Source organism: Megalobrama amblycephala, linkage group LG16 (genome assembly GCF_018812025.1).
Source record: "Megalobrama amblycephala isolate DHTTF-2021 linkage group LG16, ASM1881202v1, whole genome shotgun sequence".
In the NCBI taxonomy this organism is placed as follows: domain Eukaryota; kingdom Metazoa; phylum Chordata; class Actinopteri; order Cypriniformes; family Xenocyprididae; genus Megalobrama; species Megalobrama amblycephala.
The window spans coordinates 43,450,992-43,595,170 of NC_063059.1; the positions used below are offsets into that span (position 1 = coordinate 43,450,992).

The window sequence follows — 144,179 nt, forward strand, 5'->3', positions numbered from 1 at the left end:
TTCACATAGAAAACAGATATTTTACATTGGAACTAGGTAAAAAAAAAAAAAGACAAACTTTGATGTTTGCTTGAGAAGTTTGAAGACATTTAAAAGGCTTCAATTTTGAAGGTTTTTAAAGCAATTCAATCTATCAGAAAAAGACAGATTTATTTATTTAAGCTATTTTACATTGTAATAATATTTCACAATTTTTACTGTATTTTTGATCATATAAATGCAGCTTTGATGAGCAGAAGAGACTCTTTTAAAAATCTCACCGACACCAAACTTTTGAACGGCAAAAAAAAAAAAAAAAGTTTTATTGTCTATAACCATTATAATTGCATTCATACAAAAACAGAAGTGATACGTGATCGCAGGATTAAATGTGTGTGTGTGTCACAGCAGTTGAACTGCTGATAGATTTGTGTTTGAAATCTAAAGCCAACAAGTGGGTGTGACTTGGATAGATGAATGGACAGATGGACGGCTGGCTTAATTTCATAATGACCAACATACTGATCTTTTTTTCCACATCTCTCCCTCCCTCTCTCTCTCTCTCATGCAGGACCTTCAGCATTTCTCCAGCTGTTGCATCTCTAAACAGCTCAGATGGACCGATCCGCACAAGAACTGTTTCTGAACTTTATGGTTGTATTCATCACAGTTCTGCTCATGTGGTTACTGGTCAAACAATATCAGGACTCATGAAGAGCTCATCATCATCGGAGGAAGGCCAGTCAGCTGTGATCATGAGACCAGACGGTGATGTTTCTGCAGACGGATGGAAGATCTGCCAATCAGGATGGATCGTCCAGTGATGTTGTCACCATGTCCTAATGGATTATTGTTATATATGATTTGCTAGTCTGGATGTTTAATTCGACAAATTGGGGAAAAAATGAATAGCCGAAAGAGTAGCAATGTATTGATTTAAGACATAGTTTTATTTGTTTTAATAAACAGCTCTTTGGCAAAGCAGTTGTGTGTTTGTGTGTGTGTTCAGTCTCTACATCGATGCATTGCGAATCGTGAAATGATTCTGATATTTTACGAATGCATCAAGATTCTCTCTCGAAACGATTCTGAGCTTAGTTTTCAACAGCAGATGGCGCTGTGTGCTTTAGAAACAGCCATACTTCCAATTCTTAAAGTTCAAAAAGGTTGAAGCGAGTTACAGGGGTGTTTGCAGTGGGGTGTCAGCCGAATGCACGAGCGCTCTTCTTCATGAGCATTTGAGCATGCGGTTAAAAACTAGCCTGGAGCGCCATCTGTTGTTCAAAACTAAGCTTAGAATCGATTTGCGATGCATTTGGAAAATATCAGAAATGATCCCCGAATCACGATGCATTGATAGAATTGTCCGAACCCTAGTCTCTGATGGTTTCAGCGCGATCCGTCCTCCAGGGATCCCTGTAGCGATTGAAGCTGAGCGCCTGGCAGTGAAACTCGGTCAAAGCGCGCGGCATCGGCGCGACCTCCTGCCACTCCGAGCGTCCGCTGTCGTACACCTGCACCTCGTCCGTGATCTCATCAGGCGAATAATCGCCGCCCAGGATGTAGATCTTCTCCCGCACGCCGATAGCGCCCGCGTTGAAGCCCGCGCACTCGAACGAGCCTTCGCCTTTCCACACGCAGGTGTCCGGGCAGAAGCTGTAGACTTTATACGTGGAGAGATCGCAGAGGTACAGCGTGTCGTTGACGGACACGGACTTGACGAGCGTGGCGTGGAAGAACTGGCCAAACTCTGCCACTAGTTGGCACCACTGATCCGCCACTGCGTCGTAGCGGAAGAAGCAGTCCAGCGACGGATTGAAGGCTTCAGAGATTTCCACCTCGGATCCGAGAGCGTAGATGACGCTTCCGCACGCACTCGCTTCGGGAAAGTAGATCCTCTTGGGAAGCGGGCTGACTGATTTCCATACGTTGCTCAGAGGATCAAAGTACTCCACGTCCAGGATGGATTTCCCGGCGATGGCGTAGATGCGGTGCAGAGCGGCGACGCAGGCGTGCATGGTCCGCGGGTGGCGCATGCGTGGAGCTTGCGTGAAGCCGCGTGTGACGGGACAGTAGCACCACACTTCGTCCGTGGGGTCGTGCTCAGGCGTGGCGATGTGCAGGCGAACGGCGCGACGACAGTTCCCGCGGCATCCACCGATGATGAAGAGCTTCTCGGCGAAGCCGATGATAGCTGATCCGGGTAGGTCTAAAATCCGCGCCGCATCCTGCGGCAACTCCGTCCAGCGGTTAGCGCCGATGTCGTAGCAGAATGCGTAACGAATCTCTGCGTTTTCCTCCGTTTTGCACACGAAAATGTAGCTGGAAGTGGTCGAAGGCCGAGCGTCTGAAAACAGCCCGCTGGATTTTCGAACACGCGCGAGTGCTTCGCTAACAATGCTAACGCAGCGTCCGTCGGTGGTCAGAGCGTCCTCGGAGTGTCCGGCCTCCTCCAGCGCAGCCGGCGGCAGATGGTGCAGACGGACCTGAGGCAGGAGCTCCGGCAGCAGGCTCTCGCGCGTCTGCGGGTCGTGCCGCGTCCAGCGGAGGAGCGCGCGCAGGACGCTCTCTTCATCCGGCACGTTGAGCGCGTCAGACGCCAGGCAGCGCTCCAGAACCCGTGCCGGCATCTCCAGGAAATCCGGTGCGGAGGAAAGCGTGTGGAAGTTCTGCGTTACGAACTCGGTCGCACGACGCAGCAGGTGTGAGGAACCGTATCCCTCCGCAACCGCCAACAGGTGCAGGCAGTTGGAGAGCTCGAGGGTTTGGACCAGGAAGTCGCTGCAAGCACGTGACAGGAAGCTGACCTGTGCGAATGAAAGAGGAAAGACTTGCTGAAGCAGTTTTCATACGTGATTAGATTATTTACTGTAAAGTTTCAGTTTCATTTCTTTTGCCTTGTTGGTTGGGTGGTATTTTTCCATTGGGATTTGTAAAAATTCTTTAGTTAAAGAGTTTTAAGCCATGAAACAAACCAACCTGTTATGAGGAGAATCACAACATTACTCTTGCTTAATTCGAGAGTAAAATATGCATATAGATAGATAGTTAATAATAAATAATAAAATAAAGTAGTTTGAAAATGGAGCAAGACATTTTCTAGGGAGTGGGTGGAGCTAAAGTGCTCGTTTAATTTCTCTGCAGAATCATGGGTAATGTAGTTTCTCATCAGGAATTCTGCTGTTAAACATTTAATAATAAACTTATTTAAATAAATAAGTTGAAATAATGTGGACTGATGGCTTTGACAAAAGCATATATCATTGATTAACAACCTCGTAGCTCATAGCTGGCCCATCTTTAAAGGTTTATTAGTTATTATTAAAAATCAATCAAGCTATGGAAAAAAATGAATCTGAAACACGACTGTTGCACTCACTATAACAAAACCTCTCATATAATGTGACTCACCTGCAGGAAAGAAGCCAGGTGAAACAGCATGTCCACGTTGTCTTCTCTGATTTCTATTTCACCAGAATACGCAAAGTCCAGGAAGGTGCGGACGGCCGGAGCCGAGAGGTTACTGAGGGTCACGGTGCCGTCGTCTCGCTCCCGCATGTCCAGCTCAAACATGGCTCTGTACAGATATATAAACACAAGATAAAGATGGCTAAACGTAGTTACATTTGAAATGTAATAGCAGAATTCTGACAAGCTGCACATTAGGTATATTTCTCAACAATGAATAATTGAATAATTCAAGGATGGATTAAACTGATCAAAACTGACAGTAAAATTGTTGTTTGTAATGTTACAAAAGATACTATTTCATATAAACACTGTTCTTTCGATTAATCAAAGAATCCTGAAAAATAAAATGTATGATGTTTCCACACGAATATGAACTGTTTTAACGTTGATAATAATCATAAATGTTTCTTGATCATCAAATCATCATATCAGAATGATTTCTGAAGGATCATGTGACACTGAAGACTGGAGTAATGATGCTGAAAATTCAGCTTTGATCACAGGAATAAATTACACTTTACTATATATTCACATAGAAAACAGCTGATTTACACTGTACCTAGATTAAAAAAAAAGGTTGTCAAGACAAACTTTGATGTTGGCTTGAGAAAGCCAGACCAGAAAGTTTGAATTAGTTTTTAAAGCTTGAAATTTGAAGGTTTTCAGTTTCAAGTAGTTTGATTCATGTTACAAGCATGAATTAGCACAACACTAGAATGTTTTAGCATGTTGCTAGTATGATTTAGCCCACTGTTAAAATGAATTAACACATTGCTAGCAGGTTTTAACATATTGCTAGCATGTTTCTAACATGAATTAGCACAAACCATGTTTAACATGTTGCTAGCATGAATTAGCAAACTGCTTACATGTTTCTAGTATGAATTAACATTTTGATAACATGAATTAGTATGTTGCTAGCATTTTTTAACATTTTGCTGACATAAATCATGTTGCTAGCATGTTTCTAACATGAATTAAAGGTGTGTTCACGCCATATCGTTATTACTGTAACTACGAGATTCTGGCTCGTAAAAAGCTTTCAAGTCCTCGTAGAGCTCGTAATTACAGTTTTCTGAAAGCTCCCACATGTACCACCTGACCGCTGTAGATTCATTTCGGCGTTGATAGTGATGCCATAGAAACGCATAATTCCCAGTCTAAAGGACGTGAACAGCTCCGAATGCAACGTCACGTGTTGTCATCTCAAGATCCAGGTAAATATGAGGTGCCGTGAATGCAGCGTAACACATTGCTAACATGAATTAGCAAGTCGCTAGCCTGTTTTAACATTTTGCTAGCATGACTTAACATGTTGCTAACATGTATTAATACATTGCTAACGTTTCCGCATGTTGCTGGCATGTTTTTAACTCAAATTAACACATTGCTACCATGAATTAGCATTTTTCTAACATGAATGAGCATGTTGTTAACATGTTTTAACATTTTGCTAACATAATTTAACATGTTGCTAACATGTTTCTAACAGGAATTAACACATTGCTAGCATGAATTACCATTTTGCTAACATTAATTAACACATTGCCAACATGTTTTTGCATGTTGTTAGCATGATTTAACATTTTGCTAGGATATTTGAAACAAATTAACACATTGCTAACATGTTTTCGCATGTTTCTGGCATGTTTGTAACAAATTAACACATTGCGAACATGTTTTCGCATGTTGCTAGCATGTTTGTAACAAATTAACACATTGCTACCATGAATTTGCATTTTGTTAACATGAATGAGCATGTTGTTAACATGTTTTAACATTTTACTAACATAATTTAACATGTTGCTAACATGTTTCTAACAAGAATTAACACGTTGCTAACATGAATTTCCACGTTGCTAACATTAATTAACATATTGCCAACATGTTTTTGCATTTTGTTATCATGATTTAGCATTTTGCTGGCATGTTTGTAACAAATTATCACATTGCTAACATGATTTAGCATGTTGCTGGCATGTTTGTAACAAATTAACACATTGCTAACATGTTTTCACATGTTGCTAGCATGTTTGTACCACATTAACACATTGTTAACATGTTTTCACATATTTGCTAGCATGTTTGTAACATGAGTTAACACATTTCTAACATGTTTTCGTATGTTGTTAGCATGATTGTAACAAATTAACACATTGCTAACATGTTTTCGCATGTTGCTAGCATGATTGTAACAAATTAACACATTGCTAACATGTTTTCGCATGTTGCTAGCATGATTGTAACAAATTAACACATTGCTAACATGTTTTCGCATGTTGCTAGCATGATTGTAACAAATTAACACATTGCTAACATGTTTTCGCATGTTGCTAGCATGATTGTAACAAATTAACACATTAACATGATTTAGCATTTTGCTAACATGTTTGTTACATGAATTAACACATTTCTAACGTTTATGCATGTTGCTAGCATGATTGTAACAAATTAAAACATTGCTAACATGTTTTCACATGTTTGCTAGCATGTTTGTTACAGATATTAACACATTGCTAACATGTTTTCGCATGTTGCTAGCATGTTTTGTTAAGCTTTGCTAATGATAGACAGCTTAAATACTCTAATAGAGTTATTGTAAAGTCTAAGGGAATTTAATTGGACACAGGAATTTCCAAAGTTGGGATAAAAGATGTATCAGAAAGCTTGAGAGTCAGAAATGTTAGCCTCAGAATAATAATAATAAGTTTAAACAGTATTTGAGTATGTTATAACAAGATTTTTATGAAGTAATGAGTGTTGTTCATGTGCGGAACTCACTGCCTTGTTGCCAGGGTGTTGCTATGGTGTTCTGACTGGTTGCCAGGATGTTAATATGCATCTACTAGGAGGTTGTGGTGGTTTCCAGGGCGTTGCTATGTATGTGACGTGTTTGTTGGCACTGATACCTGAAGAAGTCGCTGCAGGCGGCGAGGACACAGCGGTGGCACGGCAGCGTCTCGTCCTGCACGCGGATGCTGAAGTCGAACAGCGCGCGCCTCTCGCGGAAGGCCTGAAGGACAGCGAGCACCTGCTGACCGTGTGACGCGGACACCAGCGTCACGTGACGCCCGTCCATCAGATTCAGCAACAATCTGACATCAAGCATCATACACAAGTGTAGATCAATAGTTATATCTCTATGATGATCATCACTGTTATTATTACCGTGAGTGTAAACAGCTGAAGTACCTGAGCCGATCGCGCTCCTCTGCTGTTCAGTGATCACACACACACTCACACAAATGAGCTCCTAAACTCAGACTTTCTCATTACTGTATAAGAACGAGTCATACATGACGGCTTCAATCCTTTAGGAACGGAATGGGATGATCGACACTCACGCTTCAGCACGCTGGACAGGGCTCCGTCTCCACCGCGCATGCGCAGAACTCGCGATGAGTTGACGGAAACGCAAGACTGAACTTGATGATTGGCTTTCTTCTCGTTTTTTCTTTCTTTTTTAAATCAGTGGCAGTGTATGGAAGCCCATTCCCGCCACATGAGACAAAATCATGCTTTTGTAAATCATAATTATGACAAAGTCGAAATTATGACAGTCTCTAAATTATGACATAGTAAATCGAAATGAGATTTAAAGACAATTATGACAAAAAAAAAAAAAAAAGGAAATGATGACATTTATGAGATGGAAAATCGAAACTATTACTAAAAATCAAAAAATTTGACAGTCGAATTTGACATACAAAGTCGAAATTATTACTTAAAATGTCATAAATTCTGACTTTTAAAGTCTTGATTATGACAAAAAAAAAAAAAAAAAAATGAAATTATGACATACTAAGTAAAAATTGACAAAATATAATTACGGCCACAAAAAGTCAAAATTATGACACACTAAACCAAAATAAGGACTTAAAAAGATTAAATATCGAAATTATGACAGTCTTCTTCGAGAAAAATCGAAATTATGAGTTAAAATTAGGATTTAAACAGACAAATGTCACAAAAAAGAAATTATGATGTACCAAGTAAAAAAGTCAAAATTATGACTTTAAATATACTATTTGACAAATCTAAAATTATGACATACCAAGTTGAAATTATGACTTAAAATATAATTTTGACAGTCTTAATTGACAAAAATTCTTAATTGACGAAATTCTAGCATACTAAATCGAAATAAGGATTTAAAAAGACAATCATGACCAAAAAAAAGGCTTTAAAAAGACAAATGCAACAAAATAGAAAATATGACAGTAATTTACAGCATAAAAAGTCTACATTTTGACTTCTTGATTATAACAAAAAAAAATTAATTATGACATACTAAGTAAAAACTATGACTTGAAATATAATTATGACCACAAAAATCTAAATTATGAGTCAAATTTTGGACAAATGTGAAAAAAAAATAAATTATGTACCAAGTCATTTGAGATAAAATTGAATCATATTTATGACAAAATCTAAATCATCATAAGTTGAAATTATGACTTAATTATGAGTCTAAATTATGACTTTAAAAGTCTTTCAAAATTATGACAAAGTAAAAAATTGACAAAACAGTTATGACAAAAAGTCTAAATTGACATAAGTCAAAATTATAACAATCGAAATAAGGATCATGACAGTAACTTATGAGATGAAAAGTCGAAATTATGACTTAAATATCAAATTTGAGACAAAAAGTGTACATTATGACTCAAAATTTAAATGACAAACTTAGTCTAAATTAGGACTTAGACAATTATGGCAAAAAACAATCTAAATCATGACATACCAAGTAATTTATGAGACGAAAAGTCTAAATTATGACATACTAAGTCGAAATTAGGACTTAAAAAAGACAATGATTTAATTACTAATGTAATTAATGAATCATAAATAATTATGATTTACCAAAGCATGATTTTTCTCTTGTGTGGCAGAAATGCTCTTCTATCTGAAATTCAGTTTGATGTCATTCCTGTACAGATCTCTGGATCATTTCTTCATTATCGTCACTGACTGTACACGGACAATATGCCAAAACTACGACAGACTGACATCAGGGAGGAGCAACGATTATCCTTCTGTTAGTGGAGACACTGCTCAGTCTTCTGTAGAGATCACACCGGGGCTAGTTGTCACAGTGACTATTCAAAACTAGAATCACATTTGTGAATTCTGTCCTCCAAATTAAAATTCTACATATTCTTATAAGAGCAACAAACAAAGAGAAAAAATAAAGTACACATCAAGACTTATAAATAAGCAAATATGAAGAATTTCTTTTAGAAACTGAACAGAAAGGCATTTTTGTCACATGACTGACGAGCATTAACGTGTGATTTTGATAATGAGTGGAAATTAAGACTCCAAATTTCTCAACTGAAATGAGTTTATTGTAAAATGAAGGGGAAACTGTGTGTGTGTGTGTTTGTGTGTGTGTGTGTGTGTGTGTGTGTGTGTGTCACTGTGAGGTAGCCATGATGCTGGACACGCCTGTGGACGAACAGAACATCAGTCAGAATAACTGAAGAACAGCAGCAACACATCATCATCATCATCAGTCGTCACACACTCACTCTCGAAGTCGATCTTCTCCACGATGTTCTTGGGCTTGACACACTCCTCCTGACTGTGAATGAATATCTGACCGTCCTCGTTCTCCGTCCAGCCGTACTTGTTCATCCACACCTTCACCTGCGTGTCTGCGGTGAGATACACATCATCAGGTTAGAGAGTGTGTGTGTGTGTGTGTGTGTGTGTGAGTGTGTGTCGTGGAGGACGACGGTCTCACCCAGAGGATCTCCCAGCATCTCAGCCAGGAGCCGGTACTCGATGTTCTGATACGTGATTCCCACAACATGACAGATGACTAGAGAGAGAAACACACTGATCAGACCTCATGCTGGAGAACATTCATTACAATTAACATTATTATAATTAACTATCATCATAATTAATATGATTAAAATTATACAAAACAATATTATTTTTTATCATTATTAAAAATAATTATACAATAATAATAATTACTATAATAATAATAATATTAAAATTATATAATTTGGTTTTATAATTATAAAAGATATAATATTATAATTATATACAAACAATAATAAGTAATGGCTTTAACATTATAAAATTATAAAAAAAAAAACTGAATAACTTGCAGGTGGAAAATTCATAAATGATATTCTGAGTATAATAACTAATATTATTACAATTATACAAAAATATATTTTTATAGTTATAAACATAATTATAAAACAAAAAAAATATTAGTAAGTATTATTATAATATATATATATATATACAGTACAGTCCAAAAGTTTGGAACCACTAAGATTTTTAATGTTTTTAAAAGAAGTTTCGTCTGCTCACCAAGGCTACATTTATTTAATTAAAAATACAGTAAAAAACAGTAATATTGTGAAATATTATTACAATTTAAAATAACTGTTTTCTATTTGAATATATTTCAAAAAGTAATTTATTCCTGTGATGCAAAGCTGAATTTTCAGCATCGTTACTCCAGTCTTCAGTGTCACATGATCCTTCAGAAATCATTCTGATATGCTGATTTGCTGCTCAAGAAACATTTATGATTATTTTCAATGTTGAAAACAGTTGTGTACTTTTTTTTTCAGGATTCCTTGATGAACAGAAAGTTCAAAAGAACAGCATTTATCTGAAATACAAAGCTTCTGTAGCATTATACACTACCGTTCAAAAGTTTGGGTTCAGTAAGAATTTTTATTTTTATTTTTTTGAAAAGAAATTAAAGAAATGAATACTTTTATTCAGCAAGGATGCATTAAATCAATCAAAAGTGGCAGTAAAGACATTTATAATGTTACAAAAGATTAGATTTCAGATAAACACTGTTCTTTTGAACTTTCTATTCATCAAATAATCCTGAAAAAAAATATTGTACACAAATATTTTGTACAATTGTACACATTAAATGTTTATTGAGCAGCAATCATCATATTAGAATGATTTCTGAAGGATCATGTGACACTGAAGACTGGAGTAATGATGCTGAAAATTCAGCTTTAATCACAGGAATAAATTACTTTGTCAAATATATTCAAATAGAAAACAGTTATTTTAAATTGTAATAATATTTCACAATATACTGTTTTTACTGTATTTTTAATAAAATAAATGTAGCCTTGGTGAGCAGACGAAACTTCTTTTAAAAACATTAAAAATCTTAGTGGTTCCAAACTTTTGGACTGTACTGTACATATATATATATATATATATATATATATATATATATATATATATATATATATATATATATATATATATATATATATTATACAAAAATAATAATTATAAAAAAACAAAAAATTCTAACTGAAACTCCTGAAGGTGGAACATTTATAATAATTGATGTTATAATTATATTAATATGATTAATAACAAATATAAATATACAAAAAATTGTAATATTACTAATATTAGATCAATATTAATTATAATGACATTATACTTTTTTAATTAGCATATATTATTATAATTAATTATCATACTAATATTATGTTTACATTTACTCATTTACTAGATTTAAAAAAAAAAATTTAAGAAGTGCGAGTAATACAAAGTTTCAGCCATCGTTAATAATAAAATGCAGAGACTCATATGATGAGAAATAAACGAGTTTAAAGTCCCCCGTAGTCAATTATTTTACCCCTTAAAAAAAAAAAGTGAAAAAATGCCTTAAAATAGCTTGAATGTAACTCTACACCCTTGCCTCATTTAATATACACGGATCAATGAATATGCAAATTAGCCCCGCCTTCACTCGCTCACGCCAGCTCGGAGAGTCTACTGTTGCTGTCAGTAGAGTCAGACAGCTGTCTTCTAACAATCAGTATCCTTACAAACGCTTTGAACAACTCAAAGAAAGGCTTACAGTTCATCATAACATCTAATAGACTCGATATATTGCTAAATCTACACAATTTTTCATATCAACAGAAAATATACCAGATAACCTGCTTCTCTCGAGACTCTCCTGCTTCAGAGCAGTCATAGTTAATGATATGCTAAAGCCTGCCGGCACGTTGTTTTGATTGGTTACAAGGTAGTCTGTGACGTCACAAACACCACCGATTGTCTTTGGTTTACTGCAGTTTCAAACATAAAATACTCAGCAATGGTGCTGACTGATGAATTTGCACATGGTTCGTCTTAAAGCATATTAAAAACACTACATAGAAAGTCATTAATATCTTCACGCCTCAGATCTGGATGATAATATAGTTACACTGAGACGACATAATCAGGAAGATTGTTTTCTGGTGACTGCGGCTTTCTATCTCACAATTTGGACTTTATAATATCCAATTACCAGTTTATATCCTGCGATACAAGTAAAAAGTCAAAATGTTTAAGACTTTTTACGGCCTTGAATTTACTAAAGCTAAATGAATAGAATAATAAATCGCTTACATTTGCGCACCGACTCCTCAAATCCTGTGATTCCATCAATGAGATCCCGGTTCTCCTCCAGACTGGCCTGAGAAACACACACAACATTACAACATTACACCTCAACACACACCAGACCATTACTGAACACTGTGTGTGTGTGTGTGTGTGTGTGTGTGTGTGTACCCAGAAGCTCTGGAAGTGACACGTCTCCAGCAGGTTCCCCAGGTACAGGATCTGTCTTATCGGCCGTTCCTCTTGCTGCGACACCGTAGTCAAGGAAAGAGCCGATAATCTGTGACATCACAGAGGCACGACAGCCCATAATAATAACGACGACAAATCAGAGTGTAGTGTGTGTGTGAAGTTAGTCTAATCTGATCTTCACAAGTACAGCAAAAGTGTCGATTACAGGAATAGATCAATATAAGATGTATATATTCTAACACTATATGCAGAGAGTCCGAACGCATCACATGGTGTCGTTCTGCGTCCTGAAGGATACGTGGGTCTGGTCGATCATGCATTTGCACAGCGTGAAGTCGGTGTGAGGCAGATTGGTCAGAGCCTTGAGCAGGATCTGTGCCGTCACGGTGGTCTGGAAGTACGCCGGGTTGAACTGGTACCTGAGGACACAAGAGCACGACCTGTCAATCAAACACAGAGCTGTCCACTGAGGGCACACCCTTGATAGTGCGCTTCACTCACAGTTTGAGCACAGCCAGGTTGGCCTCCAGGTCGTAGGCGTTTTCTCTGGCCTGAGTGTCCACATATCGCTCCAGCGTGGACAGATTCTCTGGGTTATACCTGTACAGGTGATTTATGTCATTAATATCAGTATAGATGAGCTTAAGTTGATTCATAAATGATGAGATTTACACAGAAATATTGAATCAACAATGACAATATTGTCTTCTGTAAAATTAGTTTCATAATTAATGAAGTTTTATAACATTTGAACACATATTTTGTATAAATCAGTTGTGTTTAAGGTTAATTAATCTAATAATCAACAATAAACGGTCTTCACCTGTCGATGCCGCGCAGAAGTTTGCCGACGTTCGCTCTCATCTGCTCAAATGTCGTCGCCATGATTCCGAGTGTTTATTTACTTATATATGATATTTAAATTATAATTATTGTACGTTTTTATGTGTTTTTTCCCCTTTGTTTTCCAGACACTCGGATCCTCACGAGCGAAACAGCGGCGCGTGTGAGCGGCAGAGAACGACGTCATCGGCCGCGCGCCGGTCACGTGACTCCAGAGCGCGCGGCTTGTTCTGACAGCGCCGCCGCGCGCGTGGACGGAGTCATTGCGTATTTAAATGCACGTTGAGCAAACAAAACACAATAATATTGACACACATACGATCTGGATCAGTGTCTGCAATTAACTCAGCATTTACAGCTTTTATGAGGGTTTAATCACGTTATAAAACACACGAGGGTATGCATCGACGTCATTTCCCGCCCTCAGCTGGACTGAGTGGCAAAAGAACCTGGATTTAACAGAGGAAACGCGAGTAAAACTAACGATTACTCTAAAGGTTGGGCTAGAAAGTGTTCCTCAAATAAACCTAATCCATGGATACTGACATGCAGCCAGGAGTCGTGTTTCCTGACATTTGCCTGATTTCGATGGCGGGATACATAAAGCAAATCTGCCTGTGAATATTTTATATAACTACAATATAGGTAGGTTTAAATCCGAGTTATCATTTATATCAATGTTATATCGTCATATCGTCCAGCCCTAAAACTTGTATAGTTTTTGTCAGTGTTTATTTAAAAACACCCAATTATGCAGAATATAAGATGGTAAATATTTAATTGATGAGTTGTCAACACAATATATAACAATAGAATATATAGGGTATGATTTTACCTCAAAATCCAACATTTTGACACAAAATGATAACTGCAAAACATGTCTATTTGCTGTTTCTGTGAATTGAAGCGACCTATTTGCTTCTCTTTTCCGTAACTTTCGTCAGTCTGTAAAAATATACCTCAGGTTTTGTATCAAAGCTATTTGTACAGTAAATCACAAAGCTCTTTCCTGTTTTGGATGTGTTTTGTGTGTTTTTCGCGGCATTCGCGCTGAAAACTCAGTCTTTTGCCACTCAGTGGGCGTGACCGCAGCCATAACGGTCAACTGTGACGTCACGTGCATACCCTCAAGTTCTGTGTAGCGAATAATTTATATATTACTACTGCTTCCATTGAATCATTTAGCTAAATAATTACACTAACTACTTATAATCTTAACAAATATAGACGCAGAATGAAGGTTTTGCCTCCACATTTTGTCGGAATTTGGTTAGTCTCGAATCCTGTTCTGATTACATATAATCTGTATTGCAATCAGATTTCTATTGTAATTAGATTATATCAAAGTCCCTTTAAGACGAGTCATTTCACTCGGCGGCCATCTTTGAAACGCCTCTCGGGCATGAATGGGGAAACATCAAATTCTCCAAAGCTGTTTTCCAAGCTTTCGATTACATTTCATATTTGTAATCACCAATAAAATCTGACATCAACTGTCTCATAAATTTTCTAAACGCTCGAATCATGACAAAAAATTTATTTTTCAGGCTGGATCAAGCTAATGCGCATGCGCAGTCCTAAATGCGCGTCTCTTGTGTCTGACGGTTTCTATAGGAACCGGAGCTTCTAACGGCCGCTGCAGTGACGCGATGACTTTACCAGTCGGCGATTGGCTCTTATTTATGGCGGGACTTATTCCGCCATATTGCGTTGCACTTTTTCCCATTCAAAACAGTGAAGCATCTTGTGTTATTCTATAGTCTTTACGTTTTAAAATCAGACTACAGTTAATTTTTTTATTGATAACATGATTTTATTCATTACATGTTTTCGATAACGGTCTTTTTATATTATTTGGTATATCAATATGGTACAATGATGTGATATACGAAAAATAATCTAAAAGTAGTCCGATTATAAGGTGTAATGTAACGGATCACGTTACGGAGTACAATGTGTCATGCAATTTGGAATCAGTAACAGGTTAAATTTGTAAATAATCTACCAGCAATGCATACGACACTAATAATTATAAATCTAATGCACTGATTAATCAACGTATTTTATTTGTTTAGCATCGTTGATACAAGAAATGCAGCGCAAACAAGTGCTTCACAATGAAAGTCTTATTTGTTAACATTAGTTAACGAACAACGACAAATACTTCAAGCATTTATTAAATTTTGTTCAAGTTAATTTACTAATACATTATTATAGTAGCTATCTGTCAGGAGTTAGTAAACAATAAACACAAGAGACAGGAGTAACGAACTTCCTCCATTTTGTTTGCGCTTCACTTCTGTTCTCCACATACTTCGTTACACATTTCAAAATAGTAGTCACGAAAAATAATTCATGCATCAAATAATTAAAAGTTGTATATGTTAATATTCTGTGCTGACACGAACAGTTGTATTTATATTAACTAAAATATATACTGTAACATCATCTTCACAATAAAAGACAACCCACAAAAAAGTGTGTGACATCCATTTATTACGCAATTAAGAGAAATTTCAAATTACAAAGATCAGTTTATTTAAACACCTGAATGTTCTGTAGTCAAAGGGAAACACAAGAAACACCCACATATCAAGCAGGATTAATGATAATGTTTCCATGTCTGCCTGAGGAATCCTGTGACGGTGACGGATGAGACTAGAAAACAGACTTCTGCTCGGTCAGGAAAACAAACTCACGTGGCAAAACCGAAAAACAGTATCAAGCCAATATATTTATTCAGCTCAAATGATCAGAAGACCCAAGATACGGGAAGTGAAACGTGGACGGACACATTATTCTCCGTTTGCCTTGAGAAAATAAACATGATTTGTGATGTAAAAATGTCTTTATACCTCTTGAAAAATACGCTCTAGATCTAGGAAACAAGCTTATATGAATGCATTTAAAAAAACAAACAATTATTCAAAGTAATTTATAATATTGCAATAATAAACATTTGCTGGAGAGATGCTCGGACTTGTGTAGAAATCCCCGTGCTGATCGACACACACACACACACACACACACACACACACACACACTGCTCAGGATGGACGGTGCAGGGCACTCTGGGAAGGGTCAGGGCTGTTTAGCACCCTGCAGGAGAGGCCCTGACACCCCGAACGCAGACATCAGCCCTGACCGCTTCACTCGTGTGTGTGTGTGTGTGTGTGAGGCCGATCAGGCACCGGCTGGTACATGCAAACAGGAAGTACCCTAATAGTCTGCTGCCATAAAACAGAGAGACGACCACGTTTATCACCGCCAACCCCCCACCCCACGCTAAAACTACCAACAAACAGCAAGAGAGAGAGAGAGAGAGAGAGAGAGAGCAGACGGAGGCTCAGGCACGTTCTCCGCGGATGCGGCGCGCCAGCTGGATGTCTTTGGGCATGATGGTCACACGCTTGGCATGGATGGCGCACAGGTTAGTGTCCTCGAACAGACCCACCAGATACGCCTCACTGGCCTCCTGCAAACACACAGTCACATGACCTGACATCAGACACGAGAGTCACATGACCTGACATCAGAGGAAGCAGCACAGTTTTAGTATCGTTGAGATTTTTGTTCATATTTTCTTAAACTTAAAATTATAATTTTTTTTACATTTTAATTAAATTTTTAAAAAATATTTTATAAAAGTTTTATATTTTTATTTTACTTTAGTAGTTTTTTTAAATGTCTATATAGTTTTTATTTAGAAAAAGAACTTTAACAAAAATGTGTTTATATCATTTATTAACTAATATTTTGAATTGGATTTTATTTCATATTTTTTAATAATTTGTTTAAACATAAATTTTTCATTTACTTTAGTTTTTTTATAGTTTTATATTATACAACTAATATTCAAAATATGAAAATAAAAACTAGATATTTAAAAAAAAGAAACCTCATTTTCATTTCACATTTTGAATTAGATTTTATTTTTTGTTTAATAATATATATATATATATATATATATATATATATATATATATATATATATATATAAATATATAAATAAAATAATATTTTCTTTAGTAATTTTTTAAAAATGTAGTTTATTCATTTTATTCAGTTTGTTATTTTAGTACATCAAGTTAGTTTTGTTTATAGTTTATTCATATTTTGAATTAGATTTTATTTTTAATATTTTTTATTTAACTTTAGTAACTTAAAAATGTCTGTGTAGTTTTTTATTAATTTAATTTTTATTCATTTTTAGTTATTTTAGTACATTAAGATACTAAATGAAAATGATCATTTTTTCTTTTTTAACAAAATATGTTTATATATTTTATTCATTTTTAGCTTTATTTAAAAAACCTAAAGAATATGAGATTCTTATCATTTTAAAAATGAGAATTTTTCTTTAAAATATGTCTATATACTTTATTCATTTATATTGGGAATTGGATTTATATTTTTATTTTACTTAAAAATATAAAATATTTACTTAAGATATTTTACTAAAAATGTCTATGTAGTTTTCATTATTTTTAATATAAGTTAAACTAAACGAAACAGAAAATGTGTTTCTCTGTCAGTAGGTGGCGATGTGACGGACCTGCAGCGCTCCGATGGCGGCGCTCTGGAAGCGCAGGTCGGTCTTGAAGTCCTGTGCGATCTCTCGGACCAGACGCTGGAAGGGAAGCTTGCGGATCAGCAGCTCGGTGGACTTCTGGTAGCGGCGGATCTCGCGCAGAGCCACGGTCCCGGGCCTGCAGGACACAGACAGAGCCGTTAGCGCTCACCCCGCGAAACACAGAGCCGCGCGTCACGTGACCTCCTCACCTGTAGCGATGGGGCTTCTTGACTCCTCCGGTGGACGGGGCGCTCTTACGGGCCGCTTTAGTCGCCAGCTGCTTACGAGGAGCTTTTCCTCCAGTCGACTTACGGGCGGTTTGCTTAGTACGGGCCATCCTGACACACGATCACCTGAAACTCAGCAATAGTACACACTTCAGATTCAAATAATATCTAATAATCATGTACAATCACATAAAGTGACCGTTAGATAAATAACAAAAGCCATTATGAACGTTTCAGATTGAGTTTGAACTCCAGCAGGTGCTTAAAAACAACATCAAGCTCAACCTGTCAATCATGTCTCAAAGCTCAGCCCTTATCGTGTTAATATTCATGAGCCGACCAATCAGAGCGCAGGAAATAAACCAGACGGTTGGCGTAAGCCCCGCCCCTCATCTGTGAACATCATGGCGCCTGTTTGATACGAACCGAAAACAGAGGGAGAAAAGACACGAACTAACGATTAAACTTCGACAATTTCATCAGGAATTACTGCACTGTTCCTGCCTTTCACACTCGGGCAGCGAAGAAAAGACTCTAGGGAAGCATTATCGGATGTTTAAAGCAGGATTTTCGGCGTTTATGTGGATTTTCGGCGTTTGTGAAAGATGAGTTTATTTTGGTGGATTCTGCAGCTCGCGCGGCTGAAGCGCTTCAGTATTTCTCTCATATAAACACACACGCGCTCCAATTCACGCGAATCACCGCGAAACGCGATTTATTTCTGCCTGAAATAACAATTAAATATCACACACGTGTATTCACACGGGCTTGATCGTCTTACCTTAGTGGAAACTGTATTTAAGAGTGTTTAGAGTTGAGCTTCAGTGTTATTTACCGTCTCTCGCGCACAATGGCAGCGGAAATGCGCCAATCAGCGGCTCCCACAATGCACCGCGCTGGAGTCTTTTCTGTGTGTCACAAACATCATCTATTCTGTAATAATATATATATATTCAGCCTGATATCAAAGACATGATCACTGCACCGATAGAGAAAGTGTTGTGCTGGAATCAGATGGTATTATTATTATTTTGGCATATTTCTGTTTATGTGCTTTAAAGCAGGTTCAGACCCCATATATGATCATCTTATTCGATGAACCACATTCTGAAATGTAAAAGACAGCTATTTATATTGTGGAAAACTATGTAAAATATTATTTGGAAAATATTTCGTTCCTATTATTTCACATTATTATTTTTTTTATAGTCTCTATAGTACTGTACTGTAGGATTTATTTATTATTTATTTGACAATTTTTATTTTTAAAATACATTGTTTTATATATTTTCTTATTTTAATCAAATATTTTATTATTTATTTTGATAGAAAATGTAATGTATTTATTTTTAACAAATGTATTTAAGTTACTCATTAATGTATACATTGTATTATTTAATTTGTTTTAATTTTTTATTTTCACAAATTTTATTTAAATCAATTTCTATTTATTTATTTTAATCATTTTTCAATTCCAATTTTATTAATTTTGTTGATAAAAATATACTTGTTTTTATTTATTTTAATCAAAATGTATTTGTCAATTTATTATTTAGTAATTTGTTATTTTTAATCAAATGTATTTAAATCGATTTTTATTTATTTGAATCAGATGTATTTGTCAATTTTGTCTTTTATTAGTTTTATTTTTAATAATCGATTTTTATTATTTTATTCACATGTAAATCGATTGTGTATTTTCTATTTTATTTAAATTGATTTTTATTATTTTAATCAAGTAAATATTATTTATCTATTTTACTATTTTATTTAAATAATTATTTCAATCAAATGTAGTGGTCAAATTTTATTATAGTTTTTTAATAAAATGTATTTAAATCGATTTTTATTTGAATCACATTTAAGTCGATTGTTTATTTTTATATATTTTAATCAATTTTATTATCCATTTTATTTTAAATCATTTTTTATTTTTTACTTCAACTGTATTTGTCAAATTTTATCAAAACTGATTTTTTTTTTATTTAAATGCATTTCTATTATTTTTTTAATCAAATTATTTATCAATTTTATTCAAATCATTTTTTATTATTTGTTTTAATCAAATGTTTATTTTTTTATTTAATTTTATCATTTATTTTATGTTTTTTTTGTTGTTTTGTTTTTACACTGTATTTCCCGGTTTGAAAACAGTTTCAGCCACATGAGCCTGAAACTCGTCACACTTAAATGAGGATTTTACAGGATAAAGCAGTATTATTTTTCGGTACAGAAATGTTACTGAAGTTTTGCGCGAGTAAAGAAAACATTAGCCTACAGAACAGTGAATCATAACACATGATCACGAGATGTGTCTCCATAACCTCTGACACATGAAGTCACATGGAGAAACATACCTGAGCAATACTCTGATAACACGCAGCACTCAGTGACAGTTCAACACCAATTTATTGTCTGTCTAGTACAAAGATTACAAAAACAAACATAATTCATCACCTCGTGATAAAAACCATGAAAGGGTAGAAAAACCTGAGTGAGTGTCTATCGCACTAAACAACTCATGAAGAAATATATCAAATGGTATAAAAGAGCTACAGTCCGTTGCTACATACGCTCATCAATAACACAGAGACGGTCGGGACACAATCCCAGAATGCTCGACTGACATCACATGATCATTCAAGACGACACAGATATTTGAAGAAGAGTGTTTGACGATGTTCCAGTGAGGAGGTTAGCACCCGAAGTGAGATCAAAGCCCCACTGATTTAGTGCTTCAGTCCGTCACCCTGAGGGAGTCACATGACACGTGACTTCTGAGAGGACGACCCAACACACAAACACACAGAACACACACAGAGATGAAGACAGAGGAGGACGAGGAGCAGACGGAGGCTCAGGCGCGTTCTCCGCGGATGCGGCGCGCCAGCTGGATGTCTTTGGGCATGATGGTCACACGCTTGGCATGGATGGCGCACAGGTTAGTGTCCTCGAACAGACCCACCAGATACGCCTCGCTGGCCTCCTGCAAACACACAGTCACATGACCTGACATCAGACATGAGAGTCACATGACCCGACATCAGAGGAAGGAGATACTGCTGTAGTTTTTGTTTATATTTTGAATTAGATTCTATTTATATATTTTTTGTTTTCATTTTACTTTTAGTTAATTATATATAGTTTTTATTAATTTTTTCCCCCAGTTTTAGTTATTTCAGTACATCAAGACAAACGTAATGAAAAATATATATTTAAAAAAATATGTGTATAGTTTTTATTTATTTTTATAACTTGAATTACATTTTATTTTTAATATATTTTCAATTAGATATTTTAATTTTATTTTTGTTCTTTTACAAAAATTCAATTCTTTTAACATTTTATGTTAAAGTTTTAATAATTTATAAAAATGTGTCTATATAGTTAATTATTTTTTGTCAGTTTTAGTTCTTTTTGTAAATCAAGTTAAACTAAATGAAAATGAGAAATACTTTTTTTGTCCTTTAAAAAAAAAAGTCTATAGTTTTTATTAATTTTTATTTCAGTTTTACTTTTGTAAGTGCATTTCTGCTACGGCATAAAATTAAATAAAAGCATAAAAGTTAACTTACTTTTTATCTTAAAATTTTTCAGTTTTAGTTATTTTAGTAAATCAAGTTAAACAATGTTTTTATTCATTTTCATATTTTGAATAAGACTTTATTTTTAATATTTTTTACATTTTATTTTTTGATCATTTCATTAATTTAATTATTTAATATTTTAGTTTATTTAGTGATTTTAGTACATCAAGTTAAACTAAATAAAAAAAGAAATGTTTTTTTCTAAATGTCTAGTTTTTATTCATTTTCATTTTTTGAATTAGACTTTTCAATATTTTTTTGGTTTTCATTTTAAGATTTTTTTTTTTAAATGTCTATATAGTTCATTAATTTCTCAGTTTTATCAAGTTAAACTAAATAAAAATGTTATTTTTGTTAATTTTAATTATAAAATGAAAATTACATATTTTCATTTTCATATATTTTGATTTAGATTTTATTTTTAATATTTTTGTAATTTTATTTTTATTATTAAGAGTGATAATTTGAATATTAATACATTTAATTGTTTAATAATTTAATATTTTTTCTAAATGTCTATATAGTCTTTATTAATTTTTCATTTTTCAGTTTTAGTTATTTTAGTACATCAAGTTAAACTAAATGAAAACATTATTTTATTTAAATGTCTGTATTTATGAATTTTCATATTTTGAATTAGATTTTAATTTTGATGGTTTTAAATGTTACTTTTTAATATTTTTATGTTTTACTTTAGTAATTTTTTTAAATGTCTATATAGTTTTTATTTATTTTTAATTTGATTCCATTTAAGTTATTTTAGTACACCAAGTTAAACAATCAAATTTAGATTTTTTTCTTTAAAAAATATATACAGTATGTCTATATACTTTATTCATTCATATTTTGATTAGATTTTATTTGCTATATTTTTAATTTATTTTTATTTAACTTTAGTGATTTTTCAAGAAATTAAAACAGATTTTTTTTTAAATGTCTATATAGTTTTGTTCAGTTTTTAGTTATTTTAGTACATCAAGTTAAACTAAAAATTAAAATAGAAATGTTTTTTATGTCTATTTGGTTTTTATTCATTTTTATTTCAGCTATAGTTTTAGTAACATTAGTACATCAAGTGAAACTAAATAACCTGAAATGTTTTGTTATATTTCATGTCAGTTATTATGTTTATCATGTGTGTTTCTCGGTCAGTAGGTGGCGATGTGACGGACCTGCAGCGCTCCGATGGCGGCGCTCTGGAAGCGCAGGTCGGTCTTGAAGTCCTGTGCGATCTCTCGGACCAGACGCTGGAAGGGAAGCTTGCGGATCAGCAGCTCGGTGGACTTCTGGTAGCGGCGGATCTCGCGCAGAGCCACGGTCCCGGGCCTGCAGGACACAGACAGAGCCGTTAGCGCTCACCCCGCGAAACACGGAGCCGCACGTCACGTGACCTCCTCACCTGTAGCGATGGGGCTTCTTGACTCCTCCGGTGGACGGGGCGCTCTTACGGGCCGCTTTAGTCGCCAGCTGCTTACGAGGAGCTTTTCCTCCAGTCGACTTACGGGCGGTTTGCTTAGTACGGGCCATCCTGACACACGATCACCTGAAACTCAGCAATAGTACACACTTCACAAACAAACAAACAAACTAGACGGAGCGTTATGAATCTTTTGTGTCGAATCATGATTCAGATCGCGTGTCAAACTGCTGAAATCACGTGACTTTGGCGCTCTGGACCGCTGATTCGACACAAAAGATTCATAACGCTCTGAAGCTTCCTGAAGCAGTGTTTTGAAATCAGCCATCACTAAATAAGTCATTATTTAGTTTTTTTGGCGCACCAAAAATATTCTTGTGGCTTTATAATATTAATATTGAACCACTGTACTCACATGAACTGATTTAAATATGTTTTCAGTACATTAATTGATCTTGAGAGAGGACATGTCATCTATGCAGGCCTCACTGAGCCATCAGATTTCATCAAAAATATCTTAATTTGTGTTCTGAAGATGAACAAAAGATCTTACGGGTGTGGAACGACATGAGGGAGAGTAATTAATTACATTATTTTCATTTTTGGGTGAACTAACCCTTTAATATAAGTCTTGTATTGCCAAACAGAATATATAAAGGCTTTTCGTGCTGTTCTCAAGTAGTTTTTTGTAAATAATTAACAGAACTGCAGTAAAATGTTTCGGTCTGACCCTCCATTACCTCAATGATTCATGTCGAGTTTCACCATGGTTTCAGTGTGACACCCATCAATCAACGCTCTCCGCCTATAAACGCGAGCTACAGACTGATGGGGTGTGGCTTCAGCCGCTCCGCACCAATCAGCGCTGTGCGTGTAAGTTAAGCCCCGCCCCGCTGACATAATGGCTGCTTGAAATTTCATCTTAGAGATAAAATAGCAGTTTAAAGCGCGAAGCACAAATGACGCGATTTCCAGCGAATTACCGCCACACGGATCGCGTTTGACGGCGCGCAGCGGTAACACACACTGTCAGCAAGTATTTCTGAAAACCCCCGCGAGCAAAAGTGTGAGAATGAGTTTAATTCATCGAAGGAAAGCGATAGTGATGAAAGTGAGCGCGCGACGCGTTTCTCTCCTCTCAGAAACAGATCGAGACTCTTTAAAGCGATTTATCCTCGCGACACTCGCACAGTTTACACACGTGACTGTTTACTCCTGTTACCGTTAAACGGGCCCGTGTGAAGTGTGTACCGGGCGAGGACTCACCTGTCGGGGTTTGTCGAGGTTTATTCCGCTGCCGAGGGATTCTGCTGCTTGAACAGAGTTTGAGGTGAAATGGCTGATGGTGTCCCATCATACACCGCGGCTCGCGCGCCTCATTACACTAATCACACACTGACGCTCTTTCTGTCTTATAATAGTGTAAAAGCACAGTTTTAAGAGCAGAAACAGTGTTTACCACACCGAACACACTCTTGTGTCTTTTTGGTCAGTGTACCTCTGTAAAAGCAGTAAAATTATTGCTGAGAATGAGATTCAAATGCAACAACACAGTAATATTTTCAGTAAAAATGACCTTAAAGCGATATAAAAGTTGAAATTATGACACTAAATCGAAATTAAGACACTAAAAAGTCGAAATGATGACAAAACTACTATCTGACTTAAAAAGTCAATGAAAAAAGTCAAAATTACGAGTCAAAAAAAAATGAAATTCGGATTTATGCATTAAAAAGTCTTATTATAATTTACAAAAGTCTTATAATTTACATATATTGAAATATAAATTGAAATTATTACATTAAAAACTTCGAAATGACAAAAAGTCAAAATTATGACATTAAAGTCGCGTGAACCGGAAGTTGCAAACGACTTTTCTCCAGTGTTGTGACGTATTTCCAAGTGTATTTTCAGCGCTCCCCCTCTCCATATCTCGCTCATAGCAGACTAACGGTCGGAGGCAGGGCCGTTTCTAGCCTTTTTGGCACCCCCCCAAAGCAAAACAATTGTCATCTATTTTTGTGAGTTAATTCTATTAGCTCTCTGCATGTTATATGTTTACAAAAATATTTATAAGAACCCATGCATGAAAAAAAGATTATGAAAAAAAAAGTTTAAACATATTTCAGAGCAAACTGAAACTCTTAAGCTAGTTAAAATTGTATTCTACTCACAAAAATGATAGTTCATAAAATAAACTACATGAAACTGTTATTAGTTTAACTCTAAATACAATCTAATGAAGATGGTATATTGGTGTTCATGTAGCCTACAGAAATAAAATATTTTTAAGAATGTTTTTTTTTTCTCCAAAGTTAAAAAAATGTGTTGAATAGCAATACACCACTCATTTATGTTCTATAATTTTTAGCTTCTCTTCCTACAGTAGCATCTGCCTTGTGATTCTCCAAAAATGTGTTGAGTGCGCCTCATGATTGTTTGTACCATTAATATAAAACTCTCCAGCAGAAACAAACAGATTATCATAATCTACACACCCAAATCACAATGCCTGTCTGTCTGTGACTTCAACTGCACTATTACAGCATGAAGAAATGTATATATTTGATGTTTTTAAGTTATTTCTTGATATGCACTGAATTTTTTGTTTGTATTTCTGTTGAAGCTATGTTCGTTTGGCAGGTCCAAGCTGGTTGTCAAACTTGTCATAGTTATGGTACTATCACTTGGTCAATTTACAAACCGCCATCTCTGATAATGATTTTTTATTCAACTTTATTATGCAATAAATTAATATTCCGTTGCTGAAATGAGCATGACGTGGTAAATCTGTCCCGTGTTAATATGCATTGTCATGTTTTGCTCGTGATGATTAAGCGACTTATAGAACATAACAATTAACCAATTAGTAACATACCTGCATATTTCGCGTTCTTTTTCTCATCCTCTTTCTAAAACTAAAACACTTAATCCTGGTAAGCACAGATGACGACGTTCCCTGTCGCCTTATATGTCTCATTTCTCCATTCTCTTATTAACAACAGCGGCTGAATCTGAGAGCTCACTTAAACATCCCGACGCGATCCACTAGCCTATCACCAGGAGTCACTCAGATAATCGCAAGTAACGTTAGCCTAATCATAATGGCTCAAAATAGCAAAAGTACGAAATAATAATATTAGTAATAATAATAATAATAATACAATAAATAAAAAAAAATCTTGGTGGGGTGGGGGTTCTCTCTGGCGCCCCTCAGCTGTTTGCGCCCTAGGCGACCGCCTAGCTTGCCTATGCCTAGAAACGGCACTGGTCGGAGGGGAGTGGTTTGGTGTAAGCGATTTCAACCCAAGCCGTCAAACTGATGTCATCAGAGAAGGGGCACCGTTGCAGAGGGGAGGAGCATTTTCAGATTTTGATTATTACGAAGCCAAACAATTTTTTTGTGTGGATTGACTTGCACGGATGAATTGTTCACCACAAATAATGACAAAATTCGGAATTATGTATTAAAAAGTCAGTTATGACAAGTTGAAATTGACATTAAAAGTTCAAAATTATAAAAAAAAAAAAAAAAATCTGAAGTCAGTGACAAAAAGTCAAAATTATGACATCAAGTCGAAATAATGACAAAATTCAGAATTATGAATTAAAAAGTCAAAATTATGACAAAAAACTAAATTCTGACTGAAAACATTGATGACAAAAAGTCAAAATTATGACATCAAGTCGAAATAATGACAAAATTCTGAATTATGAATTAAAAAGTCAAAATTATGTCATCAAGTTGAAATAATGACAAAATTCGGAATTATGAATTAAAAAGTCAAAATTATGACAAAAAAACTAAATTCTGACTTAAAATGTCAATGACAAAAAGTCAAAATTATGACATCAAGTCGAAATAATGACAAAATTCAGAATTATGAATTAAAAAGTCAAAATTATGACAAAAAAACTAAATTCTGACTGAAAACATTGATGACAAAAAGTCAAAATTATGACCAAGTCGAAATAATGACAAAATTCGGAATTATGTATTAAAAAGTCAGTTATGACAAGTTGAAATTGACATTAAAAGTTCAAAATTATATAAAAAAAAAAAAACTCTGAAGTCAGTGACAAAAAGTCAAAATTATGACATCAAGTCGAAATGACAAAATTCAGAATTATGAATTAAAAAGTCAAAATTATGACAAAAAACTAAATTCTGACTGAAAACATTGATGACAAAAAGTCAAAATTATGACATCAAGTCGAAATAATGACAAAATTCTGAATTATGAATTAAAAAGTCAAAATTATGACATCAAGTTGAAATAATGACAAAATTCGGAATTATGAATTAAAAAGTCAAAATTATGACAAAAAAACTAAATTCTGACTTAAAATGTCAATGACAAAAAGTCAAAATTATGACATCAAGTCGAAATAATGACAAAATTAAGAATTATGAATTAAAAAGTCAAAATTATGACAAAAAACTAAATTCTGACTGAAAACATTGATGACAAAAAGTCAAAATTATGACCAAGTCGAAATAATGACAAAATTCGGAATTATGAATTAAAAAGTCAAAATGATTACAAAAAACTAAATTCTGACTGAAAACGTCAATGACAAAAAGTCAAAATTATGACATCAAGTCGAAATAATGACAAAATTCGGAATTATGAATTAAAAAGTCAAAATTATGACAAAAAAACTAAATTCTGACTTAAAATGTCAATGACAAAAAGTCAAAATTATGACATCAAGTCGAAATAATGACAAAATTCAGAATTATGAATTAAAAAGTCAAAATTATGACAAAAAAACTAAATTCTGACTGAAAACATTGATGACAAAAAGTCAAAATTATGACCAAGTCGAAATAATGACAAAATTCGGAATTATGTATTAAAAAGTCAGTTATGACAAGTTGAAATTGACATTAAAAGTTCAAAATTATAAAAAAAAAAAAAAAATCTGAAGTCAGTGACAAAAAGTCAAAATTATGACATCAAGTCGAAATAATGACAAAATTCGGAATTATGAATTAAAAAGTCAAAATTATGACAAAAAAACTAAATTCTGACTTAAAATGTCAATGACAAAAAGTCAAAATTATGACAAAAAACTAAATTCTGACTGAAAACATTGATGACAAAAAGTCAAAATTATGACCAAGTCGAAATAATGACAAAATTCGGAATTATGTATTAAAAAGTCAGTTATGACAAGTTGAAATTGACATTAAAAGTTCAAAATTATAAAAAAAAAAAAAATCTGAAGTCAGTGACAAAAAGTCAAAATTATGACATCAAGTCGAAATAATGACAAAATTCAGAATTATGAATTAAAAAGTCAAAATTATGACAAAAAACTAAATTCTGACTGAAAACATTGATGACAAAAAGTCAAAATTATGACATCAAGTCGAAATAATGACAAAATTCTGAATTATGAATTAAAAAGTCAAAATTATGTCATCAAGTTGAAATAATGACAAAATTCGGAATTATGAATTAAAAAGTCAAAATTATGACAAAAAAACTAAATTCTGACTTAAAATGTCAATGACAAAAAGTCAAAATTATGACATCAAGTCGAAATAATGACAAAATTCAGAATTATGAATTAAAAAGTCAAAATTATGACAAAAAAACTAAATTCTGACTGAAAACATTGATGACAAAAAGTCAAAATTATGACCAAGTCGAAATAATGACAAAATTCGGAATTATGTATTAAAAAGTCAGTTATGACAAGTTGAAATTGACATTAAAAGTTCAAAATTATAAAAAAAAAAAAAAAATCTGAAGTCAGTGACAAAAAGTCACAATTATGACATCAAGTCGAAATGACAAAATTCAGAATTATGAATTAAAAAGTCAAAATTATGACAAAAACTAAATTCTGACTGAAAACATTGATGACAAAAAGTCAAATTATGACATCAAGTCGAAATAATGACAAAATTCTGAATTATGAATTAAAAAGTCAAAATTATGACATCAAGTTGAAATAATGACAAAATTCGGAATTATGAATTAAAAAGTCAAAATTATGACAAAAAAACTAAATTCTGACTTAAAATGTCAATGACAAAAAGTCAAAATTATGACATCAAGTCGAAATAATGACAAAATTAAGAATTATGAATTAAAAAGTCAAAATTATGACAAAAAACTAAATTCTGACTGAAAACATTGATGACAAAAAGTCAAAATTATGACCAAGTCGAAATAATGACAAAATTCGGAATTATGAATTAAAAAGTCAAAATGATTACAAAAAACTAAATTCTGACTGAAAACGTCAATGACAAAAAGTCAAAATTATGACATCAAGTCGAAATAATGACAAAATTCGGAATTATGAATTAAAAAGTCAAAATTATGACAAAAAAACTAAATTCTGACTTAAAATGTCAATGACAAAAAGTCAAAATTATGACATCAAGTCGAAATAATGACAAAATTCAGAATTATGAATTAAACAGTCAAAATTATGACAAAAAACTAAATTCTGACTGAAAACATTGATGACAAAAAGTCAAAATTATGACCAAGTCGAAATAATGACAAAATTCGGAATTATGAATTAAAAACTCAAAATGATTACAAAAAACTAAATTCTGACTGAAAACATCAATGACAAAAAGTCAAAATTATGACATCAAGTCGAAATAATGACAAAATTCGGAATTATGAATTAAAAAGTCAAAATTATGACAAAAAAACTAAATTCTGACTTAAAATGTCAATGACAAAAAGTCAAAATTATGACATCAAGTCGAAATAATGACAAAATTCAGAATTATGAATTAAAAAGTCAAAATTATGACAAAAAACTAAATTCTGACTGAAAACATTGATGACAAAAAGTCAAAATTATGACCGTCAAAATAATGACAAAATTCTGAATTATGAATTAAAAAGTCAAAATTATGACATCAAGTCGAAATAATGACAAAATTCGGAATTATGAATTAAAAAGTCAAAATTATGAAAAAAAAACTAAATTCTGACTTAAAATGTCAATGACAAAAAGTCAAAATTATTACATCAAGTCGAAATAATGACAAAATTCAGAATTATGAATTAAAAAGTCAAAATTATGACAAAAAAACAATTCTGACTTAAAAATTCAATGACAAAAAGTCAAAATTAAGACATCAAGTTGAAAGAATGACATAAAATTTGGAATTATGAATTAAAAAGTCAGATATGACAAGTTGAAATTTTCATTAAAAAGAACTAAATTCTGACTTAAAGCGAATGACAAAAAGTAAAAGTTATGACACACTAAGTTGAAATGTCACATTTCGGAATTATATAACTTAAGTCAATTATATAAGTCAATTATGACAAGCTGAAATTAAGACATAAAAAGTCAAAAATAGCTTGATTAATTAAATATTAATTTTGACTTTTTATCATATAAATTTGAGTTTTTATTTGACTTTTTGTCATAATTTAGAAAAAATAAAGACACCTAATATAAAGTGGGACCAAAGTTTTAATATTAATAATGAGTTATCAAGTGGTTCCTGTTTTTTTGCACAACCTTGACGTTTTTTGTTTTATATACAGCGAATCCATCCTGTAATATTTTCCTTTTTGTGGAAATCAAATGTCACATTGCTTGGTCTGGATTTATGTGTTCAAATCATTTGCACAGCTAAGAATAATAACTCAACAAAAGATCCATGCTTTATAAAAGTTTATGTACAAAAGAATCCACATTAGAGATATCAGATCTTCAGTACACATGAGGCACCAGTTTGTACGGCACTCGGCGGCAATATTCTCGCCAGGCGTCGCCGTGCTTCTTCAGACACGAATCTTCGATCTCACTGGCTCGATGCCTCAATAAGTTAAAGCACTGCAGTGGCGGCAAGTACGGCAGAACGCTGGTGAACCCTGAATGGAAGACAAACAGCAGTTGAGATAAAACATGCAAAAACTGATTTGAATGTTTCTGTCAAGAACACGTGTGCAGGTACCCATACCGCAGGGGAGACACCAGGCAAACATCATCAGAATGTCTCCTAGGTAGTTAGGGTGTCTAACCCATCCGAACCATCCAGAAACCAGAAGACGTCTTCCTGTTGGGCTTCGGATTGTCTGCAGACCTTTGAAAGAGGTTGAGATCATCAACCACCAGTACAGCATTGATTGGACCAACACATTTACTTTTATGCATGCCAGAGTTTGAGTGAATCTCAATCTTATGCTTTCTTGGCGTACATTTATGAAGTAGTGTTTACTTGGAACAAAAATGGTCTTTAAACTCTTAAAGCAGAAGACAATCACTGGATATAAATATCACACAGATTCACAAAAACGACTAAAAATGCTGTATTCTGCTGCAAGGCCAGTAGATGGCGATGTCACTTTGTAAATAAACACTAATATGCATACGCATGATGTCACCGTTTTCACTAATTCACTTTTTTGTAGCTTACATAGAGACAATAACGATATCGTATTCAAAGACTTCTCAGGCCCCCAAAACGCCATTGTCATGTAAGCGAACGGCCAAAACTCATAAAAAGTTTTCTGTTTTTGGTTGAAAATGGTGTTGTGAAAATGACCCCTCAGTTTGGAGTTAATCAGAGTCACTTCAGATGAAGACACGTCATTATAACTTGATTAGGTAATTCTGAACACAGCCATAACAATAAAGGGGGTGCAGACTTATGCAATTAGGTTATTTCAAGTACTTTTTTCTCTGAAATGTGTCACTTTGGTTTTCATTGGCATTGCATTGGTCAGCATTTTTCCATAAAGACATGCAAGAGTTCTGATTTTAGTTTTTAGGTCACAAAAACCAGAGAGCAAGCAAGGGTGCGTTTCCCAAAGCGAACTATGGTTGGTTCGTTACCAATAGATTTCACTGGGACTTACGACCATAGTTGGCTAACGATGCTTTCGTTAACGCAACCCAGGATAAGAATATGAAGAGTTTACACATACAAGCAGAATTATGAATAAAAAAGTCAGTTATGACAAGTTGAAATTTACATTATAAAGAACTCAATTCTGACTTAAAGTGAATGACAAAAAGTAAAAGTTATGACACACTAAGTTGAAATGTCATATATTTCGGAATTATATAAATTAAAAAGTCAATTATGACAAGTTGAAATTAAGACATAAAAAGTCAAAATTATGACAGAACGTCATAATTTTGACTTATTAATCGTATAAATGTGACTTTCTAATCTTATACTTATTGTCATAATTTAGAAAAAAGCAAAGACACCTAATATAAAGTGGGACCAAAGTTTTAATATAAATAATGAGTTATCAGGTGGTTCTTACTTGTTTTTGCACAACCTTGAAGTTGAACTATCAAGGGGGGTGTAGACTTATGCAATTAGGTTGTTTCAAGTTCTTTTTTCTCTGAAATGTGTCACTTTGGTTTTCATTGGCATTGCATAGGTCAGCATTTTTGCATAAAGATGTGCAAAAGATCTGATTTAATTTTTTACATCACAAAAACCAGAGAGCAAGCAGGGGTGCGTTTCCCAAACTGAACTATGGTTGGAAGTTCCTTCATTACCAATAGATTTCATTGGGACTTATGACCACAGTTGGCTGACGAGGATGAGAATATGAAAAGTTTACACGTACAAGCGTAGGCCGGGTCATTTGGATTTCTGCGGAAACCATCTTTCTGCTCGTTGGACAGGTAATAAATCAGGAAGCCGATACCTGTCAAAACATTGCATTGAGTGTTTTAACAATCACTAGCATGTAATCACGCTTGTTTCTTTCCTAAATGTGAGGTCTGATGGCTGATGAATGAAGATCATTCTCACCGAAGAGCAGGCAGATGGGCACGGCCAACAGGAAATGGATGTGATTGGGCCTCTGAAGAAGGAAGTAAACAGGAAGACTGGAGAAGAAAGGGATCCAGATGAACTCGCCCAAAATCATAATGAAGCCAATTGGCTCATCTGTGAACTCTTTGGTCGTCAGCACAGATCCCTAATGAACCGCATCATAAACATGACACAACATCAGGCACCAGAAATTAGCAGATATTTGTTCTTGTTTTAAGTATAAACTTAATATCTTCAGTCATTTTGCTTCTCCAGTTAATGTATCTTGATTTAAGAATGTTTAGATAATCGTGCTGGAAAACAAGACAGAAATACAAGCTAAGAGAATCTTTTTTTTGCAGTGTACAATCACATCACACATGACGGACAACAGACCCTTAAGCCAATGAGGAAACAGTATGGCCTGCTGACCTCATCGATGAGGAAGTCCAGTATGTAAATGAGATGAAAGACGATCACGAGCACCAGAGAGAGAGACAGCGAGTTCATCTCTATCGCGGTCAGGAGATAATTCAGATCCATCATGGCCTGCAGGACAAACACACAGACGTCAGTCACCTGTCATTTCATATCTTCAAACTCGTGTACACAAACTTACCCAGCCGATGAATCCGATCCTGACCATGACGAAGTGTTTGACGTCGATGATGCCCAGACGAGGATCCATCTTCTGACCCAGAACAAACCTCAGCAGAGGATCCGCTATAAAACACAAATGACCACTGAACACGCTTGTGAAATCAAGTACACTACTTTAGCATACTTTTATGACAGAAATATTTAATAATTTAATAATATTGTCAAAACGTTAGCACAAAAACAAAGGGAAAAAGTAACATTTTATTTATGAAATATTTTACTTAGATGTTTGTGTAACATTTCTTAAATGTTAGTGTTTCAGAATGTAAAAGCAACGTTCTGAAAAGAACATTTAAAAGCAAAGTTCAGAGAACATTCAAAAGTAACATTTAGAGAAAATTCAAAGTAACATTTAGAGAAAATTTGAAGTGACGTTCAGAGAACATTCAAAAGTAACATTTAGAGAAAATTCAAAGTAACATTTAGAGAAAATTTGAAGTGACGTTCAGAGAACATTCAAAAGTAACATTCAGAGAACATTCAAAAGTAACATTCAGAGAACATTCAAAAGTAACATTTAGAGAAAATTTGAAGTAATGTTCAGAGAACATTCAAAAGTAACATTTAGAGAAAATTCAAAGTAACATTTAGAGAAAATTTGAAGTGACGTTCAGAGAACATTCAAAAGTAACATTCAGAGAACATTCAAAAGTAACATTTAGAGAAAATTTGAAGTAATGTTCAGAGAACATTCAAAAGTAACATTTAGAGAAAATTCAAAGTAACATTTAGAGAAAATTTGAAGTGACGTTCAGAGAACATTCAAAAGTAACATTCAGAGAACATTCAAAAGTAACATTTAGAGAAAATTTGAAGTAATGTTCAGAGAACATTCAAAAGTAACATTTAGAGAAAATTCAATGTAACGTTCAGAGAACATTCAAAAGTAACATTAAGAGAAAATTCAAAGTAACGTTCAGAGAACATTCAATAGTAACGTTTAGAGAACATTCAAAAGTAGCATTTAGAGAACATTTAAAGTAATATTAAGAGAACATTCAAAAGTAACATTTAGAGAAAATTCAAAGTAACGTTCAGAGAACATTCAATAGTAACGTTTAGAGAACATTCAAAAGTAGCATTTAGAGAACATTTAAAGTAATATTAAGAGAACATTCAAAAGTAACATTTAGAGAAAATTAAAAGTAACGTTCAGAGAACATTCAAAATAATGTTAAGAGAACATTCAAAAGTAACATTTAGAGAAACTTAAAAGTAACGTTTAGAGAACATTCAAAGTAACATTTAGAGAACATTCAAAAGTAATGTTTAGAGAACCTTCAAAGTAACATTCAGAGGAAATTCAAAGTAACGTTCAGAGAACATTAAAAATACAAAAGTAACATTTCCATGATGTTTGCCGAAAATTGAATGTTCCCTTAATGTTCACATAACGTTTTTAAACCCTGGATGTTTTGAACGTTCAAGTCAGAAAAAAACTTTTCCTATGCAAATGGTTTCATGGTTAAACGTTAAAACCTTCTTAGAATATATTTTTTAAGAGTCTATGTTTATGTAAAGAATATACTTTCATACACTTAATTGCATGTTGTTTAAATTTATATTAAATGCAATTAGTTGAACTCGAGAGTTTTTAACCCACTTATATACATCTTTATAGGTAAGTTATAGGAGGTTTGTCGCACCTGTGTTGTCATAGTGCACCTGTGCAGAGGCGTGTGTGTGGATCGGACACAGGTACAACACCAGGCTGAGCAGCAGAGAGACGGCCATGCCAGCGCTGACCAGAGATAAGATCCTGTCCGTCACAGCGCCGGCCCGCAGGACGCCACAGAACCACAGTGCCGAGAACAGAGCCACGCTCAGAAGGAACGCATACAGACCTGCAGCAGACGCAAAACCCTGAAAGATGCTCAACACATTCAATATATATATATACCCAAAGATTTGTGTTCATTCTCCTACCATTGAGTTTGTATTTTAAACGCTTTCCATTACAGCCCATCTTGCCTTCACTCACCTGCATAAAGGAGGATAAATGAAAATAAATAACTGCTGGTTTACGCGGGAAAGCTCATTTCTGGTCTCACCTGTCCCACAGGTAGATGATAGAGCGCCGCCTGCAGGACAGTGAACAGCAGCACCACGGACACAGACGTCCAGTCCCAGATGGATCCGACAGAGCTGAGCAAAACCCACGAGTCGGAGGAGGAGCGACAGCCATCTAGCAGCATTATGAGAGAGACGCCCAACAAAACACACACCAGCGACAGAACTGACACACACAGAAATATGGAAATGAGGTATTATCAAATTAAATATGCACCAATTTGCATACATTTACAGAACAGAAATATAAAGATTGGATTAAGTCAGGTTGTAAATTCTTGTTTTGTTGACATATTAGCCCACTGATACATGAGTTTTATGGTGCAATGTCAAAGTCAATAGTTGGTTGTAACCGGTCTGTGCGGGCCTCGAACCCGGGTTTCTGGCGTAGGAGTCGGACGCTCTAACAAGGAGGCAAGAGCTGGCCTCCATTACATCTATATGCTATAATATGAATATAAGATATAACTAGAGCACTTACACATGGGGTTCCATTTACTGTTGACCTGAACCACACCTTTGCCATCATCTTCATACTTGAGCTTCTGTGTGTCTGATCCATTCCTGTGCGGCTGTAGGGCAGTCAGAGGGGTGTAAACATACAGCAAATCTGAAATAAACACTGGATTTCATTTCAGAAGCTCACCTGATGTTCTTGATTGGGAGACGTCATAGTCACAGTCTGTGCATACTCATTCAAACCCATTGTGCCAACTCAAACGTTTAAATCAGCTGGGAACTTTAGCACTACAGCACAACTCCACACTACTGTATTCACCAAAGACAGAGGTTTTTATGCTCCAGCTGTTACTACACATACTGACAGGTTGCAATATCTCTGAATGAAACGTGCAATAGCAGAGAACGTTCAACGGACGGGCCTTACTTCCCTCATTCTGAAAGAGATGTGATGAAAACCTCAAACACTTCATGAAGCTGCCTTTAAAATCCCCTGGAATGTTCTCTGAACTTTAGCTTATGTTCTGGCAAAGTTCTCTCAAAGTTACAAACAAACGTTCTTCCAGTACCATTAATAGAATGTTCGTTCGAGTTATCTGGAATTTAATAATATTGTCAAAACCAGAGCCGTTAAATATGATTTTCAACGGCTCTGATCAAAACGTTAGCACAGAAACAAAAGGAAAAAGTAATGTTTTATTTCTGAAATATTTTATTTAGATGTTTGTGTAACATTTTTTAAATGTTACTATATGTTTCAGAATGTAAAAGCAACGTTCTGAAAAGAACATTTAAATGCAAAGTTCAGAGAACATTGAAAAGTAACATTCAGAGAACATTTAAAAGTAACATTTAGAGAAAATTAAAAGTAACGTTCAGAGAAAATTAAAAGTAATGTTCGGAGAACATTCAAAAGTAACATTTAGAGAAAATGTAAAGTAACATTCAGAGAACATTTAAAAGTAATGTTCAGTAAACATTTAAAAGTAAGGTTCAGAGAAAATTCAAAGTAACGTTCAGAGAACATTTAAATTCAAAAGTAACATTCCCATGATTCCCAACGTTTTTAAACCCTGTATATTTTGAATGTTCAAGTCAGAAAAAAAGTTATCAATTTAATTACATCAATTTAATGTAAATGGTTTAATGGTTAAATGTTAGCAAAACCTTCTTGGAATATATATTTTTAAGACTATGTTTGCAATCTGTAAGAGAGGAAAGTGTTTGTGATCTGTGTCTGAATCTGTAATTTAATTATTTAATTATATCTGTGAAACACTGCATTAGTGCACATTATGACATATGCAGCGGGGCAAAATAAACGCATTTTCACTAGTTTGGTTAATTAAATTCATTAGTATAAGTCATTACAAATAACAATGCAATGCATGAGTATTTGATGTTTTAATAACAGATTCCCATATACAAACTGTATATTGTGATATTGTTGGCCACGTCACCAGACTCAGGCATATAACCGTGTGCTAAATAAAAACACATGCAGTGGAAATTCAATGACTTTAAAGGAAAGCAGTGTGGAGGAATGGATTCTCCATTGAAATCGTCCATTTTCATACGTCGACGTCATCTGTTGGATACACACTTAAATGAGACAAAACATCTGTCAGAACTGAATGCATTTGCAAATTAAAAAAAAAAAATTAAATAATGGATGGTATTATTTAAGCAGTAGTTTAAAAAACGTACAATAAAAATACACAAAACGTTCCAACATCCACTAATTGGTCCATTGCATTTCTCCAGTTAACAGCAAAGACAATCACAACGCTACAGCCGTACAAAACAAGTCCCAAAATATCTGAGATAAAAAATAATAATAAACACAAATGAGACTTAAGTGTTAAGCATACATACTGTCAGGGCTAAAACACTGTTTTTTCACATAATGTTCTGAGATTATGTGGGAATGATCGCATATGAGTTCAGTAGCTTGGCCGTTGTCTTAAATACAAGCTGCCTCTAGGAGAAGAAACTTCCATGCCGGGATCACTAAAGTACACATAAAAACCACATTCAGGCTACAACCAGTGCAATGACCGGTTTAAATAGTGTTATTCTACGCAGACGTCTAGAAAGACTCAATGTCCTCAAATATGGCTTATCAAAAACTTCTCTAGCAAGCCTAGCAGCACACTACTGAGTGTTTACTACTGAGAAAACAATCCATTCTTAAGGTAAGTTCACTGTCAGGGTCACAAACGAAACGGGGAACGTTCTGGCAAGGTTCTCTCAAAGTTATGAACAAACGTTCTTCCATTAACGTTAATAGAACATTCATTCAGAGTTGTCTGGGCTTCAATAATGTTTTCAAAACGTTAGCACAAAACCATCATTTTTTTTAGTTGGACGTTCATCTAACTTTTTTTTTTTTTTTTCGGAAAGTTCACTGAACATTCAAAAAGTAACGTTCCTATAATGTTTGAAGAATGATACAATGGTAATGTTTGCTTAATGTTCACATAACCAAGAAAAAAACATTTAAAAAACTGCACGTTCAGAGAACATTCAGAAATAACATTTTCATAACTTAATTGGAAAGCAAAACGTTCCTAGAATATATTTTTGTTAGCTGGGTCAATATTTGCAAGGCTTAGTTGAGAAACAGATTGAGACACATGTTTGAGCTGTAACAACTGACAGTACATGTGAGATTCATTCTCTACAGAAGACATTAGCTATGTTTCCATTCAAAGTTGCGAATTTAATTAGAATATGGCATAAAACATTTGCAAATTAAGCAGTGTTTCCTTACCATGTGTTCATGAGAACAAAATCATCACTTCCTGGGAAATTGGTGCTAAAAAAAGTCAGAATTGCAAAATGCAAACTCAGAATTCCGAGCAAAAAGTCAAAATTGCGAGAAGTAAACTTAGAATTCTGAGAAAAAAAGTCATAATTGCGGGATTCAAACTCAGAATTCCAAGGAAAAAGTCAGAATTCCGAGATGCAAACTTAGAATTCTGAGAAAGTCAGAATTGTGAGATGCAAACTCAGAATTCCGAGCAAAAAGTCAGAATTGCAAGATGCAAACTCAAAATTCAGAGAAAAAAGTCAGAATTGTTAGAAGTAAACTTAGAATTCTGAGAAAAAAAGTCATAATTGCGGGATTCAAACTCAGAATTCCAAGGAAAAAGTCAGAATTCCAAGCAAAAAGTCAGAATTGTGAGATGCAAACTCAGAATTCTGAGCAAAAAGTCAGAATTGCGAGATGCAAACTCAAAATTCCCAGAAAAAAGTCAGAATTGTGAGAAGTAAACTTAGAATTCTGAGAAAAAAGTCATAATTGCGGGATTCAAACTCAGAATTCCAAGGAAAAAGTCAGAATTCCGAGGAAAAGGTCAGAATTTCTGAGAAGTAAACTTAGAATTACAAGAAGTCAGAATTGGAGGTAATTAAACCAAATCATTCTGATGACAGACTTTGAGTCAGGTGTTTCAAAACCACCAAACCAACATTTGAGATGTTGCGATGTGATTGGTTCGCTGGTTAGTCCATTTATCCAATCACAGCCTCTGCTGAGGTTTTGAGGTATTTATTCAGTAAATGTGTTTTTGTCTTAGTTTATCCGCATGTCTTCTTATCGGATAAACAATGATCCACCTCAATTGAGCACATACACTTATTTTTAGTATTTATGCGCATTTTGGCTTTTCCATCCAGCGGTTTTTTAATGCGATATCCCAAAATAGGTGGATGGAAACATAGCTATTGAATGCCTTTGGTTATGATGGGTTAGTTCTGTTAATATGATGTTAAAGCTGATCTGCTTAATGAGAATAATCAAATTGAATGCCAAAAGACATTTGATACAACATTGTCCTTTCGAGAAGTCTGCATGACACACTTCACATCAGTGATCCAGACTCCTGAAAATAGTCCCTCCAACGAGCTCAAATCAACCTGTAAATGTGCAAAGTTTTGCAAGAGGCATAGCAGGTGTAAGGAATAGCGCCTACTCCATGCTACAAGAGTTAAACGTGTCGAGAAGTTTCTCTCTTTGATTGCATCTGACTTGCGTTTCAACAAGGCAAATTTCAAGAGATCCGCCTCCAGGAGCTCTAAACAGTCAAAACGGCGCGAACCTCCGATTTCATTGACCTCCGATGACGTTGCTTGCTTAGCAAAAACTTAGTAAATATATAAAATCTTGCTTTCACGGTTCGTACACCATTTCTAGACAACATTAACCTTGTTAATCTCTCTAATCTATGAAGCAGAGAACTCGTCTAGCAGTCGGACGAATGTACGTAACTCTCAAACTCCCATCCGACAGCTTATGAAGCACTAGCACACAAGAACAATAAATCATCAGTTCCCTAAAATCTGCAAACATTCAATGCATCTGTCGCTATGTACAATATAGGATCTTCATATATTAATTATTCGAGTTCATTATTCCATTATAGAGTAGTCTGAATATGTACAATAGAAGACTCCATGATCAAATAAATAAATAAAAAGTAAAATGGCCGTGGCTTTCGCAGTGTAATAGAAGAGGCCAGCAGGGTTTCTGCAAAGAAGAGTCTCGATCTTCGATCGTTTGCAGTCTGTCTGCGGGCGAGAGCTGAAGTCGCAGCTGTGCATCATGGTCCCGTGTGCATTTACATGTGACGTTAATGTGCAACTAAAGCGTGGGTGGGTGAAACACTGGCTCCTGGCTCTCGGGAATGAGGCTTCAGCTATACCACGGTCCCACTCGGCGAGTTTCCATTCTGTGCTGACAGCGGTTGAGACGGATGCTAGTGCAAAAACACAAGAAACGGCATGAGTTTGACTGTGAAAGCACTGGCGCTTGGCAAATGCTTTGCCACATCTGAAAATGACAGGCCAGAAACATGAAACCGTATTGTTTTTATTAGAAGTACATGTCTTTAACCTGTTAACTGTCGGCCACTTTTTGAGCATATTTGGCTGTAATCCTTGAAAATCCTTCAGAAAATGAAAGAGTAAAAAAAGTTTTATAAAACATTATAGAACATTTTATACAAAATATATATTTCACAAAATAATTTGGACTCTAAAATTGGTACAAAATCAAAGTCATGCCCGAGCAAGTTGTGTCTCAAATTTGAAGGTGATATCACAAAAATTGAGGTTCTTATGGGATTTTGTTTACCAAAAATCGCCCCCGCTCACGCATTTGATGCTCTCTCCTGTCAAAAATCTGTCACAATATCAGTTCTAAGAAAACAGCAGCCAAATATGAAAACTTGAGTCTCAGAGCTTTCCAACAATATGTCAAGATTAGAAAAGGAATTGTTGGTAATGCTACACTAAAGTTGGTAGTGTTTGAAACACAACTCCGCCCACTAGAGGGAGGAACCCACTAAATGGTTTTTGATGGTAACACAATGTCCAATTTCTAAACGGTTTTCACAGAATGACTTTTGAGCGTTTAAGCCTTCAACTGATACCTAATTTATGATAATTACTAAAATATGTGATAGGGAAAAAAGGCAATAAAAAGCACGCCAGGTTTGATTATTTATATATTAAATTACAACTAAAGTTACACGTTAATTGGGTTATAGTGCAACAGTTGGTTCCGGAAATAAAAATCTATTCATTTTTACATTTTAAAAGCCATCAGCACACATTATTTCAACTAGATTTTAAAATAACTGTTTAACAGTAGAAAAAACTACATTACCAATGATTCTGCAAAGAAATATCCAAAAATTAAAACGCGCAAATTGCGGCAAAAGAACTCTCTCCCATGATGCACTGCGAATGACTTATTGATTGACAATTGAATGTTTTCACTGATGTCATTCACAGTGCATAATGGGATTGTAATTCTTTCCCTTAAGTCGTTAGGTTTACAGTCACAGCTTCGTCTTTTTTGTTTCAAATCAAAGTTTATAAAGTTGTGACTCATAGCTAGTTGGTTTGGTTTATGGCTTATAACTCTTCAACATATATATTTCACAAAATATTTTGGACTCTAAAATTGGTACAAAATCAAAGTCATGTCTAAGCAAGTTGTGTTCCAAATTTGAAGTTGATATCACAAAAATCCAGGTTCTTATGGGATTTTGTTTAAGCGCAGTACCAAAAATAGCCCCCGGTCATGCATTTAATGCGCTCTCCTGTCAAAAATATCTGTCACAATATCAGTTCTAAGAAAACAGCAGCCAAATATATCTAATATGTCAAGAATAGAAAAAGAATTGACTATAAAACACTAGTGCAAAGTGTAAAGTTGGTAGCGTTTGAAACACAACTCCACCCACTAGAGGAAGGAGCCTGCTAAACGGTTTTCGATGGTAACACAATGTCCAATTTCTAAACGGTTTTCACAGAATGACTTTTGAGTGTTTAAGCTCAACCTTTCAATTTATAACTCTTAAACAAAGACTTTTCTAAAATCCTAATGTAAAAAAAAAAATACATCCACCATCGTGATCAATATTTGCAGTAATTTTAACTTGCATTTGTCGTATTTTTTACGTGTAAATCTAGACTCACCGCTTTGCCAGGTCGAGCCCAAGTGCAGATGAGGCCCTCCTGGCACGCGGTGATGATGCAATCGTTCATGAAGACGAGTACGGTGAGTCGCTCGTGGGCGATTTTCTTGCACACTAGCGGCTCCAGCAGCGGCACCTCATTCATGCGCGGACACAGCGTGGTTCCCAAGACTTTAGCGCCATCTAGTCGATTGCTGCGCGGCGCCACGTTGATCTTATCGTTGCTTTTGCTGATGTTGCCGAGGCTGTGGTAGCGCTTGTGCTCCTTTTCCCCTCCCACCCCGGATTTGTCCGATTTGCGCTCTTGGAGCGACAGCGTAGCGAAGCGGCCGATGCTAAACGGCGCACTTCCTCCTCCGCTGCCGGCGCTGCCACTGCTGCCACCCGTGACGCCGCTCTCTGTCGCCCCCTGGATCTTGGAGGTGTTTGCGACGGCAGGGTGTGGAAGGGAATTGGAGCGCGACAGCGAACGAGGTAAAGGTAGCGGCAATGTAGACGTTTGGTGCGAGGGATGATGGTGACCTTCGACTACGCTACTTCCGCTAGTGCTGTTCAGGGCCGTGGATGCCGGAACGGTGGGGCCGAAGGTGTTCGTAAGCGCTCGGGAGAGCGGAAGTCGCGGATACAGAACGTCGTCCGTCAGGTCCCACAAACAGAACTGCGTGTCCTGCCCGACGGATCCGAAGCGGTACGAAACGGACGACGTGCCACCTTTGGAGCTGTGCCGAGAGAGGCGCGAGAGCGTGCTGCTGGTGCGCACGCGGCCGAAGTGCAGCGCCCCCTGCTGGAGATCCTCCTCGCTGCCGCTGAGCTCCATCGGCTCGTCGTCCTCCAGGTTAGTGGTGAAGGGGTCGAACGCCACCACATTGACCCACGACTTGTGACCGTGTCCACGCGCCACCACTCGGCTCTCCGCGAACGACCACACCGTCACCAGATCGTCCTCTCCGCCGGTGGCCAGGTACTTCCCGTCGGGGCTCCAGGAGACACAAAGCAAGCCTCCGAAGTAGCTCTTCATCACTCCCTGCAGCTCCATGGAGTCGAAGTGGAAGACGCGGAGGCAGCCGTCCTGTCCGACACATGCCACGTGAACGCCGTCGGGCGAGAAGGCGAACTCGTTCAGGCCGCCCTCGCCCACCACCCAGCGGAGTAAAGGGTTGCGAGGCGTCTTGGTCTTGCAGGAGTAGACGGAGAAGCCCTCGCCCTGGCGGAGCAGACAGTACTGAGGAGCCGTGGTGCCGCAAGGATGCTCCACGTTGTAGAGGTAGAGGTGACCGCTGGCGTGAGACGCCAGGAAGAGATTCTCCGACTTGGGCAGCCATTTGAGACACGTCACCTTTGATTTGTCGATCAATCTCTGGGGAAGAAATCACACTATGTCAGCAATGTGACGATATGAAAATTATACGCTGATAAAAAGTGACATTTATAATGTTAATAAATGCTGTTCTTTTGCACATTTTATTTATCAAAGAATCCTGAAATAATAAAATGCATTCATTTTTTCAACACTGATAATAATCATAAATGTTTCTTGATCATCAAATCGTCATATTAGAATGATTTCTGAAGGATCATGTGACACTGAAGACTGGAGTAATGATGCTGAAAATTCAGCTTTGATCACAGAATTTTTCAATATATTCTAATTTTAAAATATAATATTTCACAATTTTTTACTGTATTTTTGATCAAATAAATGCAGCTTTAGTGAGCAGAAGAGACTTATTTCTAAAAATATTACAATTTATTAATGAACTTTTGAACAGTAGTATGTATATATATTTTAAATCTCGCAGAAAATTGATCACACATCATATTTTGCGGAGAAATTACCCCATAAGATAATTTAAAGTCATTATTGTGTTAAACGAGAAAAGCATCAAATAGACATCTCAAGTAGCTTTAGAAAAATAATGAACTACATGTTTAATGTTTTTTTTATTAATATAAAATATATAAAATATTTTTGGAAATTTATGGAATTTTTCATGAAACAATAAGAAATTAAAACTGCCAGTAGGTGCCGGTAAATGTCTAAATAAGTAAGTAATTGAGTCATTCAATCATTTGATTCATTCAATCATTTGATTCATTCAAACAGCTGATTCATTCAGGCATTAAGTAAATGATTCACTCAAAACGTGAATCTTATTTGTGGACAAAATATTATTAACTGGGCTGAAGTATGACCAGTAATGTGAAGTATGATCTGGTAAGTCATGTAAAATAACCTTTTCAGAACATACTTTTTTCACCATAAGAGTATATCCTGCTAAACTTGACGATCCAATAAGAAGCCACATACTACTTTCAGTTCAACATTACTGTGAGTCGTTGTAAAAAAGGTCAAGTAATAAAGACTGTGAGTAAGAGCTCTTCATGCTTTCGATTAGATTGACAAACACAAACTGCCACAAGGAAGTTACAAAATGTTTGTGGCTGCTTGCAGGGGTTTCAAGATCTAAACAGGGTTCCTGTTTTCTTATCACTGATGTAGAAACATGAAGTCAGAACGAAGGATCTTAATGATCCAAACGGTGGATCTCCAGAAATCATTCATGCAATAATATGCAATCGTTTAAGACGTTTCTCCTTATTGAACCTTTTTGGCATCGAGTCAAAAACCCTAGAGTTCTATTTAGAACCTTTATGTCTCGGAGTGTAACATTCATCGGTTCCATGAGGAGTGTCATCTCATCTGCTCACCTCCTCGTTGAAGAGCTTGCTGGTCTCTTTCTTGATGGGGTCGAGGTACTGCACCTGTCCGGCGGAGAAGCCCACGATCAGAGCCACGCTGTCAGCGGTGGCCGAGTACTGGTTGAAGTCATGACACGTGGGCTGAGTTCCCTTATAGATGCGCTTGTCTATCGGCTTACTGAGATCCACCGCCTGCAGAGAGAGTCAGATATACAGCTGGATTTGTGTGTCACTGGGGCTTCATTCATATTCTGAATTCGAAATGATGTTCTTGTTTTCTAGCACAAATATCTAAACATTCTTAAATCAAGATACATTTACTGGAGAAGCAAAATGACCGAAGATATTAAGTCTTGTTTAATTGAAAAATCATCAGCATGAAGTGAGTTTATGCTTAAAACAAGAACAAAAATCTGCCAATGGAGTCAGAAAAATAATCTCGTAAGTGTATTTTTTTAAGACCCCATTGGCAGATATTTGTTCTTGTTTTAAGCACAAACTCATTTGATTTTGATTACTTTTTCTTAATATCTGAAGTAATTTTGCTTCTCCAGTTAAAGTATCTTGATTTAAGAATGTTTAGATGTTTGTGCTGGAAAACAAGACAGAAATACCGAGGAAGAACATCTGTTTTCTTTTTAATTTTAGTTGAACTTTTAGTAATTTTCTTATGAAAGCTTGTTTCCACCACAAAATAAAACATAAAAAAGTTAATTCTGACTTTTTATCTCACTATTCTGACTTTATTTCTTGCAATTGCGAGTTTATATCTAACTTTTTTCTCAGAATTGTGAGATATAAACTCACAATTGCAAGAAAAAAAGTCATAAAAGTCATTTTTAATGGTTTATTCTGTGGTGGTAATCCATATTTTGTTGTGTTTTTTTGTCATATTAATTAGTTTTTCCTTTTTCGCTATTAATTTTTATTCCAGTTTTAGATATTTTAGATCAAGTTAATCTAGACATCTAGCTGTAATAAACAATTATTTTATTCTGAAGGTGTTTTCTTTTCATGTTTTTGGTTTTAGTTAACTATAAAGACCCTGATATTCAGATATATGAAAGAAAGGACAAGATCATTGTATTATTTTGGTATTATTATATAAATTTGTAGTCAAATAGTGATTGTCACAAACTCTAAACATGTAAGATATTCTTTGCTCAAATGTGCAAACCACTACTTCTCTGTCTATGTAATTTAATTTAATTTGACTTGACATTTGATATTCAACAGTATTCTTGACATTTATTCAACAGTGCTTTTGATCTGCCTGCATTGACACTATTCTTTAAAAGGAAAATTATATACCAATTATCAATGTAAAGCTGCTTTGACATTGTAAAAAGCGCTATATAAATAAGGGTGACTTGACTTGACATATACAATTATGAAAACATGATGATGAACACATGCTGGTTTTGGCATCCTTTACTAATCTGACCAGATCAAGAGGATGTTCCTCCATTGAATCATGGGCCACAAACAACAACAATACTAGCAAATCTGGTCAGTCCAGATCTCAGGGTCGAGTCTGACATCTTGTGGTGATTCAGAGGTCACTAAAAGCATATTAATGACCATCATAAACCAATATCAGTGTGGATGTCTTCAATGCAAACAGTGTTTTAAATGAAGGCTTACTGAAAGCTTGCATATGAGAGTTTAAATCTCGTGTAAACATGACAAGTGTCCTTATTTGTTGCATTTACACACAAATGCAGAAAGATTTCAGTTCGATTCTCTTGGTGACGCGCGAATGTAAACAAAAGCGCCGCTACATTGTATCGCTCAGATCCGCGTCTGTCATTCATCAGTGAGATCAAGAGACGCGGTCCGACCGTACCTTCTTAATGTTCGTGTAGGTGTAGAAGTAAAGTTCCCTGCCGATGTTGAAGCACACTCGCTCCGAATCCTCGCTCGGGTCCTCCGGCTTCAGCTTCACCATCGACACCCGGACCGGCGGCAGGAAGCCCGGAGAGGAGTTGGCCGCGGCGGCGGACCCGGGCCCCTGCACCAGCCCAACACCAGCACCGCCGCCCGGGATGGAGCCCGTTCCTGCGCCCGGCCCCACCGTGACACCCGCCGAGGGTCCCCGCGGCAGCCCGGCCCGCTGCTGAGAGTCCGAGAGGGTGAGCAGCTTGTAGAATCCCTCCCGGGTCCGGAACTGCGATTTAATCTCATTGATATCCTTCAGAGCGCCTCCATCTGCGGCCATCTTCAGTCCAAACGCGCCGCACAGGAAGCGCCGCGCCTCTGACCTGGAAATAATGCGGAAAACTACAAGCAAAATGGGAGCAGCGATGCACCGTGAACTCGAACCGGAGAGGACGGACGCAACCGGATGATGCTGATGCTGATGATACTGATGCTCCGGTCACTATGATCTCAGAGCTGACTCATTACAAACTGACATCTATTTATCTATCTATCTATAGTCTTACATGATGAATGTAAAGCATTTTTTCCCCCCACGTCATTAAAAAATTAAGAATTAAAAAATAACATTTTTTAAAAATTATATTTTATTCATATGTTATGGTATGTCCTCTGTGGTGGACACCAGGACTAAGTTGTTTAAAAAATAGCATGGCATGAAATGATGTATAGGCAAACAATGGGATTTTTTTCTTAATCACCAATTAATTTTTAGGCTTTAGGATTGTTTTGTATAAAGATGATTCTCAACTATGTTATGAAAGATATAATGGAATTAATTGATATACCATTTTACTTTATGCAATATGTGGGTAAAATAGTCATACATGGATTTTCCCATTCAATACACTGCATCTAATATGCATATTAATGTCTTCTTGGAGCAACATGTAATGAAAAAAGAAGTGTAATAATGGGAGTAATAATTGGCAACATTTTCATAATAATATCTAATAATTAATAGGAATATTGATATATAATTTATTTCCCTATTCACTTCTAAAATGCCTGATAAACATGATTTAAGTCCCGTATAAAATCAATGTCCTGTTTCGTAACAGAAAGGTTTTTGATTTGAAACCCCATAACATTTTCTTGAGATGCTGAAAATTAATGCAATTTGAAAATTAATGCAATTTAAATGATAATTACAAAATATTATCATATTTCCATAAGAGTGCTAATTTTCATTTTCAGTCATATTTAAAGAGCAAGAAGTTGTTGTTTTCATGGCAAAACCAATACAAATTTTACACATACATGTATAAATTTAAGAACTATGTATAAATAAATAAATAAATATATTTAAATATATTTTATATTAGATATAAATATAAATATTTTATATGTAAATATAACATTTTTCTTAAATATACATATGTATGTGTGTGTATTTATATATACATAATTATTATACACAATTATTATTTTATTTTGCAAACGATTAATCGCGATTAATCGTTGTGCAGCCCTACTGAATATGTTTTTCTGAGGTAAATGTGATGTTACGTGACATTGAAGCTGTTTTATTGAGGTTGAAACACTGATTGAGCGATTACACGAGACATGATACGGATTTCAGTAAGTTGTACTGTATATTTTAACATACCTTCAGATGTTCATGCATATTTATTTCGCTGTAACTGGTATTAAAGCGGAGGAGAGGATGATCACATGCTTCTCTTTAACTGAGGCGCTAAAGCGATCCGTCACGCCACATTAAACAGCGCCAAAACGGTATTTATTTTTTGAATCTCATAATAAGATGGTGCTTATTCCATCATGCTTTTTCCATCTACGCTGCCTTGCAAAAGTTAAAACATTTCTCTCACGCAAGAATTTTGAAACAGTTATCCATGCATTCATTACCACACGTCTTGACTACCGTAATTCACTTGACTATGGAGCTAATAGCTCATCTATTGGGCGTCTACAACTTGTTCAGAATGCAGCTGTTGACTGGCAGCAAAAAATTTGATCGCATTACTCCCATCTTGACGTCTCTGCGCTTAAATCTTAAATCTTATTTTTTATCTACAGTGTTTAGCAACAAATGAATTTTATTGTGTGTATTTTACTCTGATGTTTGAAGTTTTCTTTTTATGTATTGTTTCTAATGTACAGCACTTTAGTCAACCCTGTGTTTGTTTTTATATGTGCTTTATAAATAAATAAATAAATAAACTGAATCTGAGACTTTGCTTCATATCAAAAGTAACAAAGCACAAAGATTATTGCGATTTATTGGATGGGCGGCGCTACATATTCTGCTCATTCATCAACTGAAAACAGACTAGACTAATCGATTCTTGGGATTTAAGAATCCATATCAGTTCATAAAAATGAGAATCGATTAAAATCAAGAAACTGATATTTTTTTTACCCAGCCCTATCCACTACAGAGGACAGAAGTCTATTCCCGGGTCCCAGGAGGATATTTGCAGACATTTATTACAGTAGACATGTAACCATCTTTGAATGGATTTTATTTTGATAGAGAAAACATTGTCACATTCACATCTTCTGTTGATTTTACACAGAAATTACTTTATTAATCCACAACAGACGTGCAAATACTCCAGTTTCTCCAAAAACTGTCTGTTCTCTCTGTGATGTTCAGAATGTCCCATCAGAAAAACAGCAAACAGACACTGAGGAGATTTCTGAACGACCAGGAGGTGGCGCTGCTCTCTCTCTCTCATACACACACTTTTTCCTCACTCTCACACACACACACACTCACACACACACACAAACACACACATATGTTCTCACATTTGTATTGAAGTCTTTATTAACATCAGGGGGCGTTTTATGTCAGAGTTTGGCAGTCCTGTGTGTGTGTGTGTATTTGTGTGTGTTTGTGTAACACTCTCAGGAAACAGGGGCGGAGTCAACCGTCTCCAGGATGTACAGATTACAGAGTCCTGATTGGTCATCACACACTCGCTTCTCCATGACAACGGTTCTGTTGACAGGAATCAAACATGTCATAATGAGAAAACGTTTGTGACCTGAAAATTATTTAGATGTTTGAGATTGTGTGTGTGTGTGTGTGTGTGTGTGTGTGTGTGTGTGTTCACCTGTCATATCCCAGCAGCCGGAATATTCTTTTGGTGTCAGTGATTTCCTGCAGTATCTCTGATGACCCCTGACCTCTCCGCTGCCAGCCGTGTTTCCAGATGGCGATCAGCGTGTCGTCGTAATACACTGAGGACACAGAGTGTGTGTGTTGACGGAGGATTCTGACTCGTACAGCACGCGCGACACACACACGAACACACACACTTACCCACGGCGTCTATGTCTAACTTGAAGGTGACGTCCGACGGCTGGAGTCTGTGGCTTTTGGCTGATCCGTCCAGAGCGACTGTGTGAACGGCGTCTGATGACCAACAGAAAATAATCTTACCATAAAACCACCGCGGAAAACATCATCATCATCACAGCGCCATGACGACAACTGTACAACACTGTAACATCTGAGGTGTTTGTTTATGAGGGGAACTGTGCGTGTGCGTGTGTGTGTGTGTGTGTGTGTGTGTGTGTGTGTGGAACGTTCCATTCATGTAACATGTAACTTTCTGTTGCTGAAGGAATATTCTGAGTTGTTTACATATGCAGGTGTCATGTTTATCACCACAGACAATATTTTCGGCTTTATAAAAACAAATGTGAAATGTGTTGTGTGTGTCAGTGAGTGGCAGAAACATGCAGTTTGTGTTTATTCAATCACTAAAATTAATTCTTATAAATGTGTTATTTCAATATAATTATTATGCGAGTGACATATCAGTAAGATTTCAGTACAATAAACATTCGGATTTTAGTTTTTCTAAGAAAATGTTTGTTTGTTTATTTATCCATGTCTTTTTAGATAACTGGTATCAATAATTTGCCAGGTCTATGGAAACCCTACTTACAGGTTGTTCCACATTATTAAGCAAGTCACAGTTCTCATGCAATATGGGGATGAAGAAAGATCTTTCTGAAGATGAAAAGCATGAAATGGTGCAATATTGTGCAAAAGGCATGAAAACAACTAATATTGTGTGAAAACTGAATTGAGATTATTGAATTATCATAAGATTTATGAGTGATTTAGAGCAGAACTCGGTCAGATAAATAAAATTATTGCATTAAAAGGGCAGCTATACAGTGTTGAGCAGCAAACAGGTATTTGAAGCTTCTGGTGTCTCAAGAAGCTCTCCATGCAGGCTGGCAGTTGTGCGTAAAGATGCATTTCAGCCACTCCAAACCAAACCTCACAAAGAGAAACATTAACAGTGGCTGTAGAAATACATGAAGACTCATTTTTAAATAGTTTTATTCACTGACTAATGCCGTACTACAAAGGTCTAAATGGATGGATTTCTGGATGGTTGATCAATGGCCACCACGTTCCAACAAGACTGCGACTTCAGCTGGGAGCTGATAGGTGATGATTTGGGCTGGAATATTGGGAAGTGAGATGGAAGGTCCCTTTAGGGTCTCTGAGGGTATTAAAATGACATTTGCAAGATATGTGGAGTTCATAACTGCAAAAAAACACAGCAATAAAACTTTGAAAATGTATTTCTACACCCACTGTAAATGTTTCTCTTTGTGAGGTTTGGTTTGGAGTGGCTGAAATGCATCTTTACGCACAACTGCCAGCCTGCATGGAGAGCTTCTCGAGACTCCAGAGACACCAGTAGCTTCAAATACCTGTTTGCTGCTCAACACTGGCTTTTTTATAGCTGCCCTTTTAATACAATTAATTTTTATTTATCTGACGAGTTCTGCTCTAAATCTCACAAATCTTATGATAATTCAATAATCTCAATTCAGTTTCACACAATATTAGTTGTTTTCATGCCTTTTGCACAATTTTGCACCATTTCATGCTTTTCATCTTCAGAAAGATCTTTCTTCTTCTCCATATTGCATGAGAACTGTGACTTGCTTAATAATGTGGAATAACCTCTAAGTAGGGTTTCCATAGATCTGGCAAATTATTTTGTCTGAAATTTATATCAGTTATCTAAAAAGACATGGATAAATAAACAAACAAACATTTTCTTAGAAAAACTAAAATCTGAATGTTTATTGTACTGAAATCTTACTGATGTGTCACTTGCATAATAATTTGTAATGCGGTGTAAATGTATACAGTGAGTCGAGAAGATGTTAAGATTCACATCTGGTTTTTAGTAAACATGATTTAAACAATTTTTATATGATTTCTGTGTAATTCATCATCACACTGGAATGAAATATCAAGCTGAGCACATTGCATTATGAGATATAATGTTTATAGTGCAAACTTCATCACAGTTTGAATCTGTCCTGTGGTAATCGATAGAGGGCCACACAAACACGGATAATAATCAAGAATCTCCTGAGATGTGAGTGAGTGTTTAATGTCACATGATACTCACTGTCAATCAAAACCAGCAGTGTGTCGCCGTCCATCTGATGCAGCTGAACTCTGTCAGCGCCGCGACTCTCTGAGACACAGAGAGAGAGAAGAGTTGAGACTTTCTGCAGGACTGAATGTGTGTGTGTGTGTGAGAGGATCCGTACCGAGTCCAGTGTCAGTGAACCACGAGGTGTTTGAGTTGAGGTCGATGTAGTCCAGCTGAACCGGGTGTGACGGACTGGCTCCTCTGCTCACCCTGATATAAACCTGCGGATACTCCTGATCGGGAACCACCAGCATCTCAAACACACGCAGCGGCGTCGGCAGAGGGAAGTCAAATTGCTGTGAGAACAGATCATGATGAAAGAAATGAACACTTTTATTAATCGAGTAGTAGGACTCAGTAAACTGATCAAAAGTGACAGTAAAGACATTTATAATGTTACAAAAGATTCAAATAAATGCCGTTCTTTTGAACTTTCTATTCATCAAAGAATACTGAAAAATAAAATGTCACGGTTTCCACAAAAATATGACTTTTCAATTTGGAAATGTTTCTTGATCATCAAATCATCATATCAGAATGATTTCTGAAGGATCATGTGACACTGAAGACTGGAGTAATGATGCCGAAAATTCAGAGGAATAAATTACACTTTACTATATATTCACATGTTTGAAATTATAATAATATTTCACAATTTTTACTGTATTTTTGATCAAATAAATGTGGCGAGCAGAAGAGGTTTTTGAAAGGTGTGTGTGTTTAGTTACACAAACATTTTAACGTGGATTGGCACTTAATCACAGGAAACGGCGCGCGATACCTCAAGTGTTGTTTCTTATGCACAGACAACAGACACACGTTGATTAGTGCAACACGTAGAGCGAGACTAAGTGAGAAAAATATTTATAACTGAACAGAGACACGGTGACATTTATGTCTCTAGATGGTGGGCGAAGTGATTTTGCATGAAAGGTCAGAGGTGAGAAACAGCAAGGCATTAGAGATCACAGCTGCTGGATATTTTCAGCAGTATTTAATGGCGGTTTTCTCACCTTGATCAGCATAAACTTGTGCATTGGCTCGTACCACTGCAGCAGAACCACACTGGACTCCAGCGCACAGCAGAGAAACACACAGCCGTTCTGAGCGTTATGAGCTACACAAACAGAAGAGGAAGAAAACACTGAGGGTTTATTCATTTACAGAGCCGGCTGGGTTAGATTTGAACAGACAGGACATTCAGTAATTCAGTACACGACCGGTCAAAAGTTTGGAAGAATTACAATTTTTAAATGTTTTTGTCTCTTCTACTCACAAGGCTGTTTTTATTTGATCATAAATAGAGTAAAAATTGTGAAATATTGTTACTGCTTTCAATGTGAATATATAGTAAACTGTAATTTATATCCTGTGATCAAAGCTGAATTTTCAGCATCATTACTCCAGTCTTCAGTGTCACATGATCCTTCAGACATGCTGATTTGACATTAATATATCTTTATTATTCCAAACTGTTGACCGGTCACAGGTCAGTAACCTAAGTAAGCTTTTTCAGGCCAACATTCAAAGTTTGTCTTGAAGTGATCAGGATTTTCTCATCTCACCCACTGAACATGTCCTGCATCCCTTTGTGTCTGGAATCTTCGTGCTGATTGCAAACTTCCTGTTATGAGACAACAAGAACACAGCAAGATTAGATTGTGTGGTTGTGTGCTTCTGTGCATCTGTGCTTTTCCTTTATTTGGGTCACTAAGTCACAACAAAGTTCCGTTAAGAGTGATGGACGCTGTGTGTGTGAGTGTGTGTGTGAGTGTTTAAGTGAGTGTGTATGTGTGCGAGAGAGTGTGTGTGTGCGGTTTCTCTGTTTTTATGCATGTGTGGTTTGAATCGAATACACATCAGTGTTGCTGCAGCAAGTGTGTGTCATGCTGGTTAAAGTGCCCCATTATTCTATTTTAAAGCTTCCTAGTTTTATTTTGGCTTTTTTCTACAACAGGTTTGCATGCAATAAAGGTAAAATAAAATGCTTTCATTTTCTCATAATATCCATTATAGCATCAGGTTAAAGCATTCGGTCTCTCTGAAAGCTCAAGTTCAAATTTCAAAGTGCACTTTATTGTCTTTCCAACCATTCAACAAACAGTGTACAGCAGAACGAAATTGCATTTCTCCAAGCCCAATGCTCAATGCACATATAAGACAGCAACATAAAGCTTGTATGAGCAGGAACATAACAGGTAGATGTAATATAAAAGAACTACAGAAATACTATACACAGTGGGTGTATTGCACATAACTACACTGTGAGTGTCTTGCTCAATGTCACATTTGATGTAAACAGGCTCCAGTGGTGAAATGTTGCTCAAAAGTAGCATATAAGGAATAATAGCGATTTCAGTCAGTCCAACAGCCAGCATATCTGTGCATTGTTGACAGGAGGGTGAAGGTTTGAATATAAGTGTAGGTGCTGCTGAGCCCTCTTGACCAGGGAGGTGGTATTAGAGGTACCTGACAAGTCCTCAGCTACAGTTGCAATAAAAAGTATGTGAACCCCTTGCAGAATCTGTGAAAATGTGAATAATTTTAATAAAATAAGAGAGATCATACAAAATGCATGTTATTTTTTGTTTAGTACTGTCCTGACTGAGTAAGATATTTTACATCAAAGATGTTTGCATTTAGTTCACAAGACAAAACAATAGCTGAATTTATTAAAATGACCCCATTCATAAGTATGTGAACCATTGATTCTCAATACTGTGTGTGGTCACCTGATGATCCACGACTGTTTGTGTGTTTTGTGATGGTTGTTCATGAGTCTCTTGTTTGTCCTGAGCAGTTAAACTGAGCTCTGTTCTTCAGAAAAATCCTCCAGCTCCTGCAGATTCTGCAGTTTTCCAGCATTTTTGCATATTTGAACCCTTTCCAGCAGTGACTGAATGATTTTGAGATTCATCTTTTCACGCTGAGGACAACTGAGGGACTCAAACACAACTATTAAAAAAGGTTCAAACATTCACTGATGCTCCAGAAGAAGGAAACACGATGCATTAAGAGTCGGGGGGTGAAAACTTTTGGAATTTGAATATCAAGGTAAATTGTACTTAATTTTTCTTCTGGGAAACATGCAAGTATCTTCTGTTGCTTCCGAAGGGCAGTACTAAATGAAAAGCAATGATATTTAAACAAAATAAGAAAAATTGTGACATCTTCATCCTGTTCAAAAGTTTTCACCCCCCGACTCTTAATGCATCGTGTTTCCTTCTGCAGCATCAGTGAATGTTTGAACCTTTTTTAATAGTTGAGTTTGAGTCCATCAGTTGTCCTCAGTGTGAAAACACAGATCTCAAAATCCTACAGTCATTGCTGGAAAGGGTTCAAATATGCAAAAATGCTTGAAAACTGAAGAATCTGCAGGATCTGGAGGATTTTTCTGAAGAACAGAGCTCAGTTTAACTGCTCAGAACAAACAAGAGACTCATGAACAACCATCACAAAACACAAAAACAGTTGTGGATCATCAGGTAACCACACACAGTATTGAGAATCAATGCTTCACATACTTATGAATGGGGTTATTTTAATAAATTCAGCTATTTTTTTGTCTTGCAAACATCTTTTATGTAAAATATCTTACTCAGGACATTACTTAATAAAAAATATCATGCATTTTGTACGATCCCTCTTATTTTATTAAAATTATTCACATTTTCACAGATTCTGCAAATGGTTCACATACTTTTTCTTGCAACTGTATATGCACCCTCAGGAACTCCAACACAGTGCTGCAAGTGATCATGAGTGGGTTATGAACCATACACTTCCTCCTGAAGCCAACAGTGACCTCTTTAGTCTTGTTGACCTTCAGTGACAGGTTGTTTTTATCACACCAGATGACGAGCTGGTTAACTTCTCTGTAGGCTGATGAGGCCCACCACTGTTGTGTCATCTACGAACTTAATGAAGTGGTTCGAGTTGTGTCTGGTGCAACAGTCGTTGGTCATCAGGGTGAACAACAGTGGGCTCAAGACACACCCCTGTGTTCAGGACGATGTTCCCAACTCGTACTGTCTGGGGTCTATCAGTGAGGAAGTCCAATATTTAGTTGCACAGTGGGGTGTTGATGCTTATTGGGCAAAGTTTTCTCACCAAGGGATGAGGGATGATTCATGACTGTGTTAAAGGTGGAGCTGAAATCTGCACATAATCATTTTCATTCCTCCAAGTGCACCAGGCTCGGATGAAATGCTGCTGCTGTGGCGGCATCGGTGGAGTGGTTAGGGCGGTATGCAAACTGGAGTGCTGCTGGGAGTCTGGATGTGACAAGGCCTTTGACCAGCCTTTCAAAGCACTTCATCATGATGGGAGTGAGGGCTATCGGGCAGTTGTCGTTGAGTGTTGATGCTGGTGACTACTTTGGCAATGGTATGATGGTAGTGGCCTTGAACTCTTTGTGGTTCCAAAGGTTGCTAATGCCGAGGAGGTGGTAGTGGGGATAAGCTCCTAATGCCTACAAAGTGCTCCTCAGAAGGCATGCATCTCAATAAGCCTCTGATAGCCAAGTCCAGCTCCTGGCCTTCATCGTGGTTTAGCATCTAAACTAGGCAGAACTGGTTTCACTGACAGGAGAACGGGTGAAGGCGAGTCACTGGTGCCTTAAAACCACTTTACTTTGGGCAGATGGGGGTCATTAACCTGGGGAGGTAGCCCATCTAAGAGAAGGAAAACTCTGATTTCAAACCTCTGTTGCCTTGCGGCTATACCCAGCCACGGGTAAGGCTTCGGGAGTCAACCCTGAGGATAAATCCGGAGTTAGAGTTCTGAAGGCAGTTCAGGGCTTCTTACAGCCCAGCTCTGGGAACTCCTGCGATGGCATCAAAACCAAGTTGTATCTGCTTTTGCTCTTCCCTTGGATCTTTCTGATGATGTGGAGAGGGGGGACCTGATGCATGGGTAACACATTGTTCTCCATAACTTTTCCCCCCAGGCTTCACGCATTGGAGGGGCCATTCCAGCTTCGCTATGCAGTGTCAGATCAAAGTGGGAAGCTACTGGTTTAGACTGCTGAGTCACAGTCAACGCTGCACCGGTGATCCTCGTCCAGTGCGATCCATGGTCTCTTGAGACTGGAGGAGGCCTATAGTGGCCTTGAAACACAAGGGTATGATGACTTGGCTTAGGGAGACTTTATAGATATCCGTGAGGACGTCTGTCAGTTGGTCCACACTTTCCCTGAGCACACACCCTGGTATACTGTCTGGACCTGCAGCTTTCTGTGGGTTGACCCTACGTAGGGTCCTTCGGACATCAGCTGGGTCAAGGCAGAGTACTGCATTGTCTGGGCTGTAGGGGGTTTTCGTTGTTGTTGTGTTGTTCTTTTCCTCAAACCTTCTGAAGTAGGTGTTTAGGAAGTCGGTGTTATCATCACAGGGTGGTTGATAGGACCTGTGATCTGTGATGGACGTGATACCTTGCCACAAAAACATGGGGTCTTTTATGTCAGAGAAGTGACTCTGAATTTTCTGTCCATAAGCATGCTTTGCTGCTCTCACGCCCTGGTTCAAGTTGTTTCTAACAGATTTAAGACATTCTTTGTCCCCAGACTTAAATGCAGCATTACGTGCTCTCAGGAGCATATGTAGCTCTCTGGTGAACCAGGGTTTCTAGTAGGCACGTGTGGTGATATTCTTGACAACAGTCACATTCTCCACACACTAAGATTTGAATCCTATCATTATACTCCCCTATATTGACAATTTGCAGCCTCTTTGAAGATATTCCAATCCGTACATTCAAAGCAGTCCCGTAGTGCTTATCCCACTCCCTTTGGCCATGTCCTTGTCTGTTTCACAGATGGCTTGCTCCTGTTTAGCAGTGGCCTGTATGCTGAAATCAGCATAACAGAGAGATGGTCCGAATTTCTGAGGTGGGTGGTGGGTTTACTGCCCTGCCCTGAAAGCCTGTTTGATGTTTGCATAAACCTTATCTAACATATTTTCTCCTCTGGTTGCAAAATTCACATGTTGGTAACAATGTAACTCTACCGTCCCCAGGTTGGCCTGATTAAAGTCCCCAGCGATGGGGTTTAGACAGTCTGCTCTGCTCTGAGGCTGTTGTGAATGGTCGGAAACCAAATGCTCATTATCATATCTGAATCTTAGCACTCAACACAGTGATGCGAACAGTAACGATGGCGTTGGTTTTACCGTATCAATCTAAGGTTGATTTGCTTTGGCAGCAGAAAACAGCGTCTTCTCGACATGAACAACACGAATCAAGTCTCAAATACAACTACAGTGATTGAGGGTGGGGCAAAGAGACACCGGCAGCCAATGAAAACCATAGGCTGGCATTATGCAAATTAGTTACAAACCTACCTAGGTTCAAGCAGGAAGTGAGACTGGAATTACTGACGACTCGTTTCAGAAACGATTCTTCTATTTAGGAGACAATAACTTTATCTACACTTTGACCTTTGAAACTTTGCAGACCTTTTGCATTCACAAACAGCTCTATTACACACTACATAATTTAAATGCATACGATGTAACAAAAGGAGGCAGTTACCGTGGCAACAGTCTGTGTGTCGGCAAGGCAACTATGCGATGCTCTCTGCGCGTCTGTTCGTACAGCTCCTTCAGCGCGTGCGAGTGCAGCTGTGAGGACTTCCCTGTGACACACACATCAACATTTGCATCATTGAGTCTGTGACTTTCATTTCTATTACTGTGAAGCTGCAATGTATGGTGTGGAAACCCATTTCCGCCACATGAGAAAAAAAATCATGCTTTGGTAAATCATAATTATGAAATTATGAAATTATGACATACAAAGTATTTATACATAAATACATAATTAGGAGATTAAAAAGTCAAAATTATGATGTGAAAAGCAGAAACTGACAGACTAAATTTTGTTTTTTGACTTTTTATTTCATAATTTCAACTTAGTATGTCATAATTTCAACATTTTGTCATAACTGCACTTTTTTTATTGCACATTAATTTTTTTCCATTTCAGAGGGAAAATACATATAGAGAACAAGTTAATTGCAACTTTTTATGTCATAATTGGAGCTTAATATGTCATAATTTAAAATTTTTCATCTCATGAATTTTGACTTTTTGACAATAGGTCTTTCTGTCAGAATTTCAACTTTTTATGACAATTTTGACTTTAATATCATAATTATTACTTTTTCCAGTCAGAATTTTGAATTTTTGTGTCAATTTCAACTTTTTAATATCACAATTAGGACCTTTTACATAAAAATTTCTACTTATGTCGTAATTTTCACCTTTTTATTTCATAACTATGACTTTTTAAGTCTGAATTTCAAAGCATGTCAGTATCGACATAAAATCAATATTTTGACTTAAAAAGTACTAATTATGATATTAAAGTAATGTTTTCCCATTTTTGTCATAATTATGACTTTTTAAATCTCAATTTCAACTTTCTTATATCATAATTATGACTTTTTACTTCAAAATTTGACTTAATACATCATAATTTTGACTTTTTATGTCATAAATACTTTTTAAGTCTGAATTTCAACTTATGTCAACATCGACATAAATATCATAATTAGTAGTTTTTAATTCAAAACATTTAGTAAGTCATAATTTCAACCTTTATGTCATAATTATGACTTAGTTGAAATTATGACTTATCAAGTCTAAATTTTGACTTAAAACTTTTTGACTTAAAAACTCCTAATTATGATATTAAAGTCGATGCTGACATAACTTGAAATTCAGACTTAAAAAGCAATGACATAAAGTCAAAATTATGATGTATTCAGTCAAAATTGAGGTAAAAAGTCCTAATTATGATATAAGAAAGTTGAAAGTGACAAAGTCAGAATTTGAAAAAAAAGGTTGAAAATCAGACTTAAAGTCGTAATTGACATTAAAAGTCATAATTATGACATACATAAAAAGCTGAAATTCAGACTTAAACTCATAATTATGAAATAAAAAGGTGAAATTACAACATATTAAGTCAATATCGTAAAAGGTCCAAATTATGACAAAAAGTCTAAATTATGACATACTCATCATGCAGTTGATTGTTCCTCACCTGAGACGGACATCAACACATTACCAATGGTGTAAACCCACACGCACTTGCCCGGAAACAGCTGAAGAGAGAAAAGAAAGATCAAAAAGAGAGAATTTGACCTGTGAATGACATCATGACGTGTTTTGATTTCTCACCAGCTCCATGGTCGTCTCTGAGCCGTTGAGGTTTAGTGTGAAGATGCCCTCATCGGCCCCAAAAATCAGGTGCTGATCTGAACCAAACAAGAGAAGCATTACTGAAGGTTTTCGCTCTGAAAACGCTCCACCAGAAGACGGCGGACGCCTACCTTTAGTAACAGGATGTTCCCATGAGGTTGAGCAGTTGAGCTTCAGAGGACACCCATGAAAGACCTTCCTGAAGACAATCTGTCAGAGAGAGCAGTATAATATTGCTGACACTTTACAATAAGGATTCATTTCTTTCACATGCTGATTAGAGAGAAGAGAGGTCGGACACGTACCGGCGGTTTCTTGACCACTGGACTCACACACTCCACTGGATCCTGAACAAGAGCGAGAAACACAGAGTCAGACCAGCATGACAGCAGTGACGTGTCTCAACCCCAACTGAGATATCTGACTTCCTGTGAGAGTTCAGAGCATGAAACCGAGACGTTCTGCATTTGTGCAGAAGATCAAACTGATCAAACAGATTTTACACAGAAAAATGAAGACGTTCTTGCTTTGCCAGAGTGTCCTGAAACTCGGCTGTAGGAGATCAGTAGATTTGAAAACACGTTTAAAAAACACAAGAAACTCACGCAGAAACATGTCAGATGCATTCTGATAACATATGTTTGTCAGCTGGTTATGCCTTACGATGAAGCAGAACTGGAAGAGCTCAGTATGAGACGCACCTGCGGAGCTTGTCTGCGTCTGCGGTCCTTCTTAGGCGGCAGTTCAGGCGGCTGCAGCTCCGCTGGTGGATCCGTGTGGAAACTAGAGAACGAAGACGGATCTACACACACACACACACACACACACACACACACACACACACACACACACACACACACACACACACACACACTGTTATATGCAGTTCAGCATCAGGAGACTCTATAACACTGTGCTTGTATGAGACGGACACCTGAGTTGACGCTGCGTACGGAGCGCGGCCGCGGGACGGGTCGTGGCCGTGTGTGTGTCCCGCTGGACGTCCTGAACAACGGCGAAGGGACGCTGACGAACAGAGCCTTACTGTGATCCTCCTCTGCTGTCACACTCTCCTCTGAACTCGTGCGGTGCTTCGGCTGCTCACAAACACACACACAGTGATAAACTTCAAACTTCATATTTAACAGAAATGAGTGTTTTTTAGACTTTTTATGAACTTATTTTCATCATGAGGACCAATATTTTTTATATATTTCATGTATATATATTTCATGTTTTATAAATGTTTATATATTTCAATATTTTATATTAATTTATTTAATATTTTGTATTTAAAATTTAGTTTACATTTATTTTCACATTTATGACATGAGTTATATATTTCAACATTTTAACCTTTTTATGAATTTATTTTCATATTTATGATATGAGTTATATATTTTAACATTTTAACCTTTTTATGAATTTTCATATTTATGGTGAATTATATATTTCAACATTTTAGCCTTTTAATGTATTTATTTTCATATTTATGATAAGAGTTATATATTTCAACATTTTAACCTTTTTATGAATTTATTTTCATATTTATGATATGAGTTATATATTTCAACATTTTAACCTTTTTATGAATTTATTTTCATTTTTACATGAATTATATATTTCAACATTTTAACCTTTTAATGAATTTATTTTCATATTTACGATGAATTATATATTTCCACATTTTAGCCTTTTTATGAATTTATTTTAATATTTATGATTAATTATATATTTCAACATTTTAACCTTTTTATGAATTTATTTTAATATTTATGATGAATTATATATTTCAACATTTTAACCTGGTTATGAATTTATTTTCATATTTATGATATGAGTTATATATTTCAACATTTTAGCATTTTTATGAATTTTCATATTTATAATGAATTATATATTTCAACATTTTAGCCTTTTAATGAATTTATTTTCATATTTATGATGAATTATATATTTCCACATTTTAGCCTTTTTATGAATTTATTTTAATATTTATGATTAATTATATATTTCAACATTTTAACCTTTTTATGAATTTATTTTAATATTTATGATGAATTATATATTTCAACATTTTAACCTTGTTATGAATTTATTTTCATATTTATGATATGAGTTATATATTTCAACATTTTAACCCTTTTATGAATTTATTTTAATATTTATGATGAATTACATATTTCAACATTTTAGCCTTTTTATGAATTTATTTTCATATTTATGGTGAATTATATATATTTCAACATTTTAGCCGTTTAATGAATTCATTTTCATATTTACGATGAATTATATATTTCAACATTTTAGCCGTTTAATGAATTCATTTTCATATTTACGATGAATTATATATTTCAACATTTTAGCCTTTTTATGAATTTATTTTCATATTTATTATATGAATTATATATTTCAGCATTTTAGCCTTTTAATTAATTTTTCATATTTATTATATGAAATACATATTTCAATATTTTGGCCTTTTGATGAAATTATTTTCATATTTAAATTCATATTTATATATTTCAACATTTTAGCCTTCTGATGAATTTCATATTTATATGAATTTATATCTTAACATTTCAGCCATTTTAAGAAATTATTTTCATATTTGATGAATTACAATTTTAACATTTTAGCCTTTTAATTAATTTATTTTCATGTTTATGATATGAAATATATTTTAACATTTTAGCCTTTTTATGAATTTATTTTCATATTTATGGTGATTTATATATTTCAACATTTTAGCTTTTTAATGAATTTATTTTCATATTTATGATATTAATTATATATTTCAACATTTTAGCATTTTAATGAATTTATTTTCATATTTATGATATGAATTATATATTTCAACATTTTAAACTTTTCATACATATTTCAACATTTTATGTCAGCTTTTTTTTTATTAAATATTTGCTCACCACAAATGAAAACCTTGAGCTGTGCTGAGCATGAATAGCCTTTAACAGTGAGTGTTCAGGTCGAATGTAATGTTTCCCTCCAGCAGTCGACAAACACAGAAATGTTTTGAAGTCTTTAAAGTCTCTGATGCAGTGGAGTGACTTACTTTGGGAGGAAGAGGAGGAGGAACTTCATCGCTGTACTGCAGTGTGCTGCTAAACAGAGAAGAAGAGAGACCATGTCATATCCTTCATAATTCATACAGAGATTGAGTGTGCTGTGGGATTATTGGTGAAGTACCTCACAGAATGACTGGCAGGTCTGTGGGCGGAGAAGAGAATCAAAAACGTGATTAACCACAGATACAATCACAGATTTAATGAGGAGTTCTCTTACAACAAACCACACGCTCAACACAATAATGCGTTCATGCATCTGAAAGACACTTTTAAACAACAACAGTGTTCGAAGATATTGGGTGAATCGAGAAAATGACCAATGAAATTACAGCAAGACAACAACGGAAGACACCATCTTAATCATGATGAACAATTAAAAATGTTCAGAGTGAACGAACTTCTGTTTAGATTACTCATCTAGCCAATTATTTAATTCCAAATCATAATTAGTTAATTAGTTCCCAGAAAAAAAGCTCTAATCTTTGTTGTTATAAAAAACAAACAAAAAAATAATTAAAAATCATTTTCCTTTATTAAAATAATATATTTTATTTTTTATTTAAATATAACATTTTTATTAAAAAATTAAATACAATTAAAATAAAATAAAAATACTACTTGAAAAAAATTAAAAACATTAATAGAAAAATAAAAAGTTGTTTTGGCAACTGAAATAAAAATAGCTGAAGTAACTAAAAGTAAATAAAAATGAAAGATAAATAGAATTATTAAACTAAAAAACTACTAAAACTAAAATAAAAATAAAAAATGTAACAATAAATAATATATTTTTTTATTTTTAAATGTATATATTTTAATAAAAATGTATAATAAAAATATAATAAAATACAAGTATTAGATGAAAATTTTTTAGAAATATTGCCTAACTGAAACCTTAAATAAAAATAAAGCTAAATAAAATTATATATATATAAAAAAACCCTTAAACTATTAAAACTAAAATTAAAAAGAAAAAAAGAAAAAAATGAAATGAAATGTAAAATTTTGATGTAAAATTGAAAATATAATAAATAATATATTTTTATCTTTTATTTAAATATATAATTTTTATAAACAAACAAATAAAATATTAGATGAAAAACGTAAAAAACACTAATAGAAAATAAAACACTGCCTTGGCAAATAACTAAAAAAGTTGAATAAAACTTAAATAAATATAAAAGATAAAAATTAATATAACAAAAATAAATAAATAAAAATTTAAATGAAAACTGAAAAATATAACAATTAAAGCTCATTCAAAATGTTAATAAACACTATAAATGTATATAAATAATATTGAAATAACAGAACAGAGAATTTGGTTCAACTGATTAAATGTAAAGCTTGAATGAAGCGTCAGCCAAATGCATAAATGTACAGTAAATCTGCCGTTTATGATTTGAGAAGAGGATAATATCTTACATTTCCACGTCATCGTAGTCGTCATCGGTGTCCACGCTCTCATCTCTGTCAGAAAGAGTTTATTAGAAATATCATCAGAACATTGACTGTATACATGTGACATACTGTACATGAGTGAATAAACATACCTGATGGACTGTTTACTGTACGTGAGCACAGGATTCGTCCACGGCCTTCCCGACGTCCGTAACTACATCAAACACACAAATGAAAGCATTATGTCATGTGATGAACAATAAAAAAACACATTATGATCCCTCTTAATATTCTGCAAGGGGTTTGTAAATTTATGACCACAACTAATTGAATGACTACATTTATTGGAAAAAAATGGTTTTCTTTTTCTTGTTGTTATGCTTTTTCTGTTAAAACAGGAAGTTGGGCTCATATCATAAATAAATAGCCAGTTATCTGTTGTTTAAATCACAGCCATGAATCTGATTGGACAAACATTTGCAAATAAAGAGATGCCATCAATCTGTTTCCTGGAAGAGAAAAACTTTACATTTTAAATGTGTATATCTTACAAAAACATGCATTTTGTCAACTTTCAGTAGAACACATGGAGCTCAAAGACTTTATTTATCATAGGGAATCTCTTTTGGTCAGACTGAGCTCACTTCTGAAGACAATTTTCAGCAATTTTCTCCCCAAAAGTTAAACACACACACACACTAACCGTTGCTTCTGGAGACTCTCGTTTGTCAGCGACTGGTCTCTGTGTGTAAATCTGTTCCACTGAAACACAGAAATCAGGGTTATAATGATGAAAGTGAGTGTCTTTATCTCAATAACACACACACACACACACACACACACACAAGCGAGTGTCTTACAGCTGATGTCAGAGTTCGTTCTCTCTGCCCGGTTGTGTCGGTTGATTGAGTGAATTCTTCTGAGTGAATGTGGCACAATAACCTGAGAGAGACAGACAGATAATATCACCACACTTACACAAGATAAAACAGACGCTCTCTTTCCACATTCAAAGAGAGAGGAGCTGCACTTGCGTGACTGAAATATCTGCCTGAGAGGAGTTTCGAAGAAGTCAAATGACTTGCCTAAAAGAGACTTTGATTGTGTCAGAGTTTATGCTGGATTTAGTGCGTAAATCATATAGGCCTGGTTTCACAGACGGGGTTTATATTAAGCCTTAGTTATAATAGGACATTTAAGTAGCTTTTATAAACGTACCTTAGAAAAAAAAGCATTACTTGTGTGCATCTTCAGACAAAAACAATATTTTAAAATATGTCAGTTCAAGTTACTTTCAGTTAAAGGGGTCATAAATGATATATAAGAGGTCATCGTACTGTAAGAATATCCTGTAAGTTTCAGAACTGAAAACTTCCTTGTTAGTCCAATAAAAGCTTTTATTGACACCAGACCCAGAGAACGACTGATCCTGTCATAGATAGGTGAAACTCCGCCTCCACTGAAGAAATCAACGCCTACTTCATCATTGCATCATTAGCCCCGCCCACTGGTGTGTCAGTGAGATGAGGAGGAGAGAAGAGCGATACAGGACTAAAATAACATTACCTTTCAAAGGATCCTAATGCAGGAATATGGTTATTTATTTTCATCAATGTGAATGTCTCAGTTGAGCTTTATTTATTTGTATTCGGTTCATTTCACTGTGGATTCTTTGGTAAATCAATCGCATTTCGGCATTATCAGACTTTTACGATATGGACTCGACAGTAATGCAACAACATGTCAGTAACTGTGTTCATTCTAATGCCTGATCTGATATTAATGATTCATGTACAGTCAGATGATCTTTGTCTGTGTGTCAGTAAATCAAACCAGCGACTAAACGCTCAACTTCACCTTGTTTCTCTTAGTAGGATGAAAATAATCTGTTATTTAAACTGTGATTAAATCATATAAAGAACGCTCCCTTTACAATCACTGGAGCTGTCAATCAAACAGAGTTTCAGTAACTTGCGCCAAAACTCCCATTTTATTCAACGAATCTCTTAGTTACATCGAGTTTGCACTGTTAGTTATGATGAAAGCATTGGTTAGTGTGCAGAAATTGAGTTTAATGATGAGATCACTGCTTTCATGAGCTCAACAACATGCCTGTGATCGACTACAATGTTCATTGTTCATAGAAAGAAAAAGGAGGAGTAGAAACTGTGCTTAAAATTAATTGAAAGCCCATTTCAGCCATAATTATGTTATAAAAGTCATAATTATGTGTGTGTGTGTGTGAGTGTGTGTGTACCTCCAAATCATCGTCATCTGTAGGTAAACAAACTTTTAGTTTCTCAGGATGTTTGAGTTTGTCCAGTAGTTCGAGGGTTAATTCCTGTCTCAAAGACGGCTGCGTCACAAACAAGTGCTGAAACAAGACATGACACATGTTCAGCTGCATGAATACACACACGTGTGTGTCAACACAACACACACACACAGCTGGCAAACGTACCGTCAGCATCTTTTTGGCGCCGGGTCTCTTCTTTGGGTTCCTGATCAGCATGGACTTCACAAAGCTGTAGAACATGGTGGACCTGCAATAAGAGCAGCCGTGAGTGATTCGTTTGGATGATGATGCTTTACTGCAGAACAACTCAGTCTCTTACCATTTGGATTTGTCTTTGAGTTTGGGAGGCTGATAGCCGCTCTTGGACATGAGGAACAAAACTCTGAGAAACCAGAAGCACCTACAATGTTAGTCTTCATCTGAGTCAAGTCACAACAATTATGAAATGACTTCAATTTCAGCTGTAAAGCAGCTCTACAGAAGACAATGATGTCATTATTCAGATCAATTTAGTTGATTCAGTTCAGGTCAATGACAGTAATGAAATCCGAGTGCATTCATATGTGTGTGTTTTGCTCACCTAAGAGGATGAACATCAAACATAGGTGGCTGTAGTTCTGCGAGCTCGATCGCTGTGATTCCCACAGACCAGATATCACACAGCTCATTATATCCGCCCTTAATCTCCACCGCGGCAACTTCCGGCGCCATCCTGTGGAGAAACACACGCTCACAACTGAGAACTGGCACAGGTTTACATCAGTCCTTCAGGAAACTACACCAATCAGGCATAACATTATGCCCAGACAGCAGCATAATGTGGCCCAGATCCGGCCCACATCTAATACATGTGGATTACACAAGGACAGATACCACAGCACACCTTCAGGAGTCTAGTGGTGTCCATGCCTCGATGGGTCAGGGCTGTTTTGGCACCAACACAATATCAGGGTAATGTTATGCCTGACCGAAGTAAATCTGCAGGACTGATACAACTACACTTCTGAGGAAGACCCTGACAGCAACATAGTGTTGGCCCAGATCTGGGGCCCGGATCTGAGCCACATTCTGTTGCTGTCCGGGCGAGCTAGTCACTGGATTCAACAATGCTTGTGAGCTTCATCAAACTGCAAAAATGACAGAAATACTGCTACAGGAACATGGACAGAATAAAGTACAACTACAGTCAGAGCTCAGTGGAGTAAACAAGCCAGAAAGAAAACAGATCTCACCAATAGGGCGTTCCAATGAAGGACATTCGACGGGCAAAAGTGGCTGTGATTTGTGCTGAGATGCCAAAGTCCGCTAAAAACAGTGAGGAAGAGATGTTATACAGACAGACAGACGGACTGAGTGACACAGGTTTAATGGTGTTTAGTAGTTCTACGAACCCAGTTTGACTTCTCCATGATCATTCAGAAGAATATTTGCACCCTGAAAAACACAAACTCAGAATAACGGACTGAAACTGTTTGCTGATGGACTGTTTGGTTGTTAAGGTGTGAGGGACTTTACCTTGATATCTCTGTGGATCTTTTTCTGTCCGTGAAGATAATCAAGACCCTGACAGAGATAGAGATGGAGAGAGCAGGTGTGAATGACTTCTTAAAATAATTGTGCTCTGTTATAATTATGTGATATGAGCTGTGCATTTTAAATGCATGTCACCTGTAGCATCTCTCGACAGATATAAGCGATCTGCTGCTCTGAGAGCGGACCGGTCACTGACAGACAGAGAGAAAGATGATAATCACAGGTCAGCTTTTCAATCATGTGTCTTAGTGAAAGTCTTAGTTTGCTGGTTTCACTGCAAAAAATGATGTTCTTCCTCAGTGTTTCTGTCTTGTTTTCCAGCACAAATATCTAAACATTCTTTTAAATCAAGATACATTTACTGGAGAAGAGAAATGACTGAAGATAAGTCTTTTTAAAGTGAGTTTATGCTTAAGGTTAGGTTCTAAGAACACTTTGGAAGATCACTGAGGAAGATCATCAATTTTACAATCTGGATGCAAAAGTATCTTATATCCATTGACAGTAAAATTGTATTCTGTTGAAATTAAACATTTTCCAAGCGACATTTAAATCACAGATACATTGTTAGATTATAGTTGATGTGATAATCAAACACTCTCATCACACAAACACAGACACTGTGGAGTTCAGTGCTGTTTTAGAGAGTGACCCAAAGGCTCTGAAATGTCAAAGACATTAAAATGCCATTTAAAAACAGGAAACCAAGTCAATTAGATAAAACACTTGTGCGAGAGACGACAGATCCTCTTTACCGTGGTAAATGTCCTGCAGAGATCCTCCACCGCAGTACTCCATACAGATCCACAGCTTATTCATTCTACAACACAAGTGATCATTTACACTCAGTTGTCTTAATTTAAAAGGTAAATTTAAAAAGCAACTACCCAGTTAACAGGGAATGTTCCGGCAAGGTTCTCTCAAAGTTATACACAAATATTCTTCAAGTAACATTAACAGAACATTCGTTCAAAGTTATCTGGTCTTTAAACATTGTTTTTTTTTTTTTACAATCACTACGACATATTTCTCAATACTTAGGTCAATATTTCAAAACTCTTCTCACAGTTCTCCTAACTAACCAACTATCAACTTCAGCACAGCAGTTAATTTCACATTCAAAAACTACCACAACACATCATTCATGTCTCAAATCAACTCATTCTTGTTGGTTTCAGCCAATAAACATGCTTTGTCACTCATAAAACAATGACCCCTAAAAATAGGCACCATTACGCAATGATTTCTTCTGTAGACATTCTTTACGAAACAAGAATGACACTCTCTAATGCATAGAATTCACTGCAGTATTTGTTACATAGTCCATGTTTACATTACTGTACAAAATTATTCCAAAATTTTCCTCTTTTGTATAGATAGCAATGAAACTTAAAAGACTAACATCTTTGTAGGTGTTCAGCTACATCTAATTGTTTTGATAGCATTTAATTTTTTAGATTTGGAATATATTTAGATTTAAGATGTTGGAATGCATCATGTTGCCTTTTCCCAACAATTCCTTGTTTCTCCGCGAGCGTCTCTCACCTGATGTAACTGCCGTGATACGCCACAATGTTGCCGTGTTTACAGCTCTTCACCATCACGATCTCTTGCTGGATGACAGAGAAATCGTCCTCTGTGAAAGACAAACAGACTGTGAGCGGGAAACAGTGTTTGACATGATTTAAAGAAGGGGTCTCAAACTCGGCTCGTGAAGGACCACAGCTCCAACTGCTTGGAAGTTTTCCTGAAAAGCTTGATTAGTTGGATCAGGTGTGTTTAATTAGGGTTAGAGCTAAACTCTACAGGGCTGTGGCCCTCCAGGAACTGAGTATATAATTCAGTATACAATTGTGTGATACTGGACGCAGGTCTTACCAGGCTCCATTTTGATGATTTTAATGGCTGCCAATTCCCCATTCTGTTTATTACGTGCCTGAAAACACACACACACACACACACACACACACACACACACACACACACACACACACACACACACACACATGTTGAGTTTTCATGTTTTATTGAGAAATTCCATAGACATAATGATGTTTATACTGTAAAAACTGTATATTCTCTCACACAACACTAAAGGCCTGTTCACACCAAGAAAGATGACTATAAAGATAACTATATCAGCGTCCACACCAGCAGACAATATCAGTCTGTTTATTTTAAACGAGTGCTTGTCTGTCACTTTAAATACTTGAGCTCATGACAGCAAGATGTATTCTGATTGGCTGTAAATGTTTTTATCTTTCATCTTATGGTCTTTTTTGGAAGGCCAGTGAGGAGTCTGTTACAATAATCCACCCTGCTGGTGATGAAAGCATGAACAAGTTTCTCTAAGTCTTGACTGGAGGCAAAACATCTAATTCTTACAATATTTTTGAGATGATAATATGCTGATTTAGTTATTGCTTTTACATGGCTACTGAAACTCAGGTCTGACTCCAAAATCACACCAAGATTCCTGACTTCCAAATGCAATGACTTCAGTTTTGTCTTTGTTTTGGTACATCTAACTGTCACTTTCATCAATGCATTGGCACAGGGATCAGTGGGGCAGTAGTCGTTAGGTGAGAGGGCTAAGTAAATCTGGGTTTTATCTGCATAGCTGTGATATGCAATTTGGTTCTTTCTCATTATTTGGCTCAGTTGGAGCATATACAGACTGAACAAGGGCGGTACTAGGATTGAGCCTTGGGGGACTCCACATGTCATGGATGTCCACTCAGACTTATGGTCACCAATACTCACATAATAACCTCTCCCTTCTAAGTATGACCTGAACCATTTAAGGACCATCCCAGAAAGCCTAACCCAGTTTTCCAGCCTGTCAAGAAGTATGTTGTGATCGACAGTGTCAAACGCAGCACTGAGATCGAGAAGAACCAGCACTGATAATTTACCTGTATCTGTGTTTAGGCGAATATCATTTATTATCTCTATGAGCGCTGTCTCTGTGATGTGATGTGGTCAGAAACCAGATTGAAAGTTGATGAAGTGTCCTTACGAGCTTAAGAATTTGTTCAGCTGATTGAAAACAACTTTTTCAAATTTTTCTATGAAAGGAGGATTTGAGATTGGTCTATAGTTGCTCAATATGGTGTTATACAGATTGCTCTTTTTCAGGAGGGGCTTAACAACTGTAGTTTTCAGGGATTTTCAGGGAAGTCCCAGAGAGGAGCACTTCTAGGAGATCTGCTGAAAAAAGATGTGGGAAGTGTGTCAAGGGCGCAGGCTGATGTTTTAAGGTGCTGTACTGTTTCTTCTAAACGTTTGCCATCAATTACTTTGAAATCAGACATAATAGCTACATTCTGAGGTTGTGATCTGATCTGTTTTAACCCAGTGCAGCTCAAGGATGTGCTGATGTTATTGATTTTCTCAGAGAACAAGGAAGCAAATGCACAACATTTGCTGTCTGAGAGCATTTCACTGGGAGTCGGAATTGGGGGGGTTGTTAGTCTCTCTACAGTAGCAAAAAGAGTGTGTGTGTTGATTATGTTGCTATTTATAATATTTGAGAAGAAGCTCTGTCTAGCTTTGCCTAAAATAAAGCCGTTCTGAAAGTGATTCCAACAATATCGTTTCTCTGTGCCGTTATTGTTATAGCTGTGGTGGGACCTCTGCTATTCTTTAATACTGACAGAGCCAGCCCAAGGCATAAGCGAACTAAGCGACTACTTAGGGCCCCCGTGGCCACCAGGGGGCCCCTAAGAGTACATGAAATGGCAGCTTGATTTTTACCGCGCACGTTCTATCATTTGCAGATCTGTGCTTCCGTCCTAATACTGTACAACTCGACGTGCATTTGCATTACATGTTAACGCAGCGGTAGAGAAAATTCATTATTTGCATGTGTACATGCGTACACCCAAAGCGCGCACACTAAGAAGCCTGTCAAACAGCGTCTGATCAGTGGACTTTATCTTTCGCGTATGATTGCACTAATACTGTCAAATACACACAAGGTTTACATAAATACAGTTGGTAATGTCTAAAGTGAAAGTAATCAGTTGAGAGAAAATCGGATGCGTGTCTGTATTTTAGATGCTTGTAGGTCTTAAGGAAACAGAAGCTTAATAGTAAACATGCTGCCCCTTGTCTGGATAAGAGGGATAGTTCACCCGAAAATGAAAATTCTGTCATTATTTACTCAATCTCAAGTTGTTCCAAATGTATATTAATTTCTTTCTTATCCTAAACAGAGTGAACAAAAAAGCTATTTTGAAGAATGTGGGTAACCAAACAGTTTGTGACCCAAAAAGTTTAACTTTTATGGTCAACAGAAGAAAGAAATTCATTCAGGTTTTAACCCTTAAACAGGCAGCGTGCATCACAGGATTCATACTCTTTAGTCTCTTGAAGGAGGCATGAGAAATAATTTTTCATCCAAAATTGTTATCATTGTCATAGTTGAGTCTGTTTGGAGTTTGTGGGTCACATGACTTGGTTAAAATTTTCTGTGCTCGTTTGGTCAGTTTGACCTAAAGCCAACATGTCCACCCATGGTGCTGGACATTCTGAATTTGTAGAAAGTAGGCATCTATTAATCTTACTTTTTTCAGCAAAAAAATGCAAAACAACTGCTAATATTGTGAACATTGTCTTTAGATGTTGAAAAAGAAAATTAAGTTATATGTATCCCACAACTTTGTTAAATGATGACAGAATTTTCATTTTCTTGGTGAACTATTCCTTTAATGTTAATACATTTTATATTGTTATCTTGTTAAAGGTCCATCTGATCTGTTCATTTTGTCATCATTTAAATATTTAATTTAACACTATCCATTTTGTGCATTTACATTTATTTTTCATATAAGAAGATACTGTTTATCTTAAGTTGTTTTATCCGAGGGGCCCCCAAATAAAATTATGCTTAGGGCCCCATAAAAGCTTGGGCCGGCCCTGAATACTGAGAACGATTTTTAGAACTATAACTTTATTGTTATCTTTGCAGTTAGCGTCCTTCGTGTGAACGGGCCTTAACCCTACCCCCAACCCTACGCATCACAGAAAACTTTCTGCATTTCTACATTTTCAAAAAACATCACTTAGTATGATACAAGCTGTTTTCCTCATGGGGACCAAAAAGTTAAGGATTTTGTATATTGCCATCATTGTGGGGACATTTTGTCCACATAACGTGGGGTTTACTAGGATCACACACTCACACACACACACACACACAGTCTGCTAAATGTTCTTCTTTAAGACTTTTGAGGTCTACCGGTTGCAATAAGTCAACGGAAGGGCCTTCTGCATCGACATGGCAGAGAGTGCTATATTTTACCTTCATCTTGACCATCAATATTTTATATGTCTTCCCATAATATTCTGATTAGTGCTCAACAAATATAGGTTTATGAATTTAAACTATTCATTTATGCATGTGAAATTTTCAGGAACAAAAGGCTTGAGAATGGGCTGTAAAATGTACCAAAATAAATCCCACTGTCCACAACTTCTGCATTTTTACACAAAAAACGAACATGAAAATACCATATGCATATAAACAGACACGCTGGAGGAAAAAACAGACGCCTGACTTGAGTGGAAAGTCGGTCGGAGAGTTGTGTTCCTGATGGTGGTGTGATCTGACACAGACAAACACTCCTACACACTCACAGCCATGAGTCGCAGCAGTAAACAGGTCAATATCTCTGATGAACGCTCTCTCAGTTTATTAACTGTGACACATGATGATCCATGAACTCTGACAGAGTTTATACAGATCATTTAGTGAAGCTGCTTACACATGATTCTTTCAAAACATCAGAATGAAACTTCAGACTTCAGATAAATCGTTTGATTTGAAAAAACTCTTATGTTCTCTGAGGTTTGTTTCTTGGTTAAAAACCATTTGTGACAATTTCTGGATGTGGTTTGAACAGCTATTTGTGCTGTTTCATTCTGAGATCCACAGCCCAACACGACGACACCAGAGACAGACGCAGATATGTGCAGTAGAAATGTTGGACTCTTCACAGATGCTGCAGCTGATAAAACAGTTAATATAAGTGCAGACGTTTCCTTTAAACACACACACAGAAAGAAACAAGTGACAGATAACTATCATAAACTCTCACTTCTGCATTTCCCCTCTATGAATAACACCTGCTACAAACACACAACACACCTAACATTAATAATCGAGAGTCAAGAAAAACAGTCTATCTATCTATCTATCTATCTATCTATCTATCTATCTATCTATCTATCTATCTATCTATCTATCTATCTATCTATCTATCTATCTATCTATCTATCTATCTATCTATCTGTCATTCTATCTATCTATCTATCTATCTATCTATCTATCTATCTATCTATCTATCTATCTATCTATCTATCTATCTGTCTGTCTGTCTATCTATCTATCTATCTATCTATCTGTCTGTCTGTCTGTCATTGTATCTATCTATCTATCTATCTATCTATCTATCTATCTATCTATCTGTCTGTCTGTCATTATATCTATCTATCTATCTATCTATCTATCTATCTATCTATCTATCTATCTATCTATCAAATTCAAAATTGCTTTATTGGCATGACTGTAAACAATACAATATTGCCAAAGCTTGGAATACATATACAGGATCTCACAGAAGTGAGTACAGCCCTCACATTTTTGTAAATATTGTATTATATCTTTTCATGTGACAACACTGAAGAAATGACACTTTGCTACAATGTAAAGTAGTGAGTGTACAGCTTGTATAATAGTGTAAATTTGCTGTCCCCTCAAATGAACTCAACACACAGCCATTAATGTCTAAACCGCTGGCCACAAAAGTGAGTACACCTCTAAGTGAAAATGGCCAAATTGGGGTAAGGTCTCAGTAAGGTCTCATTTGAAAGCAGACACTTTGCAGTTTATGGTAAACTCATAATTAATTATTGTCACAAAGAAGAAAATAGTTTAAAATAGCTTTGAAATTTTGAAAAGTTATTAGAAATTTATTTTTATGAAATATATTTATGAAAATGAAAGTGAAGTTGGCCTTGTGGCAATCTAGAAATGCACTGCAGCTAAAGCCACATGTCTGACCATGTTATATTTCAAATCTGAAGATGATAGGTTTAAAACTCTGAGTTTTATTACATGTTTCTCAAGACCATGTCATGAGACTTTATTTAGAAAGGACTCTAAAATGTTAACTGATGTTTATTGTCATCTATTCAAGGGTATTGTCGATATTGTGTTTGTGGTGCTAAGTGCCCCATTCAGTTTCAGTCTCCCCTGAACACATTCACACCTCTCCAGCCAGCTTATGGCTCTTATTATTCTTTTCTTTTGTCTCTATTATAATTACTGATGTTCTATTCAAGATGATTTAATCCCTCATTTCATTCACCAAACTTCTCACTTCATCTTCTTTCAAACTGTATCTAATGCCCTTCTTGGAAAAAAAAGAGAGAAAAAAGTGAGCTTTACTATTAAGAATTATTTATTTGCATTAGCTTTAGATTAGAACAGGTGCTTATCTGGGCTCGTTAGCATATTAGCTTAGCACACCAACAAAACATGACAATTTATAAGATTAAAACCACGTTTTTTCTCCAAACTTACTAGTCGATTGTTTTAAATAACCTTCTTTGATGTGATGTGGCTTTGGATCAAAAATCAGACAGAAAATATATCATTTTAGGCTATTCTGCACAATGAGAAAAGCTATCTCGATTAGCATTGCATTATAAATATAATCTACTATTATGAATACCTGACATGGCGTGAATAACACAGATAAACCACATATCGTCACAATCGTGTATTTATTACTTTCAAAAGTGACGTTCTGTATGTTTATATCAATGATTATAGCGATGTCTGGTAGCCTCTGTTAGTCCCGTGTATGTCACATGATTGCCTCTTGTTCATGCTGTGTTATTTGTGGACTAAAGGTGCACAGAGCGCCCTCCGGCTTCGGGTATGATTTGGACACACAGTAGTCAGTGTATACAGCGCTCATATGATGAAAACAGCGCGTTTTGGGTAAAAATTGAATAAATATGACTCCTCTGTATAGAAAATTGACATAAACGTATGACAGTGCATCAATATTTCTCCAAATGTGCATGCTTTTAAGCTAAAAGCCCCGAGGGATGTTATTTTGTGGAGTTTTTACTTGATGATCGTACAGAGTTTTTTTCTCAATGGCTGAAGCTGACGCTCATATTTCAATGAAAAGGTAACGACTCCGTTTCTCATATTCATAACTCCCGACGCATATTAACAAATAACGGTCACTATACGATGTTGAGAGTAAAATAAAGATTAAAAATTGAAGCTGGAGTCTTAGATCTTTTTAATGATGTATAGTTTGTCAAGGTAATTATATTAAATCTAACAGTAAATTTGAGCTAATTTAAACAAAGAAGCTTTGGTGCGTCGGCGTGCCAGTGCTGGTTAACAGGTTAATCTGCTTGTCTTCAGCAAACTGTTTGCGGGCTTTCTTGTGCATCATCTTTAGAAGAGGCTTCCTTCAGGGACGACAGCCATGCAGACCAATTTGATGCAGTGTGCGGTGTATGGTCTGAGCACTGACAGGCTGACCCCCCCACCCCTTCAACCTCTGCAGCAATGCTGGCAGCACTCATACTTCTATTTCCCAAACACAACCTCTGGATATGACGCTAAGCACATGCACTCAACTTCTTTGGTCGACCATGGCGAGGCCTGTTCTGAGTGGAACCTGTCCTGTTAAACCGCTGTATGGTCTTGGCCACCATGCTTAAGCTCAGTTTCAGGGTCTTGGCAATCTTCTTATAGCCTACGCCATCTTTATGTAGAGCAACAATTCTTTTTTTCAGATCCTCAGAGAGTTGTTTGCCATGAGGTGCCATGTTGAACTTCCAGTGACCAGTATGAGAGCGATATCACCAAATTTCACACACCTGCTCCCCATTCACACCTGAGACCTTGTAACACTAACGAGTCACATGACACCGGGGAGAGAAAATGGCTAATTGGGCCCACTGTATATACATAAAACGGTAACACAAATGTTAGTAAATACAGTAACAAATGTATTGCTCATGGTTAGTTCATGTTAGTTAATACATATTAATGTTTAACTAATGAACTGTATTGTAAAGTGTTACCCATAAAACAATAATAAAAAAACATCAATATAATAGAATAAAATCTATCTATCTATCTATCTACCCACATGGAAAAAACCTATATAAACATATATGTTTCAATATAGGTTTGATATAGGTTTTACATATATGTGACATATATAAAATTGGCCGTTTTCCTATATTATATGTACATATATGTACATATATGCACACATATATGTACACATATATGCACACATATATGTACACATATATGCACACATATATGTACACATATATGCACACATATATGTACACATATATATATATATACACATATATGTTCATATATGTACACATAATATAGGAAAACGGCCAATTTTATATATGTCACATATATTAAAAACCTATATCAAACCTATATTGAAACATATATGTTTATATAGGTTTTTTCCATGTGGGACCAATTTCACGTGTTCGTGTAGCGGTGTGTTTTCTGCGTTGTGTCGTAATCAAAGACATACTGCGAAAAATCTTGCCATCAGGTCCTCACTTTATTCTGTATAACACAAATGGCAATATATGAGGACTTGTGCAGCATACAAACAGCATGCGGCAGCAACGCACAACGCTGAGAAAGAGAGATATTAAAAGTAACTTAAGTAAAGAAAAATAATCAACGAAACATCTGAATGTACATCACAGAGGGGTTTTGGATTACAATCATACAAATATATCATGTGAATTCAGCTGTTACATGAAACATGGCCTTAATTGAATCACCGCAAAAACTTTGTGCGACCTACCGCTGTGATGTCTCATGCAGACTGGGAAGCAGCAAAGTGCGTCAACACCCCAAGTCAGCATGGCGGCAGGAAACCCCAAATATGGTCATGGCAAGTGGAATCACAAAATAATTGTCTAAATACATAACTGCTACATTCGCACATACATAAGTTCTTGCATAATTTTTTTCGTTAATTCTTAGTTTTTGCCTTGATAATAGAAAATATGAGCTAGGCATCATGTATGACAGTCAAAAATGAGATATGAGCTACAAAATGACCAGATCCTGCCATTAGCTATATAGAAGACATATCTTGTATGTATAGGGCATATATATGGATATGAAGAAGCAATACAGGAGACCTATATTTCCTGTATATGCACATATATGCACCTCAATTTTGCCTATATGTGGCATATATACACATATATGCAGTATATATACGCATATATGCAGCATATATATAGCATATATGCAGTATATATGCGCATATATGCAGCATATATGCAGTATATATGCGCATATATGCAGCATATATATTATCATATATGTGCATATATGCAGCGTATATGTACATATACACTGCATATAGGTTTCATATATGCGCATATATCCACATATAGGTTCTTTCCATGTGGGTATCTATCTATCTATCTATCTATCTATCTATCTATCTATCTATCTATCTATCTATCTATCTATCTATCTATCTATCTATCTATCTATCTATCTATCTATCTATCTATCTATCTATCTATCTATCTATCTATCTATCCATCTAGCTTAGACTTTGCTACATTATGAGGACATGGCTAAATAAACACAATAAAAATGTAAAAATACAAAAAGAGGTGACAGAAAATATCATTAGCTCAGGATAAAAACCATCATGACAATGAAAAGTCTTCATAATGGTAAGAGTTGCAGCATGTGTGTTCCTGTTGTTTACTGTATGAGTGTCTGTGTGTGAGTAATACTGTCTGTCTTATGTCACTGGAAACACCACATTTCATTCCATTTCATTTCATACAAACAACTAACCTTAACCATGTGTGTGTGTGTGTGTGTGTGTGTGTGTGTGTGTGTGTGTGTGTGTGTGTGTATGTGTGTGTGTGTGGATGTCCTAGTGTGGGCGGGTCAGAACACTCTGCGGGGGCGGAACTATTCCACAGCTACACCACCTGACCTCACAGAAAACAAACACAACAGATTCCCCTCGTCTCACACACTGTCTGCCTCATAATCATGTTCACGTGTTTCTGATCAAACTGAAAGCACACAGATATGAAATGAACTTTGTATTTTTGTTCTATTGCAGTAAAACGAGCTGAACTGGTTGTCTGGAGTCGTGTGGGCGATGGGGGAAAACGGTGTTGATGTCTGACAGGTTCTTTAGTTCAGGAAATAATGAACACACTTATATGATGTCAAAGCCAAGCTTTTAGAATTTGAAATTACAGATTCAAACCAAGAACTTGATGAAAAGTATTCATTTAAAAGGTATTCTAGAATGTAAAACATCTCAAACACTTAATTTAGGCATTTCAGAAGACAGACATTCTTACATGATCATAAAGGCCACGTGTTTTTGACATTCTGAATGGAATGTAGGTCTGTTTCCCTGGACCAGATTTATACTCTGACAATAACCCTGAATTGAATCTAATCTACTATAGTAGTATCATAACAATAGTTGATATGACTAGTGCACTGTATTTTAAGTCTCCTATCTTTCTTTCATCATTTACTCAACCACATTTCGTTCATTTTATGTGTCAGTGAATTATTCACAAATTTCCCCTCTCCTGAAATGTTTCACCAAGTTTAACTTAAGTGATGTCAAACATCATTGGGTTTTACACACCTCAGAGAACACTCAGAAGTAACGTTCCTATAATGTTCGCAGAATGATAAAATGGAATGTTCCCTTAACGTTCACATAAACATTTAAAAACTGGACATTCATAGAACATTCAGAAATAATGTTTTCATAACGTAATGGGAACGTTAGAAAAATGTTCTTGGAACATGTTTTTGTCAGCTGGGATAGCGCTTGATTGGATGACTGTTATGATTGGATGAGACTTTAATGATGCTTTTAAGGTGTTTTTTATCCCTTTAGAAGCTCAGCATCCATTTACATTCACATTGGCTGTATGTAAAAGAACTGCGTGAACATCCTGCAAAATATCTCCTTTTGTACTGAGTGAATACATGATGACAGAATCCTGTAAGAGACATCAGGACATTAAAGCTAAGGTGTGCAGTTTCGCAGAGGCTAGCAATAGAAAGCTGGCTTTAAAGGTGGAATGTGTAAATTTTAGGAGGACCTATTGACAGAAATGCAATATTATACACATAACTATGCTTTCAGTGGTGCATAAAGACCTTACATAATGAACCAGTATGTTTGTATTACCTTAGAATGAGCCAATTCTATCTACATACATCGCGGGTCCCTTTACATGTTATGTCGCCATTTCGCGTCGGCATGTTTCTACAGTAGTGCTAAATGGAGAAACTGCTCTACAGAGCGTGTTTACTTGACTGGCTACTGTCTTCTGTCTCAGACGATGTCATCTTTGTTGTGTGTTGGCCACTGTAGCGTCTCTATATTGCAATTCGCAACCTCACTGCTAGATGCCGCAAAAATGTACACACTGCACCTTTAAAATCATAAGATCCCACCCTGCAAAGCATTAAATTACCTCATGTCTCAAATCGCATAAAATTACAATAATAATGAATGTAAAAAAACTTACAGAGCTCTTGTACCACCTGACTGCTGCAGATTGATTTCGCCGTTGATAGTATTGACATAGAAAAGCTGAGTCTGAGGTTGTGAACAGCTCCAGAGCAGAACATCACAGGTTGCGATCTCTTAAGTACGGTAATTATGGCATGAACACAGCATAAGCTCATTGTTTTGGTCCAGGAGGAGCTGTAAAAGGTGGCTACTGTTTGTTTACAGTGTCATGAGAAATCAAGCAAGGAATCAGATCTCCTTTTAGGACCATAATCATAATGTCTGATCAAGGGTTGTTATCGTGATGACTAATTATAATCTATTTCACTATTGTATGATGTTTATTACATTAAGTGCACAAACAACATACTTTAAATATAAAATGAATGCATATGTATTGCATAATAAAACAAACTGGAAACACAAAATCATGCCTAAAAAATTATAATTTTTTAAGGATAAGGATTGTTGCAACATACTACATTTGTAATAAATTAATTGTCATGCTAAGTACACAAAAACATTATTAATTTGCAAAAACAAAAAAATATACCAAATATAGTATATGAGCAGTGAGCAGTGAGCTAGCATATAAGCTATCTAAAAACATCAAGAACAAGAAATGCTTGATTTCACAATCTATAGCTTCAGTTATATACTAGTATATGAACAATGTAATATAAAAGACATTAATGGTCATTATAATGCATTTTAAATGACATAAATCATAATGTGATTTTGCAGGAATTGTAATCAGGTGCTAAAAATACTACCCATTCAAAGTCAGTTGAACCAATGGGATCGCTCGGGGTACTAAAGGAGACCTGATTCCTGGTGGGGGTCGATTTCTTACCACACCGGTGTAGTGACAAATTGGGTTGACCCGATTTCAGGTCGGATATAGCTTACTTTAAATTAATATCATTCGTATATACTTAGGATATTCATTAACAATTTGGGGAGGGGTGGGCGTAGTTATGCAAATAACTACACCCAGGCAGGTAGGACATCCGGACCGAATGCAACGATTGGATGAATATGTTTTGGTCCTGAGACTTTCAAAGAAGTTGTATGTACATTTTTTAAATATTTAGACCACTTCTGTTATTGATTGCTATCAGGATGTGAAGAGAGTTTCAACCAGTGTTGCAAAAAGTGTTACCTACTCTCGCTTTAATGAAGTTGCTGATGTCATATTTACTTTGTGCTGACAAATCTAGGACATAAAATCATTTCCATTCGACATCACAGCAAATCGTTCAGAGAGAGAGAGACAGACGGATGATGCACTCTTTCTGATTTGCATACTGCAGATGCTCGGCTGTGAAACACAGCAGTGATGGTGAAGCATGAAAAGCTGTTAATGTTTAGTCTCTAAAATGGCACAGATGGGGTTCACGGCCAGTGTTTGCTCACTCTGGAGTATTTTACTAGCTGCTACAGGTGAAACATCGTCACACACACAAAGGTGCTTTTGAGAGGAAAGAGGAAGCAGTGGTGCGGTGCATCTACACCACACGCTCCTCTACAGCCGCGTCGTGTTTTACAGTAAATAAGCCTGAACGACGACGACGATGATGGATAATGGAGCTCTATCATCATGACTGAAAACTGGACAACACACTGCAGCTCTATAATGACAGGAATCACATGCGCTTCCTGACAATGACATCACACTGAGAACACCATGACATCACAGTCACATAATCCCCCTTCACGTCTCTGAATGAGTTGGTCAGATCTAGCAGGGAACGTTCAGGGGTGCGTTTTCCAAAAGCATCGTTAGCCATCGAAATCGCAAGTTCCGTTGTACTAACATAGTACTAATAATTAGGTGTTTCCCGAAAACATAATTCAAAAGAACATTTGCAAGCTGCATCGCAAACTTGTGTGGTTGGAACGACAGCTCTCCAGCTGTGGTTAGAAGAATACTTTATTGTTTTTATGACTTTTAGGACTTTATGATCGTTATTTTGAACAAAATAAGCAAGCTGACATTATAAGTACAATGCATATCTTTTATTTCGAATATGTATACAAATGGCATTTACATATTTTAGTTTGTCAAGATATTTTAAGCACCGTTTTTGTGCCAAAGACTATAAATATAAAGATGGTGCACTCGTATTATTATGAATGGGAGAAAGTGCAACTCGCAATATGGCCGAATAAGTCCCGCCTCCTAAATAAGAGCCAATCAGCGACTGGTAAAGTCATCACGTCAGAAGCTCCGGTTCCTATAGAAACAATCAGATACGTGCTTAGGACTGCGCATTCGCATTTTCTTGATCCAGCCTGAAAAATACAGTTTTTGTCATGATTCGAGCATTTAGAAACACAATTTTTATGAGACAGTTGTTGTAAGATTTCATTGGTGATTTCAAATATGAAATTTATTTGAAAGCTTGGAGAACGGCTTTGGAGAATTTGATGTTTCTCCATTCAAAGAGATAGGAGCTGCACTTGCATGCCCGAGAGGTGTTTCAAAGATGGCCGCCGAATGAAACGACTCGTCTTAAAGGGACTTTGACATGTGCGTACATGCTCTAGTATGTAAGAACGAGCCGATGATTAAATCTAAAGCAAAATAACTGAGAAAAATGAGAATTAGTCCTCAGATGCCATGTCCATAATTTATAGCAAAAAAATCTAGCATTAATTCGATTCCAAACTAATTTATTTAAAGATGTTATTACTGAATGACAGGTTTTCGACAGTACAGTTTTGGGAAACAGTCGTAACTAGCTAGCTGATTTGTTCAACGATGCATCATACTGTGGTAGTGAAGCAGCGAGTTACGTCATTGTATGGAAAACGCACCCCTAGCAAGGTTCTCTCGAAATTACGAACAAACGTTTTCTAGTGTTCATTCGATGATATCTGGCCTTTAGTAATGTTCTCAAAAAAATTTGCACAAAAACGTTTTTTTTTTTTTTAGTTCAAACATTTTTTAAATGTAACTACTTGTTCAGAAAACATTCAAAAGTAACATTCCCATAATGTTTGAAGAATGATAAAATGGAATGTTCCCTTAACATTCACATAACCAATAGTTTTTTTTTTTTTAAACATTTAATGTTTTCATTTTGCAATCATGGGAAACATTATATGAACGTTACTTTTGAAAGTTGTCTAAATGTTCTGAAACAAGTAGAAACATTTAAAAATGTTAAACGAACATCCAACTAAAACATTTCAGGAATAAATAATGTTTTTATACCAACATTCTGAGAACATTATTAAAGGCAAGATAACTCTAAATGAATGTTCTATTAACGTTACTGGAACAATGTTTGTTCATAACTTAGAGAGAACCTTTCCAGAATGTTCCTGGGCACATGATGCTGGCGTTCGGATCAGCGCCGGTTCTGATCTCCAGTGTGACCTTCACAGGCCTGTGACATTAGAGCGGATGTGGCGCTTTTGACCCATGAACCAACAGATACACACACAAACTCGGATATATAGATGGGGATATTGAAAGACTTCCTATTTTTTTTTAACATACAGCTAGTTATAAATATTATAACCTAACTCTAACACACACACACACACTAACCCTAACAGGAAACCTCATGCATTTTTACAATGTTCAATTGACCTTATTTATATACTGTTTTACATATGAGGATGTCATCAAAAAAGGTTTTGTGAGTTTTTTTTCAGATCTAGCTCACTTTTTGTACAAATTAGTCCTCAAAATATGGCTGTACACACACACACGCCTTCACTCATGAGTAAGTGTGAAAAGAGTTACACACACATTTAGTTGCAGATGACAAATAGAGCCTTAAAAATGAAAGAGAGAAAGAGAAAGAAAGAGAGAGACAGGCATGAAACAAACAGAATATTTGTGATCAGCACATTTAAGATTGAATGTTTGTGGCTCATCGTGTCACATTAAAGTGAGTGAATGATCAGAAACAACACACAACAATTTCAACAGTATAGCTAAACTGAGACAACAGAACTTTTACCCCAAATACCAACACACACACACACACACTACTCTTCTTTATAAACCCTTTTCTTTAAAAGCCGTGAATTGGGCAGAAAGGCAGAGAAAGAGATTCAGGAGTGAAGCAGGTACCTTATAAACTTCTCCATATGTTCCTCCACCAACACGCAGCAGAATCTCAAAGTCATCCTGAGGGTTTCGTGTGGAGATCTCCAGAGCGTCCATCATCACACGAACACACACCACCACTCACAGCATGAGTGTGTGTGTATGTGATCACTGCTGCAGGGAAACTGACACACACACACACACTAGAATGTACAACCTCTTCCTCTCTCTCACCTCATTTACATCTTGCTTTATTTCCTGTTTAGGGTGTGTGTGTGTAAGAGAGAGAGAGAAAGAGAGTTTGAGAATTTAAAACCAAAGTGTGAAAGTATATCACTTTAGCCTATTTGTTGTGTGTTGGAGAATCAAACAGACACAACAGAGAGAGAGAAACAAAACTAAACCTTGTGCACTTTTAGACCCAGATGCATTAAAATGATGTTTTTATCTCAATATACAAATATCTAAACATTCTTAAATCAAGATACATTTACTGGAGAAGCAAAATGACTGAAGATAATAAGTTATGTATTAAAATTGTGCTTAAAAAAGAACAAATATCTGCCAATGGGGTCAGAAATATAATGTCTTATATTTATTCAATACTTAGCACCTTATTTTGCATTTTTATGGGAAGTTATTGTATATTTCCTTGTCATTACTTGTTTTATGTAATGTATTGGCAATATGATTTGCAAACACAATCATGCAAATAATGTACTTTAAATTGAACTGAATTAAATTGAAATCTTTTTTTGTTATGCGAATGTGAAGTAGAACGTTCCATTTTATCATTCTTCAAACATTATTGGAACGTTACTTTTGAACGTTCTAAAGCAAGTAACATTAACAAAACGTTAGACGTTACTACTTTTCTTGAATTGAGAGTGAGTGACTGTGACTGTGACTGTGTGTGTGTGTGTGTGTGTGTGTGTGTGTGTGTGTGTGTCTGGTTTGCTGTGGAACACCTTCAGCGCTGCAGAGCTTCCTGTACAGTAATGCAGCAGAATTAATGCACGAACTCCTGACGGTCGTCATCATGACGATTTCAGCTCTTCACACTCCTTTGATCTGCAGCAGGAGGGAATGAAGCTTCTTCAGCAGCTTCACTGGATTCAGTTTCTGTGATATCTCTGCGGATGTTCTAACGGCAACAGTTTGATCAGATATTAAATGTGCGCGGCTGCATATCATTATGAAAAAAATCAGAAACAGCAGAACTGAGATGCTGCATGATCACCAGCAGGAGGCAGCACAGGATAAACACACATGCAGCAGCACACTACCGTTTGCATTAATTATAATAATGGAATAATGTTTACTGTTTCACTTTTTTAATGTAAAGTGTTAGTAACTGTAAAGGAGATTTACATTCTGAATAGAGTCACAAACTGCCAGCTATTTACAGTGTGTCACAGTTAGTCTACTGTGATTACGAGATGTCCCAGCATATGCCTCAATGTCAATAGTATCTTCACACATATGCATGTGAAGTACCTTCACACATATGCAGGTCACCCATGCCGTCTGCACTGATGTATCTCCATACCATCACAGATGTTTGCTTTTGCACCTGTCGCTGATGGTCTGGATGGTCCCTTTCGTCTTTGGAACATTTCCAAAAGCATGCTGAAATGTGGACTCATCTGACACTGGTTTTGAGCCCATGTGGCTGTATTTAACAGCATAATGGTTTCTCATGCAATGCCATCTGAGGGGTCAAAGGTCATGCACATCCAACAGAGGTTTCCTGCCTTGCTCTACACGGACTGAGATTTCTCTGGATTCCCTGAATCTTTTCACAATATTATGTTTGGTAGATGGTGAAAGACTAATCTTGCAATTTTGCATTGAGAAATGTGATTTTTTTTAATTGTCTGACAATTTTCTCATGATATTTGACACAAAGTGGTGAGCCGTGACCCATATTTCCTTGCCAAGACTTCCAATTATCAATTCACCTGCTATTGTGGACTGCTTCAAAACAGTTTAACTTGGATATTCTAGTCTTTTCACTTTTATTTTGCCTTTATCACAGCTTTTGTTGGAGTGTGTTGCAACCATCAAAATCAAAATGTGTTTATATTTACAAAATACAATTAATTTGGCCAGTGAAGATGTTATATTTTTCATACTTTTGTCAATTAAATAAAGGTTAAAGAGAACTAACAAATCCCAGATTCTAGATTGTATTGTTTTACAAAATGTCCAAACTTTTCAGGAAACGGGGTGTTATAAGATGTCAACAAACATAAACGTTATGCACAACACATAATATTGTAATATTTCTGACACTCTGAAACTCAAATAAACATCTATCTATCTATCTATCTATCTATCTATCTAAATTCTAAAAGGCTTTAAACATTTTTTGATGTTAAAAGTCAAGTTTTTGTCAAACCAACATTCCAAAATTGTCAATTTCTACCGTTACATTAAAATTCTAATTGCAGTTCTGCGTCCTGTTTGTCTCCTCATTTCAAACGTAATTTCCCTGGACTCTCAGTTCAGTTCTGACGTTTAGACCCGTGTGACGGTGAGAGTCGGTTCATCTCAGTCTGTTTGTTTAGAGTTCACAGACGTGTAAAGCGGGTTACAGCGGACAGATATAGTCTCAGATTGACTTTGACAGTGATGCGTCTATTATAAACCATCACGGCTCTATTTGAGCTGCGGGTTCATTTGTGTTCTGATTCAACCGCACCAATGAAAAACTGTGTAACCATGAAATAAACGTATAAAGAACATCAAGTATGAACTAAGCTTGATTTTTAGTTTATTTCAAACATTTGTAGAACAAAGATTGTTAATTGAAAACTTAAAACAACTAAATATGAATTTAACACATTTTGATTTAGATATAAGATGAATCATACTAAGACATGTACTTTAATGTTTTTAATTGTTGCTTTTTATTAATAAAAGGCACATAAATAAAGTACAGAATGAGATCAGATTAGATCTTTAGACATTTTCCTGAGTGTCATTAAAGAAAGAGATTGTTCTACGGTGATGTTTTTTATGTGACAGATAATTGGAAAAATATCCCTGAAATGATCCTTGTATCAAACACTAGAAGCTTCTGTGCAGCAGTGAAGGAGAAACAGGTTGAATCCACAGTAATGAACCCTGAAACACAGATAAACAGCACATCAGAGAACGGCAGAATGATCTAAATCAAACTCAAACATATCTGATCACTTCAGTCACATGTATAAATGTCAGAATGTCATTAGAAATCAAATCAAGCGGATTTATTTAATAATTTAATAAGGTGCACAAACAGATACTGTGTGCGGCGGCTGCATCTAAACTCAACTAGTCTTTAGTTTATCAGTTATTTCTGTTGTTTGATCGATCCGATCAGATTTGTGTTATGCAGACGTTTGGAAACACGAATGTCTCCACATCGTCTCGTCTGTGTCAGGCTGTGCTGGTTCAGCTCACGGCCCCATAATCAAGTGTGTGTGTGTGTGTGTGTGAGTTATTGAGGGTGACAGCGGGTCTGTGTATTAGGGTTCATGCATCAGTCCTGCAGCCTGTTTTAGCCACTCTAATCTGGATTTAACGTCAGCAGTGTGTCAGCAGCACACACACACACACACACGTTTGTTTTTGTGAATTGTGGGGACATTCTATAGGCGTAATGGTTTTTATAATCCCCCCACACCAACTCTACCCCTAAACCTAACCATCACAGAAAACTGTGCACATTTTTACATTCTTAATAAAACATTGTTTAGTATATTTTAAATATGAGGACTCATATAATAAATGTAATCAAATTTCATGTTTACATTGCAATACCAGTGTAATACCCATGACATTATACACATTTGTGTCCTCATAAATCACAAAAATGCATATACTCATAAAACTTTTTGTTCATTCACTTTTGTGCTGATGTTTTGAGAACATTATTAAAGACTAGAAAACTCTGAGCAAATGTTCTATTAACGTTATTGGAAGAACATTTGTTCATAACTTTGAGAGAACCTTCCCAGAACATTAGCTGCATTTCTGAGAATGTTCGCTGTTAGCTGGAATACTAGTCTTCAGAAATGTTACATCTGACAAAAAATATTTATTGAAAAACATTTTCATTGTGTTAGTAAATATATAATTTAAAATAAAAAAACACTTTATGTGAGTGTGTGAGTGTGTGTGCATGCTTGTTTTGATGATTTATGAGGACACGTGTATAATGATATGGGTATTACACTGGTATTATGACGTAAACATGAAATATGAGGATATTTCATGAGTCCTCATATTTAAAATAGCTTTAAAAACATACTAAACAATGTTTTATTAAAAATGTAAAAATGCAGAATGTTTCCAGTGATGGTTAGGTTTAGGGGTAGTGGGGGAGAGAATGTACAGTTTGTACAGTATAAAAACCATTACGCCTAATGAGAGTCCCTGTAAACCATATATACAAGTGTGTGTGTGTGTGTGTGTGTGTGTGTGTGTGTGTGTGTCTGTGTTGTGCAGGAACAGGCTGGTAAGAATCTGAACTTCAGTATTTGCTAATTAGAGACATTCCTCAGGATTACACTGCCAATTAAGAATCAGAGAACCATTGTGAGACTGTGTGTGTGTGTGTGTGTGTGTGTGTGTGTGTATCAGGAGTTCAGATCAGTCCAGCACCTTGTTTGACCATTTAATAAACACACAGCAGCAGTTTGAGCATCATCACATTGACAGACGACTGTAGAAACGGTCAAACCAGAAGCATTATCTGCAGGTGTACAGTTGAACACATCAGCAAACAAGCAACATTACATCACAACTTAACCTGTTAGAGAGTGTGTGCATAATTACTAACATTTACTGTTTCTCTTAATGAAACACTTCATCAGAAGTGGCCTTTGTGGCCCCATTTGAGAAAAAAAAGATGAGGAGATTTAATTATTATTATTATTTCACTCTAATGCTATAAATGTTGTGCAGAGGCTTCTGGGGTGCCTCAGGGCTCGGTGCTGGGACCGCTTCTCTTCTTTATACATGTCATCACTAGGATCTGTCATTCAGAAACATGGTTTTTCTGATCCCTGCTGAGCTGATGACACTCAACTCTCCCTCTCATTCCAGTCAGATGATCCGACAGTAGCTTTTCGCATCTCAGCCTTCCAACAGACATTTTGGACTGGATGAAGGACCACCACTTGCAAAGACAGAACTGCTTGTGGTCTCAGCCAACCTACTTCATCACAACTTCTCCATTCGGCTAGGTTCATCAACCATAACTCCATTCAGGACAGCCAGGAACCTTGGAGTTGTGATTGATGATCAGTTAAACATCATAGACCACATTGCTAAAACTGCCTGTTGTGGTTGGGTTGGCCGAGACGCAATCAGTTCCGTCTTTGCAAGGTTGAGTTGAAGGTGGCGGTCCTTCATCCAGGCAGAAATGTCTGTCAGGCAGGCCGAGATGCGAGCAGCTACCTGCTGAAAGGGAAAAATTTTGTGTCATCAGCTCAGCAGTGATAGGAAAAACCATGTTTCTGAATGACATATCCCAGAAATGACATGTAGATGGAGAAGAGAAGTGGTCCCAGTACCGAGCCCTGAGGTACCCCAGTAGCTAGATGTTGGGATTCGCCTCATACAACATTAGGAGGATCAGACCCTTCCTATAGGAGCATGCTACACAACTCCTAGTCCAAGCTCTTGTTCTATCCAGACTGGACTATTGTAATGCTCTCTTGGCAGGGCTTCCAGCATGCACTGTCAAACCTCTGCAACTGATCCAGAATGCAGCTCGTCTTTAACGAGAGCACACGTCACACCTCTCCTCATCAGTCTGAACTGGTTGCCAATTGCTGAGAGGCACAAAATCACCTTCTTCTGGATGGTTCCCTGCTGGTGGAATGACCTGCCTAACTCAACCCGAGAAACGGCTGAAGACGCATCTTTTCCGTCAACACTTGACCCACTTACTACACTTAGTGCTGGACTAACTGTGACTAGTCACAACACTTGTTTGGTTTGATCGCTTGTATTGTTCTCCTCATTTATAAGTCAGTTTGGATAAAAGTGTCTGCTAAATGATTGAATGTAAATGTAACTCCACTCCTCCTCTATCCTGAATGAAGTGCCGCACATCTCTGCTTGTTTGCAATGCAAAGATAAATGAAGAACTGTTTGTTTGAATAAGTACAGTGTTTTTTTTTACTCAACAAACACTATATAGGCAAGTGTTTTACGTATCTGAGGTGCGGAGAAGAGTGTCTTTAGTCTAGCATTTGTCATCGAGTCATAGCCAATACTGTCTTAAGCACTTTAGTCTTTCATAACATGACAGAAAAAAGTGAACGCCCCCAAAGCTACAACAATAAACGTAATAACGTGTAAGTTGATGAAAATGTAATGTAATGCACTCACTGCCTCAGATCACATGTAAGCATATGATCATATATATATGAAGCCACAATATCAACACAGTATTCAATAATTTGAAAAAATAAAATAAAATAAAATTCCCCCCCCCAATTTTTTTCCATTTCCTGAAAAGTAGCAGTATTGGTTTTACTCTTTTTAATTTCTGGCCCTGGTGTTAGGTCCATTTCACATGAAATGTGTGAAATATCTATATTTATTCCACATAAATAAATACAAAATGGGACTTGAAAATCATAAAAACTCAAGTCAAGTGCTGAACTATTATGAAATATTAATTATTAAACTGTTTCACGGTTTCCACAGAAATCTGAAGCAGCGCAGCACTGATAATAATCATAAATGACACTGAAGAATGGAGTAATGATGCAGAAAATTCAGAAAATTGAGTGCGTGTGAGTGTGTGTGAATGTGTGTAAGTGTGTGTGAGTGCATGTGTATGAGGATACAAATGTTTATAATGACATGAGTATTACAACATAAACACTTCATATGTCCTCATAAAACAAATGGCTTAAAAACATACTAAATGTTATTTTTTTAATTGCAGAATTTACAGTTTGTACAGTATAAAAACCTTTATGCCTATGGAGAGTCCCTGCAAACCACATATATAAGTGTGTGTGTGAGTTTTTGTGTGTGTGTGTGTGTGTGTGTGTGTGTTTGCGTGGCACGTGCAAGATGGAGGCGGATTAGTGCTACTGTTCCACTTGCTGCATTACTGCCATTCTCTTCATCACCCTGATGCCATCTGGACACAAACACACACGCACGCGTCCCCATATTAGCACTGTACCACCAACCCGACCCCTGACCCCCATCAGCACCAGCACTGCACACACACACACACACACACACGCACATACACAATGTACCCAAGCACAAACATAATCTGTTGTGCGCTCATGCATGAAGGCTTATGCTGGGACACATGGCTTGAGTGTGTGTGTGTGAGACGCGTGCTCAATTAACACAATCGAACTCGAGCTTATTAATCAGTCTCTGTGAATGAGACTCCATATCTGCTTTAAACTCACACACACGCCGCGAGAACAAGACATCATTGTTGTGTTAACTCATTTCCTGTTGCTCAACAACATCACAAACACTGTGCAGTCTCAATTATATTTAACTTTAAACCTGCTCAAGTCACTGAAGTTAAACACAACTACGATAACACTTTACAATAAAGTCCCATTAGATAACAATCAGCATTACATTTGTTATTCATCTTTGTTAATGTTAATAAAAACACATCTGATGATTGGTAATGTCAGCTCAGGTCCATTAAACAATATTAACAGATTTTGATTATAATAATGTATTAGTAAATGTTGAAATGAACATTAACTAAAATTATTTTGGTAACACTTTATTTTAATGTTCTTGTTACATGTAGTTACTATAAAAATAAAAATAAATTATGCATAATTACATGCAACTAACTCTTGACCAAACCCTAAAAAAACTCTAACCCTATAATAAGTAAATGTATAGTAAACTTAAATGTATAATTACACTGAAACAAGGACACCTTAATATTAAGTGTAACCATATTTTTTATATTTTAAAAGTGTTACTTCAACTATCCTAATTCACATCACACCACTCACTGAAAAAAAAATGGTGTAGAAACAATTTTCACTCAGAAATTGCTAGTAAATATCACAAACAATTACAATTAAATGGTAACAAACACATTTAATGAAACATGAGATTTTGAAGTCGAAAAACTGATATAGTATTTTTGAAATAGTAAACTTTTACTAGCGCATGACGACACCAATCACTGAATCATGTTTTAAGCAACATTATGTTCTGAATATTTTTATTATTTATGCAATTAGACTGGTGTTATTTAGTGAATAAGGTCCACTCACTGTGCATCATGTCTATGAAACACTATCAGTTTTGGAGAAAGTTACTTTTAAAAGTAATGCATTACAATATTGCGTTACTCCATCAAAAAGTAACTAATTGCGTTACTTAGTTACTTTTTATGGAAAGTAATCCGTTACGTTGCTTTTGTGTTACTTTTTCTCACCTGGGCTGGGCTTACTTTTTTGTTTTTAATAACAAAAAAAAAAAAAAAACAGAAACGTTTTATTTTTGGCAAATGTAAAGGCCCTAACACTCCAAAAGTAAAATTAATTTCGGACGCAGTGCAACACTTCAGGAATAAAAACAAAAAAGTAATCTCAAATGTGGTGTTTATCTAAAGTCATTACATAGGAAATCAAAGTAACTTGTGTTGCTTATTTGAAAAAGAAATATTTTGTTGTAAATTTCAAAGTAATGCATTACTTTACTAGTTACTTGAAAAAGTAATCTGATTACGTAACTTGCATTACTTGTAATGTTTTACCCCCAATACTGAACACTATATTCACTATATAACAGCAGCTCTAGTGTTTTAGTGATTAAAACACAGTCTTGCACTGGTTGAGTGTAGGGTTATATCAGAGCTACAGAGCATGTCGACCTGCATAATCTCCACACACACACACACACACACACACACACACACACACACACACACACACACACACACACACACACACTCAGACGCCACCTGCTGCTGTCTGGATTATCAATCTGTCTGAGTCCAGATGCTTCATATGTCTCATCAGCTCATCTATGAATGTCTTCAAAACAATCACTAAACGACATCATCATATTTCTCACAACTGCGAGTTTGTGTTTTAGAGATTGTAAATTTACATGCACTGAGATGAACACGAGTTTTTAATGAAAGAATTGTTACAGCTAAAGATTCTTTAAAAATATTTGTAACTAAGTTTTTTTTATAGAATTTTATTTCTATTATACATTATTTAGGTAACACTTCAAGGTTCCATTAGTTTAACATTTAACATGCATTTTTTTAACATTTGTTAATGACATTAATAACATTAACTAACAATAAAAAAAAGTACTTTTAAATCTTAGTTCTTAGTTCATTACAACTTTTACTAATACATTATTAAAATCAAAAGCTGCATCTGTTAATATTAATTAATGGACTGTGTAACAAGTGTCCTTGTTACACAGATTACGTGTAATTATTATAAAAATAACTATAAATTATGCATAATTACATGCAACTAACCCTAAACCAAACTCTAACGTTAACCCTAACTCTACAGTAAGTACATGTAGTTAATTAATATTACTCAGTACTTATTTGATCAAGTACAATATAACTATGTCACCTTAAAATAGACTATTTTAAGATGTCTTTGTTACACTTTGTTACTTAAGTACTAAGTAATATTAAGTAACTACATGTACTTACTAGGTTACGATTAGGGTTTGGTTTGTTTTAGGGTTAGTTGTATGTAATTATGCTTAATTTATAGTTATTATTATAGTAACATACGCAGCAATGACACTGTAAAAGTGTAACTAAATAAAATGTAAGCATGTTACCTAATGGGACCTTATTGTAAAGTGTTACACTTTATTTTAGTGTCCTCGTTACATGTACTTACTGTAGTAATTACATTAAATTATGCATCATTTCATGCAATAACCCTAGCTTTAGTTCTGCTGTTCACTGAAGACAAACTCAAGAGTAACAGTTCAACATCTCTAACAAACGCACATAACCGTAACCTCAAGATGTCTGGAGCATCATCAACTAATAAACACAAACCACAAGCACAAATCAGCAAGTTTGAGACACTCAAACATGAGGTGAATAAGCCCCGCCCACCCTCTTCCTCTTCCTCCACTCGGCCCTTTTCTTTCAGCTCATCCGTCTCTCTCAGCACGTACCTGTCAAGCATATCATATCTGTCTCATTCTCTCATGTTCTTCTGTGCATCTCCTCAGGTGTACCGACACTATAAACTCCACTCAAAAGTCTCAGTCAGGTGTGTTTCTCGTCCCCTCTCATTCTCGGTGTCTGTCTGCTTCTCTCTGTCGCGTCCTCTGCTCACAATCACACTACAAATGCCTCTTTCCCCTCTTTATCCCGAGGTAAGATACTTACTTTTCAGATAAAGCATATTATGACAAATCGGCTGAACTGTGTATGTGTGTGTGTTATGCGTGCGTATCCAGTGCTGTAAATACCATGATAGGGTGTTAGAGAGAGCAGATTTACACAGCTGATGCTGGAACATTTTGAGTGTAAATATTCCTGTAGCTCAAACATGGCGCTCGCAACAACAAAGTCATGGGTTCGATTCCCAGGGGATGCATGAGCTGATCAGATGTGTGCCTTGAATGCGACATAAGTCGGTTTGGGTAAAATGTATCTGCAAAATGCATGAATGTAAACATGTTTATGTTTATGCATTTGGCAGATGCTTTTATCCAAAACAGCACACACTGCATTCACAATATACTGTACATATTAGGATGAATTCCCTGGGATTTGAACCTATGACCTACTGTTTGATAGACAGAAACACAACAAAAACTATGTGACATGAACAGACTTTAAGATTCAAGCAGTTTTACTGATGCACTAGTATTTTAGTATCACTGACATATCATTTTTGTTAATATTTTAATAAAATTTTATTTTTGTATTTTCTGTTTTCATTTTAATTTCAGTTAAAGCTTTAGTCATTTTGTTAAGTGTTTTTGTCATTTCTTTGTCATTTTTAAAAAAATATGTCTACGTCTATGTCTAGTTTTAGTTTTATTTATTTTAGCACTTGCCTTGGCAACTAACTGGAAAATAATATTTATAATGTTTTTTATATATATATTTTATGTTATTTCATTTAACGTTTATTTTATTTCAAGTAATTAATTTTTTTTTTTTATGGTTTTAGTTGTAGTTAACAATAATAAATCCTGATGTTTTTACTGAACAAAAAACCAAACAAACTGGTAGCTGTGGTTACCAGAATAAAAAATACAGTAAAACTGTAAAAATATTTACAGAACAACCTGTAAATTTAAATTAAAACTGTAATATATATATATATATATATATATATATATATATATATATATATATATATATATATATATAGTGGTGACAAATTGATTAATCACAATTAATCGCATCTAACTTAAGTTGACCAAGAGAGAACTTACTGTTTAATTGTTTTTGTCATTTTTATTATCTTTATTATTATTATTATTATTATTATTATTTTAAATATGTCTATATATTTTTAGTTTTAATTTATTTAGTTTTATTTATTTTAGTACTTCACAACTAACTGGAAAATAATATGTTTTTATATATATTTTATGTTATTTCAGTTAATGTTTATTTTATTTCAAGTAATGCATTTTTTAATGGTTTTAGTTGTAGTTGACAAAAATACACAGTAAAAAAAATAAATCCTGACCTTTTTACAGAAAAATAACACTGGCAGCAGTGATTGCCTGAATAATTCTGTAAAAATACAGTAAAAATGCAAACATATTTATAGAACAACCTGTAAATTTTACAATTTAAAACTGTTATATATATATATATGTAAGAGAGAAATTATACTGTTGCAATAAACAGGTGTTACTGTATCATTTTCTTGTCTTTTACAATTAAAATGACCATCATTTAACAGTTATTTCCAGTAGTTTCCTCTGGAGTTTTTGCGGCTGTGATGTGTGTGTGACTCTATGGGCTCCTGAAGGCCCTGAAACACCCGGCCTGAGTTCAGCTCTCTCCAAACCCTCTATATGAGACACGAGAGAGGCTTTCACACACTTCTACTTACTCACTTTATACAGAACTATAATTCATTTGCAGCATCAGAACTGATCAACACAGAAAAGAGTTATGGACACAAATGTGACCGTGCAATTTGGTCCAAGCATGTAGCAATAAGAGCTGAGTGTTTGTGCGTGTGTGAGTTTGTGTGTGTTTGTGTGAGTGTGTGTGAGTGGTGTTTTTTAGGCCCTGCAGATTAAATACTGTAAGCTTCTTATGTGGTGGATGTGTCCTTAATTTCAGTCTGCGCTGGGTCCTAGTGCCACTCGCTCAGAAGACATGGAAAATTCCAACACAACAAACCATAGATAGACAGATAGAAAAACAAACAGATAGATAGATAGATAGATAGATAGATAGATAGATAGATAGATAGATAGATAGATAGATAGATAGATAGATAGATAGATCTCTAACACATGTGATTATTTTAATGACATTAAATATGGTTTTATTTCCAGAGAGCATTTTATCTTTGCAATAAAAATAAAATATTGCAGTTTTTTTTCAAGAAATCTATATTTTTTTTGTCCTTTTAATTTGCTATATAAATATATTACTCTTTGCATTTCTAGAGAAAGGGGTTAATGGTACAGATTAAAAGAGGGAGTTTTATAAAGTGTTCAGAAAGGGTTGATATCTCACTGTGAACTAAAACAATATTATAATTTTAGACATGCAGTGTCTATATCAGGTTGACTGGGACACTTTTTCCCAGTCCAGTCATCTCAATGGCAAAAAGTGTCCCAATCAGCCTGAATTGTTCCTATATTAACCAAGAAGCCGAAGGTCGCGAACAGGTGTCTGAGAGTGAGCGCGCGCGTGCGTGCGCGTGCATGTTTTAGGATGTTTTCCCCCCAAATTAAGAGTTTCAACTCACCAACTTTCCTTCAGACACAATGAATCCTGATCCTGTGATGGTGATGAAGATGATGATGATGATGATGATGATGATGCGCGTTGTATTCCGCCAGTTCGAGACGCGGCCTGAGCTTCAGGTGAACCTATGAAACAGATATGACAGATATGAAAGGTCTGAACAGAGGCTGTTATACTGTCTGTGTCTCTTTATATCTGCAGATAAACCCCTTATAGAGTTTCTGTGGATTTGAAACTAGAAGAAATCCGATTCAATTAACAAGCGCAGAATCCGCTTTACACACACTCATTTACATCCTGACAATCATATGACAATACTGTCACACAGCAGAGATTCACGACACTAAACTCACACACAACTACTGTCTGCTATACAATAATGCTGTAAATTACCGCAGAGAAACTGGGGAACATTAAAGAACAAACGAGCGGATGGATTTTAATTATTAATTTGCTGTTTTTCTTAGTAAAACGCCACAAGAAGAACAAATAACTCAATTATTTTTTAAAGTACAAAATATGCATGCTCATGGTTTTACCTTTATTAATATTTAAGTGCGCAAAACGCACTAAATTAAGAAAAGTATCAACGTCTTGTGTGATCAAACTCAAGTCTAAATATAAATATAAAATCACAAAAGACACTTAAATGAACATTCATTAGTCTATAACACAAAAAAACAGGGAAAAGAGAGAGAGATGATGCTGATGGTGGTGGATATTTGTGGGATTTGTGGAACACTGGGTCCTTTTGTTTCTTTAATCCCGTTTGGACACACACACACACACACTCCAATTATTTCAGTGTTTTGCAGAGATGTGAAATAATGAAATGTGTTTTTGTGCGGCTGTGACGTGTAATCTGCTCTGAAACTGAACGCATAACAGTTACTTTACACCAAAACATGGGCATATTATCGATTAGACAGACCATCATTACATCTCTGACCATTAAACTGGACTGGCGATTTATTTTGCGCTCGTGCGATGTGAATTTCGTTTTATCAGAGGTTGAAACAATTGAATCTAGCGCCAAATAAATACCTATTATGGTCAGACAGTCCTGTTCTTCAATGTTTTAGAAATAAACAGGCTAAATCTTTGAAATAAATACAATATTTAAATATCCAGCTAACGTTCTGACAAGGTTCTCTCAAGGTTATGAACAAACATTCTTCTAGTAACATCAATAGAACGTTCGTTAATAATGTTCTCAAAGAGAAACAAAATAACAAATATGTAACATTTTAAGTTCTAAAAATATTTTAGTTCGATGTTCGTTGATAAAATGGAATGTTCGCGTAACATTTTAAAAACTGGATATTTTGAACGTCCAGAGAACATTCAGAAATGACGTTTTCATGACTTAATGGCAAAGTAAACACAAATATAGTCGATTTTTATTTGCTGGGTAGTGATGTATTGCGTCTTAATTCAAGTGAGTGCTAGTTTAGATAAATAAATGATATCAAATCTCAAATTAACTCAAATTTCGAGCTACATAATGTCAAACAAGATTCACACAAACACTATTAACTTACATACTTTATTCAAACACAATACTTGTATGATATATTGATTGCGCAAATATATAGGGTACTCTATATAACTTCTTGAATCTGGGAGAGAGAGAGAGAGAGAGAGAGAGAGAGAGAAAGAGAGAGAGGGAGGATGGAGGGAGGTTTGGAGGGAGGGGTTTGTTCAGGTCTTGTCAGTCTCTAATTAGCCGCCTCCTCCTCCTCACTTCAACACTATCACACGGAGACGGAGACACGCGCACCGACCGCAGCCCGACTCACCGAACACCCGCACACCCGCACCGGACACCGGTCACTCCGACTGCTGATGCCCGCTGGAGCTCACAGACACACGGTGATACAGCATCTCAGATCAAAACAAAACAAAACAACTTTAAACTGACAGACAATCAGCGTGCGTAAAACTAAAGATCCATTACAGCCAGAAACAGACAGAAGGAGAGAGAGAGGGAGAGAGAGGGAGACAGGAGGAGAGAGAGAGAGACAGAGTTTATAGTCATGATGTCCTACATGAAACAGCCTCATTACTCTGTCAACGGCCTGACTCTGTCCGGGACCGGGATGGATCTCTTGCACTCCGCCGTCGGTTACCCCAGTAAGTATTTATTTAACTCCGTTTTCATTTTTGATTTATGCATTTTTTATGTCATAATGAGAATTTAAATGTCAGATGTTATATTTAATACGCGTAAAAATGACATTTAAACTGCGCGTAAAAGTGCTTATCCGTAATATTATTTTATTACTTTAAAAAAAACGACCTGGAACTGAAAAAAATGAAGTATTTATAAATATAAATTCGATTTTAATATAAATATGAAACATACTATGCTGCAATCCAAATATTATAACGTTTGTTTTTTTAATTCATGAGTTATTATGAGTATGATTTACACTCCCTTTTGTGTCTTAATATGATGAGAAAATAATGTGCGTTTATAATTCTTCTATCACGACTAATACAGTCACTGTAATCGAAAATATATAAAGTTTGTAGATTAGGCATATGTATTGAACATAATATTTAATTGACCTTGTATAGAATTTCTGAATAAATTGGTTAAAAATCGAATGTTCAGTCAAAATAACGAATATGCATTCAAATGGGCTTTTAAAATATGAAAATGAGAATGATGAATGTGAAAATTCACATCGACAATTTCAATTGTTTTTTTTATAAATAAAAATAAAAACATGGTTTCGATAATTATGATATAAATAGTATAAATATAAGATGTTTATTTCGTAAAAGTCTGTTAGTTTGAGATGAACGCCAAATGTGAAATAATTAACACGGATGAATATCATAATCAATGCTGCTATTGAGATAAATAATGCGAGTTTCAAGTTTAATCAATTAAAGTTAAACAATTATATGCTTTATTAATCCACAGAGTCGGAAATATTAGACTTTTTCAAGAAATGAAATAAACGCGTCGGTTCATTGATTATCAGGTTTATGGACTAAATAAAAACCATATCACATTCATAAATTGATGCTTAATTGGAATAAATTATATTTTCGATTATTTTGTGGATAGATAGATAGATAGATAGATAGATAGATAGATAGATAGATAGATAGATAGATAGATAGATAGATAGATAGATAGATGCGCATTGAAGACGAGATGTTGAACTGTTGGTGTTTATGTGGTTTATTTTCAGACACTCCGCGCAAACAGCGGCGCGAGAGAACCACGTTCACGCGTGCGCAGCTCGACATCCTCGAGGCGCTGTTCGCCAAGACGCGATACCCGGACATCTTCATGAGGGAAGAGGTCGCGCTGAAGATCAACCTGCCCGAGTCCAGAGTCCAGGTGAGTCCAGAACACCTGACTGCTCAAGAACACCAGGAGCTCATGGTTTAGATGCTTGGCTTCAGCAGGTGATCGAGAAACATATCAGATTCGACTTACTTTTTGATCAGATTCAACTGATTATTAATTAACTATATAATTATTTAGTAATCAATTACACACACACAGCAAACACCCAATAAGGTCTCATTAGTTAACATAAGTTAATGCATTAACTAACATTTGCCAACAATAAGCAAAAACATGTATTTATTATGCATTTTGTTCTTATTAATCTTTGTTAATGTTAGTTAATATAAATACAGCTCAGGTCCATTAAATAAGCTACAACTTTTGATTTTAATAATGTGTTAGTAAATGTTGAAATTAACAATAAATAATTGCTTTAAAAGTGCTGTTCATTGTTAGTTCATATTAACTAATGAAGTTAACTAATGTTAATAATGTTATATATATATATATATATATATATATATAATCAATTAATCGTAAGTAATCGATTAATCTATTTTTGTGGTTTATTTGTCTTTATGATATATATATATATATATATATATATACTGTCAAGTCGATTAACCACACATTATTGATTAATAACAATTAATTGATTATTTTTGTTTGTGGTTTACTTGTATTTCTGATATATACAACACATACAGCATATATATAAACACACACACACACACACACACACACACACACACATATATATATTAGTGCTGTCAAATCGATTAATTGCTAGTAATCGAATAATCACGATTAATCGATTATTTTGTTAGTTGCTTATTTGTATTTCTGATATTTATTGGTGCTGTCAAAACGATTAATCGTGATTAATCACATCTAGCTTACAAGTTTGTAAATATATGTGTGTATATATATATATATATATATATATGTGTGTGTACGTATATACACATATTTACAAAGGTTTAAGTTAGATTAATCACATCTTAAAACTTAATATATAATATATATATGTATATGTATGTGTGTGTATATATATATATATATATATATATATATATATATATATTTACAAAGTTTTAAGTAAGATGTGATTAATCGTGATTAATCGATTTGACAGCACCAATGAATATCAGAAATACAAATAAACAACAAACAAAAATAAACAAATTTCAAACCACACTTGAGAACTTCATGAGCCTCTTTCATGCGTCAGAGATGCATTACATGCGTCCTGGACCGTAACCCGACTGTCTGTTTATTTGCAGGTGTGGTTTAAGAACCGCCGGGCCAAGTGCCGTCAACAGCAGCAGCAGCAGACCAGCGGCCAGACCAAACCCAGACCCCCAAAGAAGAAGTCGTCGCCCGCCCGTGAACCCAGCGTCAGCGAGGCCAGCGCCAGCACCAACGGCCCCTACAGCCCTCCACCTCCTCCACCTCCACCCGGCACGTCCATCACCCCGAGCTCCAGCAGCACCAGCGCCACCGTGTCCATCTGGAGCCCGGCCTCCATCTCTCCGCTGCCGGACCCGCTGTCGGTCTCCGGCACACCCTGCCTGCAGCGCTCCGGCGGCTACCCCATGACCTACACACAGGCCCCGGCCTACGGGCAAGGCTACGCCACCTCCTCGTCCTATTTCACAGGGCTGGACTGCAGCTCGTACCTGTCTCCCATGCACCCGCAGCTGTCGGCCACCGGCGGCGCTCTCAGCCCCATCACCGCCTCTTCCATGAGCGGCGCTCTCAGCCAGTCGCCCGCGTCGCTGTCGTCTCAGGGCTACACCGCCGCGTCGCTGGGCTTCGGCGCCGTCGACTGCTTAGACTACAAAGACCAAACGGCGTCCTGGAAACTGAACTTCAGCGCCGCGGACTGTCTGGACTACAAGGACCAAAACTCCTGGAAGTTCCAGGTCCTGTAGGGCGTTTAGAAGGGAAAGTCAGTGCGCTTTTAAAAATAAGGGTTCCAGATGAACCTTTCAGTGAACAGTTTTCTTATTGTGCATTTTAAAATGAACCTGTTGTGCAGTAGAAGTGTTAAAGGTTCTTCACGGCAACATCGATGAAGATCCTTTATGTTTAAGAATCAGGGTGATCACGTCATACCCATATTCTGAAGCACAAATGAAGCGTGGACAGAAGTAAAACTGACTGTCGAGCACAGAGGATGATAACAGTATAGATTTATAGTTTATAGATAACGACACAGAGGAACGATATCATTGGAATCACTTGATGAATGATAAAAACATTGACAGCCAATCAGAATCCAGCTGATATGCTCATCATTACTGGTGTAAACAGACCTTTGGTGTCCATCTTGATTATTTCGAATGAAGTGTAGCAGGTAGATGATAGATAAACGAGCAGGTTCTTAATTATTTAGCTCGTTCAGTAAAGCAGTGACTTACACCTCAATCTGACAATCATCTGCAAAGGCTCTGTCTGATTGTTTTAGGACTAGATGATGTTTCATCCTTCAGAATCCCATGAAACATATTCTCATATGTTTATAAGCTGCTTTTGATACTGAAGAAGGAAGATGAATGTGTGCTTTTGTGTCAGATAGACACGTCTAGAGCCCGAGATGTTACATGTGTGTTTTGTATGTTTCTTTAATTGATATTTTAATTAGATCACAACATCTGTTGTTTCTTCTGCAGCTCTAAACCTGTTTGAGACGTATTTACTGTCATTCTGACGCCACACTCTCTTTCTTTTAAATGTCAGACTTTACTTGAATGAAATGATGTGTTGAGTTACATAAACTCTCTGACTCTTATCGTTTAGATTCTGCCAACAATCAGTGTTTGTTTTATTCGTCAATCTCAGGGGTTTCGCTAACAGGTTTTATAGGCTCCAACGCTGTGAATGTTTGTTTGTACAAAATCATTTTTTTCAAATCAACACTCTTTTCTGTCTTTGTTTGTAATGTCCTGCTTTTTCATTGTGTTTGCTTTTAGAGTCTTGTAGATTTCAATGAGTTATAAATAAACATTTCTTTCCATAAACACAGGACTAGTCGATTTCTAATTAAGTCTTTTTTATCTTTTTCTTGTGAAAACTGTTAAATATGAGTAAGAAAATAGATTTTTAGGACCATTGAGACTTTATTGTGACTGAAGACTATTAATTTACAGCAAAATTACTGGAATGTTAAGAGGATAAATGAGTGAATATATACATAAACAATTGAACAAACAAATAAAAAAATACACATACATAAAAATGAACAAACAAATACATACTTACATGCATACATAAACAAGCAAATAAATGCACAAACAAATGAAATGCGTACACATACATAAAAACAAACAAACAAATAAATGTTTTGTTATATAAATTTATACTTTTTTATCAATAATAAATAATAATAATCGCAAACTTTATTTAAATTGTTAAATATCATATATTAAATTTTCTTTATGTACAAATTGTTTAATTTAAATTTGGTTTAATTTTGAGTTGGAAATGTTTTTATGAAATTTGCCCAATAAAAACATCTGCATGCGCACACACACACACACACACACACACACACACACACACACACACACACACACACACACACACACACACACACACACACACAGTGACTCACAGAAGACACATGCACACACACATATGCACACACAGATACACACGCATGTACACACAAAGTGATTAACCCTTGTTGGTCAGTCATGTGTGTTGTGAGAGAGATGCAAAAAGAAATAAGTTGACATGGAAGGAAGGGTCACAGAAGTGTGTGTGTGTGTGTGTGTGTGTGTGTGTGTGTGTGTGTGTAATCTGGATGGATGCAGCATATGGCGTGTTCAGTGCAGACGGGCTCAGAGACTCTCAGGACTTAAAATATGATTCATTTCTTTCCCTCTAATCCAGAGACACATCAGTGCCGGAGTTCCTCCAATTTGCCTTTAATCGATTCCTAATCCCACACACACACACACACACACACACACACACACACACACACACAGGGCAGAATGACTGTAAATTAAAAATAAATATGTGCATTTTTAAATATAAAGGTTCCAAAAGTTTTTCTTTTTTCTTTTTCACATTGATGTCATAGAAGAACCATTTCTGGTTCCCCAAAGAACGTTTCAATGATCAGTTCTTAAAAGAACCATGTTTTGTTTCCTTTTGTGAAATGGAATGTTAAAGTTTCTTCATGGAACCATCAGTGACAATAAAGAACCTTTTTAAAAAAAACTCCAATGGTAATTATGAACATGGCTGTGTGTGTGTGTGTGTGTGTGTGTGTGTGTGTGTGTGTGTGTGTGTGTGTGTGTGTGTGTGTGTGTGTGTGAGAGAGTGTGTGTGTGTGTGTGTGTGTGTGTGTGTGTGTGTGTGTGTGTGTGTGTGTGTGTGTGAGTTTGTTTATATTACATTGTGGGGACCAAATGTCCCCACGATGTAATATAAACCTGAGCTCACCTACATGTTGGGGACCGGCCACCGGTCCCCACAATGTAAATTCATTATTAAAAATACTAAATGGTGGTTTTGTGAGAAAATAAAGGTGTGCACAGGTTCCTGTGATGGTTAGGTTTAGGGTTAGGGGTAGGGTAGGGGGATAGGAAGTACGGTTTGTACAGTATAAAATGCATTGCGGCCTTGTGTGTGTGTGTGTGTGTGTGTGTGTGTGTGTGTGTGTTAATTAAGACTGAAGTATATCTATTCTATTTTCTTTTACATACATGTCTACTCTCACATTTTGCTGTTCATGAATAAATACTCTCCATATTTATAAATAAATTCCTTCATATTTAAAAATAGATACAAACACATATAATCATACAATACCTGCAGCCTGATTTGAAGAAAAGATGAATGTCACCTTCACATCATCATCATCATCATCATCATCATCATCATCAGTCACGTCTCACCTGTAAAACACAAACTAACCGAATTGATTGTCATTCTAAAGACTCGTAGTTTCAGGCTTCAACATTTTTAATAATTATTATTTAAAAAAATCACGTTACATGGTAATGAATCTGTTTGAATGTTCAGTGAAGACACACGTTCATATGAACTTAAAAAAATAATTAAAGTTAAAGCTTTTTGTGGTTGCCTAATGTTTACAGTGATCAAATAGCAGTCATTTGATGATAATTTTACACTTGGCTTTTATCTCTAAAAATTGTCTATCTGTCTACAGCACCTGTCTGTCTGTCTGTCTGTCTGTCTAGAGTGTCTATCTGTCCGTCTACAGCACCTGTCTGTCTGTCTGTCTGTCTGCCTGCAGTGTCTATCTGTCAGTCTAGAGTGTCTATCTGTCAGTCTAGAGTGTCTATCTGTCTGTCTACAGTGTCTATCTGTCTGTCTACAGTACCTGTCTGTCTGTCTGTCTGCCTACAGTGTCTATCTGTCAGTCTAGAGTGTCTATCTGTCAGTCTAGAGTGTCTATCTGTCTGTCTAGTGTCTATCTGTCTGTCTACAGTACCTGTCTGTCTGTCTGTCTACAGTGTCTATCTGTCTACAGTACCTGTCTGTCTGTCTGTCTACAGTGTCTACCTGTCTACAGTACCTGTCTGTCTGTCTGTCTACAGTGTCTATCTGTCTGTCTGTCTACAGTGTCTATCTGTCTACAGTACCTGTCTGTCTGTCTGTCTGTCTACAGTGTCTATCTGTCTGTCTGTCTACAGTGTCTATCTGTCTACAGTACCTGTCTGTCTGTCTACAGTACCCATCTGTCTATCTACAGTGTCTATCTGTCTGACTAGAATGTCTATCTGTCTGTCTACAGTGTCTATCTGTCTGTCTACAGTGTCTATCTGTCAGTCTAGAGTGTCTATCTGTCAGTCTAGAGTGTCTATCTGTCTGTCTACAGTGTCTATCTGTCTACAGTACCTGTCTGTCTGTCTGTCTACAGTGTCTATCTGTCTACAGTACCTGTCTGTCTGTCTGTCTACAGTACCCATCTGTCTATCTGTCTGTCTACAGTGTCTATCTGTCTGTCTACAGTGTCTATCTGTCTGTCTACAGTACCTGTCTGTCTACAGTGTCTATCTGTCTGTCTACAGTACCTGTCTGTCTACAGTGTCTATCTGTCTGTCTACAGTGTCTATCTGTCTGTCTACAGTGTCTTTCTGTCTGTCTACAGTGTCTATCTGTCTGTCTACAGTGTCTATCTGTCAGTCTAGAGTGTCTATCTGTCTGTCCACAGTGTCTATCTGTCTGTCTGTCTGTCTGTCTACAGTGTCTATCTGTCTGTCTACAGTACCTGTCTGTCTACAGTGTCTATCTGTCTGTCTACAGTGTCTTTCTGTCTGTATACAGTGTCTATCTGTCAGTCTACAGTGTCTATCTGTCTGTCTACAGTGTCTATCTGTCTGTCTACAGTACCTGTCTGTCTACAGTGTCTATCTGTCTGTCTACAGTACCTGTCTGTCTACAGTGTCTATCTGTCTGTCTACAGTGTCTATCTGTCTGTCTGCAGTACCTGTCTGTCTGTCTGTCTGTCTAGAGTGTCTATCTGTCTGTCTACAGTGTCTATCTGTCAGTCTAGAGTGTCTATCTGTCTGTCTACAGTGTCTATCTGTCTGTCTGTCTACAGTGTCTACCTGTCTACAGTACCTGTCTGTCTGTCTGTCTGTCTACAGTGTCTATCTGTCTGTCTGTCTACAGTGTCTATCTGTCTACAGTACCTGTCTGTCTGTCTACAGTACCCATCTGTCTATCTACAGTGTCTATCTGTCTGACTAGAATGTCTATCTGTCTGTCTACAGTGTCTATCTGTCTGTCTACAGTGTCTTTCTGTCAGTCTAGAGTGTCTATCTGTCAGTCTAGAGTGTCTATCTGTCTGTCTACAGTGTCTATCTGTCTGTCTACAGTGTCTATCTGTCTACAGTACCTGTCTGTCTGTCTACAGTGTCTATCTGTCTACAGTACCTGTCTGTCTGTCTGTCTACAGTACCCATCTGTCTATCTACAGTGTCTATCTGTCTGTCTACAGTGTCTATCTGTCAGTCTAGAATGTCTATCTGTCTGTCTACAGTGTCTATCTGTCTGTCTACAGTGTCTATCTGTCAGTCTACAGTGTCTATCTGTCTGTCTACAGTGTCTATCTGTCTGTCTACAGTACCTGTCTGTCTACAGTGTCTATCTGTCTGTCTACAGTGTCTATCTGTCAGTCTACAGTGTCTATCTGTCTGTCTACAGTGTCTATCTGTCTGTCTACAGTACCTGTCTGTCTACAGTGTCTATCTGTCTGTCTACAGTGTCTTTCTGTCTGTCTACAGTGTCTTTCTGTCTGTCTACAGTGTCTATCTGTCTGTCTACAGTGTCTATCTGTCTGTCTACAGTACCTGTCTGTCTACAGTGTCTATCTGTCTGTCTACAGTGTCTATCTGTCAGTCTACAGTGTCTATCTGTCTGTCTACAGTACCTGTCTGTCTACAGTGTCTATCTGTCTGTCTACAGTGTCTATCTGTCTGTCTACAGTGTCTATCTGTCTGTCTACAGTGTCTTTCTGTCTGTCTACAGTGTCTATCTGTCTGTCTACAGTGTCTATCTGTCAGTCTACAGTGTCTATCTGTCTGTCTACAGTACCTGTCTGTCTACAGTGTCTATCTGTCTGTCTACAGTGTCTATCTGTCTGTCTACAGTGTCTATCTGTCTGTCTACAGTGTCTATCTGTCTGTCTGCAGTGTCTATCTGTCTGTCTACAGTGTATATCTGTCTGTCTACAGTGTATATCTGTCTGTCTGCAGTGTCTATCTGTCTGTCTACAGTGTATATCTGTCTGTCTGCAGTGTCTATCTGTCTGTCTACAGTGTCTGTCTGTCTACAGTGTCTATCTGTCTGTCTACAGTGTCTATCTGTCTGTCTACAGTGTCTATCTGTCTGTCTACAGTGTCTTTCTGTCTGTCTACAGTGTCTATCTGTCTGTCTACAGTGTCTATCTGTCTGTCTACAGTACCTGTCTGTCTACAGTGTCTATCTGTCTGTCTACAGTGTCTATCTGTCAGTCTACAGTGTCTATCTGTCTGTCTACAGTACCTGTCTGTCTACAGTGTCTATCTGTCAGTCTACAGTGTCTATCTGTCTGTCTACAGTGTCTTTCTGTCTGTCTACAGTGTCTATCTGTCTGTCTGCAGTGTCTATCTGTCTGTCTACAGTGTATATCTGTCTGTCTACAGTGTATATCTGTCTGTCTACAGTGTCTATCTGTCTGTCTACAGTGTCTATCTGTCTGTCTACAGTGTCTTTCTGTCTGTCTACAGTGTCTATCTGTCTGTCTGCAGTCTATCTGTCTGTAGTGTCTGTCTGTCTACAGAGTCTATCTGTCTGTAGTGCCTGTCTGTCTGTCTACAGTGTCTATCTGTCCGTCTGCAGTACGTCTGTCTGTCTCTGTGTTGGTTTGCAGTTTGTTATTTTTACTGATCTAATTTAGAAAATGTTTCAATCCTCTTACGGTCCAGCGTTGTACAAAGTGAATTAGTCTGGATTATTGTGTCTCTCACTTCACTCTTTCTCAGTCTCTTTCAGTCTCATATTGTTTCTTCAGTGTCTTCTCATCTGAACTAGAGCAGCTTTGTGTCAGTCAGTGAGTTTCATGAGCGACTGATGCTGGACAGACATTACCTGATCTCCATCTCTCATGAAGACCTTCAGTTTCCACCTCCTGTGAGACGGTTCAGTGCAGATTAAACTGGTTCAGACATTCATCATTCCTGCTGGATGACCAGCAATATTAATTAAAGATCAGTTTTACATTCAACCATTAAGACTTTTTCTGTGACATTATTTTCAAGACTACATCAAAATTACCACAATGACTAAAGTAAAAATATATATATTAGTGCGGTCATATTGATAATGTTATACATGTGTATATATATACACACATACACATATATGCATATTATATATTATATAATATGTAATTTTATTTTATATATTATTCATTTACACCAAAATTACTCTAATGAATAGAGTAAAATAAAATATAATAATAATAATTATGAACATACATTATACATCAGAATCGTCAACCATTAGGGCAGGGCAGGAGCTGATACCCGTGTTGGGGGGCTCTACAGCATCCTTTTAAACTTTTCCACTCTGAAAACCTTGTCCATATATCATATCCACCTGCACGTATATGTATGAAATTCAGTACACATATAGATCTTATTGAGTTTAACATTTATCAAACTGCAAGTTATATGGTCTGCCCAACAGAAAGTCAGCTTTTCAGGGTTTTGTGAAAAGTGCATGTGCTTTTAATACTGCTTCTTGTGAATTCATGTGAAGTCGGTCAACATGTCATGACATGAAAATCATCTAAACTTAAATGATCTCATTAATGTGGCTGTTGTGGTTGGCTGCAGTAAATGTGGCTTATTCAAATGACTTTGACACAGTCCTTTTTAAATTTACCCACTTTAAATGCATGTTGCGTCATGCTTGGACCCCAACATCGCTGCTAGCAGCTATATTTATTGTTATTTTTAATAGTTAATATTGTTAATATTATTTAAATTTCATAATACATTAATGGTCCTAAAAACCTTGTATACATATAAAATATTTATAAAATACATATTGTAGTTGGAATATTACTAGTGAGATGCATATAAATGTTAAGCAGTGTACAGTGTATGTGCAGTGACTCTCTTCTCTCATTCTCAAACAAACATCAATGAAACTCTCCTGCTATTCATGTACAGTTACTGCATGTTTGATTAAATAATTCTACATCATTTCCTCTATAATTCTACACATCAATTAATCAAACATGAGTATTACATATAGAGTGTTTATGAAATCATGTATGAACAAACCTCACATTATCTCATCAAAAAATAAAATTATTTTCAAAACAGTAATGGATATGCATTTGAACAGGCTATAAAACAATGAATTAGATACAATTTAAAAAATAATGTCAATATATTTATATATTTTATTAAATTCTTCTAATCTATATATTATTTTTCTCTGGCTGTGACTCATTTTCACAATAATACACATCATGTGTTTTGAACTGAACTGTATCGCTATTTTGCAAAGAAATCTGTGTTTATTCCTCCAGTGAGGATGAACATCATGAAACAATCACTGAATATAAAAGTAACGTTAAATCACTGAGGACCTTCATCCTGAAGCTGGAAAAACTCTTTCCAAACAAGCAACAGACATCAACAGGCCATTAAGATGCATGTGAACACAAAATAAATCACTAAATCTGTTTGAGTGAGTGCATATGTTCAGTGTGTCTCGCTGTCGTCTCACTCCTTCTCCCTCTTTGGTTTCTCCTCCTGTTTTTGAGCACTAACAGCTCCTAATCTCTCCATTCTCTCTGTCTAATCCAGGCCTGACCTCAATCCAGTGATGTAATGTGTCATGTGACACAGACGAGCCACAGTTTCCACCAATAAAAGTGCTGCAGCAAGACTACATGAGGAGACAATCAGACAAAACCTTCTTATGGGGACGCTAGAAACTGAAAACATGAATTATAGAGAATGGAAAAGATGTGTTTTTACATGCATGTGTTTGGGTTACTCTATGATCATTATAACTGACTTTATATAAAAACAACAGGAACTAGTTTTACCACTGAATTGACCAATCAGAAAACAGCACTGGAGTATGAAGTGTTTTATGTTGTTTTGTTGATTTCTCAAGTATGGCTTTATGTATATCAGTGCTGTAATTGCTAAATGAGACTATTAAAAGTCATTTTCATTAACTAAAATACTATATAAACATGCTTAGCCGTAACTGTGCTTATACTGGTACTTAAACAAAAATTCTAAATGTTTCCTTGGCAACTGACTGAAATCAAATAAGCTCAAGAACTGAAATTACTAAAACGGAAATAAAAATAAATTACAGCTACATATAAAAACAAACAAAAGCACTTAACAACATTACTAAAACAAACTAAAAGACAATTAATATTCAGTAATGTTACTGATTTGACTGCACTGACACTATCAGATGAGAACAAAACCTGAAGTGATCTAATGACTCTATTGTCCTTTTACAGCCGAATGTGAATTTGTCTCAAGTTTGATAAAGTTTGCATCATTGACTCTGTTATTTTCCTGTTTATTACGGTGAAGCTGCTTTGAAACAAAGTATATTGTATAAAGTGCTATAGAAATTAAGCTGACTTGAAAACGGAACATATAAAAATAAAAACTTATTCAACACATCAGCAAATACTAATACTAATAATAGTATATAAATAGTACTAAAATGGTACTCACTAGTACATAAGTCATATTCTATTTTATTTTAAATGTCCTACACTAAAATGAAAACTAAGTGGAGAGAGAGAGAGAGAGAGAGAGAGAGAGAGAGACAGCTGTTCTTATTAAGAGTCTCTCACTCTAGGCTCCTCCTCCATCTGTCTGTAGTGCAGTGTGACCTGTGACACACATGGAGCTTACACACACTCACTCACTCACACACACACACACACACACACACACACACACACACACACACACACACACACACACACACACACACACACACACACAGGTACCAGTCTCTCAGTGAAGTTCTGTTGTAAGATTGTACAAGGTTAATCTCTATCATGCCCTACACTAAACACACGCGCACACACACACTCTTACACTTAAAACACAAACTACATTTTCATCTCCAGTTAGTGATGATATCCTAATGTGTGTAACTAGTAAATCTCTTAAAGTCCCCATTAATTCAAAATTTAAGTTTTTTGGCTTTTAGTGTGAATATGTTAGCCTTAATGTTATCAATAATCTCTCCAAAACAATGACAAAATTCACATTTAGAAGATATAATTTTCAAAACTTAGTCTCTTACTTCCGCCAATATGGATGAGTGATTTTGATGACATCACTCTGCACTTCAGCTTCTCATCAGATTTTCTGTCCAATCAAATGCTCTTTAGTATCTGAAGTCCCGCCCCCCACATTATAAATAGATGCTGAAGCTGCAGCTGAAATTCACTTGTTCACACATTTACTATTTTCTACATGGTGACTGGCACATAGTGCACTATATAGGGGATGTGGAACAATCAGACAGTGCACTATCCATTTTATGGAAATTTGAGTTGTAATATTATGCTTATCTTGTATAAATATATCAGAATTATCCTATATAGGATGTGTTCTGTTGAATTAATGAACCTTTAGCAGAGCGCTTCAGTTTATGGGTGTTCATCTCTTCAGCTTCAGCGCGTGCAGCTCAAACAGCAATGATGTTATCAAAATGAGACTATTTGGGAAAAATATTGATATTTGGAAAAAACATCTGTTATTGTTTGTAATCCTTATTTTATTACCTCCAACTGTGTTTTGTCCCTTAAAAACATTTCTACAGTAGTGCCCACGAGAATAAGGTGGATATCTTGTACATAATCCATCACCATAGAGAAAGTGTTACCAAAAAATCTATTACCTAACAAAAATATAAATAAATAAAATAACATAAAATACCTAAATGCAAACAAGTCATTTGACAGCATTACTTAGACTATAAAGACACAAAATGCATGTGCCATAAATAAAATTAAATAGCCTCCGAACAGACAATAAGGAAATGATTTGAATCAAACCCCATATGTTGATGAAAATAATACAAGAACAATACAAGTGCTAGTTATTAAAAATAATGCATTAATGTTTTTGAAAAAAAAAAAAGAAACATTTTTATTATTACAGTAATAGTAAACATCTTTAATGACTGTTTGGAATATCATCTTTGTTTCAAAACCCGTAAACTGAAGCTAGAAGGTTAATTAACTCAGCGGATCACATCCTATAAGATAATTCAGATATTTCTTCCTGTTTCAGTGGAAATTACATCAACACATTGAATAATGCTGCGCCTTTCACTTCAGTTGGCCTTTAAAGTCGACATGAAAGGGAAGTTGCACTTTTTTCTTCCCTATAGTGCCGTATAGAAACTGCTTCTCAAACAAGAACAAATGTAGGGCGGGGCTTGATTGTGTCTGTGGGGAATTGATTGGATGGTTGTGGTTTGCTATTGGTGGATCTCATGTGAGTGACAGGTTGCCCCGCCCTCGTCATCAGAGAAGAGAAGTCACTTTTATTCTGATTCAAGATGACCAGGATCATGAATTTAACACAATCACAGATAAATCATTCATTACAAACACTGCAATATTCCATTTTGATTTCATGGTGGCCAACTTCAGTGTTTTACTGTAACTGGACAAACATGCAGATGTGTCTCTCTGGCCTTTTAAACAGCATCAGCGTGTGATCGTCTCGCCTGTCTGTCTCTCTGTTAATCTGCCGTGTGTCTGTCAGCAGTTTGCAGATGCAGACAGACGGATTGGACTTAAATCCCCCAGTATGACACAGATGGACAAACCACACAGACCTTGGAGAAGGTGAACACACACACACACTCTCTCACACACACTAACAGCCATTTGCACTGAATGACTGTGGAAGACTGGCGTGTGAATGTAAGCAAGTCATGTGAGCTCAGCTGGTTTCTGCAGAAACAGAGATGATGGTGCAGGTGATGATGTGTGTGAGTCCTCCAGGAAGTGAGGGGGAGGGGTTTACAGATCACGCCCACAAACATGCACTAGTGATAAACAAACAGAGCAAGATGAATCGCACTTTGGTAATTTAAGTTTTTATGCTCATCTTTCGTCTGGGACAGCCCAAAATCATACAGTGTGTACCAGGCATTAGATAAATCTTTATGTAGACGCTGAGCTTTGTAACTTTGCAGATCTTATACATGCACAAACAGCTACATAACAGACTAAAGAAAGAGAAAACATGAAAATGCATCATATGAGCCCTTTAATACATTAATACAAATGTAATACAACTATTATTAAAAACTCAAGCTTCCTTTATTTGTTTTCCAAAAGTGAGCTTGAACTGTTTTTTCCCCCCATAATTATGAAAAATGAATCTTTCATTAGTCTTTGTCTCCCTCTGCTGGTACAACACAAACACAAACATATTCAGGCTCTATATTTTCTTTGTAACAAAACTCTGAGTTTATAGTGTGCCTTTATACAAATAAAATGGTTAATATATGAATGAGAAACTGTAATTTGCTGCTCTGAAATAAAAGTTGTTTCACTGCCGCCTCATCGTGTCATCGTTCCATTTTCATTCTTATGTATTTGTTTCCTTTTTATGTAAAGCACTTTGAATTACCACTGTGTATGAAATGTGCTAAATAAAATTGCCTTGCCTTGCCTAATTGACAGTAGGTGGCGCTGGAACAGCAGAAATAAAGTCGTTTCCTTGGTAACCTCTGTACACAAAGCAGCTGTGCTTATAACAACGCATTCAAACATCTCGAAAGATTTTTTACCTCTCTTATAAAAATGAACCATGGTTTTAACTACAAATAAAACAAAATGGTTATTGTAGTTAACCATGGTAACCACAAATTAACCATGGTTTTGCTACACTATAGTTTATGGTATCTGTAGCAAAATTATTGTTATACAAATAGTAGCCTATCAATCTGACAAAAAAAAAATAAAAAAAAATAGTTACACACTTTTAACCGTGGTTAATTTTCGTATGTGTTCACAATAGTTTGCAATGCAAGCTATTTGCAATATGTTATTTTGCTAACTTTTTATACATGCAAATAAAACTAGTGAATAATACAAATTTACAAAATAATCTCAGTGGGATATGTTTTATACAACTTGGTGTAACATTTAACAGAAAACTGCGTGCACGTGACATCACATTGAGGCGGGGCAATTAGCTTTTTTCTAAGTCCGTTTCGTCTGATGCCTTTTGTTCTGAGGCTGTTTCGTTTGATGCCTAATTGTATGAGACCTGACACCTGACGTCGTTTTTCCTGAGACCTGAAGCCTTTCAGTCTGAGGCGCGATGCCGTTTTGTCCGATGACTGAAGCCTGTTCGTTGTATAACTGAGGTGTGAGGAAGTCCTAAAATGTACATCATGACAAACAGGACATTTGGACAGCATTTCTCATGAAAAGTGGATAAGTATTCATACACAGCGCAGATCATAATCAGTGAGCATGTTTTTAAATAAAGTTGTTTTTTAAATAAAGTTTGAGGAAGCGTGGTAGTGGTGACGTTGATCCATGATCATGTGCTGTAGTCTGTTTATAGCCTACTGTTAGCTTTTTATATCGAAAATGTATTATATTGAAAATGTATAAATGTTGTGTTAATTTGTAAAGATTATCTTAATAGACAAAAGTGTCATAACCCTTTGTTAAACACAGAGCTTATTTTTTGCGATTTTCCAAAAGTCTACGGGAAAAATGCATTGGCTTTCGATTGAGGGAACCCGTGCGCCGCTAACTTCTGGGTTGGCCTACAAAAACACGTGATCCCTGAGGTACTCTATTGACCCTTCGATTTCACAGTGAGACTCACGAGATCAAACGAGACTAGATAAGAAAAACAAATGGTGGACAATCGACGTTGTCAGCTGACTCTCCTGCGTTGTTTTAATGAATGTAATTAGGACTTTCATGATTCCTCGTTTAAATTTGAGTACTCGATTTAAAAAAAGCCTCAATAGACCCTTTTCACATTTCTGTGTTTCTCAGTAGCGGAAGTCGTCATAGTTGGGTAAACTTTTATAGCGGTGAATGAGAGACTACATTAAATATATTTTTTGTGTTTCTATTTGCACAAATATCAAAAGAAAAACTCCATAATAGTGTTTTTACAACCTTCAAAAAGAGGGAAAAAATAGAGAGCGATTGATAACAGCAGTCAGAAGAAAGAAAGATGTCATTTTTACCGTCACTCCCATAGAAACACCCTCACAGCAGCGTTAACTAGTTTTTTGTAATTTGATGCAAATGTAATATAATACTAAATATATTGTTATAAATTCACATAAAAAATTAAAATATACCATTAAACGCGTCATCACAGTCTGTGAAAAGGATCAACAGACCTTTATCACAGCAGGATTGATTACCGGAAGTGCTCGTCGAAGCAGTATATCGATTCTTCCGGTTATGTATATTTTCAATGGGCTGTTTTAACCTAGTTGAATAAACGCCTCTTAAAATGAGCATCCGCAGAATGATTTCAAACTCCAGACATTTTCAGAGAGGAGAAGATCTATTCTTATGATTAATGTGTTCAGAATAAACAGAACTTGTAGCTTTAATCAACATTAGCCGATCTGAGAAAGCCGTGGCTCGTAAACATGCGTGATTATTTCAGCAGTTTTTATGTCAGTGTGCTCGTCTAAACCAATAGTGACTGCGATGCTGCAGTGTGAGAGACCTGGGGCCGTATTCAGAAAACATTTTTATCTTACCACTAAGAGTTCTCCTAAACTGCAGTAAAAGTAATTAGTTAAGAGTTTTCTCTTAAAACCTATTCACAAAGCTGCTGAGACAAACTTTTAAGGAATAGACAGAAGTCTTAAGGTAAGAGGAAGGGCGTGGTTGACCTTGTTGCTATGGATGATGTCAACACACTTACAAACTATGTCCACAGTGATTGGCTGATGGGAGGAGTCTCTGTCAGCGATTTAATCATTGACAGGTAATAGTACATTATTTATTAATTTATTAAAGATTTATTTTTGGCATTTTATTGTATTCAAATCTATAAATCAAACAATGTATTGCATTTCTGAAGAAAAGGTTCAGCACCCAAGGCTCTATCGCTATCGTCTCATGGTGTTCAGTGTCTTTAGTGTCTTGTTTGTGATTTGGTTTTAGTGACTCGAGTCCTCTTGACTACTCCTATCGTTTCACAGATTTAGGAGCTACTTTTAGCCTCAAGATGTTTTGTGAATTCGACCCCTGAAGAAGAAGATCAGAATCAACATATTTATTAATTTGTATTAAATATTTTAGTCATTATTCTGTCATTTTTCATTGAAGATCATTTCACTGTATGTAATTTACCTATTCATGCCAAAATTCTTAATCAATATTCAAAGTATTCACACTGTCAAACCGTTACTGTTTACGATTGATTAAATGTTTAACATCATTAAATTTCTTTAAGGCCGTTACTGCACATTCAATCATCTATTTTAAAACTGCTCTTATGAAAATTAACCATGGTTTTTACTACAAATAAAACTAAAAAACATGGTTATTATAGTTAAACCATGGTAACCATAAATAACCATGGTCCTTCTAACCATATTTTAATCATGGTATTTTGTAGTAAAACGGTGGTAATACAAATGGTAATCAAAAAACATGGTTACTACACTTTTACTATAATAAAACCATAGTTAATTTTCATTAAGGCCATTGCCTGGACGCGTGGGAACCCTGTGTTCCAATATCCACGTAAAACAGCATCCTTCGCATATGCAAAAATGTGTGTGGTTGGGCACTGATTTATAGCGGATCATTTCATTTGAGCAGTGTAACTTATGTTTGGCTGACTGCATTTTAGTTTGATGATGAATGGCTGAAATGTCAAGTTAGAAACGACAGAACTGATGTTATGTGTGCGTGAGGCGTCTGCACAATCACTTGGATTTAATAAAGATATTATAAAAACAAATACAATGTGTTAGAGTGCATGTATATATGTCGTGTAGTCCTATTTATTTTATTTACCTATATGTGTCACGGCTCGACGCCTAGTCCTGTGCGCTAAAAAAATAAATCTAAACCAAACTGGACCAAGGACAAAAAAAAGCCAAGTGATAAATATATGAAAGCGCTGTGTTCATTCAATTTTATTATTTTTTTACAATACACGCTTGTTTCACGTCATACTTTCAACAGGCTTATAAAAATACACATCGGTACTTCCTCATCCTCAGTTAACATGAAATCATCCATTGTGTTTGAGTTCAGCAGATGACTTAAGGGACTTGTTTTGATCCCTTAAATTTTTAAGGGCTAAATGATTACTAAGGACTTTGTTGCAATGCATAACAGATCTTAAGGGAACACTTAAACAATTAAGGGAAATACGTAGTGTCAGCCTTAAGGTTTTTTTCTTGCAACCAATGTTTCACTAAGGGTACCCTTAACCTTTTAACTAATGGTTTTCTTAACTTAAGGATTTTCAGATCCACATTTACTGCCTGAGAAATGTCTTCTATTTAATCAATAATTACAATTAGAACAATAAGACACTATATAGAGCTGCTACCAAACAATTGAAATCACTAACAATAAAATTCATTTTCTTTACACTGCAGAGGTGAAACAGAAGTTGCGTTTGAATTGGTACAATTACAAATGCATAAATAATGTTGAGAATAATGTTTTAAAAATAAATTTTTGTGGTCCCACTTTATATTAAGTGGCCTTAACTACTATGTACTTACATCAAAAAATAAGTACTTTGTACTTAACAATGTACTTATTGGGTTCATATTGAATTGCAAAACACATTTGCAGCTATTGAGGTAGAATACGGGTAAGGTTAGGGAAAGCTTTGGTGGTATGGGTAGGTTTAAGGGTAGGAGTAAGGGATGGGTCAACAGTGTAATTATGAATGTAGTTACAGAAATTAATTACAGATGTAATTAAATTCAGGCGTTTTTAATATAAGTACAATGTAAACATGTTTGTACACAGTAAGTGCATTGTATCAAATTATTAATTAAAATGTAAGTACATAGTAGTTAAGGTCACTTATAATATAATATAAAGTGGGTCCAATTTTGTTTATTGAACATTTGTAAAAAAAAAAAAAAAAAAAAAAAAAAAAAATCCCAATATCACGTTTGCAATTGTGCTCATATTTGTGAAAACAGCCCTCTTTCTTGTGATATTGCTTATATCATATGTTATAATATAAATATCAAGATGTTATACAAGTACTTTTTTGCAATCACATCTTGAATTTTGTGGGTATTTTTATTAATTTTGGTGACATTTTTGACACAATCCCTTGTTGATTTCTGACCCGGCACAACAGTAACAAAATAAATTAAATTAGAAATAAGCTACTGATTGCATTTGAAGCACTAAGTTTTACATCCAATCAAATTAATGATGTTAACAAAGAAATCAGACAATGCAACGGAAATTTAGCGATATCCCCGCAGATGTGGTCTTGACCGGTCTTGAAATAAAATCCTGAATCCTTTTAGTTTGAGACCAAGACCGAGACCTTCAAAAACTGGTCTTAAGACCGGTCTCGAGTACTACAACACTAGCTGCATGTAAGTTCACGCTAACTCAAAAAAATTGATAGTAGACCGCTCACGTCCATATTGATAATTGCCAATTTTTGTGTGGAAACAGCCGTATGCACCGTTTTCTGACGTATTCTGCCAAATGTGTGCCATTTCATCAGATTTGTAAGGTAAATCATTTATTAACCTACACCAACACAGGAGAATACGTCAATATCTTTGAAATATGTGAACTGTTCATCACTATTTCAAAATAAAAGTTTAATCTCTGAGTTGAGTTTGCATGTTTTGATGTCCACATATTCTTGTTCAAGAAATTACAGTGGCTGTAGCATTTCTGTCATAAAGAAGTTGCCAAATATTAAATATTAAGTTAACATTTAAAATAATGTCGTTTGGCCAATATTAAATGGAGATTTGATCAGGGTTCAGGATTCACGTTCAATCTCAAACCAGCTCGCAACGTTTTGCTATGTTTTCCGGGTTGAACGACATGTTTCCTGGAAATACGTTTGAGATACGTTTTCTCTTGTTTGGTGGGTGTGTCAGAAATGTCAGCCCAATCAGCAGCAAGATGTATATAAACCATGCGGTATTAAAGAGACAGCTCACACAATGGGTGTTAATGTAACATAAAAATACTATACTTATATATTTTGCTATTGTATTGTGAAGTGACACTTTAATAAACTTTTCTATACTCCTCTGATTAATGGTAAATATTACAATATCATAGCACAACAAAAGGTGATCAGCAATAATGATAAGCTGATCATTTTACTCACAAAAAAAATTATATAGATCAAAACTACCTCTCGGAGGTAAGAAGAGGATTATCTTTCACCTGAAATGTTTGTCTTTTCATACTGAAATGCAAGGCAAATGTTGTATCACAATAATTAGAAGTTTTCACAAATCCCTTCACTCGATTTGGATGTTCTCTTTTATTCTGGACAGCAAGGGCAGTGACTGTAACATCGAGTGTATTTTGCAGTATTAAACACGTATTTATACCGATTAAATCAGGCTCCGAAAATTCTTTAAAAAGAACACAAAGAATGGCCTTCTCAGCTTCCATAGTTGCAACTCTTGCGTCATCAGAACGGGGTGTTCAACGCACCACTGTTTCTATTTAAAAAATGTTTTTGCAACGTTTTGTCGGGGCTGAACGCAGCCCTGATGTAAAGTGGGACAACAATCATCGGGCCGTTGGTGCCTGCAGGCATTTGTTATAATACATATAATTGTTTATACAATGTATATTATATTATGTATTTTAAAAGTGTTGTTATATCAAACCTTATGATTACTTGCTTTTGATTCAGATATTATTGCCCCATTGTTATTATATTTGTATTTTAAATCATGTTAAAGGCCATTGTTTGCTTAGGTCTATTTTTATTATCGCAAAAAATATCCAATTACTTGATTGTGAAAATAACTGACCGATTACTTGATCATCAGAATAATCATTAGTGACAGCCCTAAATGTAATAACAGTTTAATTCCCCTATTCCATTTTGTTACTTTATGAATAAATGAAATTATAAAATTCAGTGACTCTTTCATGTGAGAGTCACATATGATCTTACCTCAGTTTCTCCAGTTTACAGTGAGGATTCTCCAGTACAGCAGAGACTATCTTCACTCCTGAGTCTCCTAGATTATTCTCAGACAGATTCAGTTCTCTCAGGTGTGAGGGGTTTGATCTCAGAGCTGAAGCCAGAGAAGCACAACCTTCATCTGTCACACCACACTGCCTCAACCTGTAGAGAACAATGACACACTCTTCACTCTCTCAGATCAACAGAGACTTCATTATCAAAGAGAAACCAATAACATAGACTCAAGTCACCATGTTAGATGATCTTGGTCTGTGTCAGAGCACAAAACAGTATCATAACACACCTGCAGTCAAATTCAAACAGATATACATATTTTTAAATGTATGATCATAATTTGTGTAATATCTCTTTTTTTTAAACAATTAATTAAATATGTCAGTGAGTTTTACTGTTACTCTAAGAGATTATATAAAAAACTGATAACAAATTAAAACTGTTTATCACATAAAAAATCTAGAAAAATTGTAACAGGAGAGGTTAATGTAATGAACATTAAAGAGTCATCAAACCCCCTCTCTTTCAGCTCAAGTCTACCTCACAATCATCTTAAATGTGTGTGATCAGATAGAGATAAAAAGAGCAGGAAAATCTGGCCACACCCTCAAGCCACACCCCCATTATTTAAAATATATATATTTATTTTATTACATTTAAAGATATTTCACATACTGTAGTAATACATACTATTGTCCTGCAGCATTTAATAATCATGATAATAATGAATGTATTATATAATACAATAATATAATATAATATATTAATACAATTGTTATTATTAAAGTACCTGCCAAAAGTCTGGAAACAATTATTAATTATTAAGTCTTACTCTTAACTCATAATTCTTACAGGGTTCCCACTCTTTCATGAACACCAGATTCAAGGACTTTCAATGACTTTTTAAAGCACCGTTTATTTTATATCAAGCACCTATCAAATTCACATCCCAGCATATGGAGCGTCATGAAAGACGTCTTATTTAACATTTTAACCCTCCTATTGCATTTGCATCCATTTTAACCCGGAAGAGGTACAGAATCATTTGTACATTAATTTTGGAAATTTATTAAAATCGCTTGCAGCTTCCTTATCTCTAATGTTAACAATCTTTCCACACTAGTCTTGGTTTCATTTTTTATGAATCATTACTTGAGTAAAAACATTATTATATAGAGAGAATATTGTAAAAATACATTCTGAAATTGAGTGAAAAAATTATATGGGTTATAAGGATTATATGGATTGTAGTTGTGGCTTATAAAGTCAGATTATATACAATGTATTATAGATATAATCTTGCAATTCTGAGGAAAAAAAGTCAGAATTGAGAGATATAAATGTGTATAATCACGCAATTCTGACTTTTTAACTCGCAATTGTGAATTTAGACAATATGGTAGGCAATATGGCAAAAATATCACGATTCATGATTTGATCACAAATCTTTTTCATGTTGGTTTTTCACTATTTTGCCAGTGACTGAGCAGTATTGTGAAACAAATTTCCCTATATTAACTCCCTCGGGTCGGCGGTCACGCCGGCGTGATCACCGCGTTTTTTTTCTAACCAGTGTGAAAGAGACTCAAAATACTCCGTCAATGTTGCACATACAATTAAGAGCTATACACCATTTTAAAAGAGCTGTGAGAAAAGCTGAACGTAGTTGGAAGAAAACAAAACTAGAAGTTTTTCGCCTTTCGTGGAAAGAAAAAATGATTGAGTACAGAACGGCTATAAGAAATGCTAGATCTACTTATTTTTCAAATCTCTTAATAGAAAACAAACATAATCCTAGGTATTTATTTGACACAGTGGCTAAATTAACTAGAAACAGAGATTCAACTGCTGACGTTTCCAAAGAGCACAGCAGTAATGACTTTATGAACTTCTTTACTTGCAAGATTGACAATATTAGAGAGAAAATTATAAACATGCTACCGTCTACAGTTTCGCTTCAGACAGTGCACTGTAGTGTCCCTGAGGTAAAACTAGAATCATTCGCCGCTATAGGAGAGGAAGAATTATCTAAACTTATCAAATCATCAAAATCAACAACATGTAAGTTAGACCCAATGCCGACTAAACTACTGAAAGAAATGCTTCCAGAGGTCGTAGGTCCACTTTTTGATATAATTAATTCATCTTTAACACTAGGATACGTGCCAAAAACTTTTAAGCAGGCTATTATTAAACCTCTTATTAAAAAACCTCAACTAGATCCGAGAGATTTAGTAAATTACAGGCCAATCTCGAATCTACCTTTTCTGTCAAAAATACTAGAAAAGGCAGTTTCAACACAACTGTGCTCCTTTTTAGAAAGAAATGGAATCTGTGAGGATTTCCAGTCAGGATGTAGACCATACCATAGTACTGAGACTGCTCTCGTTAGAGTTACAAACGATCTACTCTTATCATCCGATCGTGGCTGTATTTCTCTATTAGTGTTATTAGATCTCAGTGCTGCTTTTGACACTATCGATCACAACATTCTTTTAAAAAGACTTGAAAACTATATTGGCATTAGTGGAATTGCTTTGGCATGGTTCAAATCTTACTTATCTTACCGTTATCAGTCTGTAGTAGTTCATGAAGAGATGTCGTATCGATCACAAGTTCAATATGGAGTACCACAAGGCTCAGTACTAGGACCGTTGCTTTTCACTCTGTACATGCTGCCCTTAGGAGAGATAATTAGGAAGCATGGTATTAGTTTTCACTGCTACGCTGACGATACTCAGCTCTATATTTCCTCGCGCCCTGACGAAACCTACAAATTCACAAAACTAACAGAATGCATAGCTGACATTAAAAACTGGATGACAAGAAATTTCTTATTATTAAATTCAGAAAAAACTGATATCCTAATCTTTGGACCAAAAACTTCCTCACGAAAAAACCTTGAATACTCTCTAACACTTGACGGGTGCTCCATTAAATCTTCGTCCTCAGTTAGAAACCTGGGTGTGCTCTTTGATACCAATCTTTCATTTGAAAGTCATGTTTCTAGTATCTGTAAAACCGCCTTCTTCCATCTAAAAAATATATCTAAATTACGACATATGCTCTCAATGACAAATGCGGAACAGTTGGTTCATGCATTCATGACCTCAAGACTAGATTACTGTAACGCTCTACTGGGTGGTTGTTCTGCTCGGCTTTTAAACAGACTACAGTTGGTCCAAAATGCGGCAGCTAGAGTTCTTACTAGAACCAGAAAGTATGACCATATTAGCCCAGTTCTGTCAACATTACATTAGCTCCCTATTAAACATCGTATAGATTTTAAAATCTTGCTACTTACTTATAAAGCTCTAAATGGTTTAGCTCCCCAGTATCTAAGCGAGCTCTTGGTGCATTATAGTCCTTCACGTCTATTGCGATCTCAGAATTCAGGCCAGTTGATAATACCCAGAATATCAAAATCAACTGAAGGCGGCAGATCCTTTTCCTATTTAGCACCTAAACTCTGGAACAATCTTCCTAGCATTGTTCGGGAAGCAGACACACTCTGTCAGTTTAAATCTAGACTAAAAACACATCTCTTTGCTCTTGCATACACATAACACATTATCAATACATTAACATTTTTCAAATCCGTTAAAGGATTGTTACGCTGCAATAATTAGGTCGGCCGGAACCGAGAACATTTCCTATAACACTAGATATACCTGTACATCAGAATAAGAATGGCATCTACGCTAATATCAGTCTCTCTGCTTATCCTGAGGTTTGCTGGGTGCTGGATCCAGGCCGTATCCAGATCAGATGGAGAACCTGTGTCTGGACCTGACTACAACGTAGCCCAGGAGACAATGGGCCTACAGATCCAGTTCTGGCTGCATCTATAATTCAGATTTTTAATCTCCGTATCCGCTTACATATATTTATATATAATCTATTTTTAATCTCTATAATAAAAATGTATAATTCAGATTTTGATCTCCATATCCATTTACATATATTATATATATCTTCCAAGGGTTTTTTTCCCTCCTAGGACTTTTTTCCCAGTGTTAGCACGCTGGGTTTTTCTCCTAGGGGTTTTTTTCCACCCCTGGGAGTCAGCCGACATTGGCTTAATGTAGCACCATCTTGTATATGTTACATATTACCACGCTTGCTTGTACAGCTTATTTTTAACCACTTCTCTTTTTTCTGTGCTTCTAATATGTAAAGCTGCTTTGAAACAATAACCAATTGTAAAAAGCGCTATATAAATAAATTTGACTTGACGACTAATCTGTGGAATATCTTCTTTTATTTGTGTACACTCAGAGTAAAAACACAATGTTGTGCTTTTTGTAAAATAAAGAAAACTAACATGATGCGTGATCTCTCGTCTCCCTCTGAACGAAGTCCAATCTGATAGTTCTCAGAAAATGAACTGTAACTTAGTGAATACTAATGACAAAAAAATTAGACTTGTGTCTGTAACGAATGTAGCGGTTCGTACAGTTATTAATTAATTTATGGATGAAATATGAATATAATAATTCATAAGGTTATGAATGAATTATGATTCATATATCAACCCAACGGGGAATTAAACATATATTGTGAATCAATTACAACGAATTATAATCAATTACATATATGATTAGTTCTGGTTTAATAATTATCTAGAGAAACTGTTCGTTTGTCCAGCAAACTAAGTCCCTCACAGAATATTATAAACAGAGTTATTTTCTGGCCATGAAAATAACTAAAGCATAAAGCGATCGAAAAACGTTAAAGTGACTTGGTCTTCAGTTGAAAGAACAACAGAACAATCGAGCATGAATTATGTGTTTAATATATGCAGCTACGGCTACCGAGATTATACGTCAAAAATATATACAGAAGTATACACATATATATACACGAGTGAGAATGAAGAAAAGACATGGAAAGAAAGATGATCAAAGGATGGCAAATTACACAGTTAACGTAAACCCTTTTGAGAGAGAGAGAGCCAGCACAGAAATCAGTTTAGACAAATTCAGATAAATGATAATACTTGCTTATTGGTTCAAGTCCGTGTGTAGCAGTTTCAATGCGCCTGGCTGGGTTGGTCCTTTCAGAGAGGGTTTCTCCGGCGGGGTTTTCAAAAGAGGTTTAAGCTTAAGTAACTTAGTCGAAGAGAGAGAGAGAGTCTAAAGAAGTGGTCCTCCCGAACTGCGCGCGTGGTTGGGAAGCGCGGTCACCTGAGGCGTCCGTGCACGAGGTGCTCGTGAGTCAGTCGGGAGACAAAGGAGAAGAAGAAGAGCAGCGCGAAGAGACAAGAGAGAGCGAAGGTGTGTGTCGTTGTCTTTATGGAAACCCAAGCTAACACACCTCCTGAATTGTAGCAGCCAATAGAGGCGCAGCACTATTTGGCGGGCAAAGTTGCTTTGTTTGGTCTCCTAGCTGAATTTGCATACTTAATGCCCATCAGATCGGATTTCGAGATGGAGTGGGTTCTTCACAGGATCATTAAACACATAGAAAAATGCATTTGTCCGTTTTGTGACATGTCTCAATGAACAGCTCGAGTCCGGAGCTTTGAAACGAGATCAAACTCGATAGGTCAGAAAGGCATAGAAACCAAGTTATGGTTTACAGACAAAATTATATCGTTAAAATGCACACTAGCACAAATACACTCATTTAAACACTAGGAAACATGCATAGGCTCTAAAATATATCATATATATATTCCAGCATAGTGGTAGTTCACATATACAGTTAAAAATGTATGATTGTGTGTTTCTGTATGTGCCTGTGTGTGTGCTTTTGTGTGTTCCTGTGTGTGTGGGGTGTTGGAATGTGGATCTGGTCAGTCTCTGGGGGGGGGTGCTCCTTTTGAAGTCACCAAAGAGAGGAAGTTGGACTTTACTGTTTACCATCGCTTGTCCACAAAAGTGTCAAGTGGGCTTATCTTATGGCAGACTATTCGGAGCCGAAATGGTTTTACAACCCAGTCCAGCATGCTAAAAGCGTTCTGAACATTCCCAAGTTTATTTATTATCCTGATACGTGTGCATATGCTACATGTCTAAAGAAACGTTGAAATGTCAGGTTTTAAATCGTGCAAGTCAAATCGAAAACAAACATTCTGTGTTTATGTAATCTGTATGAAAACAGAGCCATGTCAGAAGTCTGTGATTCAGCTCATTATCCGCTAATGCGGCCATGCCCACGGAGCGAGTGCTATTCAGACGCAAATTCTGAGTCAATACATGCATACATCGTCTCAATCGTGTATTTATTATCTTGAAAAGTGTTTATCTGGATGTTATAGCGATCTCTGGCCTCTGTTAGTTCCTGGAGAGTCACATGGTTGTTCTTCTTTATATGAATTTGTGGACTAAATGTGCACAGAGCGCCCTCCGGCTGCAAGTATGAATTGAAAATGTATTCAATTGAAAACGTATCCAGCGTTCATAGTGATGTCAATAAATATTGAATATTACTCCTCTGTATAGAAAATTGACATAAACATATGAGAATCCATCAATATTTCTCAAAATGTGCATGCTTTTAAGCTAAAAGGCTATATGAAATGCCATAGAAGTAGCATAATTATTCAGACACTTTGCATCACAGAAATACATATAATAGAATATATAATAGAATACCATTATTTTAAATTGTAATAATATTTCACAGTATTGCTGTTTTTTCTGTATGTTTGATATACATGATGAGCTTGAGACATGATCAATGTCTCACATAGCCTGTCTCACAGGTTTTTTCACATAGCCTACCTGACTGAAAGAGCTCATTATTATGCAAGTCATTTCAGGTCATTATTATGCAATTCTTTTGTCTTCTCAGGTGAGAATCACCAATTATTCATGATGATTCATGCCTCCACGCATACTGTGTTTCTTGACAAAAACTGTCTTACAAAATTTAAATCTCTCTATTGTTTTATATGAACAAGCAGGCAGAATAATTTTTACATCATTCTGAAGCAAAAATTCTAGCCTACAACCCCCAATACCCAGAAGTCTTGTGAACACAGATTTAACCCTCTGGAGTCTGAGGCTGATTTGGGGCTTGGAGAAGTTTTGACATGCCCTGACATTTGTGCTTTTTTCAGTTGTTCATAAACATATAAATGACAAAAGTGTCATTACACTGTATTCAGCACAAACTAGGCTACAATAATATGTGAGGAACATGTATGTACATGTTTGTATTTTTGAAGGAATAATGTTTATGCGTGGTTATTGAAAAAACAAAAAACTTAAGTCACTGAAATAAGGACAAAAAAAGTATATTAAATCTGTGTTCACAAGACTTCTGGTTATTGGAGGTTGTAGGCTAGAGTTTTTGCTTCAGAATTATGTAAACATTATGCTGACTACTCTTTCATATAAAACAATAGAGAGATTTAAATTTTGTAAGACACTTTTTGTCAAGAAACACAGTATGCGTGGAGGCGTGAATCTGCATGAATAATGGGCCATTTACACCTGAGAAGACAAAAGAATTGCATAATAATGACCTGAAATGACTTGCATATTAATGAGGCCTTTCAGTCAGGTAGGCTGTGGAAAAAAAACCCTCTGTAATCATGTCTCAGCTCATCATAAACAGCAATACTGTGAAATATTATTACAATTTAAAATAATTGTATTCTATTACATTCTTTAAAATATAATTTATTTCTGTGATGCAAAGTGTCTGAACAATTATGTTACCTCTGTGGCATTTCATATAGTCTTTTAGCTTAAAAGCATGCACATTTGGAGAAATATTGATGGATTCTTATATATTTATGTCAATTTTCTATCCTGAGAAGTAATATTTATTGTCATCACTATGAGTGCTGGATACTGTGTTTTTAATTCATACTTGCAGCCAGAGGGCGCTCTCTGTGCACATTTAGTCCACAAATTATTCTAAAGAAGAAGAGGACATTTCAGGAATGGTGTTTTTAATTCATACTTGCAGCCGGAGGGCGCTCTCTGTACACCTTTAGGCCACAAATTCATATAAAGAAGAAAAGGAACTAGGAACTAACGGCATGTCTTCTAGAGATCGCTAACCATGGCTTTACCATCCAAATAAACACTTTTCAAGACAATAAATACACGATTGAGACGATGTATACATGTATTGCCTCTGAATAGCGCTGGCTCCGTGGGCGTGGCCGCATTAGCAGGTAATGAGCTGAATCACAGACTTCTGACATGGCTCTCTTTTCATACAGATTACATAAACACAGAATTTTTGTTTTCGATTTGACTTACACGATTTAAAACCTGACATTTCAACGTTTCTTTAGACATAAGTGTAATTTTTTTTGTCATTAGTATTTATAAGTTACAGTTCATTTTCTGAGAACTATCAGAAAATGAACGCCGGCGCGTTTTCAGACCTCAGGGAGTTAATATATATTTTTTGGATTTATTTCAGTGACTTAAGTTTTTTGTTTTTTCAATAACCACGCATAAACGTTATTCCTTCAAAAACACAAACATGTACATGCATGTTCCTCACATATTATTGTAGCCTAGTTTGTGCTGAATACAGTGTAATGACACTTTTGTCATTTATATGTTTATGAACAACTGAAAAAAGCACAAATGTCAGGGCATGTCAAAACTTCTTCAGGGCCCCAAAAATCCTCAGACCCCAGAGGGTTAACACCCTGAGGTCTGAAAACTCGCCGGCGCGTTTTGCAGGATTTTTTTCACATTGCAGCAAAACAGACTTAAAATACTCCGTCATTTCTTGTCATAGAGACATAAGTAATATATCAATTGAAACTATAGAATGTCTTCTTTTATTTGTGTAAACTCAGAGTAAAAACACAATGTTGTGCTTTTTGTAAAATAAAGAAAACTAACATGATGCGTGATATCTCGTCTCCCTCTGAACGAACTCCAATCTGATAGTTCTCAGAAAATGAACTGTAACTTATGAATACTAATGACAAAAAAATGACACTTATGTCTAAAGAAACGTTGAAATGTCAGGTTTTAAATCGTGTAAGTCAAATCAAAAACAAACATTCTGTGTTTATGTAATCTGTATGAAAAGACAGCCATGTCAGAAGTCTGTGATTCAGCTCATTACCCGCTAATGCGGCCACGCCCACTGAGCTAGCGCTATTCAGAGGCAAATTCAGAGGCAATATATGCATACATCGTCTCAATCGTGTATTTATTGTATTGAAAAGTGTTTATTTGGATGGTAAAGCCATGGATAGCGATCTCTAGAAGAAATGCCGTTAGTTCCTAGTTCCTTTTCTTCTTTATATGAATTTGTGGCCTAAAGGTGTACAGAGAGCGCCCTCCGGCTGCAAGTATGAATTAAAAACACCATTCCTGAAATGTCCTCTTCTTCTTTAGAATAATTTGTGGACTAAATGTGCACAGAGAGCGCCCTCCGGCAGCAAGTATGAATTAAAAACACAGTATCCAGCACTCATAGTGATGACAATAAATATTACTTCTCAGTATAGAAAATTGACATAAATATATAAGAATCCATCAATATTTCTCCAAATGTGCATGCTTTTAAGCTAAAAGCCTATATGAAATGCCACAGAGGTAACATAATTGTTCAGACACTTTGCATCACAGAAATAAATTATATTTTAAAGAATATAATAGAATACAATTATTTTAAATTGTAATAATATTTCACAGTATTGCTGTTTATGATGAGCTGAGACATGATTACAGAGGGGTTTTTTCACAGCCTACCTGACTGAAAGGCCTCATTAATATGCAAGTCATTTCAGGTCATTATTATGCAATTCTTTTGTCTTCTCAGGTGTAAATGGCCCATTATTCATGCAGATTCACGCCTCCACGCATACTGTGTTTCTTGACAAAAAGTGTCTTACAAAATTTAAATCTCTCTATTGTTTTATATGAAAGAGTAGTCAGCATAATGTTTACATAATTCTAAAGCAAAAACTATAGTCTACAACCTCCAATAACCAGAAGTCTTGTGAACACAGATTTAATATACTTTTTTTGTCCTTATTTCAGTGACTTAAGTTTTTTGTTTTTTCAATAACCACGCATAAACATTATTCCTTCAAAAATACAAACATGTACATACATGTTCCTCACATATTATTGTAGCCTAGTTTGTGCTGAATACAGTGTAATGACACTTTTGTCATTTATATGTTTATGAACAACTGAAAAAAGCACAAATGTCAGGGCATGTCAAAACTTCTCCAAGCCCCAAATCAGCTTCAGACTCCAGAGGGTTAAAAAAGTAGCCTTACAAGGTAACAAAATATAAAAGAAAAAAAAAATTACTTTCAGCCCAAAGTGGATGAAAATAAATACTAATTTATAAGTTTATTGTTAAAGCTACTGTATTAAAGAAATTTAAAAAAAAAAAAAGAAAAAAAAGAGGAAATTCTGTCATTATTTACTCACCCTAGAAGTTGTTTTTAACCCGAATAAATTTCTTCTCTTGAATTCTTGAAGAGTTATTTTTATTTTTATTTTATTTTTTATTTTATTTTTTTATTTTTTGCAAATACGGCCCGCGATATGCCGACCACAATAAAAAAATAAAATAAAATAAAAATTTATAGCATACAATTTATTTTTGTTTTAAAATTTTAATTAAAGTGAATTAAATTAATATAAATGAGCTATAATTCTTTATTTGTCATATAAAATAATTTTGGTGAGCATTTATTATTTTCAGACATCAGTCAATGTAGGCTAATGACGCAATCACTCAGTTAACGAAACAAACACAAGTGCGCGCTTAGGAATAATTCAAACAGTAGCCATTAATTTTGTAAATTTAAGCCTCAAAATGGTCAAATTTGTTATTAAAGGAGAAAAACTAAATGTGGAACATAAAATGAAGGAACACATGCAAACAAGAAGAGTCGCAGCATCACCAGTAAAGGTAAGAAGAATGGAAGAATCAGTTTGCTGTTAATGAGCGAGATGGGCAGCCTTCCTGTTTGCTCTGTAGTAAAGTACTTGACAAGCAAAACCTACAATTTCAAAAGACTGAACTGTGAATTCTATGTGTTTGTTTGATGTATTTTAAATCAGTAAAAATAACCACATCAGCGCACCCGCGGCTGGAATGAGCCCAACTCTGCGCACACTCGCGGATCCGATGCTGCGCGAGGGATTGCCACATGACAGAATGCTTGATATTGTCAGAGATTGTAATTAGCCTACAGTGCGCTCAGTGTTGTTTGTAAAAAGAGCTGAGTAACATTTGCTTATTAAGGCGTTTATGTGATTGTTTGGTGACTACTGCGATGCTGTTGAAGAGAGTCATAAAGTCATACAGAATTAAATAGCAACTTAAAGTGATTGTATATACCGTTTGTGTGTTCATTGAGCATTACTGATAATTATTGTAAAGCTAATGTCAGTAAGTTAGTTTTTATTTGTTATGTATTGTGTGCAACATTTAAGTATAATAACAGTATTATCTGCTAATACCATAACATTAAATCTGATTGGTTTGCATTAGTGACGTCATATGTAAATTATATGCGGCCCGTGAGACTTGCACTTGGACCATTGTGCGGCCCACTGGGAAAAAAGGTTGAGAACCACTGGTATATACAGTTATTTTAAACCAATTTATGCTTTAATAACATTGCTGTAATTATTTACAGTAATATAATTTTTACAATAATCTTACTGTGAAAAACACCTAAATGTATAAAAAAAGCATAACAGCAAATAATTTACAAATTTTATTGAGCATGAAAATAATAAACATTAAGAATTATATTAAATCTAACTCTAACTTCATGGCAATGAAGCTCAAATCCAGAATTATCAGCCTGCACACTGGTGAAGAAAGAAGTTCTGTCATAAGTTATTTATTTACTTTTCCTGCTGTTTTAGGTTTTTGCCATAGTATCGTTTAAGTATCGGTATCGTGATATTTAAGTTGGGTATCGTATCGAAGTCAAAATTTTGGTATCGTGACAACACTACTTCCATATGTAGCTGGTTACTGGATTTTCTTACCAACCGCCCTCAGTCAGTGCGGTTGGACATCTTCTGCCTTAACTTTGAGCACTGGTGTGCCACAAGGATGTGTGCTGAGCCCCCTTCTTTATGCACTTTTCACCCGTGACTGTCAAACTATCCACGAATCGAACATTCTAGTTAAATTTGCAGATGATACGACTGTCATTGAGTTTATATCAAACAATAATGAAGTTGCATATAGGGAGGAGGTTCAGAACCTGACAGCTTGGTGTGACATCAACAACCTGGTCTTAAACATCAAAAAGACCAAAGAAATTATCGTGGATTTTAGGACCACTAAAAAGATCACCCACAGTCCTGTGAATATTAAAGATGACATTGTAGAGAGAACCACCAGCCACAAGTTTCTGGGAGTTACCATTACAGAGAATCTCTCCTGGGGTGACAATACCGCATGTTTGATAGGCAAAGCACAACAACGCCTTTACTTCTAGAGAAAGCTAAGGAGAGCTAACCTTCCTCAGAAGCTGTTAGTCAACTTCTACAGATGTACCACAGAGAGCATCTTGACTAACCGTATGACAGCCTGGTATGGCGGCTGTACTAAAGCTGCCAAAAAAGCCCTGCAGCAGGTTGTGAAAACAGCACAGGATATTGTGGGGACATCTTTATAAAACTCATTGTTTAAAAAGGGCCAATAATGTCGATGAGGATATCACTCATCCCTGTCACAATTTGTTTCAGCTCCTCCCATCTGGAAGACGCTTCCAATCAATCAGTGTCGCATGAACAGACTGAAAAACAGTTTTCCCCTCAGCAATAACTTTGTTGAACTCTATCTCCCAGACCAAGTAAAATAAGTTACTGCTCAATAAGTTCAACAAGAACATTTATGCTGCTATATTTTAAATTACTGTCTTAATTAATGGCTTATTTTTTATAGCATTATCTATTGTATGATGTCAATTATTTATTAGTAACTATGTCATGTTTGTAACTATTGTAATTAGATGTTGTTAGTCATTTGTATTGTCTTCTTAATGCACTTTGGGGTTGGCACAAGATAAATTTCGTTGTGTTACACAATGACATTTAAGTACTTGACGATGTAAAGTGAGACAACAACAATCATCGGGTAGTTGGCGCCCTCTGCAGGCATTTGTTATAATACATAATATAATTGTTTATACAATGTATATTATATTATGTATTTTAAAAGTGTTGTTATATAAAACCATATGATTACTTGCTTTTGATCCAGATATTATTGCCCCATTGTTATTATATTTGTATTTTAAGTCATGTTAAAGACCATTGTTTGCTTAGGTCTATTTTTATTATCATAAAAAATATCCGATTACTTGATTAATTGTGAAAATAATCGACTGATTACTTGATCATCAAGATAAGCATTAGTGACAGCCCTAAATGTAATAAGTTTCATTCCCCTATTCCATTTTGTTACTTTATGAATAAATTAAATTATAAAATTCAGTGACTGATTCAGTCACATATGATCTTACCCCAGATACTCCAGTTTACAGTGAGGATTCTCCAGTCCAGCAGAGACTAGCTTCACTCCTGAGTCTCCTGGATTATTCCCAGACAGATCCAGTTCTCTCAGATGTGAGGGGTTTGATCTCAGAGCTGAAGCCAGAGCAGCCCAACCTTCATCTGTGACACTACAATCCCACAACCTGTAGAGAACAATGACACACTCTTCACTCTCTCAGATCAACAGAGACTTCATTATCAAAGAGAAACCAATAACATAAACTCAAATCACCATGTTAGATGATCTTGGTCTGTGTCACAGAGAACAAAACATTATCATAACACACCTGCAGTCAAATTCAAGCAGGAATAATACATATTTTTAAATGTATGATCATAATTTGTGCAATATCTCTTTTTTAAACAATTAATTAAATATGTCAGTGAGTTTTACTGTTACTCTAAGAAATTATATAAAAACTGATATAACAAATTAAAACTAAATATCACATAAAAATCTAGAAAAAAATTTAACAGGAGAGGTTAATGTAATGGACATTAAAGAGTCATCAAACCCCCTCTTTCAGCTCAAGTCTACCTCACAATCATCTTAAATGTGTGTGATCAGAGAGCGATAAAAAGAGCAGGAAATATGGCCACGCCCCCAGAACTTATTTTTAAATATATATTTTATCACATTAAAAGATATATCTTATATTGTAATAATACATACTATTGTCCTGCAGCATTTAATAATGAAAATAATTAATATATTATATAATATAATAAAAGTATTAATATAATTGCTATTATTAAAGTACCTGCCAAAAGTCTGGAAACAATTATTCATTATTTTGAAATAAATCTCTTTTGCTCACCAGGGCTGAATTTATTTGATCAAAAATACAGAAAAACAGTAATATTGTGAAATATTGTTACAAATTAAAAAAAAACAAGTTTTCTATTTTAATATATTATAAAGTGTCATTTATTCCTGTGATCAAAGCAGAATTTCAACATCATTACTCCAGTTTTCAGTGTCACATGATCTTTCAGAAATCATTAAAATTCGATTTGATGCTCAAGAAACATTTCTGATTATTATCAGTGTTGAAAACAGTTGTGCTGCTTCATATTTTTCTGGAAACGGTGATATTTTATTTTTTAGTATTTGAAAAAGAGAAAGTTCAATGAACAACATTTACTGTATGTGCATTTATCAAATATATAACATTTATTAAAGCATTTATTAAATAGATGTAGCGAATTAACTCAAAGGGGAAATATTAATAATTTATAACTCAATATGATTTATTAATTATGATTAATTATGAATATGTAAATCTGTTAATCAGATTTACTGGATATAGCTACATTAATCTTAATATTACAATCAATTAACCTGTTGTCCAGGGAACACTTGGTGTTGATTGTTTAATAATTCTAAGAAATGTTCATTTCCAGGTTATGGAAAAATAACATTCTTATCGCACCATGCTACTTAGAGCATAGGTTCGGGGTCTAAATCATTTAAGAGGCAGTTTATTAGCAGACGGAGTCAGAACCAAACATGTATTGTGCACAATCTTTATTAACTAACTCACAAACACATAACTAAACTAACAAACACATAACATACAACAAAGGTCACACACATACGAACTGTAGGTAAGAATGAGTAATGATAGGGTTGAACCGGAAGAGGTACTGTTACTAGAGCTATAGGAAACGTCAAAGACAATCTGGAAAGGAATCATCAGTTTCTTCAGCAATAGCGAAGGTAAGTCTTACAAAATTAATACTAAATTGCTGTTTAGTGTTAAAATGTACGATACTTGCAAGATGCCCTTAGGCTGAGGAACATCGGCTCTGCCATCTGAGGAGAGATCTTGAGGATTCAGTCCGAAGTTATTGCCAGTCTTTTCCATGTTTTCCATCTTTTCCATCTTTTCCATGCACATGGCTAGTTTGTAGGCCGAGGCCTACAGGCCTTGCAGGCCTGGCCTAGGCCGGCCGCAAGGAGATCCGTTCGGTCGTCCAGAAGCAAGGAGAAAAAAAGAGAAAGGGAGTGGCACTGTTCACTGGCTTTTAACCTCTGGTCAAAGTCCAACCTCTTAGGAATGATGGGGGCCAATGAAGATGTTGTATTTCTGGGTGACAACACACCCCCTTGTCAGGGCTTTTATGACCAAGTAGATTAACAAGCTGAGTCTTTAAATAAGAACTATTAAAGAGTCTTGTAATACTCCTGTGTTGCACAGGTATGGACAAACCGCATACACAAGCATTTAAATCATCCCGATACGAACGCATAGACACTAAACATGGCATGATTGAAGTTACCTCAAATGTATCATAAAAACATACACATACATACGTGAATACAATGATTGTAATACAGCAATGGTAATAATGGATACCATTTCCTGGGAAGGATTCATTTATAGCACAGTCTGTCTATACATTAATGCCATAGAGGCTGTGTTCTGTGTGGAAAATGCAGGAAAGATGCAGATTTTCTGTGTCTCTTCTCTGCTCTCCATGCGGCATCCACATTCCTCGGCGCAATAAACTTGTAACTGAGAACTTCCCGGGGGGATGGGGACAGACCCCAGAGTGAGCTTAAAACTATTGGTTAACTAACCAATAATTCACCCTTCGTTAAGCCACGCCCGAAAACTGCCACAGGCCAATCGTGGTTTAGCAACCGTTACTAGGCGCGGGAGGTCTGTCAAGCTTTCGAGCGAGGGAACATGCCGAAGCGTTGTGCTTATGCATTGTGTTAATCTGATACACGGTATCCTAACAGTTTAGACGGGGTGGTGGAATTTTTTCCCCTTCTCGAAACCTAAAACCCAAGGGGAGAAATACCGGTCAGATTTTACTACCTCCCATTGAAACAGTAGGTAACGTTAACAAAATCTGAAAAATGCTAACGTTACCTATCAGATTGTGCTTCCAGCGTGATATTAACGTGGTTTATGGCTTTATTAACATCTACACCTACCCCAACCCTAAACCTACCCTTAACAATAATGCAAGTACAGTAATTGTGTGTTATTTATCATGACGACAATGATGTAATATTGATGTATGCATATGCAGTAAGCCCAGGTAACTAGCTAGCTAACTCAGCACATCATTGCTTGGAAATAATGACGGTTCTTTGTTCATAATGCATATATTTGAACGTAAAATAAGATGATTAAAAGGCAAGACGGAGTAACGTTATCCTGGCGTGCTAAAAATATAAGCGGGAGAATGCTATCATTGCAAAGTGGTCAGGCTAATGTCATGTGTTTATTCCACAAGACTTATGGTTAGGCTGTTTGATTTATAATTAGGTTATTTTCACAAATTTCACTTAACCTGCTGTGGATGAACAAAGCTTTTCCTCAATAAACTGTGTGTTTCCCATTTGAATGGTCTGCGTATGAAGCGGTTGCTGCTCGCACTCGGAGCTTTAGCTTCAATTTTGTTCAAAATATTTTCTAATCAGTTGCATATTATGTTGTGGATATATCCCTCGAATGCATACTGCAGTCCCTTTTGTCTTGCTCTCTCAGATATTTCACCTGTTCGCCAAAAATGACTAATTATCTCCTTGAAAATGTCTGACACCGGTGCATACGCACTGTAAATGACTTGCCAGGCTCGAAAGCTTGACAGGCGTAGCAACAGTAACTAAGGAGGGCAGGGCTTAGCGAAGGGTCCATTGTGTCTGATTTGCCTCAGTCATTACATAGAAATATTTTGTAACATTTTAAATGTCTTCACTCATCTCACTTTTTATCACTTTAATGTATGATGAATTATTGTATCAATTTCTCTCTTTTTTAAATCTTACCACAAATGTTTGAATGTTATCATTGTTTCCACAAAAATGTTAAGCAGCAAAAACTGTTTTTAACATTGATAATAATAAATAGTGAATGTTTCTTGAGCAGCAAATCAGCATTTCTGAAGGATCATGTGACACTGAAACTTCTCTTTGTAAACAACAGAATTATAAACGATTCTAATGACGAATGTTGCGTTCCCAAATGCAAATTAAAGCGTCACAAACGCAGCAGCATTTACAGTGAATCGACACTGAAAACACAGCACTGTTACAGCAAACATGCAGCGTGTCACACTATAGCCTATATTTATGCAATTACATCACAACCGTTGGTAATTTTATGACAGTACTATGTAATCTCAAATTCTCACCAACATTCATAAAAAAAAAGTTACCGGCGAGTAACAAGTTTCAGCGCTGATTCTACTCACGTTTGGTGTTTTGAACCATTTGAACCCTTTTGGAACCGTTGTCGCGTCTAAAAACGCATGGAAAACGTGTCCGCGCTGCTTTCTCCTTTCCAAAGCGCTCCGGTGGCGCCATGAGTTGCGCTCTCCATGACGACGCAGTAGTTTCAGCAAAGGACATACAGATTTCCAGCACTGAAAATCACTTGCAGTAGCTCTGCTACTAGATTTATTCAATAATATGTATCCGTGTACAGCTCTGATCAGATATTCCTCCATCTTGGCTGAGATTTGTCCTGCATATGGACCATTCTGTCCCTGAAGTATTAGTAAACATAACCTTTTCACAGTTTATTTAGTTAATTGTTTAAGACATTTCGTGATTTGAATCATCAAGCAGTAACCAGCATAACCCTGAAATGTGATGAGACTGAGAGTGTTTAAAGAGTGATAAATGTTGATTGTGATTAAAAGTGTGTTTTTCAGTGACTATCAATCCTGCAGTTTCACCTTCATGAGGAGCAGCTCATGTGTTCAGTCATTTACAGATCAATCACATGAACTCACAGCAGCAGGAGAAAAAGAGCAAACACTTCAAAAGAAACATTCATTCTCTTACATCATATGAACAGACGTGATATAAAACTGATGAATGGTAATTTGATCATGTTGTTTCAATAGATTTGCTTATAATGAATGTAATAGGGGTTTTTATGTTACTTTATGAATGACTGAAATTGCATAAGATTAATTTGATCAATATAAATGTGAATTAAATGAGATTCCTCTTCAGTTATCAGAAATTAATATTCTTAGTTTTGCTGATCTCTCTGCACCTCTTTTTCCATGATCATGTTTATTGTTAGTGTTTGTTTATTTGTTTGTGTTCTATTTTTTGTTTCATTAGTTTAGTTTAGTTGTGTGTAAATCAGTCTCCAACAAAGGTGTCATGTGATGCAGTGGCGAGGCCAGAAATGTTAAAGTGAGGGACTATTCTGTCCTCTGCAGGCGTGTGTTGGGCAGCATATACAGATTGATGAACATTTTAACGTGATGAAGAGGCTTCACTGCTTTGTGTGCTTGACGCTATGAGTCATTAACAAAAAGTTTTTTGAACGGTAGTTTAGCTAAACTTATGGCAAACAGCGCCATCTAATGGGGAGGAAGGATTACGTCAGATATGACATGATACTGACCTTGGTGAAATATGGCCGACCTCAATGCCTACTCTAAAATCATTTCACAATACATGGGATAAAAATAATGACAATTAAGATTAGTGAAATCTGATTTATTGTCAGCCAACAGTTTCATGAAAACAGCAAAATCCAATCATTAATAAAATAACCAATGAAAAAAAAAAAGAATAATAAACACAAATAAATAATCATAGGCGGAGCGTCAACGCGTTTTACAGCATTGAGCAATGAAGCCAATCACAGACATGTCTGTTGATTTCTAAAACACAATGACCAATCAGAGGTGTTTAAGTGAGAATCCACTCACTGCTTTTTTGAGTTTTTGTCCAGTGTTGAGTTCTGCACGCTCGTAAATCCTCTCATTATAACAGTGTATATAGCGGGCCGGAAGGTCCAGAAATAAGATACAGATCCACTGCTGGCATATCAGTGGGAAACGCAGTAGACACTGGCAATAGTACAGTGACTTCCCACAACAAATCATTAGTCTTATTTTTGGACCTTCCGGCCCGCCATAAGTGTAGACATTATGTAAATAAGAGATTTATTGAGCAGTGTGGACAGCTTCATGGATTATAACTGAACTTCATGAGATTGAATCATCGTGATGAACTAAGATGAGTGACAGCTTTTTAGTGATTATAAAGGGATCGCTCTAGAGTATATATATTACATTCAGAATTTGAGAAAATCTTTTGTTTTTCATGCTTAAGTGACATCCACTAAATTCATGTATTTGAGCAATACTTATTGTATTTTTATTATTATTTTGGGTCATTTGATTGGGTGGAGCAGCCGTCAGTCTGAGTGTGTCAGTGTCACCTGACCTTATGTAGCCTCACCACTGATGTGATGAGATGAGAGTGAAGATGAATGAAACCAGCTTTAGCTTCAGATATCAAACACATTAACTGTGATTTTTTATTATTAATTTTTTTTATTAAATCATTAATTTATAATGTTTAAGTTAAATGTGATAATGTTTTAACAGTGATGATTGTTCTCAGTGTTACTTACACAGCTGATCTAGTTGCTGTAACCACAGGCAGCATCTTCTGAAGAACTTCATCTCCTGTGTTTACTGCGTCACTATTTGAATAAAAAACAATTATTAATACTACTACTACTACTACTACTACTACTAATAATAATAATAAGTAAATAATACATTACATTCCTTGCTAAATATCCTCATATATTTTTAATTAAACACTGCTTTATAAAGGACATGTGAAAACGTTTTTTAGTATTTAACTGTAGAAGCTACCAAACGTATTCAGCAACACAGATTTGTTTTTTCTGTTTCTTGTCAATGTTGCAGGTCTTCATTAGTCTTCATTTACACTACAACACTTAGTGCACAGATCTATTTTGACATCAGATTTTTTGTCCCGTCCGTTGCTATGGTTATCACTGTCAGTCATCCTCCAGTTCCAGGATTCTCCCACATATTGATATTGGGATCTTCTCAAACAGAAGGCTGCATCCTAGTGAGGTTGTGTCTTTCCTAGTCCAGTCCTTCTGAGGCTTGTAGACTCGAGTCCTCCTCAGCATTAAACACTAGAATGAGACGCTCTAGTAAGTGTGCATGGCTACGTCACACATGTTCTGCCCCCATGATCACAGCACGAAAATATTATTAAAACTTCATTTTAGAAACATACTTTGTATTAAAAATCTTTATATTAACTGGCTTGTTTATTAATGCAATACAGTGAATGACAGCCGTCTGTGTCTCCCAGTGGATTACATTATTGTCAGTTTAGTGTTCAGTGATTAATTTACACCAAAACAAAAGATAACATGTGTGACTTCATCTCCAAAAACATTATTTTTGTCTTATATTTCATAATGAAATCATAAGCTCATTGCGGCTCGTTTTTCATCAGTTCTTCTTTGTGAATTGGAATGTGTGCAGAGGATTGTGGGAGATTGAAGGACATGAAGGATACACTTGACACATCCTTCAAAATGAGCTGAATTAAGGACATGAAACGAAGTCTGCCTTCAAAGGATCCTTCAAATTGAGACGGTCTTCAGAGACACTTAATGACGTGTCAGTCGAGATATGCAGCCTTACTAGGACACAGCCTCCGTTTGAGAAGCACCCGCAAATTATGTACAATATCCCAGAAATAAATCTGTGCCCCATGATTTAAACACCTCTGATCTCTTTGTTTCTCTTTGTTCATAATGTTTTAGACTGTAATGATTGAACTCAGTGTTACTTACTGATCATTTCTGCCTCCAATTAAGTTGTTCAGTTCAAACTGATGCATTGTCTCCTCTGAGGTCAACAACACAAAAACTAAAGCTGACCACTGAGATGAGGAGAGTTTCACATCACGTAATCCTCCATATGATTTCTTATGAGGTTCAGCTTCGTTCACTAGTGAAAGATCACCCAGTTCATTCAGACAGTGAAACAGATTGATGTATTTATCTGGAGAGTGATTCTTACTGATTTTTTTCTTAATGTAGTAAACTGTTTTCTCATTGTTGTGAGATCTGTTTCCTGTCTGTGTCTTTAGTTCTTGTAAGAGACTCTGATTAGACTCCACTGACAGACCCAGAAGGAAACGAAGGAAAAGGTCCAGATGCCCATTTTTACTGTCTAAAGCCTCATCCACAGCTCTCTGATGGAGATCAGATAGTGAAACTTTGTCTCCATTAGTTGGTTTGGTAATCTGGTCAAACACATTGATGTTCTTGTTTATAAAGGAGAGATGAACATATAGAGCTGCTAGATGTTCCTGAATGCTCAGATGAACAAAGCAGAAGACTTTCCCCTGATGCAAGCCCAACTCCTCTCTGAAGATCTGAGTGCACAATCCTGAGTACACTGATGCTTCTGTCACATCAATGCCACACTCTCTCAGGTCTTCCTC

General features: G+C 35.9%; 10 protein-coding genes and 1 long non-coding RNA gene across 17 annotated transcripts in view; 2 read left to right on the plus strand and 9 right to left on the minus strand.

Annotated features, from left to right (window-relative positions):
• Positions 1–550: 550 nt before the first annotated feature.
• Positions 551–963, plus strand: LOC125248941 (sarcolipin). Its single transcript, XM_048161107.1, has one exon. The coding sequence runs from the start codon at positions 595–597 to the stop codon at positions 691–693; it is 99 nt and encodes a 32-aa protein (XP_048017064.1). The 5' UTR covers positions 551–594; the 3' UTR covers positions 694–963.
• Positions 907–7,171, minus strand: kbtbd3 (kelch repeat and BTB (POZ) domain containing 3). 2 transcript variants are annotated; one of them, XM_048161103.1, is made up of 4 exons: positions 6,643–7,171; positions 6,360–6,545; positions 3,391–3,556; positions 907–2,786 (listed from the first exon to the last, which is right to left on the minus strand). In XM_048161103.1, exons 2-4 carry the CDS (start codon positions 6,527–6,529, stop codon positions 1,353–1,355), a joined length of 1,770 nt encoding a protein of 589 aa, XP_048017060.1. In that variant the 5' UTR covers positions 6,530–6,545; positions 6,643–7,171; the 3' UTR covers positions 907–1,352. The 2 variants fall into 2 exon arrangements, with proteins under 2 accessions (XP_048017060.1, XP_048017061.1); XM_048161104.1 differs by lacking the exon at positions 6,643–7,171 and having other exon boundaries at positions 6,232–6,497.
• Positions 7,172–8,776: 1,605 nt separating this feature from the next.
• eif3k (eukaryotic translation initiation factor 3, subunit K) lies at positions 8,777–13,163 on the minus strand. 2 transcript variants are annotated; one of them, XM_048161105.1, is made up of 8 exons: positions 12,875–13,163; positions 12,553–12,651; positions 12,350–12,470; positions 12,031–12,108; positions 11,866–11,932; positions 9,197–9,274; positions 8,982–9,107; positions 8,777–8,898 (listed from the first exon to the last, which is right to left on the minus strand). In XM_048161105.1, exons 1-8 carry the CDS (start codon positions 12,934–12,936, stop codon positions 8,867–8,869), a joined length of 663 nt encoding a protein of 220 aa, XP_048017062.1. In that variant the 5' UTR covers positions 12,937–13,163; the 3' UTR covers positions 8,777–8,866. The 2 variants fall into 2 exon arrangements, with proteins under 2 accessions (XP_048017062.1, XP_048017063.1); XM_048161106.1 differs by having other exon boundaries at positions 12,031–12,105; positions 12,875–13,162.
• Positions 13,164–15,373: 2,210 nt separating this feature from the next.
• Positions 15,374–18,645, minus strand: LOC125248456 (histone H3.3A). 2 transcript variants are annotated; one of them, XM_048160335.1, is made up of 4 exons: positions 18,530–18,645; positions 17,677–17,820; positions 17,450–17,603; positions 15,374–16,369 (listed from the first exon to the last, which is right to left on the minus strand). In XM_048160335.1, exons 2-4 carry the CDS (start codon positions 17,802–17,804, stop codon positions 16,241–16,243), a joined length of 411 nt encoding a protein of 136 aa, XP_048016292.1. In that variant the 5' UTR covers positions 17,805–17,820; positions 18,530–18,645; the 3' UTR covers positions 15,374–16,240. The 2 variants fall into 2 exon arrangements, with proteins under 2 accessions (XP_048016292.1, XP_048016291.1); XM_048160334.1 differs by having other exon boundaries at positions 18,476–18,629.
• A 1,439-nt stretch (positions 18,646–20,084) lies between these two features.
• Positions 20,085–24,117, minus strand: LOC125248455 (histone H3.3A). The gene is made up of 4 exons (XM_048160333.1): positions 23,965–24,117; positions 22,681–22,824; positions 22,454–22,607; positions 20,085–20,680 (listed from the first exon to the last, which is right to left on the minus strand). Exons 2-4 carry the CDS (start codon positions 22,806–22,808, stop codon positions 20,552–20,554), a joined length of 411 nt encoding a protein of 136 aa, XP_048016290.1. The 5' UTR covers positions 22,809–22,824; positions 23,965–24,117; the 3' UTR covers positions 20,085–20,551.
• A 6,231-nt stretch (positions 24,118–30,348) lies between these two features.
• On the minus strand, positions 30,349–38,569 carry si:ch1073-429i10.1 (delta(14)-sterol reductase TM7SF2). 2 transcript variants are annotated; one of them, XM_048161552.1, is made up of 12 exons: positions 37,367–38,569; positions 35,847–37,261; positions 35,682–35,772; positions 35,182–35,366; positions 35,057–35,111; positions 34,777–34,974; positions 33,090–33,193; positions 32,903–33,019; positions 32,468–32,636; positions 32,280–32,360; positions 30,653–30,775; positions 30,349–30,563 (listed from the first exon to the last, which is right to left on the minus strand). In XM_048161552.1, the coding sequence occupies exons 2-12, from the start codon at positions 35,904–35,906 to the stop codon at positions 30,403–30,405; spliced, it is 1,344 nt and encodes a 447-aa protein (XP_048017509.1). In that variant the 5' UTR covers positions 35,907–37,261; positions 37,367–38,569; the 3' UTR covers positions 30,349–30,402. The 2 variants fall into 2 exon arrangements, with proteins under 2 accessions (XP_048017509.1, XP_048017508.1); XM_048161551.1 differs by having other exon boundaries at positions 35,847–38,569.
• A 315-nt stretch (positions 38,570–38,884) lies between these two features.
• zmp:0000000529 (WD repeat-containing protein 20) lies at positions 38,885–47,269 on the minus strand. Of its 2 annotated transcripts, XM_048161207.1 has the most exons (5): positions 46,694–47,269; positions 44,857–45,039; positions 42,149–43,504; positions 40,557–40,609; positions 38,885–40,419 (listed from the first exon to the last, which is right to left on the minus strand). In XM_048161207.1, exons 1-5 carry the CDS (start codon positions 47,063–47,065, stop codon positions 40,356–40,358), a joined length of 2,028 nt encoding a protein of 675 aa, XP_048017164.1. In that variant the 5' UTR covers positions 47,066–47,269; the 3' UTR covers positions 38,885–40,355. The 2 variants fall into 2 exon arrangements, with proteins under 2 accessions (XP_048017164.1, XP_048017165.1); XM_048161208.1 differs by lacking the exon at positions 40,557–40,609 and having other exon boundaries at positions 46,694–47,262.
• A 1,981-nt stretch (positions 47,270–49,250) lies between these two features.
• Positions 49,251–85,629, minus strand: LOC125248826 (mitogen-activated protein kinase kinase kinase kinase 5). 2 transcript variants are annotated; one of them, XM_048160957.1, is made up of 32 exons: positions 85,454–85,629; positions 70,628–70,685; positions 70,295–70,385; positions 69,505–69,569; positions 68,885–68,940; positions 68,732–68,779; positions 68,608–68,650; positions 68,449–68,521; positions 67,797–67,928; positions 67,536–67,598; positions 67,382–67,463; positions 67,178–67,294; positions 65,781–65,862; positions 65,624–65,682; positions 65,073–65,134; positions 64,945–64,989; positions 63,641–63,661; positions 63,507–63,552; positions 61,368–61,530; positions 61,135–61,235; positions 60,739–60,780; positions 60,565–60,643; positions 60,413–60,489; positions 60,276–60,336; positions 58,761–58,863; positions 53,798–53,856; positions 53,246–53,349; positions 52,351–52,528; positions 52,206–52,274; positions 50,078–50,170; positions 49,869–49,995; positions 49,251–49,753 (listed from the first exon to the last, which is right to left on the minus strand). In XM_048160957.1, the coding sequence occupies exons 1-32, from the start codon at positions 85,547–85,549 to the stop codon at positions 49,660–49,662; spliced, it is 2,589 nt and encodes an 862-aa protein (XP_048016914.1). In that variant the 5' UTR covers positions 85,550–85,629; the 3' UTR covers positions 49,251–49,659. The 2 variants fall into 2 exon arrangements, with proteins under 2 accessions (XP_048016914.1, XP_048016913.1); XM_048160956.1 differs by having other exon boundaries at positions 63,507–63,555; positions 85,454–85,628.
• A 2,688-nt stretch (positions 85,630–88,317) lies between these two features.
• Positions 88,318–100,304, minus strand: LOC125249693. The gene is made up of 3 exons (XR_007180605.1): positions 100,190–100,304; positions 98,392–98,515; positions 88,318–88,558 (listed from the first exon to the last, which is right to left on the minus strand). It is a non-coding gene; the product is annotated as an uncharacterized LOC125249693 (long non-coding RNA).
• On the plus strand, positions 100,118–103,883 carry otx5 (orthodenticle homolog 5). Its single transcript, XM_048162035.1, has 3 exons — positions 100,118–100,523; positions 101,597–101,748; positions 102,984–103,883. Exons 1-3 carry the CDS (start codon positions 100,427–100,429, stop codon positions 103,632–103,634), a joined length of 900 nt encoding a protein of 299 aa, XP_048017992.1. The 5' UTR covers positions 100,118–100,426; the 3' UTR covers positions 103,635–103,883.
• A 38,405-nt stretch (positions 103,884–142,288) lies between these two features.
• Positions 142,289–144,179, minus strand: part of LOC125249085 (NLR family CARD domain-containing protein 3-like) — a 5,319-nt gene continuing 3,428 nt past the window's right edge. The window contains exons 5-6 of the mRNA XM_048161287.1: positions 143,524–144,179; positions 142,289–142,380 (exon numbers count right to left, since the gene is read on the minus strand). The exon at positions 143,524–144,179 is cut by the window's right edge and continues 1,074 nt beyond it. The gene's annotated coding sequence lies outside the window, so the exon portion shown is untranslated. The remainder of the gene's footprint in view (positions 142,381–143,523) is intronic.

What these genes read in the sequence shown, in the direction of transcription:
- LOC125248941 (XM_048161107.1), top strand. Translation starts at nt 595, where the DNA reads ATGGACCGATCCGCACAAGAACTGTTTCTGAACTTTATGGTTGTATTC.
- kbtbd3 (XM_048161103.1), bottom strand. Translation starts at nt 6,529, where the DNA reads ATGGACGGGCGTCACGTGACGCTGGTGTCCGCGTCACACGGTCAGCAG. An exon ending in GCCTGCAGCGACTTCTTCAG is followed by an intron (nt 3,557 to 6,359) that starts GTATCAGTGCCA and finishes ATATCTGTACAG; the next exon opens with AGCCATGTTTGAGCTGGACA. An exon ending in ACCTGGCTTCTTTCCTGCAG is followed by an intron (nt 2,787 to 3,390) that starts GTGAGTCACATT and finishes TCATTCGCACAG; the next exon opens with GTCAGCTTCCTGTCACGTGC.
- eif3k (XM_048161105.1), bottom strand. Translation starts at nt 12,936, where the DNA reads ATGGCGACGACATTTGAGCAGATGAGAGCGAACGTCGGCAAACTTCTG. An exon ending in AACCTGGCTGTGCTCAAACT is followed by an intron (nt 12,471 to 12,552) that starts GTGAGTGAAGCG and finishes TTGTGTCCTCAG; the next exon opens with GTACCAGTTCAACCCGGCGT. An exon ending in GATGCTGGGAGATCCTCTGG is followed by an intron (nt 9,108 to 9,196) that starts GTGAGACCGTCG and finishes ATCTCACCGCAG; the next exon opens with ACACGCAGGTGAAGGTGTGG.
- LOC125248456 (XM_048160335.1), bottom strand. Translation starts at nt 17,804, where the DNA reads ATGGCCCGTACTAAGCAAACCGCCCGTAAGTCGACTGGAGGAAAAGCT. An exon ending in AAGAAGCCCCATCGCTACAG is followed by an intron (nt 17,604 to 17,676) that starts GTGAGGAGGTCA and finishes TGTGTCCTGCAG; the next exon opens with GCCCGGGACCGTGGCTCTGC. An exon ending in CCGCCATCGGAGCGCTGCAG is followed by an intron (nt 16,370 to 17,449) that starts GTCCGTCACATC and finishes GTGTGTTTGCAG; the next exon opens with GAGGCCAGTGAGGCGTATCT.
- LOC125248455 (XM_048160333.1), bottom strand. Translation starts at nt 22,808, where the DNA reads ATGGCCCGTACTAAGCAAACCGCCCGTAAGTCGACTGGAGGAAAAGCT. An exon ending in AAGAAGCCCCATCGCTACAG is followed by an intron (nt 22,608 to 22,680) that starts GTGAGGAGGTCA and finishes TGTGTCCTGCAG; the next exon opens with GCCCGGGACCGTGGCTCTGC. An exon ending in CCGCCATCGGAGCGCTGCAG is followed by an intron (nt 20,681 to 22,453) that starts GTCCGTCACATC and finishes GTGTGTTTGCAG; the next exon opens with GAGGCCAGCGAGGCGTATCT.
- si:ch1073-429i10.1 (XM_048161552.1), bottom strand. Translation starts at nt 35,906, where the DNA reads ATGGGTTTGAATGAGTATGCACAGACTGTGACTATGACGTCTCCCAAT. An exon ending in ATCATCTACCTGTGGGACAG is followed by an intron (nt 35,112 to 35,181) that starts GTGAGACCAGAA and finishes TCCTTTATGCAG; the next exon opens with GTGAGTGAAGGCAAGATGGG. An exon ending in GCCCATCTGCCTGCTCTTCG is followed by an intron (nt 32,361 to 32,467) that starts GTGAGAATGATC and finishes ATGTTTTGACAG; the next exon opens with GTATCGGCTTCCTGATTTAT.
- zmp:0000000529 (XM_048161207.1), bottom strand. Translation starts at nt 47,065, where the DNA reads ATGGCCGCAGATGGAGGCGCTCTGAAGGATATCAATGAGATTAAATCG. An exon ending in CCTACACGAACATTAAGAAG is followed by an intron (nt 45,040 to 46,693) that starts GTACGGTCGGAC and finishes CTCTCTCTGCAG; the next exon opens with GCGGTGGATCTCAGTAAGCC. An exon ending in GCAAGCTCTTCAACGAGGAG is followed by an intron (nt 43,505 to 44,856) that starts GTGAGCAGATGA and finishes TTTCTTCCCCAG; the next exon opens with AGATTGATCGACAAATCAAA.
- LOC125248826 (XM_048160956.1), bottom strand. Translation starts at nt 85,549, where the DNA reads ATGATGGACGCTCTGGAGATCTCCACACGAAACCCTCAGGATGACTTT. An exon ending in TACAGTAAACAGTCCATCAG is followed by an intron (nt 64,990 to 65,072) that starts GTATGTTTATTC and finishes TCTTTCTGACAG; the next exon opens with AGATGAGAGCGTGGACACCG. An exon ending in GACGCAGACAAGCTCCGCAG is followed by an intron (nt 60,781 to 61,134) that starts GTGCGTCTCATA and finishes GCTCTTGTTCAG; the next exon opens with GATCCAGTGGAGTGTGTGAG.
- otx5 (XM_048162035.1), top strand. Translation starts at nt 100,427, where the DNA reads ATGATGTCCTACATGAAACAGCCTCATTACTCTGTCAACGGCCTGACT. An exon ending in CTCCGCCGTCGGTTACCCCA is followed by an intron (nt 100,524 to 101,596) that starts GTAAGTATTTAT and finishes GTTTATTTTCAG; the next exon opens with ACACTCCGCGCAAACAGCGG. An exon ending in TGCCCGAGTCCAGAGTCCAG is followed by an intron (nt 101,749 to 102,983) that starts GTGAGTCCAGAA and finishes GTTTATTTGCAG; the next exon opens with GTGTGGTTTAAGAACCGCCG.